General features: G+C 43.0%; 1 long non-coding RNA gene across 1 annotated transcript; it reads right to left on the bottom strand.

Annotated features, from left to right (window-relative positions):
- Positions 1-23375: 23375 nt before the first annotated feature.
- On the bottom strand, positions 23376-141122 carry LOC143765043 (uncharacterized). Its single transcript, XR_013213317.1, has 4 exons — positions 140899-141122; positions 139535-139694; positions 138552-138812; positions 23376-23550 (listed from the first exon to the last, which is right to left on the bottom strand). It is a non-coding gene; the product is annotated as an uncharacterized LOC143765043 (long non-coding RNA).
- Positions 141123-144179: the final 3057 nt, after the last annotated feature.

Here is a 144179-nt window from a genome sequence, read left to right as displayed (position 1 = left end):
TCCCCAATGTTACACTTTGCCAGTGATATCTAGGCTATCTTCTTAACAACTCTTCCCCTTATCCCTTTACCTTTAGGATGTACATCATCAATTTGAGATATTCCAAAAAAGGGTGCCAATAATCTTTCGGTGACCTTAAAGGGTATGCTCCATGTCTATTTAATTTAGATTTAATTCTAATCATTTATGTTCTATGCCAATTCTTGTACTACTGTTACCCAGTATCTTTTTGTTCTTTGATGTCGCCAGCCTAAATGCATCTGCATATTTGCGCCCACACAAACCTGGATATGCTGGCTCTCTTATATTCTGTAAATATTTTGTATATTTGTATATGAAACATTCTGATTGTATATATTGTTTTTTATTTTTTCCAGCGACTATATGATAAAGGCCGGAGTCCGGCCGAAACGTCAAAAACTGTTGCTTCACCCATCACCGTAAATAAAATTTATTCACTTGAAAGCATATTTTCCCATTGAGTGCAGTGATTCTATATCTATTTCGTATCCTACTATATAGGCAACGTATTAAGACACAGACATTATGTATGGAGAGATCATAATATACTCTATTTCTGCAAAAGAATGTACAATCATACACATATAGTGCTGCAAAAAGCTGAAAAGTTATATGAAAATGTCCATATATATGTAGAAAGCAGGCACCGGGTTCTTGTCCATAAGGAGCGTCCACATATTTTGATTGGTCCAATAATGGTATACAGATGCCAGCAGTATGTAACGGGAAAAAGGAAAGGGGAGATCAAAACAGGTCCCATGGATGAAGAGTACTGCTGATGATACAAAGAAGAAAGAAAGTTACAAATTAAAAGAAAAATAAAAACACATAAATATCCACCGGAGGGATAATAATGGGAGGTGATACAATCAGAACAGAGAGCCAAGGAGATAGCATTTCAGAGGTAGGGAGCAAAGCTAAGGGATTCATTTAAACCTTTCGGAGTCATGGTATCAAGCAGAACGATCCACTTGGTTTCGATCTGTGCAAACCTTTTTTTGTTGTCGCCACCTCTTATACCCAGATGGAGTACATCAATACCCCTAACTGTGAGCATCTTCTCGTTACAATTATGATGTAAACGAAAGTGTCGAGGGATTGTCTTTAAATCCATCACTGCGGACACCATCTTGGCCGCACCAATGTCCCGCACGTGCTCCCGTACACGGACTCTAAGTTCACGAGTGGTAAGACCAACGTATATCCTGGGACAAGGGCAAGTTGCATAATATATGACATTGGTGGTCCCACAGGATATACGCTGTCTAATTTGGAACACTTTAGAGCCGTCACTTGAAGTAAAATCGGAGCAGCGCAGGACATTGGCGCAGACAAGACAGTGCCCGCAGGGAGTACAGCCTGGGCGGGGACCACCTGTACCAAAAAAATTGGTTGGGGCAGGGATATAATGGCTCCTAACCAACAAATTGCTGAGATTTGTACCTCTCCTGGGGGTCATAAGGGGGAAGCTACCCAGGGCGGCACACAGGGAAGGTTCAGTATGGAGGACAGGCCAGTGATTTTTCAGAATAGAGCGCATACTCTCCCATTCATGATTGTAGGTGGAGATTAATCTAATATGTCCATCTCCACCTACACTGCGACGTCGGGTGTTGGGGTGCAATAGATCACTCCGTGGGGTTCTACGTGCGCGATCATAACCAGCTTTTATGGACCTACGGCTGTACCCGCGGGCCAAAAATCTATCTTTCAAGTCAACTGCCTGTGATTCAAATCTGGTTTCAGTGGAGCAGATTCGCCGCATCCTGAGGAACTGTCTGACCGGGACGGCCCTAATGGTGGCCGGGTAATGAGCAGAAGTAGCATGCAGAAGAGAATTGACGGTGGTTGGTTTCCTGAACACATCCGTCTGGATACGCCGGTCAGAGTCAACCTCCAGACGGACATCCAGGAAGTCAACCGACACCTCATTAGAGGTGTATGTAAGCCGTATGTTCTGCATGTTATTGTTGAGGCTCTTCATAAAAGTGTCTCTGCCGGTGGGAGGCGCCACCCGCCGTCAAACACACTGCTGTACTATGAGGGGCCCTGTGCCAGTGCCAGTGCCAATGCCAACGAGTGGGCCCCTGTCATGATTCCCATTGGCAGGGACATGGGCAAAAACAGGACTAGCTCTAGGAAGATGGAATCTAAGCTGACCGCGATGCTGAACCTAACGCACAACTACCAGTGGCCGGGGAACGTACCTGCGTTTTATCCCTAGACGTCTCGCACCAGCCGGAGATCTAGCTACCCCTAATAGAGGAAACACAGACCTGGCTTGCCTCCAGAGAAAACCCCAAAGTAATAGTAGCCCCCAACATATAATGACGGTTAGTTAAGAAGAAAACACATACGCAGTATGAATACAGGTTCAGCAAAGAGAGGCCCACTAACTAGATAGCAGAAAATACAAAAGTGGACTTCGCGGTCAACTCAAAACCCTACAAAATACCATCCTGAAATGACTTTAAACTCCGGTATCAACTCATGACACCGGAGTGGCCATTTCAGTACACTAGAGCTTCCAGCAGCAAGATTCATATAAATGCACGCTGGACAAAAGGTACAAATGATCAAACTTATCTGACTCAGCAGACTTGGAGCAGGTAGCAAGTAACAGAGGAGCTCTGGTAACATTGATAGCCGGCAAGTAAATGAGTGAGAAGCCAGACTATATAGGAAACTCCCATTTCCTGATGGGAACAGGTGCACTGGAGATAGAAGACAGAAGTCAACCAGTACCACCAGTAGCCACCAGAGGGAGCCCACAAACAGAATTCACAACAGTACCCCCCCCCCCCTTGAGGAGGGGGCACCGAACCCTCATGAGAACCACCAGGGCGATCTGGACGAGCCCTATGAATGGCGCGAACCAAATCAGAGGCATGAACATCAGAGGCAGTCACCCAAGAATTATCCTCCTGACCGTATCCCTTCCATTTGACCAAATATTGAAGTCTCCGTCTGGAAATGCGAGAGTCCAAAATCTTCTCCACAACATACTCCAATTCACCCTGCACCAGCACAGGAGCAGGAGGCTCAACAGAAGGAACAACCGGTATCTCGTACCTCCGCAACAAAGACCGATGGAAGACATTATGAATAGTGAAAGATGCTGGTAGGTCCAAACGAAACGATACAGGATTAAGAATCTCCAAAATCTTATAATGACCTATGAACCGAGGTTTAAACTTAGGAGAAGAGACCTTCATAGGGACAAAACGAGAAGATAACCACACCAAGTCCCCAACGCGAAGACGATTACCAGCACGACGATGACGATTAGCAAACTGCTGAGTCTTCTCCTGGGACAACTTCAAGTTGTCCACCACCTGACTCCAAATCTGGTGCAATCTATCCACCATAGTGTCCACTCCAGGACAATCCGAAGATTCCACCTGACCAGATGAAAAACGAGGGTGAAACCCCGAATTGCAGAAGAAAGGAGAAACCAGAGTGGCAGAACTAGCCCGATTATTAAGGGCAAACTCCGCCAACGGCAAAAAGGCGACCCAGTCATCCTGATCAGCAGACACAAAACACCTCAAATAAGTCTCCAAGGTCTGATTAGTTCGCTCTGTCTGGCCATTCGTCTGAGGATGGAAAGCAGACGAAAAAGACAAATCAATGCCCATCCTGGCACAGAACGCCCGCCAAAATCTAGACACAAATTGGGATCCCCTGTCAGAAACGATGTTTTCCGGGATACCATGTAGACGAACCACATTCTGAAAAAATAGAGGAACCAACTCCGATGAAGAAGGCAACTTGGGCAAGGGTACCAAATGAACCATTTTAGAAAAACGGTCACACACCACCCAGATGACGGTCATTTTCTGAGAAACCGGGAGATCCGAAATAAAGTCCATAGAGATGTGTGTCCAAGGCCTCTTCGGAATAGGCAAGGGCAACAACAATCCACTAGCCCGAGAACAACAAGGCTTGGCCCAAGCACAAACATCACAAGACTGTACAAAAGTACGCACATCCCGAGACAGGGAAGGCCACCAGAAGGACCTGGCCACCAAATCTCTGGTACCAAAGATTCCAGGGTGGCCTGCCAACACAGAAGAATGAACTTCCAAGATGACTCTACTGGTCCACTCATCTGGAACAAACAGTCTCCCAGGCGGACAACGATCAGGCCTATCCACTTGAAACTCCTGCAAAGCACGTCGCAAGTCTGGAGAGACAGCAGACAATATCACCCCATCCTTAAGGATACCCGTAGGCTCAGAATCACCAGGGGAGTCAGGCTCAAAACTCCTAGAAAGGGCATCTGCCTTCACATTTTTTGAACCTGGTAGATATGAGACCACAAAATTAAACCGGGAGAAAAACAACGACCAGCGCGCCTGTCTAGGATTCAGACGCCTGGCTGACTCAAGGTAAATCAGATTCTTGTGATCAGTCAAGACCACCACCTGATGCCTAGCACCCTCAAGCCAATTACGCCACTCCTCAAAGGCCCACTTCATAGCCAAGAGTTCCCGATTACCAACATCATAATTTCGCTCGGCGGGCGAAAATTTTCGAGAAAAGAACGCACATGGTCTCATCACCGAGCAATCGGAACTTCTCTGCGACAAAACCGCCCCCGCTCCGATCTCTGAAGCATCAACTTCGACCTGAAAAGGAAGTGAAACATCAGGTTGGCGCAACACAGGAGCAGAAGAAAAGCGGTGCTTAAGCTCCCGAAAGGCCTCCACAGCCGCCGAGGACCAATTGGAAACATCAGCACCCTTCTTAGTCAAATCCGTTAGAGGCTTAACGACACTTGAAAAACCAGTTATAAATCGACGATAGAAATTAGCAAAGCCCAAGAATTTCTGAAGGCTCTTAAGGGAAGTCGGTTGCGTCCAATCACAAATAGCCCGAACCTTGACAGGATCCATCTCAATAGAAGAAGGGGAAAAAATATACCCCAAAAAAGAGATCTTCTGAACCCCAAAAATACACTTTGAACCCTTTACAAACAAAGAATTGGCCCGCAAAACCTGAAAAACCTTCCTGACCTGTTGAACATGCGACTCCCAGTCATCGGAAAAAATCAAAATATCATCCAGATACACAATCATAAATTTATCCAGATATTCACGGAAAATATTGTGCATAAAGGACTGAAAGACTGAAGGGGCATTAGAAAGACCAAAAGGCATTACCAAATACTAAAAATGGCCCTCGGGCGTATTAAATGCAGTTTTCCACTCATCTCCCTGCTTAATCCGCACCAAATTATACGCACCCCGAAGGTCAATCTTAGAGAACCACCTTGCCCCCTTAATACGAGCAAACAAATCAGTCAACAGTGGCAAAGGATACTGATATTTGACTGTAATCTTATTCAACAGCCGATAATCAATACAAGGCCTCAGGGAACCATCTTTTTTACCCACGAAAAAAAAACCTGCTCCTAAAGGGGATGAGGATGGACGAATATGTCCCTTTTCCAAGGACTCCTTAATATACTCTCGCATAGCAGCATGCTCTGGCACAGACAGATTGAACAAACGACCTTTAGGAAATTTGCTGCCAGGAATCAAATCTATAGCACAATCGCAATCCCTGTGAGGAGGGAGCGAACTAAGTTTAGGCTCCTCAAAAACATCACAATAGTCAGACAAAAATGCCGGAACCTCAGAGGGAGTAGATGAAGCAATGGAAACCAAAGGTACTCCCCCATGAACCCCCTGACATCCCCAGCTTAATACAGACATTGTTTTCCAGTCAAGAACTGGGTTGTGAGTTTGTAACCATGGCAATCCAAGCACTAAGACATCATGCAAATTATGCAACACAAGGAATCGAATCACCTCCTGATGATCTGGAGTCATACACATAGTCACTTGTGTCCAGTATTGAGGTTTATTCCTAGCCAATGGTGTGGAGTCGATACCCTTCAAAGGAATAGGGACTTCCAGAGACTCTAGACTAAACCCACAGCGCCTGGCAAAGGACCAATCCATAAGACTCAGGGCGACGCCAGAGTCCACATAGGCATTCACATTAATAGATGATAAGGAACAAATCAAAGTTACAGACAAAAGAAACTTAGACTGCAAGTTGCTAACTGCAAAAGACTTATCAACCCTTTTAGTGCGTTTAGAGCATGCTGATATAACATGAGCAGAATCGCCACAATAGAAACACAACCCATTTTTACGCCTATAATTCTGCCGTTCACTTCTGGACAGAATTCTATCACATTGCATATTCTCCGGTGCCTGCTCAGAAGACACCGCCAAATGGTGCACAGGTTTGCGCTCCCGCAAACGCCGGTCAATCTGAATAGCCATTGTCATGGACTCATTCAGACCTGTGGGCGTAGGAAACCCCACCATGACATCTTTAACGGCGTCAGAGAGACCCTCTCTGAAATTCGCCGCCAGGGCGCACTCATTCCACTGAGTAAGCACAGACCATTTACGAAACGTTTGACAATATATTTCAGCTTCATCATGCCCTTGAGAGAGGGCTATCAAGGCCTTTTCAGCTTGAATCTCCAAATTCGGTTCCTCATAGAGCAACCCCAGCGCCAGAAAAAACGCATCCACATTGAGCAGCGCAGGATCCCCTGGCGCCAATGCAAATGCCCAATTCTGGGGGTCACCCCGCAGCAAGGAAATAACAATCTTAACCTGCTGAGCAGGGTTTCCAGCGGAGTGAGGTCTCAGAGAAAGATACAATTTACAATTGTGCTTAAAATTCAAAAAACGAGATCTATCTCCAGAAAAAAACTCTGGTATAGGAATTTTAGGTTCAGACATAGGAGCATGTATGACGAAATCTTGTATATTTTGAACCTTAGAAGCAAGATTATTCAGATTTGAAGCTAAACTCTGGATATCCATTTCTCAGCAGCTGAGATCTGAGCCATTCAGGGATTAAGAGGAGGGGAAAGAAGCAGACTGCAATTATGGCTAAACAGACTTCAGAGTTAAAAAAAAAAAAAAAAGGTGTCAGAGACTTCTTTTCTCTCCTTCTTCAGCCAATACTTAACACATCTGGCTGGATATACTGTCATGATTCCCAATGGCAGGGACATGGGCAAAAACAGGACTAGCTCTAGGAAGATGGAATCTAAGCTGACCGCGATGCTGAACCTAACGCACAACTACCAGTGGCCGGGGAACGTACCTGCGTTTTATCCCTAGACGTCTCGCACCAGCCGGAGATCTAGCTACCCCTAATAGAGGAAACACAGACCTGGCTTGCCTCCAGAGAAAACCCCAAAGTAATAGTAGCCCCCAACATATAATGACGGTTAGTTAAGAAGAAAACACATACGCAGTATGAATACAGGTTCAGCAAAGAGAGGCCCACTAACTAGATAGCAGAAAATACAAAAGTGGACTTCGCGGTCAACTCAAAACCCTACAAAATACCATCCTGAAATGACTTTAAACTCCGGTATCAACTCATGACACCGGAGTGGCCATTTCAGTACACTAGAGCTTCCAGCAGCAAGATTCATATAAATGCACGCTGGACAAAAGGTACAAATGATCAAACTTATCTGACTCAGCAGACTTGGAGCAGGTAGCAAGTAACAGAGGAGCTCTGGTAACATTGATAGCCGGCAAGTAAATGAGTGAGAAGCCAGACTATATAGGAAACTCCCATTTCCTGATGGGAACAGGTGCACTGGAGATAGAAGACAGAAGTCAACCAGTACCACCAGTAGCCACCAGAGGGAGCCCACAAACAGAATTCACAACAGGCCCCCCTGCTTGCTCAGGATCACAGCACTTGCAAAGTTGAAATACTTACCTCACCCTGCTCCAACGCCGTGACGTATTCCGCGTTTCCTGGGCCCACGAAAATCTTGAGCCAGCCCTACCCCCCACAACTTTAGCCAAATGACCCCCAGTTTTCAATGCCTAACTATTATTATAAAGTAAATTAAGATTGACAAGCTTCAGTAATAAGAATTGATGTTTTTGGCATTAAAATGGGCACTGTAGGTGTTTTCCTGTCCTCCACTCACTGCCGACTTTGATTCCCTATTGACTTGCATTGGGTTTTGTGTTTCAGTCGGCCCCCGACTTTTCGCAATAATCGGCCGATTTCACACGACCCAACTTTTCACAAAGTCGGGTTTTGCGAAACCCGACTCGATCCTAAAAAAGTAAAAGTCGCTCAACTCTAGTGATCACTATTACCCAAGTTACCCCCAACCCTTGTATTTGATATGTGGTCTGTCCTGTTGGTTAATATTAGGTCTAGCAGTGCCCCCCTTCTTGATGGGTCCTGAACCAGTTGAGAAAGGTAATTGTCTCTCATAGTTTTCAAAAATTGATTACCTTTGCTGGAACTGCAGGTTTCTGTTTTCCAATCTATTTCAGGGTAGTTGAAGTCCCCCATAATGACTTCTGGAGTCACAGCTTCATCTATTTGCTTTACGAGGATATTCTCCGTTGCTTCCATTATTTTTGGAGACTTATAACTAACCCCTATCAGTAATTTATTATTTTTCCTCCTCCCCTTATCTCCACCCACAGGGACTCTATATTTTCATTAGATTCACCTATATTATCATGCAGGATGGGTTTTAACCCCTTTCTGACATTAGATGTACTATCCCGTCGAGGTGGTATGGGCCCGTATGATGACCGACGGGATAATACGTCTAACGCGATCCTCCATGCTCACGGGGGGAGCGCGGCCAATCGTGGCCAGGTGTCAGTTGACTATCGCAGCTGACATCCGGCTCTATGTGACAGGAGCAGCCACGGACCTCTTCTGGCACATTAACCCCCGGCACACTGCGATCAAAGATTATCGCAGCATTACGGCGGCACAGGGAAGCATCACGCAGGGAGGGGGCTCCCTGCATGCTTCCCTGAGACCCTCGGAGCAACACGATTGAGACCCTTGGAGCAACGTGATGTGATCATGCTGCTCCGAGGGTCTCCTACCTCCTCCATGAGCAGAAGTAGCATGCAGAAGAGAATTGACGGCGGTTGGTTTCCTGAACACATAGGGAACGAGGGGAAGACTTGAATGCGGAGACCCCTTGGGATGAGGTTTTTTTTGGATATATTTATCCAAAAATTTGTGATTCCACCAAATGCGCGTTCTTTTGCGCAGCAAATCCTTAAAGCGTGTTATAATCTCCTGTAGCTCTCTGGTGGACCCATCATTACCCCCTTCTGTGTTATTGTGGAACACCTCATTAAGTTGTGCACGCCAGGTGCGGTCATGTGCACGAAAGTCCATAGTAACAATGGAAAAAGCTGTGAAACACACAGAAACAATTAATAATAGCAGGAATTCTGAAGTCATCTCAAAAAAACTGGGTAAAGAGGTCAGTATCTATAGTAGAAAGTACCCACCTACGGAGCAAGGAAGAACCGCTCCATGTGCAGAGCACTAATAGCACGGTAAGCTGGGTAATCACCACTGCGTGCGGAAAGATAGATAGATGCCAGCAAGTGCGCCATGCCAAATGAGTAAAAACCCCATACCGCAGCAGAAGCTGTAAACAAAAGGCTTACCAATATGAGAGGGAGGTGGAAGGAGGGAATCCTGCCGGTGGACTGACCCCGACGCGCGTTTCGCGGCGTTAGAAAGCCGCTTCCTCAAGGGGATATGGAAAAGGGTGACCAGGACCTGCTAATAACCTCCCCTGACCCCTATCACATGTCCGGCGCTAGCCAATCTCAGTGGCGCTAGCGGCGCATGCGCACTGCCGCAGGAAGGTCCGGAGTGAGAGCCAGGCGTCAGCCCGAGTGCGCAAGTACAGAGCCGAGGTCCCGGACCAGCGCACAGGGTAAATAGACACCTACCCACACGCCGAGACCGCCCGCACGCAGGGCGATGCGCACAGCCACACGAGGGCGTGCCGCAGTAAGCTGGCAGAGAAAAGGGGGAGGGGATGACTGTAAGAACCCAACACAAATAATGAACGTATAGGAACACTGATGGCACATAAATATATCAAACATTGCCATAGTAACAGTTTTAAGGATTAATAATAATAAATATCCTACTATATAAAAGCCAGTATGTGGGTGAAATTAGGAGACAATTAGCCGACACCAAAACTTATAGAAAAATCCAATCCGACCCTACATTTACCATATGTAGAAAAATTGACAATATCCTTAACAAACATCTAGAAAACAAGACGATTGATAACAAAACAAAAACTTTCCTTATCAACCAACACCCAGTTACCCCAGTGCTGTATACCCTACCCAAGATTCACAAAGACTTACATAACCCACCCGGTCGTCCTATTGTTGCCTCAACGGACTCAATTCTGAATCCTCTATCAATATTTCTCGAAAAAATACTAACACCATACACTCACAATACCAAATCCTTCATTTTGGACACAGGCGATTTTTTGAACAAAATCCGTACTCTTGACATAGTCCCATCAACTAGCATCCTCTGTACTCTCGATGTGAACAGTCTGTACACATCTATTGCTCACGAAAAGGGTATACAAGCAGTTTTTCAAACTCTGGAGGAAGCAAACACTGACACAAGGTCACGAGAATTATGTCTTGACCTTCTCAACAGTACTGAAAGAAAATTTCTTCCGTTTTGAGGACGATTTTTTTGTCCAGACGTGCGGGACCGCCATGGGCTCAAATGTTGCCCCCGCCTACGCCAATTTATACATGGACAGATTCGAACGCGACCACATTTACTCCAATCCATTATTCCAGCAACATGCCATCATATGGCTCCGCTATATTGATGACATTTTTTGTATCTGGCTTGGAGACCTCAATAGCCTATCCACCTTTTTCAATACCATCAATAGCGTCAGGGAGGAACTCAAATTCACACTCTCTCATGACTCAGAGACTATAACGTTTTTAGACACACGGGTTCAGAAGGACTCCCAGGGCAAATTGACCACCGACATCTACACCAAGCCCACTGACTGTAATAATCTTCTTCGTTATGACAGTTGCCACCCCAAATCCACAAGAGACAGTCTTCCACGGTCGCAATTTAAAAGGGTTACGAGAATTGTATCCGATAGTGCCACTAGAAAATCCAGATTGCAAGAAATGTCAGATAAATTCAAGTCTAGGAATTATCCTTCCACACTACTAGCCACGGAAATGTCCAGGGCCCTTGAAAATACTGAAATCAATACCTCCACTACGAAACCACCCAGGTTACCTTTTGTTCATGACCATCATCCATCCATGAACAGAGTCCACAATCTGATTCACAAACATTGGCCTCTCCTTACGAAAGCATATCCCAATATCACCGTATTCAGAAATCCACCTTTAATGTGTCTCAGAAGACCTCAAAACATCAAAGATAGGGTAGTCAGAGCTGACATAGGACATAACAACAAAACATCAACACGTACCCTCACAGGGCTTCGCAGAACTGGCACTTTTCCGTGCCTAAACTGTATGAGTTGCTCAAACATCATTAAAGGTAATGAAGTTGTACACCCCCGAACAGGCAAATCATACCCTATTAAAGATATCTTCACATGTGAAACAAACTTTGTTGTATACATAATAAAATGCCCATGTGGATTGCTATACGTGGGAGAGACCACCCAGGCCATACGTGACCGTATTTCTGGACATAAGTCCACTATCCGTTGTGGTAAGACATGGCTACCCCTACCAGCACATTTTAAAGAGGCAAAAGACAATGTATCTCAATTAAGGTACCAGATTATTGAAAAAGTGCCAAGACCAAAAAGAGGTGGAAACCACATCCGCTTATTAAAACAAAGGGAAACGTATTGGATCTACACCTTGGATACCCTACACCCCAGAGGGTTAAATTGAGAAATAGATTGGCTAATCTGATATATTTCTTTCCCTAGACCCATTGAAAAATCATTTGAAAAATCGTTTGTCTCAGTTTCTTCATCCTTCTTCTGGGGCGGTAAGACCAACCTGCATCCCTCTTCTTTTTTGCTCCTTCCCCCCCTTTTTTTTGGGTTATGTTCTTTGCTTTCCCCCCCCCTTTCTTTTTTTCACCCTTTTTGTTTCCTTTTTTTTCTCTTATTTTCATCTGCTTTCCTTACCTCCAATTTTTTCTTTTGTTTGGACTCCTACAAATGCCGATTATTATTATTTTTTCAATTGCTTACCTATTCATTTACTTATTTATTCAATTGTCTATTGTACCATCCTCATTGTACTGACCACCGATTGTGCTATATATAGTTACCTTATATATACTACCAACATTCTGTTTGTACGAACCGCCGATTGTGCTGTATATTGTTACCATATTTACACTGCCAACATTCCCCCTTTTTTTATATAAGGTGATTCTACTTTCATCTCTAGCTACTAGTGCCTCTCTCTTTCTTTAATAGTACTAATGCGGCCCCGTCACCCATGCAGGCGCAGACATTCCCAGCTAGTGCAGTCCTACTGGCGCGTGCGCTATATCGCCAGTTATTCCCCCTCCTTAACCGCAAACTGCCATGACATTCTGCATCATGACAGGGAGCGGTGTTACACTATACACGCAGGCGCAGGTGTCCAGCGACACCATGCTATGGTCTTGCGCAGGCGCAGTAGCTCCGCATTCACTTCCGGTCACATGACCGGACGGCACGATGTGAAAAAGGTTCCTCCTCCGGTGCAGTACACACACGCTGCACCAGCACGCCATTGTTCCCGCAGGGCTACTGCGCCACCAATCCTAGTAAGTACTATTTTACCACCCACTTGAACTCAAGCGATATCATATTCTCACCCTGACCACTCTACCCACTACAGCTCAGTTGCCACGGTCATGACAGCGCTCCACTGGCTTGCTGCTCCTGTTCCTTCTCCAGTGCAGTACACATATACTGCACTAGCACGTCGTTGCTCCCGCAGGACTACTGCGCCACCAATTCTTGTAAGTACTGTTTTTACCGCTCACTCAGAAATCGACTCTAGCGCTAGTATATGCCATATCCTCACCCTGACCACTTTACCCACTATAGCTCAGTTGTTACAGTCAGGACAGTGCTCCCTTGGCTTGCCGCAAACCCCTCCTGGACCATCCATTAAACTGGTATATATATAGTTTTTTTTCCTTTTTCCCTTCTTTTTTCCTTCCTTCATTTCTTACCCTCGGTCACGTCACATCACATCGTTGAGAGATGCACCACTACAGACTACATCAATGTTTCTGTCCCCAATGTTACACTTTGCCAGTGATATCTAGGCTATCTTCTTAACAACTCTTCCCCTTATCCCTTTACCTTTAGGATGTACATCATCAATTTGAGATATTCCAAAAAAGGGTGCCAATAATCTTTCGGTGACCTTAAAGGGTATGCTCCATGTCTATTTAATTTAGATTTAATTCTAATCATTTATGTTCTATGCCAATTCTTGTACTACTGTTACCCAGTATCTTTTTGTTCTTTGATGTCGCCAGCCTAAATGCATCTGCATATTTGCGCCCACACAAACCTGGATATGCTGGCTCTCTTATATTCTGTAAATATTTTGTATATTTGTATATGAAACATTCTGATTGTATATATTGTTTTATATTTTTTCCAGCGACTATATGATAAAGGCCGGAGTCCGGCCGAAACGTCAAAAACTGTTGCTTCACCCATCACCGTAAATAAAATTTATTCACTTGAAAGCATATTTTGCCATTGAGTGCAGTGATTCTATATCTATTTCGTATCCTACTATATAGGCAACGTATTAAGACACAGACATTATGTATGGAGAGATCATAATATACTCTATTTCTGCAAAAGAATGTACAATCATACACATATAGTGCTGCAAAAAGCTGAAAAGTTATATGAAAATATCCATATATATATAGAAAGCAGGCACCGGGGAACCGGTTTTTGTCCATAAGGAGCGTCCACATATTTTGATTGGTCCAATAATGGTATACAGATGCCAGCAGTATGTAACGGGAAAAAGGAAAGGGGAGATCAAAACAGGTCCCATGGATGAAGAGTACTGCTGATGATACAAAGAAGAAAGAAAGTTACAAATTAAAAGAAAAATAAAAACACATAAATATCCACCGGAGGGATAATAATGGGAGGTGATACAATCAGAACAGAGAGCCAAGGAGATAGCATTTCAGAGGTAGGGAGCAAAGCTAAGGGATTCATTTAAACCTTTCGGAGTCATGGTATCAAGCAGAACGATCCACTTGGTTTCGATCTGTGCAAACCTTTTTTTGTTGTCGCCACCTCTTATACCCAGATGGAGTACATCAATACCCCTAACTGTGAGCATCTTCTCGTTACAATTATGATGTAAACGAAAGTGTCGAGGGATTGTCTTTAAATCCATCACTGCGGACACCATCTTGGCCGCACCAATGTCCCGCACGTGCTCCCGTACACGGACTCTAAGTTCACGAGTGGTAAGACCAACGTATATCCTGGGACAAGGGCAAGTTGCATAATATATGACATTGGTGGTCCCACAGGATATACGCTGTCTAATTTGGAACACTTTAGAGCCGTCACTTGAAGTAAAATCGGAGCAGCGCAGGACATTGGCGCAGGCAAGACAGTGCCCGCAGGGAGTACAGCCTGGGCGGGGACCACCTGTACCAAAAAAATTGGTTGGGGCAGGGATATAATGGCTCCTAACCAACAAATTGCTGAGATTTGTACCTCTCCTGGGGGTCATAAGGGGGAAGCTACCCAGGGCGGCACACAGGGAAGGTTCAGTATGGAGGACAGGCCAGTGATTTTTCAGAATAGAGCGCATACTCTCCCATTCATGATTGTAGGTGGAGATTAATCTAATATGTCCATCTCCACCTACACTGCGACGTCGGGTGTTGGGGTGCAATAGATCACTCCGTGGGGTTCTACGTGCGCGATCATAACCAGCTTTTATGGACCTACGGCTGTACCCGTGGGCCAAAAATCTATCTTTCAAGTCAACTGCCTGTGATTCAAATCTGGTTTCAGTGGAGCAGATTCGCCGCATCCTGAGGAACTGTCTGACCGGGACGGCCCTAATGGTGGCCGGGTAATGAGCAGAAGTAGCATGCAGAAGAGAATTGACGGCGGTTGGTTTCCTGAACACATCCGTCTGGATGCGCCGGTCAGAGTCAACCTCCAGACGGACATCCAGGAAGTCAACCGACACCTCATTAGAGGTGTATGTAAGCCGTATGTTCTGCATGTTATTGTTGAGGCTCTTCATAAAAGTGTCTCTGCCGGTGGGAGGCGCCACCCGCCGTCAAACACACCGCTGTACTATGAGGGGCCCTGTGCCAGTGCCAATGCCAACGAGTGGGCCCCCCTGCTTGCTCAGGATCACAGCACTTGCAAAGTTGAAATACTTACCTCACCCTGCTCCAATGCCGTGATGTATTCCGCGTTTCCTGGGCCCACGAAAATCTTGAGCCAGCCCTACCCCCCACAACTTTAGCCAAATGACCCCCAGTTTTCAATGCCTAACTATTATTATAAAGTAAATTAAGATTGACAAGCTTCAGTAATAAGAATTGATGTTTTTGGCATTAAAATGGGCACTGTAGGTGTTTTCCTGTCCTCCACTCACTGCCGACTTTGATTCCCTATTGACTTGCATTGGGTTTTGTGTTTCAGTCGGCCCCCGACTTTTCGCAATAATCGGCCGATTTCACACGACCCAACTTTTCACAAAGTCGGGTTTTGCGAAACCCGACTCGATCCTAAAAAAGTAAAAGTCGCTCAACTCTAGTGATCACTATTACCCAAGTTACCCCCAACCCTTGTATTTGATATGTGGTCTGTCCTGTTGGTTAATATTAGGTCTAGCAGTGCCCCCCTTCTTGATGGGTCCTGAACCAGTTGAGAAAGGTAATTGTCTCTCATAGTTTTCAAAAATTGATTACCTTTGCTGGAACTGCAGGTTTCTGTTTTCCAATCTATTTCAGGGTAGTTGAAGTCCCCCATAATGACTTCTCCTGGAGTCACAGCTTCATCTATTTGCTTTACGAGGATATTCTCCGTTGCTTCCATTATTTTTGGAGACTTATAACTAACCCCTATCAGTAATTTATTATTTTTCCTCCTCCCCTTATCTCCACCCACAGGGACTCTATATTTTCATTAGATTCACCTATATTATCATGCAGGATGGGTTTTAACCCCTTTCTGACATTAGATGTACTATCCCGTCGAGGTGGTATGGGCCCGTATGATGACCGACGGGATAATACGTCTAACGCGATCCTCCATGCTCACGGGGGGAGCGCGGCCAATCGTGGCCAGGTGTCAGTTGACTATCGCAGCTGACATCCGGCTCTATGTGACAGGAGCAGCCACGGACCTCTTCTGGCACATTAACCCCCGGCACACTGCGATCAAAGATGATCGCAGTATTATGGCGGCACAGGGAAGCATCACGCAGGGAGGGGGCTCCCTGCATGCTTCCCTGAGACCCTCGGAGCAACACGATTGAGACCCTTGGAGCAACGTGATGTGATCATGCTGCTCCGAGGGTCTCCTACCTCCTCCATGAGCAGAAGTAGCATGCAGAAGAGAATTGACGGTGGTTGGTTTCCTGAACACATCCGTCTGGATGCGCCGGTCAGAGTCAACCTCCAGACGGACATCCGACACCTCATTAGAGGTGTATGTAAGCCGTATGTTCTGCATGTTATTGTTGAGGCTCTTCATAAAATCCCCGAGCTGGTGGGCAGACCCCCCCCACAAAATGAGGATGTCATCAATATAGCGGTACCAGCACAGCACATGGGCAGCAAGCGGTGGGCCCCCGTCGCCAAAAATGTCCCTCTCCCAGGCGCCAAGGAAAAGGTTGGCGCACGAGGGCACACACGCTGCAGCCATGGCTGTGCCGCGCTTCTGTAAGTAGAAATTGTCCTTGAAGACAAAGAAATTGTGGGTGAGGATGTACTTCACCAGCTCGAGGATCAGCTCACACAAAGGGCCGCCCAGGTTAGAGGCCCCCAGGAAACGGCGAACAGCCTTTAGACCATGGGAGTGATCTATGCACGTATACAGACTCTCGACGTCGGCAGTGACGAGTGTAGTACCCCGGTCCACAAGGATGCCGTCAACCCTAGACAGAACGTCCATGGTGTCTTTAACGTAGGACGGTAGAGTCTCCACTAGCGGCTTGAGATAGTAGTCAATAAATTGACATACAGGATCACATATACCATCGATTCCGGACACAATAGGACATCCTGGAGGGTCGAGAGCATCCTTGTGGACCTTGGGCAAAAGGTAAAATGTTGGAACCCTCGGTGACCTAACAACTAGCCCATCAAGTACCTGCTTGGTAATGACATTTTCTTCGAAGGCCCCCACTAGAATGTTCTGTAATTACCGAAGAAAGGGGACCGTGGGATTGGAGGACAGTTTGAGGTACGTATTGGAATCTTTGAGCTGCCGGAAAACTTCCTGCTCATATTTAACACACGGCCAGATAACCACATTCCCCCCCTTGTCCGCTGGTTTAAATACGAGGTCTTTCATAGACTTAAGTTGTTGTATGGCATACCGTTGCCTAGATGTAAAATTATCATAAGTCCGCCGTGCGGAAAGTTTTTTGAAGTCCTCACCAACTATTGCTGGAGACAGGGACAAGGGGGGAAACCTGGTAGATCTTGGGTGGGTGGAAGGAGGAAACTTACTTAGATCAGGTGTCTGTTGTTCCGCAAGCAAATCCTCCAAATCACGGAGCGTCTCCCTTTCAATTTCACTCATCTCCTCAACAGAATCTCTGCTGGTATGGAGCTTTTTGAGGATCAGTTTCCAGGAAAATAAATGGAGGTCCTTCAGTGCTGAAAATAATCGAAAGAATTGGTGGGAGAAAAAGTCAGGCCCCTACTGAGGATGTCCACCTGGTCCTCTGAAAGAGCATGTGTAGACAAAATTAAGCACTTGTAAACGTCCCTGTGTACCAACCTGGGCAGTCCTCCCACCAGACGACTTAGTTTTGTTAAATTGTCTTGTGACCATTCTATTGTCAATGGATCCCAGGGTTGTAGAACAGCTAGGTTGAGAGGCGGTGGTGGCATCCTCGTCACGCGTTGATCTACTCGAACGAGTAGAGGCGGATCTAGATCTGGACTGATAACCATTTCTAGACCTAGCACGGGATCGTCCGAGTGGGTTCTGCCACCTATAGACTCTAGAAAGTTGTTTGTCCTGGGAGTCTCGCTGGAATTTTTTTGCTTTAGTAGATTGTATATCCCTAGCCCATTTCTGAAGCTCAACGTCAACCTCATCGTTCAATTTCTTTAGGGCATCTCCAGTCAAATCTTTTTGTAAGGTGGCCTGTAGACCATCAATTTCTGTCTCAGTAAGTTCCAAGGATTTTTGATTCATTTGTTTAAGGAGAGTCATAAAACCCTTAGAACAAGTATTGGTTAAGTCCTCCCATTTACTCCTAAATTCCTCGTCATCTATAGAGAACAAGGGGAAGACTTGAATGCGGCGACCCCTTGGGATGAGGTTTTTTTTTTATATATTTATCCAAAAATTTGTGATTCCACCAAATGCGCGTTCTTTTGCGCAGCAAATCCTTAAAGCGTGTTATAATCTCCTGTAGCTCTCTGGTGGACCCATCATTACCCCCTTCTGTGTTATTGTGGAACACCTCATTAAGTTGTGCACGCCAGGTGCGGTCATGTGCACGAAAGTCCATAGTAACAACGGAGAAAGCTGTGAAACACACAGAAACAATTAATAATAGCAGGAATTCTGAAGTCATCTCAAAAAAACTGGGTAAAGAGGTCAGTATCTATAGTAGAAAGTACCCAGAGAGCTTTTTATTAGCTCCTAACAATATATGCAAAAGGAGGAGAACAAGGAGCACATAATAAAGAAAAGTATAAGCAAAAATCTTTATTAATATAAATATTAAAAACGGACAACAGTATTGAGTGCACATGTAACACGAGAAATCACACAGAAGGGGGAGAAAAACAGCCATCCCTACACCATCCTAGTACTCGAATGCAACTACCTACGGAGCAAGGAAGAACCGCTCCATGTGCAGAGCACTAATAGCACGGTAAGCTGGGTAATCACCACTGCGTGCGGAAAGATAGATAGATGCCAGCAAGTGCGCCATGCCAAATGAGTAAAAACCCCATACCGCAGCAGTAGCTGTAAACAAAAGGCTTACCGATATGAGAGGGAGGTGGAAGGAGGGAATCCCGCCGGTGGACTGACCCCGACGCGCGTTTTGCGGCGTTAGAAAGCCGCTTCCTCAAGGGGATATGGAAAAGGGTGACCAGGACCTGCTAATAACCTCCCCTGACCCCTATCACATGTCCGGCGCTAGCCAATCTCAGTGGCGCTAGCGGCGCATGCGCACTGCCGCAGGAAGGTCCGAAGTGAGAGCCAGGCGTCACCCCGAGTGCGCAAGTACAGAGCCGAGGTCCCGGACCAGCGCACAGGGTAAATAGACACCTACCCACACGCCGAGACCGCCCGCACGCAGGGCGATGCGCACAGCCACACGAGGGCGTGCCGCAGTAAGCTGGCAGAGAAAAGGGGGAGGGGATGACTGTAAGAACCCAACACAAATAATGAACGTATAGGGACACTGATGGCACATAAATATATCAAACATTGCCATAGTAACAGTTTTAAGGATTAATAATAATAAATATCCTACTATATAAAAGCCAGTATGTGGGTGAAATTAGGAGACAATTAGCCGACACCAAAACTTATAGAAAAATCCAATCCGACCCTACATTTACCATATGTAGAAAAATTGACAATATCCTTAACAAACATCTAGAAAACAAGACGATTGATAACAAAACAAAAACTTTCCTTATCAACCAACACCCAGTTACCCCAGTGCTGTATACCCTACCCAAGATTCACAAAGACTTACATAACCCACCCGGTCGTCCTATTGTTGCCTCAACGGACTCAATTCTGAATCCTCTATCAATATTTCTCGAAAAAATACTAACACCATACACTCACAATACCAAATCCTTCATTTTGGACACAGGCGATTTTTTGAACAAAATCCGTACTCTTGACATAGTCCCATCAACTAGCATCCTCTGTACTCTCAATGTGAACAGTCTGTACACATCTATTGCTCACGAAAAGGGTATACAAGCAGTTTTTCAAACTCTGGAGGAAGCAAACACTGACACAAGGTCACGAGAATTATGTCTTGACCTTCTCAACATAGTACTGAAAGAAAATTTCTTCCGTTTTGAGGACGATTTTTTTGTCCAGACGTGCGGGACCGCCATGGGCTCAAATGTTGCCCCCGCCTACGCCAATTTATACATGGACAGATTCGAACGCGACCACATTTACTCCAATCCATTATTCCAGCAACATGCCATCATATGGCTCCGCTATATTGATGACATTTTTTGTATCTGGCTTGGAGACCTCAATAGCCTATCCACATTTTTCAATACCATCAATAGCGTCAGGGAGGAACTCAAATTCACACTCTCTCATGACTCAGAGACTGTAACTTTTTTAGACACACGGGTTCAGAAGGACTCCCAGGGCAAATTGACCACCGACATCTACACCAAGCCCACTGACTGTAATAATCTTCTTCGTTATGACAGTTGCCACCCCAAATCCACAAGAGACAGTCTTCCACGGTCGCAATTTAAAAGGGTTACGAGAATTGTATCCGATAGTGCCACTAGAAAATCCAGATTGCAAGAAATGTCAGATAAATTCAAGTCTAGGAATTATCCATCCACACTACTAGCCACGGAAATGTCCAGGGCCCTTGAAAATACTGAAATCAATACCTCCACTACGAAACCATCCAGGTTACCTTTTGTTCATGACCATCATCCATCCATGAACAGAGTCCACAATCTGATTCACAAACATTGGCCTCTCCTTACGAAAGCATATCCCAATATCACCGTATTCAGAAATCCACCTTTAATGTGTCTCAGAAGACCTCAAAACATCAAAGATAGGGTAGTCAGAGCTGACATAGGACATAACAACAAAACATCAACACGTACCCTCACAGGGCTTCGCAGAACTGGCACTTTTCCGTGCCTAAACTGTATGAGTTGCTCAAACATCATTAAAGGTAATGAAGTTGTACACCCCCGAACAGGCAAATCATACCCTATTAAAGATATCTTCACATGTGAAACAAACTTTGTTGTATACATAATAAAATGCCCATGTGGATTGCTATACGTGGGAGAGACCACCCAGGCCATACGTGACCGTATTTCTGGACATAAGTCCACTATCCGTTGTGGTAAGACATGGCTACCCCTACCAGCACATTTTAAAGAGGCAAAACACAATGTATCTCAATTAAGGTACCAGATTATTGAAAAAGTGCCAAGACCAAAAAGAGGTGGAAACCACATCCGCTTATTAAAACAAAGGGAAACGTATTGGATCTACACCTTGGATACCCTACACCCCAGAGGGTTAAATTGAGAAATAGATTGGCTAATCTGATATATTTCTTTCCCTAGACCCATTGAAAAATCATTTGAAAAATCGTTTGTCTCAGTTTCTTCATCCTTCTTCTGGGGCGGTAAGACCAACCTGCATCCCTCTTCTTTTTTGCTCCTTCCCCCCCTTTTTTTTGGGTTATGTTCTTTGCTTTCCCCCCCCCCCTTTCTTTTTTTCTTTTTTTCCCCCTTTTTGTTTCCTTTTTTTTCTCTTATTTTCATTTGCTTTCCTTACCTCCAATTTTTTCTTTTGTTTGGACTCCTACAAATGCCGATTATTATTATTTTTTCAATTGCTTACCTATTCATTTACTTATTTATTCAATTGTCTATTGTACCATCCTCATTGTACTGACCACCGATTGTGCTATATATAGTTACCTTATATATACTACCAACATTCTGTTTGTACGAACCGCCGATTGTGCTGTATATTGTTACCATATTTACACTGCCAACATTCCCCCTTTTTTTATATAAGGTGATTCTACTTTCATCTCTAGCTACTAGTGCCTCTCTCTTTCTTTAATAGTACTAATGCGGCCCCGTCACCCATGCAGGCGCAGACATTCCCAGCTAGTGCAGTCCTACTGGCGCGTGCGCTATATCGCCAGTTATTCCCCCTCCTTAACCGCAAACTGCCATGACATTCTGCATCATGACAGGGAGCGGTGTTACACTATACACGCAGGCGCAGGTGTCCAGCGACACCATGCTATGGTCTTGCGCAGGCGCAGTAGCTCCGCATTCACTTCCGGTCACATGACCGGACGGCACGATGTGAAAAAGGTTCCTCCTCCGGTGCAGTACACACACGCTGCACCAGCACGCCATTGTTCCCGCAGGACTACTGCGCCACCAATCCTAGTAAGTACTATTTTACCACCCACTTGAACTCAAGCGATATCATATTCTCACCCTGACCACTCTACCCACTACAGCTCAGTTGCCACGGTCATGACAGCGCTCCACTGGCTTGCTGCTCCTGTTCCTCCTCCAGTGCAGTACACATATACTGCACTAGCACGTCATTGCTCCCGCAGGACTACTGCGCCACCAATTCTTGTAAGTACTGTTTTTACTGCTCACTCGGAAATCGACTCTAGCGCTAGTATATGCCATATCCTCACCCTGACCACTTTACCCACTATAGCTCAGTTGTTACAGTCAGGACAGTGCTCCCTTGGCTTGCCGCAAACCCCTCCTGGACCATCCATTAAACTGGTATATATATAGTTTTTTTCCTTTTTCCCTTCTTTTTTCCTTCCTTCATTTCTTACCCTCGGTCACGTCACATCACATCGTTGAGAGATGCACCACTACAGACTACATCAATGTTTCTGTCCCCAATGTTACACTTTGCCAGTGATATCTAGGCTATCTTCTTAACAACTCTTCCCCTTATCCCTTTACCTTTAGGATGTACATCATCAATTTGAGATATTCCAAAAAAGGGTGCCAATAATCTTTCGGTGACCTTAAAGGGTATGCTCCATGTCTATTTAATTTAGATTTAATTCTAATCATTTATGTTCTATGCCAATTCTTGTACTACTGTTACCCAGTATCTTTTTGTTCTTTGATGTCGCCAGCCTAAATGCATCTGCATATTTGCGCCCACACAAACCTGGATATGCTGGCTCTCTTATATTCTGTAAATATTTTGTATATTTGTATATGAAACATTCTGATTGTATATATTGTTTTTTATTTTTTCCAGCGACTATATGATAAAGGCCGGAGTCCGGCCGAAACGTCAAAAACTGTTGCTTCACCCATCACCGTAAATAAAATTTATTCACTTGAAAGCATATTTTGCCATTGAGTGCAGTGATTCTATATCTATTTCGTATCCTACTATATAGGCAACGTATTAAGACACAGACATTATGTATGGAGAGATCATAATATACTCTATTTCTGCAAAAGAATGTACAATCATACACATATAGTGCTGCAAAAAGCTGAAAAGTTATATGAAAATGTCCATATATATGTAGAAAGCAGGCACCGGGTTCTTGTCCATAAGGAGCGTCCACATATTTTGATTGGTCCAATAATGGTATACAGATGCCAGCAGTATGTAACGGGAAAAAGGAAAGGGGAGATCAAAACAGGTCCCATGGATGAAGAGTACTGCTGATGATACAAAGAAGAAAGAAAGTTACAAATTAAAAGAAAAATAAAAACACATAAATATCCACTGGAGGGATAATAATGGGAGGTGACACAATCAGAACAGAGAGCCAAGGAGATAGCATTTCAGAGGTAGGGAGCAAAGCTAAGGGATTCATTTAAACCTTTCGGAGTCATGGTATCAAGCAGAACGATCCACTTGGTTTCGATCTGTGCAAACCTTTTTTTGTTGTCGCCACCTCTTATACCCAGATGGAGTACATCAATACCCCTAACTGTGAGCATCTTCTCGTTACAATTATGATGTAAACGAAAGTGTCGAGGGATTGTCTTTAAATCCATCACTGCGGACACCATCTTGGCCGCACCAATGTCCCGCACGTGCTCCCGTACACGGACTCTAAGTTCACGAGTGGTAAGACTGTCATGATTCCCAATGGCAGGGAAACATCAAAACACAAAGATAACGGACGAGCTCTGGGTGATGGAATCTCGAGCTGACCGTGAGCTAAATCTACCACACAACTAATAGTAGCCAGGGAGCATACCTGATTAACCCTAGATGCCACGCGCCAGCCGGAGGACTAACTACCCCTGGTAGAGGAAGGAACAGACCTGGCTTACCTCTAGGGAAATACCCCAAAAGATGATAGCAGCCCCCCACATGTAATGACGGTGAGTTTAGAGGAAAAGACATACACAGTATGAAGGTAGATTTAGCAAAGAGAGGTCCACTTACTAGATAGCAGAAGGATACAAAAGAGGACTTCACGGTCAACTGAAAACCCTATCAAAAAAACCATCCTGAAATTACTTTAAGACTCCTGTGTCAACTCATGACACAGGAGTGGCAATTTCAGCCCAAAAGAGCTTCCAGCTACAGAGAATAACAAAACTGCAAACTGGACAAAAGATACAAAACAAAAGGACAAAGTCCACTAAGCTGATCAGCAGACTAGTAGCAGGAACATGCAACCGAAGGCTCTGGTTACAATGATGACCGGCAAGGAAATGACTGGAGAGCAAGGCTAAATAGGAAACTCCCAAACACTGATGGGAGCAGGTGAACTGAGACAGCAAAGACACACAAGTCACCAGTACCACCAGCAACCACCAGGGGAGCCCAAAAGCGGATTCACAACAGTACCCCCCCTTAAGGAGGGGGCACCGAACCCTCACGAGAACCACCAGGACGATCTGGATGAGCCCTATGAAAGGCACGAACCAAATCCGAGGCATGAACATCAGAGGCAGTTACCCAAGAATTATCTTCTTGACCATAGCCCTTCCATTTAACCAGATACTGAAGTCTCCGTCTGGAAATACGGGAGTCCAGGATCTTCTCCACAACGTACTCCAATTCACCCCCTACCAGCACAGGAGCAGGAGGTTCAGTAGAAGGAACCACCGGTACCTCATACCTCCGCAACAACGACCGATGGAATACATTATGGATAGCGAAAGATGCCGGGAGGTCCAAACGAAAGGACACAGGGTTAAGAATCTCCAAAATCCTATAAGGACCGATGAACCGGGGCTTAAACTTAGGAGAAGAAACCCTCATAGGGACAAAACGGGAAGACAACCACACCAAGTCCCCAACACAAAGGCGAGGACCAACACGGCGCCGGCGGTTAGCAAACTGCTGAGTCCTCTCCTGGGACAACTTCAAATTGTCCACCACTTGTCCCCAAATCCGATGCAACCGATCCACCACAGCATCAACTCCCGGACAATCCGAAGATTCTACCTGACCAGATGAAAAACGAGGGTGAAACCCTGAATTGCAAAAGAAAGGGGAAACCAAAGTGGCAGAACTAGCCCGATTATTAAGAGCAAACTCTGCCAACGGCAAAAAGGCAACCCAGTCATCCTGATCCGCAGACACAAAACACCTCAAATAAGTCTCCAAAGTTTGATTAGCTCGCTCCGTCTGGCCATTAGTCTGAGGATGGAATGCAGACGAAAAAGACAAATCAGTCAAAGGTTTAGCAACGCCAGAAAACCCAGTTATAAATCGACGATAGAAATTAGCAAAGCCCTAGAATTTCTGAAGACTCTTAAGAGAAGTAGGCTGCGTCCAGTCACAAATAGCCCGAACCTTAACAGGGTCCATCTCAACAGAAGAAGGGGAAAAAATGTACCCCAAAAAAGAAATCTTTTGAACCCCAAAAACACACTTTGAACCCTTTACACACAAAGAACTAGTCCGCAAAACCTGAAAAACCCTCCTGACCTGTTGAACATGAGACTCCCAGTCATCAGAAAAAATCAAAATATCGTCCAAATACACAATCATAAATTTATCCAAATATTCACGGAAAATATCATGCATAAAGGACTGAAAGACCGAAGGTGCATTTGAAAGGCCGAAAGGCATTACTAAATACTCAAAATGGCCCTCAGGCGTATTAAATGCGGTTTTCCACTCATCCCCCTGCTTAATTCGCACCAAATTATACGCCCCACGAAGATCAATCTTAGAGAACCACTTAGCCCCTCTTATGCGAGCAAACAAATCAGTCAACAAAGGCAACGGATACTGATATTTGACTGTAATTTTATTCAGGAGTCGATAATCAATACAAGGCCTCAGAGAGCCATCCTTCTTAGACACAAAGAAAAAACCAGCTCCTAAAGGAGATGAAGAAGGACGAATATGTCCCTTTTCCAGGGACTCCTTAATATACTCTCGCATAGCAGCATGTTCAGGCACAGATAAATTAAACAAACGACCCTTTGGAAATTTACTGCCAGGAATCAGATCTATGGCGCAATCACAATCTCTGTGGGGAGGGAGAGAACCAATCTTAGGCTCTTCAAAAACATCACGATAATCAGACAAAAATGCTGGAATCTCAGAGGGAGTAGATGACGAAATGGAAACCAAAGGTACATCCCCATGAGCCCCCCGACATCCCCAGCTTATCACAGACATTGTTTTCCAGTCAAGGACTGGGTTATGAGATTGTAACCATGGTAATCCAAGCACTAAAACATCATGTAAATTGTACAACACAAGGAAGCGAATCACCTCCTGATGGTCTGGAGTCATACGCATAGTCACTTGCGTCCAGAATTGTGGTTTATTACTAGCCAAAGGGGTAGAATCAATACCCTTCAGAGGTATAGGGACTTCCAGTGGCTCTAAATCAAACCCACAACGCCTGGCAAAGGACCAATCCATAAGACTCAGGGCGGCGCCAGAGTCCACATAGGCATCCACAGTAATAACTGATAATGAACAAATCAAGGTTACAGACAAAATAAATTTAGACTGTAAAGTGCAAATAGACTTGTCAGCCTTCTTTGTGCGTTTAGAGCATGCTGATATAACATGAGCAGAATCACCACAATAGAAACATAACCCATTTTTACGCCTGTAATTCTGCCGCTCGCTTCTGGACAGAGTTCTGTCACATTGCATATTCTCTGGCGACTTTTCAGAAGATACCGCCAAATGGTGCACAGGCTTGCGCTCCCGCAAACGCCGATCAATCTGAATAGCCATTGTCATGGACTCATTCAGACCTGTAGGCGCAGGGAACCCGACGATAACATCCTTAACGGCATCAGAGAGGCCCTCTCTGAAATTTGCCGCTAGGGCGCACTCATTCCACTGAGTAAGCACAGACCATTTACGAAATTTTTGGCAGTATATCTCAGCTTCATCTTGCCCTTGAGATAGGGCTATCAAAGCTTTTTCAGCTTGAATCTCCAAATTAGGTTCCTCATAAAGCAAGCCGAAAGCCAGAAAAAAGGCATCCACATTGAGCAACGCAGGATCCCCTGGTGTCAATGAAAATGCCCAGTTTTGAGGGTCACCTCGCAGCAAAGAAATCACAATCTTAACCTGCTGGACAGGATCTCCAGAGGAGTGAGGTCTGAGAGAAAGGAATAATTTACAATTATATTTGAAATTCAGAAACCGAGATCTATCTCCGGAAAACACCTCTGGTGTAGGAATCTTAGGTTCAGACATCGGAGTATGTATAACAAATTCTTGTAAATTTTGAACCTTAGTAGCAAGATTATTTAAACCTGCAGCCAAGCTCTGAGGATCCATCTTTAAACAGGTGAGATCAGAGCCATTCAAGGATTAGAAGGAGAGAAAGGCAAAGGCTGTAATTAGAGCTGAAATACAACTGATCCAACTATGGAGCAAACATAGGAAAAAAAAAAAAAACTCTACAGACTTCTTTTTCTCTCCTTTCTTCTGCCAGTAACTTTAACACGGGCCGGTCATACTGTCATGATTCCCAATGGCAGGGAAACATCAAAACACAAAGATAACGGACGAGCTCTGGGTGATGGAATCTCGAGCTGACCGTGAGCTAAATCTACCACACAACTAATAGTAGCCAGGGAGCATACCTGATTAACCCTAGATGCCACGCGCCAGCCGGAGGACTAACTACCCCTGGTAGAGGAAGGAACAGACCTGGCTTACCTCTAGGGAAATACCCCAAAAGATGATAGCAGCCCCCCACATGTAATGACGGTGAGTTTAGAGGAAAAGACATACACAGTATGAAGGTAGATTTAGCAAAGAGAGGTCCACTTACTAGATAGCAGAAGGATACAAAAGAGGACTTCACGGTCAACTGAAAACCCTATCAAAAAAACCATCCTGAAATTACTTTAAGACTCCTGTGTCAACTCATGACACAGGAGTGGCAATTTCAGCCCAAAAGAGCTTCCAGCTACAGAGAATAACAAAACTGCAAACTGGACAAAAGATACAAAACAAAAGGACAAAGTCCACTAAGCTGATCAGCAGACTAGTAGCAGGAACATGCAACCGAAGGCTCTGGTTACAATGATGACCGGCAAGGAAATGACTGGAGAGCAAGGCTAAATAGGAAACTCCCAAACACTGATGGGAGCAGGTGAACTGAGACAGCAAAGACACACAAGTCACCAGTACCACCAGCAACCACCAGGGGAGCCCAAAAGCGGATTCACAACATAAGACCAACGTATATCCTGGGACAAGGGCAAGTTGCATAATATATGACATTGGTGGTCCCACAGGATATACGCTGTCTAATTTGGAACACTTTAGAGCCGTCACTTGAAGTAAAATCGGAGCAGCGCAGGACATTGGCGCAGGCAAGACAGTGCCCGCAGGGAGTACAGCCTGGGCGGGGACCACCTGTACCAAAAAAATTGGTTGGGGCAGGGATATAATGGCTCCTAACCAACAAATTGCTGAGATTTGTACCTCTCCTGGGGGTCATAAGGGGGAAGCTACCCAGGGCGGCACACAGGGAAGGTTCAGTATAGAGGACTGTTATGATCCGGTGGTAGGATCTCAAAACTGACCTGACACATATGACCAGAATATAGGACAAGTTCTGGGGATGTGGAAGCTATACTGACCGCAATCCTGATCCTATCCACAAACACTAAAGGCAGCTGTGGAGCGTTCCTAAAATCCTAGACGCCTCGTTCACAGCCTGAGAAACTGACTACCCCTAGAGAGAAAGCAAAGACCTCACTTGCCTCAGAGAAATAACCCCAAAGTTATAGTCAGCCCCCCACAAATAATAACGGTGAGTTAAGGGGAAAGGATAAACGTAGAAATGAAACAGGTTCAGCAAATGAGGCCCGCTAACACTAGATAGACTGAAAATAGATAGGAGTCTGTGCGGTCAACTATCAAAAATAACCACGCAGAGAATACAAGAACCCCCACACCGACTCATGATGTGAGGGGCGCACTCTGCACCCCAGAACTAACCAGCAAGCGAAAAATCACATATAAGCAAGCTGGACTGAACTCATCATATACAGAGAAACGTTTTCAAGGAAATAATGAGCAAAATGAACAAACAAACTTAACTTCTCCAGCAGGAGACTGGTCACAAGGAATATTCAGGAGCTCTCAGAAACAGGACTGAATACACCGACAGCAGGCAACAAATGAAGGTCCAGGTGAGTTAAATAGGTCCAGCATTAAAGGAAATGAAGTAGCTGAGCCCAGCAATATCACTAAAGGCCACCAGAGGGAGCCCAAGAACAAACTCACACAGTACCACTCATGACCACAGGAGGGAGCCCGAGAACGGAATTCACAACAGTACCCCCCTCCTGAGGAGGGGTCACCGAACCCTCACCAGAGCTCCCAGGTCGATCAGGACGAGCCGAATGAAAGGCACGAACCAAATCGGCCGCATGGACATCGGTGGCGACAACCCAGGAATTATCCTCCTGACCATAGCCCTTCCATTTAACCAAGTACTGAAGCTTCCGTCTCGAAATACGAGAATCCAAGATCTTCTCCACCACATACTCCAACTCCCCCTTGACCAAGACAGGAGCAGGAGGATCAACAGAAGGGACCACAGGCACCACATATCTCCACATCAATGACCTATGGAACACATTATGAATGGCAAACGATGTTGGGAGGTCCAAACGAAATGACACAGGGTTGAGGATTTCCAAAATCTTATAAGGACCGATGAAACGAGGCTTGAACTTAGGAGAGGAAACGTTCATCGGGACATAACGAGAAGACAACCACACCAAATCCCCCACACGAAGTCGGGGACCCACACAGCGACGGCGGTTAGCAAAGCGCTGAGCCTTCTCTTGGGACAACGTCAAATTGTCCACCACATGGTTCCAAATCTGCTGCAACCTATCCACCACAGAATCCACCCCAGGACAGTCAGAGGGTTCAACCTGACCCGAGGAAAAACAAGGATGAAAACCAGAATTGCAAAAGAAAGGTGAAACCAAAGTAGCAGAACTAGCCCGATTATTGAGGGCGAACTCAGCCAATGGCAAAAAAGTCACCCAATCATCCTGATCAGCAGAAACAAAACATCTCAAATAAGTTTCCAAGGTCTGATTAGTTCGTTCGGTTTGGCCATTCGTCTGAGGATGGAAGGCCGACGAAAAAGACAATTCAATGCCAATCTTAGCACAAAAGGACCGCCAAAATCTGGACACAAACTGGGATCCTCTGTCAGACACAATGTTCTCCGGAATACCATGTAAACGAACCACATTCTGAAAAAACAGTGGCACCAAATCGGAGAAGGAAGGCAGCTTAGGCAAAGGTACCAAATGGACCATTTTAGAAAAACGATCACAAACCACCCAGATGACAGACATCCTCTGAGAGACAGGAAGATCCGAAATAAAATCCATGGAAATATGCGTCCAAGGCCTCCTCGGGACAGGCAAAGGCAAAAGCAATCCACTGGCACGAGAACAGCAAGGCTTGGTGTTATGATCCTTAGTGGTTGAGGATCACAAATTACTCCAGCTAAGTAACAAACATAGGACAAGCTCTAGGGAGGTGGCAAACTGGACTGACCGCAAATCTGAACCTATCCAAACACACTAGAAGTAGCCGGTGAACGTGCCTAAAAATCCTAGACGTCTCGAGCCAGCCTGAGGAACTAACTACCCCTAGAGAGAAAGAAAGACCTCTCTTGCCTCCAGAGAAATAATCCCCAAAGATATAGAAGCCCCCAACAGATAATAACGGTGAGGTAAGAGGAAGGCACATACACAGGGGTGAAAGCAGATTCAGCAAATGAGGCCCACTAATACTAGATAGCAGAAAATAGAAAAGGGAATCTATGCGGTCAGTAAAAAACCCTTACAAAATATCCACTCTGAGATTTCAAGAACCCCCACACCAACTAACGGTGTGGGGGGAGAAACTCAGTCCCCTAGAGCAACCAGCAAGCGAGGAAATCACATTTTAGCGAGCTGGACTAAAAACATAATGAACACTGATAATCAAAAAATGATCAAACAAAAACTTAGCTTGTCTTGGAGAGACTGGGAGCAAGGTAGACACAAGGAATCTGAAGAGCACTGAATACATTGATAGCAGGCAAGGAACTGAGTCTCCAGGTGAGCTAAATAGGAAACCAACCAAGGATAACGAACCAGCTGATGCAGCCAACCTGCAGAAAGACAACACTACACAGTACCGCTTGTGACCACTAGAGGGAGCCCAAAAATAGAATTCACAACAGTACCCCCCCCTTGAGGAGGGGTCACTGAACCCTCATCAAGACCCCCAGGGCGATCAGGATGAGCCGCGTGGAAGGCACGAACCAAATCGGCCGCATGAACATCAGAGGCGACAACCCAGGAATTATCCTCCTGACCATAGCCCTTCCACTTAACCAAATACTGAAGCCTCCGTCTAGAGATACGAAAATCCAAAATCTTCTCCACCACGTACTCCAATTCGCCCTCGACCAGCACCAGAGCAGGAGGCTCAACAGAAGGAACCACAGGTACCACATACCTCCGCAACAAAGACCTATGGAACACATTATGAATGGCAAACGATGCTGGGAGATCCAAACGAAAAGACACCGGGTTAAGGATTTCCAAGATCTTATAAGGACCGATGAAGCGAGGCTTGAATTTAGGAGAGGAGACCTTCATAGGAACATACCGAGAAGACAGCCACACCAAATCCCCAACACGAAGTCGGGGACCCACACCGCGGCGGCGGTTGGCAAAGCGCTGAGCCTTCTCCTGTGACAACCTCAAATTGTCCACCACATGGTTCCAAATCTGCTGCAACCTATCCACCACAGAATCCACCCCAGGACAGTCAGAAGACTCAACCTGACCCGAGGAAAAACGAGGATGGAAACCAGAATTGCAGAAAAAAGGCGAAACCAAAGTAGCAGAACTAGCCCGATTATTAAGGGCAAACTCGGCCAAAGGCAAAAAAGTCACCCAATCATCCTGATCAGCAGAAACAAAACATCTCAAATAAGTTTCCAACGTCTGATTAGTTTCTTCGGTTTGGCCATTAGTCTGAGGATGGAAGGCCGACGAAAAAGACAAATCAATGCCCATCTTAGCACAAAAAGTCCGCCAAAACCTGGACACAAACTGGGATCCTCTATCAGACACAATATTTTCAGGAATGCCGTGCAAGCGAACCACATTCTGAAAAAATAGAGGAACCAAATCGGAGGAAGAAGGCAACTTAGGCAAGGGCACCAAATGGATCATCTTGGAAAAACGATCACACACCACCCAGATGACAGACATTTTCTGAGATACTGGAAGATCCGAAATAAAATCCATGGAAATGTGTGTCCAAGGCCTTTTCGGAACAGGCAAAGGCAAAAGCAAACCGCTGGCACGAGAACAGCAAGGCTTAGCCCGAGCACAAATCCTACAAGACTGCACAAAGGAACGCACATCCCGCGACAAGGAAGGCCACCAGAAGGACCTAGCCACCAAATCTCTGGTACCAAAAATCCCAGGATGACCCGCCAACACCGAAGAATGAACCTCGGAAATAACTCTGCTGGTCCATCTATCCGGGACAAACAGTCTCTCTGGTGGACAACGGTCAGGTCTATCCGCCTGAAATTTCTGCAGCACTTGTCGCAAATCTGGGGAAATGGCAGACAAAATCACTCCCTCTCTGAGAATACCAGCCGGCTCAGAAACTCCTGGAGAGTCAGGCACAAAACTCCTAGAAAGTGCATCAGCTTTCACGTTCTTCGGACCAGGCAGGTATGAGACCACGAAGTTGAAACGGGAGAAAAACAATGACCAACGAGCTTGTCTAGGATTCAGGCGCTTGGCAGATTCAAGGTAAATCAGATTTTTGTGATCAGTCAAGACCACCACACGATGTTTAGCTCCTTCGAGCCAATGTCGCCACTCCTCAAATGCCCACTTCATAGCCAACAACTCCCGATTACCAATATCATAATTCCGCTCGGCAGGCGAAAACTTTCTTAAAAAGAAAGCACATGGCTTCATCACAGAGCCATCAGAGCTTCTCTGCGACAAAACAGCCCCTGCTCCAATCTCAGAAGCATCAACCTCGACCTGGAAGGGGAGAGAGACATCTGGCTGACATAAGACTGGAGCTGAAGAAAACAGGTGCTTCAGCTCCCGAAAGGCCTCCACGGCCGCAGGAGACCAATTAGTCACATCAGAACCCTTCTTGGTCAAATCCGTCAAAGGTTTAACCACGCTAGAAAAATTAGCGATGAAACGACGGTAAAAATTAGCAAACCCCAAGAACTTCTGAAGACTCTTAACAGACGTAGGCTGAGTCCAGTCATGAATAGCCTGGACTTTGACTGGGTCCATCTCCACAGTAGAAGGAGAAAAAATAAAACCCAAAAAGGAGACCTTCTGTACTCCGAAGAGGCATTTTGAGCCCTTCACAAATAAAGCATTAGCACGCAGGACCTGAAACACCATCCTGACCTGCTTCACATGGGACTCCCAATCATCAGAAAAGACCAAAATGTCATCCAAATAAACAATCATAAATTTATCCAGATATTCTCGGAAGATGTCATGCATGAAGGACTGAAACACAGAAGGAGCATTAGAGAGTCCAAAAGGCATCACTAAGTACTCAAAATGGCCTTCGGGCGTATTAAATGCTGTTTTCCATTCATCTCCCTGCTTAATGCGCACAAGGTTATACGCACCACGGAGATCTATCTTGGTGAACCAACTGGCACCCTTAATCCGAGCAAACAAATCAGACAATAGTGGCAAAGGATACTGAAATTTGACTGTAATTTTATTCAGAAGACGATAATCTATACAAGGTCTCAAAGAACCGTCCTTCTTGGCCACAAAAAAAAATCCTGCACCAAGAGGGGAAGAGGATGGGCGAATATGTCCCTTCTCCAAAGACTCCTTCATATAACTCCGCATCGCGGCATGCTCTGGTATAGACAAATTAAAAAGTCGTCCCTTAGGGAATTTACTACCAGGAATTAAATTTATAGCACAGTCACAATCCCTATGAGGGGGCAGGGCACTGGACCTGGGCTCATCAAATACATCCTGGTAGTCAGACAAAAACTCAGGGACCTCAGAAGGAGTGGAAGAAGCAATAGACACCAACGGAGTATCGCCATGAATTCCCTGACAACCCCAACTTGACACAGACATAGCTTTCCAATCTAAAACTGGATTATGATCTTGCAGCCATGGCAGACCCAAAACGACAACATCATGCAAATTTTGCAGAACGAGAAAGCGAATCACCTCCTGATGTACGGGAGTCATGCACATGGTCATTTGCGTCCAATACTGAGGCTTATTCTCAGCCAATGGTGTAGCATCAATTCCCCTCAGAGGAATAGGAAATTCCAAAGGCTCCAGGACAAAACCACAGCGCCTGGCAAACGACAAATCCATCAGATTCAGGGCAGCACCCGAATCCACAAAAGCCATAACCGGGTAGGACGACAAAGAACAAATCAAAGTAACAGACAAAATAAATTTAGGCTGTATAGTACCAATGGTGACAGGTTTAGCGATTTTTTTAAGCATTTAGAGCATGCTGAGATAACATGAGTAGAATCACCACAGTAGAAGCACAACCCATTTTGACGTCTATGACTTTGTCGCTCAATTCTGGTCAGAGTTCGGTCACATTGCATAGACTCAGGTCTCTGTCCAGAAAATACCGCCAAAGGATGAGCAGATTTGCGCTCCCGCAAACGCCGATCAACCTGAATGGCTAAAGCCATAGAATCACTCAGACTTGTAGGGGTGGGAAACCCCACCATAACATTCTTAACGGCCTCAGAAAGACCTTCTCTGAAATTTGCAGCCAGGGCACACTCATTCCACTGAGTAAGCACCGACCATTTCCGAAATTTTTGACAATACACCTCTGCTTCATCCTGACCTTGAGAGATAGCCAGCAACACTTTTTCTGCCTGATTCTCAAGATTAGGCTCCTCATAAAGCAGTCCAAGAGCCAGAAAAAATGCATCTACATTAAGCAAAGCAGGATCTCCTGGCGCCAGAGAGAAAGCCCAATCTTGAGAGTCGCCACGCAACAAGGAGATAACAATTTTAACTTGCTGAGCGGAATCACCAGAGGAACGAGGTCTCAGAGATAGAAATAACTTACAATTATTCTTAAAATTTTGAAACCTAGATCTATCTCCAGAAAACAACTCAGGAATGGGTATCTTTGGTTCTGACATAGGGCTACGAATAACAAAATCCTGAATACTTTGCACCCGTGCAGTAAGATGATCCACACTAGAAGTCAGAGTCTGAACATTCATGTCTGCAGCTGAGCTCAAAACCACCCAGATTTCAAGGGGATGAAAGAAGCTAAACAGACTGCAGCAAAGGAAAAGCGGGAGGAAAAAAAAAATGTACTCAGGTCTTCTTTTTATCCCACTTCTGCGATGCATTAAACACTTTTTGGCCTGCTATACTGTTATGATCCTTAGTGGTTGAGGATCACAAATTACTCCAGCTAAGTAACAAACATAGGACAAGCTCTAGGGAGGTGGCAAACTGGACTGACCGCAAATCTGAACCTATCCAAACACACTAGAAGTAGCCGGTGAACGTGCCTAAAAATCCTAGACGTCTCGAGCCAGCCTGAGGAACTAACTACCCCTAGAGAGAAAGAAAGACCTCTCTTGCCTCCAGAGAAATAATCCCCAAAGATATAGAAGCCCCCAACAGATAATAACGGTGAGGTAAGAGGAAGGCACATACACAGGGGTGAAAGCAGATTCAGCAAATGAGGCCCACTAATACTAGATAGCAGAAAATAGAAAAGGGAATCTATACGGTCAGTAAAAAACCCTTACAAAATATCCACTCTGAGATTTCAAGAACCCCCACACCAACTAACGGTGTGGGGGGAGAAACTCAGTCCCCTAGAGCAACCAGCAAGCGAGGAAATCACATTTTAGCGAGCTGGACTAAAAACATAATGAACACTGATAATCAAAAAATGATCAAACAAAAACTTAGCTTGTCTTGGAGAGACTGGGAGCAAGGTAGACACAAGGAATCTGAAGAGCACTGAATACATTGATAGCAGGCAAGGAACTGAGTCTCCAGGTGAGCTAAATAGGAAACCAACCAAGGATAACGAACCAGCTGATGCAGCCAACCTGCAGAAAGACAACACTACAGTAACGCTTGTGACCACTAGAGGGAGCCCAAAAATAGAATTCACAACAGCTTGGCCCGAGCACAAATCCCACAGGACTGCACAAAGGAACGCACATCCTGCGACAAGGAAGGCCACCAAAAGGACCTCGCCACCAAATCCCTGGTACCAAAAATTCCAGGATGACATGCCAACACCGAAGAATGAACCTCGGAAATAACTCTACTGGTCCATCTGTCCGGGACAAACAGTCTCTCCGGTGGACAACGGTCAGGTCTATCGGCCTGAAACTCCTGCAACACCCGTCGCAGATCAGGAGAGATGGCAGACAAAATCACCCCCTCTTTGAGGACACCAGTCGGTTCAGAAACTTCCGGGGAGTCAGGTACAAAACTCCTAGAAAGGGCATCAGCCCTCACGTTTTTCGAACCTGGAAGATATGAAACCACGAAATTGAAACGAGAGAAAAACAGCGACCATCGAGCCTGTCTCGGATTCAACCGTTTGGCAGACTCGAGATAAGTCAAGTTCTTGTGATCCGTCAAGACCACCACACGATGCTTGGCTCCCTCAAGCCAATGTCGCCACTCCTCAAATGCCAACTTCATTGCCAACAACTCACGATTACCAACATCATAATTCCGCTCGGCAGGCGAAAACTTTCTTGAAAAGAAAGCACATGGTCTCATCACAGAGCCATCAGATCTTCTCTGCGACAAGACAGCCCCTGCTCCAATCTCAGAAGCATCAACCTCGACCTGAAAGGGAAGAGAGACATCGGGCTGGCGCAAGACAGGAGCAGAAGAAAATCGACATTTCAGCTCCTGAAAGGCCTCCACGGCCGCAGGAGGCCAATTCGTCACATCAGAACCCTTTTTGGTCAAATCCGTCAAAGGCTTAACCACACTAGAAAAATTAGTGATGAAGCGACGGTAAAAATTAGCAAAACCCAAGAACTTCTGAAGACTCTTCACAGATGTAGGTTGAGTCCAGTCATAAATAGCCTGGACCTTGACTGGATCCATCTCAATAGTAGAAGGAGAAAAAATAAAGCCCAAAAAGGAAACCTTCTGGACTCCGAAGAGACATTTAGAGCCCTTCACAAACAAGGCATTGGCACGCAAGACCTGAAATACCATCCTGACCTGCCTCACATGAGACTCCCAATCATCAGAAAAGACCAAAATATCATCCAGGTACACAATCATAAATCTATCCAGATACTCTCGGAAGATGTCATGCATGAAGGACTGAAGCACAGAGGGGGCATTAGAAAGCCCAAAAGGCATCACCAAGTACTCAAAATGGCCTTCGGGCATATTAAATGCTGTTTTCCATTCATCGCCCTGCTTTATGCGCACAAGATTATACGCTCCTCGAAGATTTATCTTGGTGAACCAACTGGCCCCCCTAATCCGGGCAAACAGATCGGACAACAGTGGCAAGGGGTACTGAAATTTGACCGTGATGTTATTTAGAAGGCGATAATCTATACAAGGTCTCAGAGAACCATCCTTCTTGGCCACAAAAAAGAACCCCGCACCCAAAGGGGACGAGGACGGGCGAATATGCCCCTTCTCCAAGGACTCCTTTATATAACTCCGCATAGCGGCATGTTCTGGTACAGATAAATTAAAAAGTCGTCCCTTAGGGAACTTACTACCAGGAATCAGATTTATAGCACAATCACAATCCCTATGAGGAGGTAGAGCACTAGATTTGGGCTCATCAAATACATCCTGGTAGTCTGACAAAAATTCAGGGACTTCAGAAGGAGTAGAAGAATTGACACCAAAGGAGCATCGCCATGAATTCCCTGGCAACCCCAACTTGACACAGACATAGCTTTCCAATCCAGGACTGGATTATGAGCCTGCAGCCATGGCAGACCCAACACGACAACATCATGCAAATTATGTAGCACAAGAAAGCGAATCACCTCCTGATGTGCAGGAGCCATGCACATGGTCACTTGGGTCCAGTACTGAGGTTTATTCTTGGCCAATGGCGTAGCATCAATTCCCTTTAGTGGAATAGGGAACTGTAAAGGCTCCAAGATAAAACCACAGCGCCTTCAAATGACAAATCCATCAAATTCAGGGCGGCACCTGAATCCACAAAAGCCATAACTGAGTAGGATGACAGAGAGCAAATCAAAGTAACAGACAAAATGAATTTAGGTTGTACAGTACCAATGGTGACAGACTTGGCGAACCTTTTTGTGCGCTTAGAACACTCTGAGATAACATGAGTAGAATCACCACAGTAAAAGCACAACCCATTCTGACGTCTGTGGTTTTGCCGTTCAACTCTGGTCAGAATCCTGTCGCATTGCATAGGCTCAGGTTTCTGCTCAGAAAATACCGCCAGATGGTGCACAGGTTTGCGCTCCCGCAGACGCCGATCTATCTGAATGGCCAAAGACATAGACTCATTCAGACCCACAGGCGTGGGGAACCCCACCATAACATCTTTAAGGGCTTCCGAAAGACCCTTTCTGAAAATCGCTGCCAGGGCACACTCATTCCATTGAGTGAGCACAGACCATTTCCTAAACTTCTGACAGTAAACCTCTGCTTCATCTTGACCCTGAGAGAGAGCCAGCAAAACCTTCTCTGCTTGGTCTACCAGATTAGGTTCCTCATAAAGCACTCCAAGCGCCAGAAAAAACGCATCCACATTTAGCAATGCAGGATCTCCTGGCGCCAGAGAGAATGCCCAATCTTGGGGGTCACCACGCAACAAAGAAATAACAATTTTAACTTGCTGAACAGAATCACCAGAAGAGCGAGATCTCAGAGAAAGGAATAACTTACAATTATTCTTAAAGTTCAAAAACCTAGATCTATCTCCGGAAAACAGCTCAGGAATTGGTATTTTAGCCTCTGACATAGGACTGCGGACTACATAATCCTGAATGCCCTGTACCCTTGCAGTGAGATGATCCACACTAGAAGACAGACTCTGAATGTCCATATCTGCAGCTGAGTTCAGAACCACCCAGAGATTAAGGGGAGGAGAGAAACTAAACACAGTGCAGAGGAAAAAAAAAATGACTTCAGGATTTCTCTTCTCCCTCTTCTGCTGCATTAACACTTTTTGGCCTGCTGTACTGTTATGGTCCGGTGGTAGGATCTCAAAACTGACCTGACACATATGACCAGAATATAGGACAAGTTCTGGGGATGTGGAAGCTATACTGACCGCAATCCTGATCCTATCCACAAACACTAAAGGCAGCTGTGGAGCGTTCCTAAAATCCTAGACGCCTCGTTCACAGCCTGAGAAACTGACTACCCCTAGAGAGAAAGCAAAGACCTCACTTGCCTCAGATAAATAACCCCAAAGTTATAGTCAGCCCCCCACAAATAATAACGGTGAGTTAAGGGGAAAGGACAAACGTAGAAATGAAACAGGTTCAGCAAATGAGGCCCACTAACACTAGATAGACTGAAAATAGATAGGAGTCTGTGTGGTCAGTACAAAACTATCAAAAATAACCACGCAGAGAATACAAGAACCCCCACACCGAATCACATATAAGCAAGCTGGACTGAACTCATCATATACAGAGAAACGTTTTCAAGGAAATAATGAGCAAAATGAACAAACAAACTTAACTTCTCCAGCAGGAGACTGGTCACAAGGAATATTCAGGAGCTCTCAGAAACAGGACTGAATACACCGACAGCAGGCAACAAATGAAGGTCCAGGTGAGTTAAATAGGCCCAGCATAGAAGGAAATGAAGCAGCTGAGCCCAGCAATATCGCTAAAGGCCACCAGAGGGAGCCCAAAAACAAACTCACACAGTACCACTCATGACCACAGGAGGGAGCCCGAGAACGGAATTCACAACAGAGGACAGGCCAGTGCTTTTTCAGAATAGAGCGCATACTCTCCCATTCATGATTGTAGGTGGAGATGAATCTAATATGTCCATCTCCACCTACACTGCGACGTCGGGTGTTGGGGTGCAATAGATCACTCCGTGGGGTTCTACGTGCGCGATCATAACCAGCTTTTATGGACCTACGGCTGTACCCGCGGGCCAAAAATCTATCTTTCAAGTCAACTGCCTGTGATTTAAATCTGGTTTCAGTGGAGTAGATTCGCCGCATCCTGGGGAACTGTCCGACCGGGACGGCCCTAATAGTGGCCGGGTAATGAGCAGAAGTAGCATGCAGAAGAGAATTGACGGCGGTTGGTTTCCTGAACACATCCGTCTGGATGCGCTGGTCAGAGTCAACCTCCAGACGGACATCCAGGAAGTCAACCGACACCTCATTAGAGGTGTATGTAAGCCGTATGTTCTGCATGTTATTGTTGAGGCTCTTCATAAAAGTGTCTCTGCCGGTGGGAGGCGCCACCCGCCGTCAAACACACCGCTGTACTATGAGGGGCCCTGTGCCAGTGCCAATGCCAACGAGTGGGCCCCCCTGCTTGCTCAGGATCACAGCACTTGCAAAGTTGAAATACTTACCTCGCCCTGCTCCACCGCCGTGACGTATTCCGCGTTTCCTGGGCCCACAAAAATCTTGAGCCAGCCCTACCCCCCACAACTTTAGCCAAATGACCCCCAGTTTTCAATGCCTAACTATTATTATAAAGTAAATTAAGATTGACAAGCTTCAGTAATAAGAATTGATGTTTTTGGCATTAAAATGGGCACTGTAGGTGTTTTCCTGTCCTCCACTCACTGCCGACTTTGATTCCCTATTGACTTGCATTGGGTTTTGTGTTTCAGTCGGCCCCCGACTTTTCGCAATAATCGGCCGATTTCACCCGACCCAACGTTTCACAAAGTCGGGTTTCGCGAAACCCGACTCAATCCTAAAAAAGTAAAAGTCACTCAACTCTAGTGATCACTATTACCCAAGTTACCCCCAACCCTTGTATTTGATATGTGGTCTGTCCTGTTGGTTAATATTAGGTCTAGCAGTGCTCCCCTTCTTGATGGGTCCTGAACCAGTTGAGAAAGGTAATTGTCTCTCAGGCCGGGGTCACACATGCGTGTTTTACGTACGTAAGAGCGCAAAAACTACGTACGTAAAACTCGCATTACATACGGCACAATGCTTCTCAATGGGGCTGCTCCTATTAGCCGTATATTACGGTTCAGTATTATACGGCTTTCTACGGCCGTGCAAAATCGCAGCATGCTGCGTTTGTCAGCGTATTGCGCAAAAAAATCGCCAATGAAAGTCGATGGGGGCGAGAAAAATACGGATTCCACACGGACCAGCAGTGTGACTTGCTAGAAATACGCAGCGGTGTTAGTGACAAGTCGGTAATTCAATTGCCGGCTGTTCATTTCTCCTGCACAAACCCGACAGGATATGAGACATGGTTTACATACAGTAAACCATCTCATATCCCCTTTTTTTTTTGCATATTCCACACTACTAATGTTAGTAGTGTGTATGTGCAAAATTTCAGCGCTGTAGCTGCTGAAATAAAGGGTTAAATGGCGGAAAAAATTGGCGTGGGCTCCCGCGCAATTTTCTCCGCCAGAGTGGTAAAGCCAGTGACTGAGGGCAGATATTAATAGCCAGGAGAGGGTCCATGGTTATTGGCCCCCCCGTGGCTAAAAACATCTGCCCCCAGCCACCCCAGAAAAGGCACATCTGGAAGATGCGCCTATTCTGGCACTTGGCCACTCTCTTCCCACTCCCTGTAGCGGTGGGATATGGGGTAATGAAGGGTTAATGCCACCTTGCTATTGGAAGGTGACATTAAGCCAGATTAATAATGGAGAGGCGTCAATTATGACACCTATCCATTATTAATCCAATTGTTTGAAAGGGTTAATAAACACACACACACATGATTTAAAAGTATTTTAATGAAATAAACACAGCGGTTGTTTTAATAATTTATTGCTCTCTCAATCCATTTCCAGGCCCTCGCTTGGCAAAATAATAAACGCACAAGATACATACCTTCTGATGTCAGATCACTTCCCACGATGTAATCCATCTGAAGGGGTTAATAATTTTACAGGCACGAGCCCTGCTAATGCACTCACTCGTGCCTGTAATTCCCCGGCGAATGAATGAAATGTAGGTCATTGACCTACATTTCCTTCAGTCGCGGTGATGCGCCCCCTGGTGGATGTCCTCATATGACCTGGAGCGTGGGAAAAAGTTCCCAGGCTGCAGTTTATGAGAACATCCAGCAGGGGCGCATCACCGCGACTGAATGTAAGTATAGATCCAGCTTTCCTTTCAGCACCCGGGGATTACAGGCACGAGCGAGTGGATTATCGCAGCTCGTGCCTGTAATATTAGTTAACCCCTTCAGATGGATTACCTCGTTGGACATGATCTGACATCAGAAGGTATGTATCTTGTGCGTTTATTATTTTGCCAAGCGAGGGCCTGGAAATGGATTGAGAAAGCAATAAATTATTAAAACAGCCGCTGTGTTTATTTCATTAAAATACTTTTAAATCATGTGTGTGTGTGTTTTATTAACCATTTAGTACTATTGGATTAATAATGGATAGGTGTCATAATTGACGCCTCTCCATTATTAATCTGGCTTAATGTCACCTTCCAATAGCAAGGTGGCATTAACCCTTCATTACCCCATATCCCACCGCTACAGGGAGTGGGAAGAGAGTGGCCAAGTGCCAGAATAGGCGCATCTTCCAGATGTGCCTTTTCTGGGGTGGCTGGGGGCAGATGTTTGTAGCCACGGGGGGGCCAATAACCATGGACCCTCTCCTGGCTATTAATATCTGCCCTCAGTCACTGGCTTTACCACTCTGGCGGAGAAAATTGCGCGGGAGCCCACGCCAATTTTTTCCGCCATTTAACCCTTTATTTCAGCAGCTACAGCGCTGAAATTTTGCACATACACACTACTAACATTAGTAGTGTGGAATATGCAAAAAAAAAGGGGATATGAGATGGTTTACTGTATGTAAACCATGTCTCATATCCTGTCGGGTTTGTGCAGGAGAAATGAAAAGCCGGCAATTGAATTACCGGCTGTTCACAGATATCGCGCTGAATGAAATCTAAATACAGAATATATATATATATGTGTCTCAATGACATATATATATATATATATATATACTGTATATATGTTTTCCCGAACATTTGAGCACATAAATCCATTAGATGTCGGTTTTGCAAGCCTGCGCGAAAATCTCGCAGTACGGATGCCATACGGATTACATACGGAGGATGCCATGCGCAAAATACGCTGACACACCCTGACTACGGATCAATATTTTGGGAACATTTCTCCGTATTACGGCCGTAGTACGGACGTATAATACGTGGCGTATTGTCTTACGCCAAGTGTGACTCCAGCCTCATAGTTTTCAAAAATTGATTACCTTTGCTGGAACTGCAGGTTTCTGTTTTCCAATCTATTTCAGGGTAGTTGAAGTCCCCCATAATGACTTCTCCTTGAGTCACAGCTTCATCTATTTGCTTTACGAGGATATTCTCCGTTGCTTCCATTATTTTTGGAGACTTATAACTAACCCCTATCAGTAATTTATTATTTTTCCTCCTCCCCTTATCTCCACCCACAGGGACTCTATATTTTCATTAGATTCACCTATATTATCACGCAGGATGGGTTTTAACCCCTTTCTGACATTAGATGTACTATCCCGTCGACGAGGTATGGGCCCATATGATGACCGACGGGATAATACGTCTAACGCGATCCTCTACGCTCACGGGGGGAGCGCGGCCAATCGTGGCCAGGTGTCAGTTGACTATCGCAGCTGACATCCGGCACTATGTGACAGGAGCAGCCACGGACCTCTTCTGGCACATTAACCCCCGGCACACTGCGATCAAAGATTATCGCAGCATTACGGCGGCACAGGGAAGCATCACGCAGGGAGGGGGCTCCCTGCATACTTCCCTGAGACCCTCGGAGCAACACGATTGAGACCCTTGGAGCAACGTGATGTGATCATGCTGCTCCGAGGGTCTCCTACCTCCTCCTCCCTGCAGGCCCGGATCCAAAATGACCATGGGGGGCCTTCTGTGTCCTGCAGTGAGGTGGCTTTCAAGCGCCTGTTCAGAGCAGGAGCCGGGAACCTCCCTACAGTGCCTGTGTGATCGCTGATCTGACACAGTGCATTGCAAAGTGTCAGATCAGCGATCTGTCACTTTACTGTGATGTCCCCCCTGGGGCAATGTAACAAAGTAAAAAAAATAATATTTACATGTGTAAAAAAAATAATTCCTAAATAAAGAGAAAAAAAATTGTTCCAATAAATACATGTCTTTATCTAAATAAAAAAAAACAATAAAAGCACACATATTTAGTATTGCCGCATCCATAACGACCCGACCTTTAAAACTATCCCACTAGTTAACCCATTTAGTGAACATCGTAAAAAAACGAGGCAAAAAACGACGCTTTATTATCATACCGCCAAGCAAAAAGTGGAATAACACGCGATCAAAAAGATGGATATAAATAACCATGGTATCGCTGAACATGTCATCTTGTCCCGCAAAAAACGAGCCACCATACAGCATCATCAGCGAAAAAATAAAAAAGTTATAGTCCTCAGAATAAAACGATGCAAAAATAATAATTTTTTTTATAAAATAGTTTTTATGGTATAAAAGCACCAAAACATAAAAAAGTGATATAAATGAGGTATCGCTGTAATCATTCTGACCCGAAGAATAAAACTGCTTTATCAATTTTACCAAACGTGGAACGGTATAAGCACCCCCCCCCCAAAAGAAAGTCATGAATAGCTGGTTTTTGTTCATTCTACCTCACAAAAATTGGAATAAAAAGCGATCAAAAAATGTCACATGCCCGAAAATGGTACCAATAAAAACATCAACTCATCCCACAAAAAACAATACATCATATGACTCTGTGGACCAAAATATGGAAAAATTATAGCTCTCAAAATGTGGAGATGCCAAAACTATTTTTTGCAATAAAAAGCATCTTTTAGTGTGTGACGACTGCCAATCATAAAAATCCACTAAAAAACCCACTATAAAAGTAAATCAAACCCCCCTTCATCACCCCCCTTAGTTAGGAAAAATCAATAAATTTCAAAAAATGTATTTATTTCCATTTTCCCATTAGGGTTACAGTTGGGGCTAAAGTTAGAGTTAGGGTTGAGGCTAAAGTTAGGGTTGGGGCTAAAGTTAGGGTTAGGGCTACAGTTAGGGTTGGGGCTAAAGTTAGGGTTAGGGATGGGGCTAAAGTTAGGGTTGGGGCTAAAGTTAGAGTTGGGGCTACAGTTAGGGTTTGGATTACATTTACGGTTGGGATTAGGGTTCGAGGTGTGGTTAGGGTTTGGGTTAGATTTTCAGTTAGAATTGGGGGGTTTCCACTGTTTAGGCACATCAGGGGCTCTCCAAACATGACATGGCATCTGACCTCAATTCCAGACAATTCTGCATTGAAAAAGAAAAACAGTGCTCCTTCCCTTCTTGTGCCCAAACAGGGGTTTACCTCAACATATGGGGTATCAGCGTACTCAGGACAAATTGGAAAACAACTTTTGGGGTCCAAGTTCTCCTGTTACCCTTGGGAAAATACAAAATCGGGGGCTAAAAAGTAATTTTTGTGGAATAAAAAAGATTTATTTTCATGGCTCTGCGTTATAAACTGTAGTGAAACACTTGGGGGAGCAAAGTTCTCACAACATATCTAGATAAGGTCCTTGGGGGGTCTAGTTTCTAATATGGGGTCATTTGTTGGGGGTTTCTACTGTTTAGGTACATCAGGGGCTCTGCAAACGCAATGTGACGCCTGCAGACCATTCCATCTAAGTCTGCATTCCAAACCGAGCTCCTTCCCTTCCGAGCTCTGCTATGCACCCAAACGGTGGTTCCCCCCCACATATGGGGTATCAGCGTACTCAGGACAAGTTGGACAACAACTTTTAGGGTCCAATTTCTCCTGTTATTCTTAGTAAAATACAAAACTGGAGGCTAAAATATAATTTTTGTGGAAAAAAAAAAGAATTTTTATTTTCACGGCTCTGCGTTATAAACTGTAGTGAAACACTTGGAGGTTCCAAGTTCTCACAACACATCTAGATAAGTTCCTTAGGGGTCTTCTTTCTAAAATGGTGTCACTCATGGGGGTTTCAATGTTTAGGCACATCAGGGGCTCTCCAAACGTGACATGGTGTCCTATCTCAATTCCAGTCAATTTGCATTGAAAAGTCAAACGGAGCTCTGACGTGCACCCAAACAGTGGTTTACCCCCACATATGGGTTATCATCGTACTCAGGACAAATTTTACAACAACTTTTAGGGTCCAATTTCTTCTGTTACCCTTGGGAAAATAAGGGGGCAAAAAGATCATTTTTGTGAAAAAATATCATTTTTTATTTTTATGGCTCTACATTATAAACTTGGTGGGTCAAAGTGCTCACCACACATCTAGATAAGTTCCTTAGGAGGTCTACTTTACAAAATGGTGTCACTTGTGGGGGTTTCAATGTTTAGGCACATCAGGGGCTCTCCAAACGCGACATGGCGTCCCATCTCAATTCCAGTCAATTTTGCATTGAAAAGTCAAATAGAGCTCCTTCCCTTCCGAGCTCTGCCATGCACCCAAACAGTGGTTTACCCCAACATATGGGGTATCAGCGTACTCAGGACAAATTGGACAACAACTTTTGGTGTCCAATTTCTCCTGTTACCCTTGGTAAAATAAAACAAATTGGAGCTGAAATAAATTTTTTGTGAAAAAAAAGTTAAATGTTAATTTTTTTTAAACATTTTAAAAATTCCTGTGAAACACCTGAAGGGTTAATAAACTTCTTGAATGTGGTTTTTGAGCACCATGAGATGTGCAGTTTTTAGAATGGTGTCACACTTGGGTATTTTCTATCACATAGACCTCTCAGAGTGACTTCAAATGTGATTTTGTAAAAATGAGAAATTGCTGGTCAACTTTTAACTAGAGATGAGCAACTTTTACTTTTTTCAGATCGAGTCGGGTTTTGTCAAAAGTTGGGTCGGGTGAAATCGGCCGATTATTGCAAAAAGTCGGGGGCCAACAGAAACACGAAACCCAATGCAAGTCAATGGGGAATCAAAGTCGGCAGTGAGTGGAGGACAGGAAAACACCTACAGTGCCTATTTTAATGCCAAAAAGATCAATTCTTATTACTGAAGTTTGTCAATCTTAATTTACTTTATAATAATAGTTAGGCATTAAAAATTGGGGGTCATTTGGCTAAAGTTGTGGGGAGTAGGGCTGGCTCAAGATTTTCGTGGGCCCGGGAAACGCAGAATACGTCACGGCGGTGGAGCAGGGAGAGGTAAGTATTTCAACTTTGCAAGTGCTGTGATCCTGAGCAAGCAGGGGGGCCCACTCGTTGGCACTGGCACAGGGCCCCTCATTGTACGGCAGTGTGTTTGATGGCGGGTGGCACCTCCCACCGGCAGAGACACTATTGCGTACTATGAGGGGCCCTGTGCCAGTGATGTTGCCAATGAGTATGCCCCCCACCTGATGAAGGAACCTGCACTTTCATCTGCACCTTCCTCTTTGTCCCCGTGTAAGGAGGTATAGAATGCGGGAAGGGGAACCTGACTTTCAGCAGGGTCAGACTCTGGCTGTGTAGAGTGCAAGGGGAATGTAGTGGTCTGGGTCAATGTACCAGCAGAGTCATCTAGCAGTGGCTTGGCAATGGGCAGGATGAGGAGGAAACACAGATATAGGCCCAAGTAATAAAGTGGGCTAAATGCAGTTCAAATGTGGTAACAGGACTAAACAGGCGGCATTGCTTTGTTCAGTGGAGGACAACTGTAATGAGTGGCAGACACAGTTAGTAGGCCCAAATAATAAAGTAGCCTAAATGCAGTTCAAAATTGGTAACAGGACTAAACAGGTGGAATTGCTTTGTTCAGTGGAGGACAACTGTAATGAGTGGAAGACACAGTTAGTAGGCCCAAATAATAAAGTAGGCTAAATGCAGTTCAAAATTGGTAACAGGACTAAACGGGCAGCATTGCTTTGTTCAGTGGAGGACAACTGTAATGAGTGGCAGACACAGTTAGTAGGCCCAAATAATAAAGTAGCCTAAATGCAGTTCAAAATTGGTACAGGACTAAACAGGCGGCATTGCTTTGTTCAGTGGAGGACAACTGTAATGAGTGGCAGACACAGTTAGTAGGCCCAAATAATTAAGTAGGCTGAATGCAGTTTAAAATTGGTAACAGGACTAAACAGGCGGCATTGCTTTGTTCAGTGGAGGACAACTGTAATGAGTGGCAGACACAGTTAGTAGGCCCAAATAATAAAGTCGCCTAAATGCAGTTCAAAATTGGTAACAGGACTAAACAGACGGCATTGCTTTGTTCAGTGGAGGACAACTGTAATGAGTGGCAGACACAGTAGTAGGCCCAAATAATAAAGTAGCCTAAATGCAGTTCAAAATTTGTAACAGGACTAAACAGGCGGCATTTCTTTTGTTCAGTGGAGGACAACTGTAATGAGTGGCAGACAGTTAGTAGGCCCAAATAATAAAGTAGCCTAAATGCAGTTCAAAATTGGTAACAGGACTAAACAGGAGGCATTGCTTTGTTCAGTGGAGGACAACTGTAATGAGTGGCAGACACAGTTAGTAGGCCCAAATAATAAAGTAGACTAAATGCAGTTCAAAATTGGTAACAGGACTAAACAGGCGGCATTGCTTTGTTCAGTGGAGGACAACTGTAATGAGTGGCAGACACAGTTAGTAGGCCCAAATAATAAAGTAGGCTAAATACAGTTCAAAATTGGTAACAGGACTAAACAGGCTGCATTGCTTTGTTCAGTGGAGGACTACTGTAATGAGTGACAGACACAGTTAGTAGGCGCAAATAATAAAGTGGGCTAAATGTCTGCCAAAAAATTGTTCATAAATAAACAGGTGGCACAGCTAGGTACAGGGGTGGGCTCCTCTGCTGAGTAGCAGACAGTGGTAGTAGGCGCAAAGTATTAACTGGTCTAAATGGAGGCCAGGGCCCCTGTATATTTTAACTATCATCTATCATTTCAACAAATTTGTATTGGCAGTGCCATTGAAGGATTTAACAGCAGTGACTACACAGTGGTGGAGCAGGGAGAGGTAACTATTGCAAGAGGCAGAGCACTGTTTGAGCTGGGGGGAACACTCTCTCGTGGGCGGCGGTAGTGGCACAGGGCCCCTCATATTACGACGGTGTGTCTGACGTTGGCTGTGCAACACCACCATCAGAGACACTTCATTGTACTATGAGGGACCCTGTGCCAGTGCCATCGCCCAAGTGTGGGCCCACCAACCAGTCCAGACAAATGGCACTCGCACGGGAGCTTGCGCCAGTTGGTGACCACGGCACTGTGGGGGGAGTCAGCCCATTTAGGGAGGTATAAAAATGGCCTATGGTGGACATTCAACAGCTGCAAATGGAGGAATTGGAGAAGTCAGTAAGAGGAGGCCAAAAGCAAGACATTTTTCAGGCAAGCTACGTGTCAGCAGGGGAAGGTGGGGTAAAATAATTTGAAATCCATGATTGGTTCATTTTAATGAAGGTTAGATCATCAACATTTTGGGTAGCCAGACGTGACCTTTTTTCGGTCAGTATTGAACCAGCAGCACTGAAGACTCTTTCTGATAGCACACTAGCAGCAGGGCAAGCGAGCTCCTGTAATGCATATTCTGCCAATTCAGGCCAGGTGTCTATTGTAGATGCCCAGTAATCAAAGGGGAATGACCTGTGAGGGAGAACATCGATAAGTGAGGAAAAGGAGTTCGTAACCATACTGGACAAATGCTGTCTCCTGTCACTTTGAATCGATGCAGCAGTACCTGTCATGTCAGGGGTCATTTTGAAATCACTCCACAACCTGGTCATAAAACCCTCTGTCCAACGCCACTTCGGATTTGTGCACCTCTAACACCTCTGCCATGTTGCCCCCTATGGCTCGTGTGAGAACCATCACCGCCGCTGTGTGCTGGGAATGCCTGAACCAAACAGTCTACAAGAGTTGCTTGTTTGGTAGCCAATATTTGCTCAAGGTTCTCATGTGGCATGATATTTTGTAATTTTCCTTTATATTGTGGATCCAGGAGGCAGGCCAACCAGTAATCGTCATCGGTCATCATTTTGATAATGTGGGGGTCCCTTTTTAGGATACGCAAGGCATACTCAGCCATGTGGGCCAATGTTCCAGGTGTCAATTCACTGCTTATGCTGGGTTGAGGAGCACTTTCTTGCAAATCAACATCACTTGTGCCCCACAAAAACCCTGTACCTGACCTTGCAATGCCACCAGTTTCTATTGCCCCTGAGAAGTATCCTCCTCCCATAAATATTCATCCCCATCATCCTCCTCCTCCTCCTCTTCGTCCGCCACCTCGTCCAGGAGAGTTTCCTGAGCAGACAATGGCTGACTGTCATCAAGGCTTCCCTCCTCCTCGGCTGCAGACGCCTGCTCCTTAATGTGCGTCAAACTTTGCATCAGCAGACGCATTAGTGGGATGCTCATGCTTATGATGGCGTCGTCTGCACTTACCAGCCGTGTGCATTCCTCAAAACACTGAAGGACTTGACAGAGGTCTTGTAGCTTCGACCACTGCACACCAGACAACTCCATGTCTGCCATCCAAGTGCCTGCCCGTGTATGTGTATCCTCCCACAAATTAATTACAGCACGCCTCTGTTCGCACAGCCTCTGAACCATGTGCAGTGTGGAGTTCCACCTTGTTGCTACGTCAAATATTAGGTGGTGCTGGGGAAGATTCAGCGATCGCTGGTGGTTCAGCATACGGCTGGAGTGTACGGGCGACCGGCGGATGTGCGAGCAAAGTTTTCGCACCTTCAGGAGTAGGGCTGTTAACCCCGATTAATTTTTCAGGAAGCACTGCACCACCAGGTTCAAGGTGTGAGCCAGGCAAGGTATGTGTTTCAGTTCTGAAAGGGCTATGGCAACCATAAAATTCCTTCCGTTATCACTGACTACCTTACCTGCCTCAAGATGTACACTGCCAAGCCATGACTGAGTTTGTTGCTGCAAGTACTCGGCCAGTACTTCCGCCGTGTGTCTGTTGTCACCCAAACACTTCATTTGTAACACAGCCTGCTGACGCTTACCACTAGCTGTTCGATAATGGGACACCTCGTGTGCAACACTGGCAGCTGCGGATGGAGTGGTCGTGCGACTGCGCTCTGTGGATGAGCTTTCGCTTCTGAAGGAGGAGGAGGGGTGGCGAACGCCCTACAGCCAACTGTTTCCTAGACCGTGGGCTAGGCAGAACTGTCCCACTATGGCTGTCCCCTGTGGACCCTGCATCCACCACATTAACCCAGTGCACCGTGATGGACACGTAATGTCCCTGGCCATGCCTACTGGTCCATTCATCTGTTGTGAGGTGCACCTTTCCACTGACTGATTGCCTCAGTGCATGGACAATGCGGTCTTTGACATGCTGGTGGAGGGCTGGGATGGCTTTTCTCCCAAAGAAGTGCCGACTGGATAGGTCATAGCGTGGTACTGCGTAGGCCATCAGGTCTTTGAAAGCTTCGCTTTCAACCAACTGGTAGGGCATCATCTCTAACGAGATTAGTATAGCAATGTGGGAGTTCAAACCCTGCATACGCAGATGAGAGGATGAGTACGTTCTTTTCCTAACGAGAGTCTCTTGTAGGGTGAACTGGACTGGAGAGCTGCATATGGTGGTACTAGCGGTGGTGGTGGTGGTAGACATTTTGGATTGAGAGAGGGTTGGTGATGGTATTCTTGATGTTGGCCTACATACAGTGTTTCCTACCAATAACCTTGTGATTCCCTGACTGCTTTGGCCTTGCGAAGATACCTCCACATTTGCTGCTGGTGGTGTCCTAACCAGTGGGCTTACAGTGAGGGAAGCAATGTAGTGTTGCTGACTACCTTCATTCTGAGCAGGTGCACCAACAGTATGGGACGTTTGGTAGTTAGTCCAGGCTTGCAAGTGCATGCTGGTTAAATGTCTAAGCATGCACGTTGTATTTAAATATTGAAGGTTCTTCCCTCTGCTAAAGGTCTTTGAGCATTTCTTACAGATAACTTTTGACTGATCATTCGGATCTTGGTTAAAAAATTGCCACACGGCACTCTTCCTACTATGGAACACCTTTTCAGGCATTGCACGCTTTGCTACTTTCACCGGATGGCCACGCTGTCCTAAAACTGTTTTTGTTTTTGACACACGTTTTTGGCCTGATACGGGCCTGCCAGATGACAGCTGTTGCGATGTAGATGGCTGCTGCGGATCATCCTCCTCTGCTTCTGAGCTACTGGCAGCGGCACCCTCTTCCCCCAATGGCTGCCAATCTGGGTCAACAACTGGGTCATCTATCACCTCTTCTTCAATGTCATGTGCACCTTCCTCTGTGTCAACGTCGTGTAAGGTGCTATAGCGTTCGGGACGGGGCACCATAGTCTCATCAGGGTCAGACTCTGGCTCAGTACACTGCGAGGGCAATGTAGTGATCTGAGTCAATGGAACAACATAATAATCTAGCTGTGGCTGGGCATCAGTGCACTCCATGTCCGATTCATCTTGTAATGGGCAGTTAACAATTTCCCTTTCTAACCCAGGCACGGTATGTGTAAAGAGCTCCATGGAGTAACCTGTGGTGTCGCCTGACGCATCCTTCACTTTTGGTTTGGGTGAAGGACACAAGGAATTGTCTTGTTCCTGATCGGGAGCATCCACTGACGACTTGCTGCTTTTATATTTTGAACTTTCTGAAGAGGAGGTGAAAGAGCTAGAGGCTGAGTCAGCAAGGAAAGCCAAAACTTTTTCCTGCTGCTCCGGCTTTAAAAGCGGTTTTCCTACTCCAAGATAAGGGAGCCTTCGAGGCCTTGTGTAGCCAGACAATGACGCTAGCTCAACACCTCCAGCCTTTAGGTGCTATTTTGCTTTTTCCACTACCACCAGATGCTCCACCACCACCACCACCATCAGTACCAGCTGGCAACTGTCATGGTATGTACTTTTGCCCGGTCCTGTATTTGAGTAATATGCCATTTGATGTATGTAACTGTTCTCTGGTTTCTATAAGCTGTAATTTATGTACTTTCTTGTGCTGGGAGTTCACCTGTAACCCGTGTAAATGTGCCTCCAGTTGCTTCTACTGCATTTTCTGGAATACGACGAGGAGAGGAAGTAGCAGAGCGCAGGTGTTATGGTTGTGGGCATCCTGGGCATCTGCAGGCCTCATGCCCAGCCAGACAATGGAGGAGTCGTCCTCAAACCCCTACAGCACCTTTAGGTGGGAGCCGGCCTCCAGGTTCCCTTACCCCTCGCCCAAGAGGACGCCTTGGATGGAGTGAGACCCAGCACAGATGCTATCGATGTGGGCAGCCGGGGCATCTGCAAGCCTCCTGCCCAGCTGTTCAAATGAGGATTGATCCTGTACCCAGTCATATTATTAATTATGTACAGCCAAGTGCCATGGAGGAAGACGTGTCACCACTACGTGAGGACTGGCCTAGTGCCTCACCCACCCATGTTGCACCACTAGGAGTTTATGGTGTGTGACCTGCAGCTATGACGACTTCTGCTCATCGAGGTAAGCACTTGCAGGAGGTCGTGCTGGATGGACAGAGACTTATTGGATTTTGTGACTCAGGGGCTTTCCTCACAGTGGCTGATCCCCGAGTGGTTCGGCCTGAGGCAATCCATAGAGGACCTGGGATTGTCATTAAACTGGCTGGTGGGCAATGGAGGACTATTCCCACAGCCACTGTGGATCTGAACTTTGGTTTTGGGGTCAGGCGATGTGTGGTTGGGGTGATGGGTGGTCTGCCTGCAGATGTTCTCCTGGGCAATGATGTGGGAGAGCTACGATGCCAATTCGTGGCTGCATGAAGCCACATGTAAGTTACGCTCTGCCTGTGTGTACTTAACCAGCGACCTGTAGAGGTCCCTAGTACGTACACAAATTGGGAGGGGAAGGGATTGTCATGGTATGTACTTTTGCCCGGTCCTGTATTTGAGTAATATGCCATTTGATGTATGTAACTGTTCTCTGGTTTCTATAAGCTGTAATTTATGTATTTTCTTGTGCTGGGAGTTCACCTGTAACAATGTCTCCTTCCCCCAATACTTGCAGCCCTAAGCTATAATGTAATTAAGCTTTGTCAACACCTCTAGTGGAATAGCTATTCTTCCTCACAGCAGGTAGCTAGTCAAATGTACATACTACGTAGACTAAGCGGAGCCGACCAGAATAGAATCTTCTGATGGACCCAACCATTGATAGAAGGTCTGACCCCTACCCCCTTCATGGGCGGATCCCAGGAGCTCAGACAATCCATTTTTATTTTTGAGATCAGATGTGAGTTGATGCTGGAAGGAGAAGGAGTGGGGATTCTTAGCTGAGGCAAGACCCCATGTCCATCTGTGACTGCGGAAGCGAACGGGGCGAGACTTGAGCTGAGGACATATCTCGTCGTTCGTGAGATTGTTTTGGGATCCCTTGGACTCGTGTGGACTATTGTTTTGTTAGCTGGCACAAGGATTATCGGGAGGTGCCCCCCGAACCTGTTCCGTTGGACTAATTGTGGACTCTGCAGATCTACCTGCATGTGTTGTTCCAGCGTTCTTGATAATAAATCTGTGGAATCATCCCTTGGCCTGTTGTCCCTTCCTGCTCTGCCATACACCCCGTCACAGCAACGACCGCCCACAGCCTCTTCCACCAGACTTCCTCATTTTTAGGAAAATGTAACCAAAATAACAACAGTTATATGGTACTGTAAAACAAGGTAGAAGGTGTATATAAACTTGTTGAGAATTTAAATCTCCCTTTTTATTTTGGGGAGACTGAACCAAAACTCAGGCACAGTGTAAAACACAACACAATGTAAGTGGCAGAACGTGGCTGGCTGATATACGACAAACTAACAGAACTGACGTATATCCACTTTGTGACAATTTGAATCTCACTTTCTTTGGGGGAGACTGAACCACAACTGAGGCCCAGTTTATAAAACAACGCAATGTAAGTGGCAGAAAGTGGCTGGCTGATATACGACAAACTAACAGGACTGAAATATATCCACTTTGTGAGAATTTGAATCTCCCTTTTTTGGGGGGGAGACTGCACCAAAACTCAGGCCCAGTGTATAACACAGCACAAAGTAAGTGGCAGAACATGGCTGGCTGATATACATAGTTACATAGTTATTAAGGTTGAAGGAAGACTATAAATCCATCTAGTTCAACCCATAGCCTAACCTAACATGCCCTAACATGTTGATCCAGAGGAAGGCAAAAAAAACCCATGTGGCAAACAGTAAGCTCCACCTTGGGGAAAAAAATTCCTTCCCGACTCCACATACGGCAATCAGACTAGTTCCCTGGATCAACGCCCTATCAAGAAATCTAGTGTGTATATACCCTGTAACATTATACTTTTCCAGAAAGTTATTCAGTCCCCTCTTAAATTTAAGTAATGAATCACTCATTACAACATCATATGGCAGAGAGTTCCATAGTCTCACTGCTCTTACAGTAAAGAATCCGCGTCTGTTATTATGCTTAAACCTTTTTTCCTCCAGACGTAGAGGATGCCCCCTTGTCCCTGTCTCAGGTCTACGATTAAAGAGATCATCAGAAAGGTCTTTGTACTGTCCCCTCATATATTTATACATTAAAATAAGATCACCCCTTAGTCTTTGTTTTTCCAAACTAAACAGCCCCAAGTGTAATAATCTATCTTGGTATTGCAGACCCCCCAGTCCTCTAATAACCTTGGTCGCTCTTCTCTGCACCCGCTCCAGTTCAGCTATGTCTTTCTTATACACCGGAGACCAGAACTGTGCACAGTATTCTAAGTGTGGTCGAACTAGTGACTTTTATAGAGGTAAAATTATGTTCTCCTCATGAGCATCTATGCCTCTTTTAATGCATCCCAGTATTTTATTTGCCTTTGTAGCAGCTGCCTGACACTGGCCATTAAATATGAGTTTGTCATCCACCCATACACCCAGGTCTTTTTCATTTATGGTTTTACCCAGAGTTTTAGAATTAAGCACATAAGCACATAGTTATACATCTTATTACTTCTACCCAAGTGCATGACCTTACATTTATCCCCATTAAAGCTCATTTGCCATTTATGAGCCCAAGCTTCTAGTTTACATAAATCATCCTGTAATATAAAATTGTCCTCCCCTGTATTGATTACCCTGCAGAGTTTAGTGTCATCTGCAAATATTGAAATTCTACTCTGAATGCCCCCTACAAGGTCATTAATAAATATGTTAAAAAGAAGAGGGCCCAATACTGACCCCTGTGGTACCCCACTGCTAATCGCGACCCAGTCCGAGTGTGCTCCATTAATAACCACCCTTTGTTTCCTATCCCTGAGCCAGTTCTCAATCCACTTACACATATTTTCCCCTATCCCCATTATTCTCATTTTATGTAACAACCTTTTGTGTGGCACCGTATCAAAAGCTTTTGAAAAGTCCATATACACTACATCCACTGGGTTCCCTTGGTCCAGTCCGGAACTTACCTCTTCGTAGAAGCTGATCAAATTAGTCTGACATGAACGGTCCCTAGTAAACCCGTGCTGATACTGGGTCATGAGGTTATTCCTCTTCAGATACTCCAGTATAGCATCCCTTAGAATGCCCTCCAGGATTTTACCCACAGCAGAGGTTAAGCTTACTGGCCTATAATTATCGAGTTCAGTTTTTGTCCCCTTTTTGAATATTGGCACCACATTTGCTATACGCCAGTCCTGTGGTACAGACCCTGTTATTATGGAGTCTTCAAAGATTAAAAATAATGGTCTATCAATAACTGTACTTAATTCCTGCAGTACTCAAGGGTGTATCCCATCCGGGCCCGGAGATTTGTCAATTTTAGTGATTTTTAGATGCCGCCGTACTTCCTGCTGGGTTAAGCAGGTGACATTTAATTGGGAATTTTTATCACTAGTCATTTTGTCTGCCATGGGATTTTCTTTTGTAAATACTGATGAAAAAAAAAGTCATTTAGTATATTGGCTTTTTCCTCATCCTCATCCACCATTTCACCCAGACTATTTTTAAGGGGTCCAACACTTTCATTTTTTAGTTTCTTACTATTTATGTAGTTAAAGAATATTTTGGGATTATTTTTACTTTCTCTGGCAATGAGTCTCTCTGTCTCAATTTTTGCTGCCTTGATTTGCTTTTTACAGAATTTATTTAATTTTCTGTATTTATTTAATGCCTCCTCACTACCTACTTCCTTTAATTCTCTACATGCTTTCTTTTTGTCTCTTATTGCGCCCCTTACAGCTTTATTTAGCCATATTGGTTTCCTCCTATTTCTAGTATGTTTATTCCCATACGGTATATACTGTGCACAGGTCCTATCCAGGATGCTAATAAACGTCTCCCATTTTCTTTGTGTATTTTTATGTCTCAGGATATCGTCCCAGTTAATTGCACCAAGATCCTCTCTCATCCGTTGGAAATTTGCCCTCCTGAAGTTTAGTGTCCTTGTAACCCCTCTATTACACATCTTATTAAAGGATACACGAAAACTTATTATTTTGTGATCACTATTCCCCAAGAGACCCCCAACCCTTATATTTGATATGCGGTCTGGCCTGTTGGTTAATATTAGGTCTAGCAGTGCCGCCCTACTTGTTGGGTCCTGAACCAGTTGGGAAAGGTAATTGTCTCTCATAGTTGTCAAACACCGATTACTTTTGCTGGAACTGCAGGATTCTGTTCCCCAATCTATTTCAGGGTAGTTGAAGTTCCCCATAATAATGACTTCTCCTTGAGTCGCAGCTTCATCTATTTGCTTTACGAGGATATTCTCCATTGCTTCCATTACTTTTGGAGACTTATAACAAACCCCTATCAGTAATTTATTATTTTTTCCCCCTCCCCTTATCTCCACTCACAGGGACTCTACATTTTCATAAAATTCACCTATATTATCACGCAGGATGGGTTTTAAGGACGACTTCACATATAGACACACCCCACCCCCTCGCTTATCTGTACGGTCATTTCTGAACAGGCTATAACCCTGCAAGTTAACAGCCCAGTCATGGCTCTCATCCAGCCATGTTTCAGATATCCCCACCATGTCATAATTATGCTCCAACAACATTAGTTCTAATTCGTCCATTTTGTTGGCGAGGCTTCTGGCATTAGTATACATGCACTTGATGTTCCTCTCTGTACCTCTATTCTTTCTTAAATTATTAACTGTTCTAACCCCATTCCCCATGCCACCGCCACCCCCAACTTCCTTATTTGTGCCCAGGTCTATCTGCACTATCTACCCCTCCTATAAATTGAATACCCTCCCCCCAATCCCTAGTTTAAACACTCCTCCAACCTTCTAGCCATTTTCTCCCCAGCACAGCTGCACCTTCCCCATTGAGGTGCAGCCCGTCCCTAGCGTAGAGCCTGTAGCCAACTGAGTAGTCGGCCCAGTTCTGCAGGAACCCAAACCCCTCCTTCCTACACCAATTTTTGAGCCACTTATTAACCTCCCTAATCTCCCGTTGCCTCTCTGGCGTGGCACGTGGTACAGGCAGTATTTCGGAAAATACCACGTTGGAGGTCCTTGCTTTCAGCTTGCAGCCTAATTCCCTGAAATCATCTTTAAGGACCTTCCACCTACCTCTAACTTTGTCATTTGTGCCAATATGCACCATGACCGCTGGGTCCTCACCAGCCCCTCCCAGTAATCTGTCCACCCGATCAGCGATGTGTCGGACTCAAGCGCCAGGTAGGCAGCACACCGTTTGACGATACCTGTCTTTGTGACAGATTGCCCTATCTGTTCCCCTAATAATGGAGTCCCCCACTACCAGCACCTGTCTGATCTGCCCTGCTCTCCTATTTCCCTCCTTACTGGAGCAGTCACTCCTCCGGCTTTCAGAGGACATGCCTGGCTGCAGCAGTGCTACCCCTGTACTGGCACCCCCATCATCTGCCAACTTAGCAAACTTATCGGGGTGTGCCAGATCAGGACTAGCCTCCCTGGCACTTTTCCCTCTACCCTGCTTCCTAACTGTCACCCAGCTAACTGCCTCACTGTCCTGCAGCTCCATCCTACCATCCCCCCCTTCATCTATCCCATTGAGCGTCTGCTCAGTGAGCAGAAGACTCCTCTCCATATTGTCTATGGATCGCAGTGTTGCCAGCTGCACATTTAGATTCAAAATCTGGGTTTCCAAATGGACAACGTGCTCACATCTCGCACAGCAGTATGCACCCTTGACCGGCTGATCAAGGATTGCATACATGTGGCAAGATGTGAACTGGATGGCATTAACAATAGTGGAGCACATTTCCTAATGGGGATTGCACCACACAAACGATAAATAAAAAATAAATACAAAGTATTAATAAAAAACAGACAGCAATTCCTCCCTTGGAAACTCCCTGATTCCAAAGTCACTGAATCACAAGTCACACTTACCGCCGTTCACACTTACGCTCAGGTCACACTCAGCTCGCTCACACTCGCTATGCTGAAGATTTAAAGATTTTTTTTCCCTCTCTATTTCCCCTCAACAGCAAGCCACCTTGCTGTTCAAATGCACTTCCAAAAAGGAGACAAATTAACAGAACTGACGTACATCCACTTTGTGACAATTTGAATCTCCCCTTTTGGGGGGGAGACTGAACCAAAACTCAGGCCCAGTGTATAACACAGCACAATGTAAGTGGCAGAACCTGGCTGGCTGATATACGACAAACTAACAGAACTGACGTACATCCACTTTGTGACAATTTGAATCTCCCTTTTTTGGGGGGAACTGAACCTAAACTCAGACACAGTGTATAACACAACACAATGTAAGTGGCAGAACGTGGCTGGAAGATATATGAAAAAATACAAGGACTGTAGTACAATTTCAATTTCCCTACAATGATCTCAGGACAAGTATGGCAGCAATAAAAAGGACTGTTGCACACAAAATTGTGGACAAATAAACAAGATAACTGTGCAGAAAAGAGCAACAAGATTTTTGCTTTTAAAAAAGCAGTTGGTTTGCACAGCAGTGGTGCAAACAGCAATGCAGCTATCAGGGAGCCTAATAGGCTACAGAGCTGATGCACAAAGATATAGCCTCCACTGTCCCTGCAAAAAAAGGTGGTGTTGTACAGTGGAAATCGCTACGGCACAAGCGGGTTGGGGGTTAATCTTCCGTCCCTAACTATAGCCCTTCTTCAGACAAAGCTGCACCAACCTCTCCCTATGCTAAGATCGGCAGAAGTAAGATGGCGGTTGGGGTGCATGCCCCTTTATAGCCCCTGTGACGCCGCAGAAAGCAAGCCAATCACTGTCATGCCCTTCTCTAAGATGGTGGGGACCGAGACCTATGTCATCACGCTGCCCACACTCTGCGTCCTCGTTCATTGGCTGAGAAATGGCGCTGAACGTGTCATATGAAATGCGACTTTGGCGAGAAGATTGCCGACCTCATGGCCGATCCCACACTAGGATCGGGTCGGGTTTCATGAAACCCGACTTTGCCGAAAGTAGGCGATTTTTGAATTTGTCCGATCTGTTTCGCTCAACCCTACATTTTACTACCATTTTTATTTTAATTTTACCCATTACACTGCTGTATAAAAAGACATGCATTAAATATAGTACTCAGCTACATTTCCTAAATTGTGAGCAAATAGATTAGGTACACTAAGAAAAAACATCTAAAAAATAACAGCCTCCTCCATAACCCCTCTAGCTGTCCTTTCCATCACCAAGAGAATTGTGTTTTTTGCCATCTTAGTCAAAAATGGTTAATCCATTTGCTCATAATTTGGGAAAAATCATATTAATGTAAACTTCACTAAATGGACTCCTCCAGACTTGTACTGGATACTGGCAAGAGTATGTGTTAAACCTATTATTTTTAAAGTAGTTAAGACTTGCTAAAAACTGAACTGAACTAAAGCAGAGAATTTGTCAAACTCACAAAATATCTAGTATTTACCTGAAAACTCCCTGCCACAAGCAGACTGCTGGTATAATTGTCCTGCTCATGGTTGGAATCAGTTTTGCAGGACTAGGGTTGAGCGAAACAGATCGGTCAATTTCATAAGTCGCCGACTTTCGGCAAAGTCGGGTTTCGTGAAACCCGAGCCGATCTTCGCGCCAAAGTCGAGTTTCATGACGTGTTCAGCGCCATTTCTCAGCCAATGAAGGTGGACGCAGAGTGTGTGCAGTGTGATGACATAGGTCTCAGTCCCACCATCTTAGAGAAGGGCATTACAGTGATTGGCTTGCTTTCTGCGGCGTCACAGGGGCTATAAAGGGGCGTGCACACTGACCGCCATCTTACTTCTGCCGATCGTAGCATAGGGAGAGGTTGCTGCTGCTTCGTCAGAAGCAGGGATATTGTTAGGGAGGAAATATTAACCCCAAAACCGCTTGTGCTGTAGCAATTTCCACTGTCCAACACCACCTTTTCTTTGCAGGGACACTGGAGGCTAGATTTCTGTGCATCAGCTCTGCAGCTTATAAGGCTCCCTGATAGCTGCGTTGCTGTGTGTACGCCGCTGAGCAAACCAACTGCTTTTTTAAAAGCAAAAATCCTGCTGCTCTTTCCTTTCTGCAGTTATTTTGTTTATTTTTCCACACTTTTGTGTGCAGCAGTCCTTTTTTATTGCTGGCTGCCATAATTGTCCTGACTGAGATCATTGTAGGGAGATTGTTATAGTAGTGCAGTCCCTTTTTTAAAAAAAATATCTGCCAGCCACTGTCTGCCACTGAAACTGTGTAGTGTAATACAGTGGGCCTGATTTTTTCTGCTGTCTCCCACACATAAAAGGGGAGATTTATACTGCCACTGAGTGCATCTGTGTCAGTCCTGTTTGTGGCATATCTGTCAGCCACTTTCTGTCACTCAAACTGTGTAGTGTAATACAGTGGGCCTGATTTTTTCTGCTGTCTCCCACAAATTAAAAGGGAGATTAATACTGCCACAAAGTACATCTGCGTCAGTCCTGTTTGTGGCATATCTGCAAGCCACTTTCTGCCACTCAAACTGTGTGGTGTAATACAGTGGGCCTGATTTTTTCTGCAGTCTCCCACACATAAAAAGGGATATTTATACAGCCACTGAGTGCATCTGCGTCAGTCCTGTTTGTGGCATATCTGCCAGCCTCTTTCTGCCACTCAAACTGTGTAGTGTAATACAGTGAGCCTGATTTTACAGCAGCAATGCTGCACAAGGAAAAGGTAGCTCTTTTAGTTTAGCTCCTTGCACACGCAGAACTTAACACTTATAAAATGTGTCCCCTCATACCGTGAAACCATCCCGGAGGTGGGACTTTCCTTCGTAATGTGACGCAGCACAGCCATCATTCCTACCCATTTGGCGCCGTGCGCCGCCTCCTTAGCGTTGTTTGAATCTGTCCCTTAGCCTGCGCTGTTATGTTCAACCTTGGCCATGCACTGTTTGCGCTGCCCGTCTTCTGACATCATTTGGTGCCAGGCTGACTGGGCCTGTGCGGCCGCGCTGCCCGAGATCCCGCCTCGCAGTCTCTTCTGATTTAATCATACTGCGGGCCTGGGATCCATGGGCATGTGCAGTGCATATCTTCACCTCAGGCTCTCACTCATCTCCCGCTGCCTTCTTCAGATGGTGCGCCGTCAGCTGATCCCTAATAGCATGCCACGGCCGTGATGCCGCACACTCTCAAGAAGCCGAAAGGAGGTGAGTGAGAGGCGAAGATATCCACTGTGTATGCCCATGGATCCAAGGCCCGCAGTGTGATTACATTAGACGACACTGTGAGGCGAGATCTCGGGCAGGGCAGCTGCACAGGCGCAGCCAGCCTGACACCAAATGATGTCAGAAGACGGGCAGCGCTAACTGCGCATGGCCAAGGTTGAACATAACAGCGCAGGCTCCAGGACAGATTCAACAACGCTAAGGAGGCGTCGCACGGCACCAAGGGGGTAGGGATGACGGCAGTGCTGCATCACATTATGAAGGAAAGTCCCACCTCCGGGACGGTTTCACGGTATCAGGGGACACATTTTGTAAGTGTTTAGTTCTGCATTTGCAAGGAGCATAATTAAAAGCCACCTTTTCCTTTTTGCACCATTGGTACTGCACAAGGTGGATCTTTCAGCTACAAACGCCTGGGGGGTTAAAGGTTACCTGTCAACTTGCTCCAATTAGGCCTCAGCCTGCACACTGCTCCTCCTGCTTTCCCTGGGCTTCAACACCGCCAGTTGCTGCCCGGAAGTCTGCACAAGGAAAAGGTAGCTCTTTTAGTTTTGCTCCTTGCAGACGCCGGAATTAACACTTGTAAAATGTGTCCCTTGATACCGTAAAACCGTCCCGGAGGTGGGACTTTCCTTCGTAATGGGACACAGCACAGCCGTCATCCCTACCCCCTTGGCGCCGTGCGCTGCCTCCTCAGCATTGTTTGAATCTGTCCCACAGCCTGCGCTGTTTTGTTCAACCTTGGCCTTGCGCAGTTTGCGCTGCCCGTCTTCTGACATCATTTGTTGTCAGGCTGACTGCGCCTGTGCGGCCGCGCTGCCCGATATCCCGCCCTGCAATGTCTTCTGATTTATTCACACTGCGGGGCTGGGATTCATGAGCATGCGCAGTGCATATCTTCGCCTCTCACTCATCTCCCTCCGTCTTCTTCAGACTGTGCGGCGTCAGCTGATCCCTCAGCATCGTGGCATGCACTTAGGGAACAGCTGACGCTGCACAGTCTGAAGAAGGGAGAAGGAGATGAGTGAGAGGCGAAGATATGCACTGCGCATGCACATGAATCCCAGCGGAATGGGCCTGTGCAGTCGCGCTGCTTGAGATCCCGCCTCGCAGTCTCTTCTGATTTAATCACACTGCGGGCCTGGGATCCATGGGCATGCGCAGTGCATATCTTCACCTCAGGCTCTCACTCATCTCCCTCCGCCTTCTTCAGACTGTGCGCCGTCAGCTGATCCCTACTAGCATGCCACGGCCGTGACGCCGCACAGTCTGAAGAAGCCGAAAGGAGATGAGTGAGAGGCGAAGATATGCACTGCGCATGCCCATGGATCCCAGGCCCACAGTGTGATTACATTATACAACACTGCGAGGCGGGATCTCTGGCAGCGCAGACGCACAGGCGCAGCCAGCCTGACACCAAATGATGTCAGAAGACGGGCAGCGCTAACTGCGCATGGCCAAGGTGTAACATAACAGCGCAGGCTCCAGGACAGATTCAAACAACGCTGAGGAGGCGGTGCAAAGAGCCAAGGGGGTAGGAATAATGGCTGTGCTGCGTCCCATTACGAAGGAAAGTCCCACCTCCGGGATGGTTTCACTGTATCAGGGGACACATTTTATAAGTGTTTAGTTCTGCGTTTGCAAGGAGCACAATTAAAAGAGATACCTTTTCCTTTTGCAGCATTAGTGCTGCACAAGTTGGCTCTTTCAGCTACAAACGCCTGGGGGGGGTTAAAGGTTACCTTTCAACTTGCTCCAATTAGGCCTCAGCCTACACTCTGCTCCTCCTGTTGTCCCTGGGCTCTAACACTGCCAGTTGGTGCTCGGAAGTGCTGGCTGCACAGAGAAAAACACTCACCACTGAGTCAGTGGGGTTCAGTAATGCTAGCTGTTCCCCTGCTGTGTAGCCAGCAACGTGTCCTGCAAACGCCACGCAGACACAACAGACAATAAGCTGCCTCCCTCCAGTGCAGGCTTCGGCCTACACTCTGTTCCTCCTTGATTCCCTGGGCTCTAACACCACCAGTTGGTGCTCAGAAGTGCTGGCTGCACAGAGAAAAACACTTGCCACTGTGTCAGTGGGGTTCAGTAACGCCAGCTGTTCCCCTGCTGTGTAGCCGGCAACGTGTCCTGCAAACGCCACTCAGACACAACAGACAATAAGCTGCCTCCCTCCAGTGAAGGCTTCAGCCTACACTCTGCTCCTCCTTGATTCCCTGGGCTCTAACACCGCCAGTTGGTGCTCGGAAGTGCTGGCTGCACAGAGAAAAACACTCGCCACTGTGTCAGTGGGGTTCAGTAACGCCAGCTGTTCCCCTGCTGTGTAGCCAGCAACACATCCTGCAAACGCCACGCAGACACAACAGACAATAAGATGCCTCCAGTGCAGGCTTCGGCCTACACTCTGCTCCTCCTGTTGTCCATGGGCTCTAACACCGCCAGTTGGTGCTCGGAAGTGCTGGCTGCACAGAGAAAAACACTCGCCACTGTGTCAGTGGGGTTCAGTAACGCTAGCTGTTCCCCTGATGTGTAGCCGGCAACGTGTCCTGCAAACACCACGCAGACTCACCAGACAATAAGCTGCCTCCCTCCAGTGCAGGCTTTGGCCTACACTCTGCTCCTCCTTGATTCCCTGGGCTCTATCACCGCCAGTTGGTGCTCGGAAGTGCTGGCTGCACAGGGAAAAACACTCGCCACTGTGTCAGTGGGGTTCAGTAATGCTAGCTGTTCCCCTGCTGTGTAGCCGGCAACGTGTCCTGCAAATGCCACGCAGACACTACAACAAAAATTAAAGGGAACCTGTCCCCCCGGTGTTTGTAACTAAAAGAGCCACCTTGTGCAGCACAAATGCTGCATTTGGACAAGGTGGCTCTTTGTTATACTCATTGCACGCGCAGTATTAAACGCTTATAAAATGTGTCCCCTGATACCGATTAACCGTCCCGGAGGTGTGAATTTCCTTCGTAATGACTCGTTGCAACCCCCTTGGCGCCGTGGGCCACCTCCTTAGCGTTGTTTGAATCTGTCCCGGAGCCTGCGCTGTTATGTTATCCCTTGACCATGCGCAGTTAGCGCTGCCCGTCTTCTGACATTATTTGTTGTCAGGATGGCTGCGCCTGTGTGACCGCCCTGCCCGAGATCGCACCCCGCAGTGTCTTATTTATTTTCACTGCGGGGCTGGGATTCATGGGCATGCGCAGTGCATATGTTCGCCTCTCACTCATCTCCTTCCGCCTTCTTCAGACTGTGCGGCTTCACGGCCGTGGCATGCGATAAGGGATCAGCTGACGCCGCAGAGTCTGAAGCAGGTGTAAGGACATGAGTGAGAGGTGAAGATATTTACTGCGCAAGGCCCTGAATCCCAGCCCTGCAGTGTGAATAAATCAGAAGACACTGGGGGGCTGGGATTCATGGACATACGTAGTAACAGCGCATGGCCAAGGGATAACACAACAGCGCAGACTCTGGAACACAAAAAAGCAACGCTCAGGAGGCTGCGCCCAGCACCAAGGGGGTATTTTTGACAGCTGTGCTTCATCTCATTAAGAAGGAAAGTCCCGCCTCCGAGACGGTTTCACGGTACGAGGGGCAAAATTTTAGAAGTGTTTCATTCAGCGTGTGCAAGGAACATAATTAAAAGAGCCACCTTTTCCTTGTGCAGCATTACTGCTGCACAAGGTGGCTCTTCTAGTTACTAACGCCTGGGGGGGTTTAAAGGCTGCCTTTCAATTTTCTCCAATTAGGCTTCGGCCTACACTCTGCTCCTCCTTGATTCCCTGGGCTCTAACACCGCCAGTTGGTGCTCGGAAGTGCTGGCTGCACAGAGAAAAACACTCGCCACTGTGTCAGTGAGGTTCAGTAACGCCAGCTGTTCCCCTGCTGTGTAGCTGGCAACGTGTCCTGCAAACGCCACGCAGACACAACAGACAATAAGCTGCCTCCCTCCAGTGCAGACTTCGGCCTGCACTCTGCTCCTCCTTGATTCCCTGGGCTCTAACACCGCCAGTTGGTGCTCGGAAGTGTTGGCTGCACAGAGAAAAACACTCGCCACTGTGTCAGTGGGGTTCAGTAACGCCAGCTGTTCCCCTGCTGAGTAGCTGGCAACGTGTCCTGCAAACGCAACGCAGACACAACACACACTAAGCTGCCTCCAGTGCAGGCTTCAGCCTACACTCTGCTCCCCCTGCTGACCCTTGGCTCCAACACCGCTAGTTGGGGCTCTAGGAAGACAATCTTGAATAGGTCCCCCTGGTTCCAGTACCGTTAGCTGGTTACGGGCAGAGCCTTTGGCTTAGGTGCCTCCTTCTGGGTATCTGAGTTCCACCAACGTCAGGTGGTCCTTGGTAGTGCTTTCTGACACGGGTACCTCCTGCTTAGTAACCAGGTTCCAGTAACATCAGCTGGTCCTCAGTAGTTCCATTGGCTCTTGGACCTTCGGCTACCCATTCGGGTTCCAGTACCATCAGCTGGTTATCGGCAGTGTCTTTTGCTCTTGTACCTTCTGCTCCCCATCCTGGTTCCAGTACCGTCAGCTGGATCTGGGCAGAGCCTTTGGCTTAGGTGCCTCCTTTTGGGTATCTGAGTTCCACCAAAGTCAGGTGGTCCTTGGTAGTGCTTTCTGGCATGGGTACCTCCTGCTTAGTAACCGGGTTCCAGTAACGTCAGCTGGTCCTCGGTAGTTCCATTAGCTCTTGGACCTTCGGGTAGCCAGCTGAGTTCCAGTTCCATCAGCTTGTTCTCGGCATTTTCTCAGCCTTATTGTACCTTCTGCTACATTTCCAAGTTCAAGACCCTAAAGACGACGACCTGGAAGACCGAGAAGCAGAAGAACAAGAGGCTGCAGAACAAAGAGCAGAAGAACATTAAGCATAAGACTAAACATCAGAGCAAAATATATTATCTAAATTATAAGCAGAAGAAGACTAAGCAGTGTATGGGGGTGAGTCCGTTCCTCCTCGTGGTGCCCCTGGAAAAAGCCTTCTGCTGCAGGTCTAACTGAACGTGGACAGATCCTGCTGTAACTCTTTTGTGACAGGCAGAACGTAAGGTGTAATCTTCAAACTTCTCCGCTGAACTAAGTTATGCCGCCTGTGTACTCCACTGTTATGATCCTTAGTGGCTGAGTATCACGAATAGACCAGCAAGTGAATAGACTAAGGACAAGCTCTAGGGAGATGGTAACTGGACTGATCGCAAATCTGAACCTATCCAACACAACTAGAGGTAGCCAGTGAACGTGCCTAAAAAATTCCTAGACATCTCGAGCCATCCTGAGGAACTAGCTACCCCTAAAGAGAAAGAAAGACCTCGCTTGCCTCCAGAGAAATAATCCCCAAAGATATAGAAGCCCCCAACAAATATTAACGGTGAAGTAAGAAGAAGGCACATACGTAGGGATGAAATCAGATTCAGCAAAAGAGGCCCACTAGTACTAGAAAGCAGAAAATAGAGCAGGGGTCTATGCGATCAATAAAAAACCCTTACAAAATATCCATCCTGAGATTTCAAGAACCCACGCACCAACTAATGGTGTGTGGGGAGAAACTCAGTCCACTAGAGCATCCAGCAAGCGAGGGAATCACATTTTAGCAAGCTGGACAAGAAAACATGATAAACACTGCTGATCAAAAAAAGAGCAAACAAAACTTAGCTTGTCCTGGATGGACTGGGAGCAAGGTAGTCAGAAGGAATCTGAGTAGCACTGATTACATCGACAGCCGGCAACAAGTGGAAGTAAAACAGAGCTATATAGGAACCTCCCAGAGGATAACGAACCAGCTGATAGCCAGAGACCAGCAGGATAACAAACAAAGCCACCAGGGGGAGCCCAAAGCAAAAGTCACACCATACCACCAGTGACCACAAGAGGGAGGGGTCACCGAACCCTCATGAAAACCCCCAGAGCGATCAGGATGATCCACATGGAAGGCACAAACCAAATCGGCCGCATGAACATCAGAGGCGACAACCCAAGAATTATCCTCCTGACCATAGCCCTTCCACTTGACCAAATACTGGAGCCTCCGTCTAGAAACACGAGAATCCAAGATCTTCTCCACCACGTATTGCAATTCTCCCTCAACCAGCACCGGGGCAGGAGGCTCAACCGGAGGAACCACAGGTACCACATACCTCCGCAACAACGAGCGATGGAACACATTATGAATAGCAAATGATGCCGGGAGGTCCAGACGGAATGACACAGGGCCAAGGACTTCCAGAATCTTATAAGGACCGATAAACCGAGGCTTGAACTTAGGAGAGGAGACCTTCATAGGAACGAAGCGAGAAGACAACCACACCAAGTCCCCAACGCGAAGTCGGGGACCCACACAGCGACGGCGGTTGACAAAGAGCTGAGCCTTCTCTTGTGACAACTTCAAATTGTCCACCACATGATTCCAAATCTGATGCAACCTATCCACCACAACATCCACTCCAGGACAGTCAGAAGGCTCCACCTGACCCGAGGAAAAATGAGGATGAAACCCCAAATTACAAAAAAAAGGAGAAACCAAAGTAGCAGAACTAGCCCGATTATTAAGGGCAAACTCAGCCAATGGCAAAAAAGTAACCCAGTCGTCCTGGTCAGCAGAAACAAAACATCTTAAATAAGTCTCCAAGGTCTGATTAGTTCGCTCGGTTTGGCCATTCGTCTGAGGATGGAAGGCCGACGAAAAAGACAATTCAATGCCCAACTTAGCACAAAAGGTCCGCCAAAATCTAGACACAAACTGGGATCCTCTGTCAGAAACAATGTTCTCAGGAATCCCGTGCAAACGAACCACATTTTGAAAAAACAGTGGAACCAACTCGGAGGAGGAAGGCAACTTAGGCAAGGGCACCAAATGGACCATCTTAGAAAAACGATCACACACCACCCAGATGACAGACATTCTCTGAGAGACAGGGAGATCTGAAATAAAATCCATGGAAATGTGCGTCCAAGGCCTCTTTGGGACAGGCAAAGGTAACAGCAAACCACTGGCACGAGAACAGCAAGGCTTCGCCCGAGCACAAATTCCACAAGACTGCACAAAGGAACGCACATCCCGCGACAAGGAAGGCCACCAAAAAGACCTGGCCACCAAGTCTCTGGTACCAAATATTCCAGGATGGCCCGCCAACACCGAAAAATGAACCTCGGAGATGACTCTGTTGGTCCATCTATCCGGGACAAACAGTCTCTCCGGTGGACAGCGGTCAGGTCTATCCGCCTGAAACTCTTGCAGCACATGTCGCAAATCTGGGGAGATGGCAGACAAAATCACCCCTTCTCTAAGGATACCAGCCGGCTCTGAATCTCCAGGAGAGTCAGGCACAAAACTCCTAGAAAGAGCATCAGCCTTCACATTCTTCGAACCCGGCAGGTACGAGACCATGAAATCAAAACGAGAGAAAAACAACGACCAACGAGCCTGTCTGGGATTCAGCCGCTTGGCCGACTCGAGATAAATCAAATTCTTGTGATCAGTCAAGACCACCACACGATGTTTAGCTCCCTTGAGCCAATGTCGCCACTCCTCAAATGCCCACTTCATAGCCAACAGCTCCCGATTACCGACATCATAATTCCGCTCGGCAGGCGAAAACTTTCTTGAAAAGAAAGCACATGGCTTCATCACAGAGCCATCGGGGCTTCTCTGCGACAAAACAGCCCCCGCTCCAATCTCGGAAGCATCAACCTCCACCTGGAAGGGAAGTGAGACATCTGGCTGACATAAGACCGGAGCCAAAGAAAACCGACGCTTCAGCTCCCGAAAGGCCTCCACAGCCGCAGAAGACCAATTAGTCACATCAGAACCCTTCTTGGTCAAATCCGTCAAAGGCTTAACAACGCCAGAAAAATTAGCTATGAAGCGACGGTAAAAATTAGCAAAACCCAAGAACTTCTGAAGACTCTTAACAGATGTAGGCTGCGTCCAGTCATGAATAGCCTGAACCTTGACTGGGTCCATCTCAATAGTAGAAGGAGAAAAAATGAAACCCAAAAAAGAAATCTTCTGGACTCCAAAAAGACATTTTGAGCCCTTCACAAATAAAGCATTGTCACGCAGGACCTGAAAGACCATCCTGACCTGCTTAACATGAGACTCCCAATGATCCAAAAAAAACAGAATATCATCCAGATACACAATCATAAACTTATCCAGATATTCACGGAAGATGTCATGCATAAAGGACTGAAAGACTGAAGGAGCATTAGAAAGTCCAAAAGGCATCACCAAGTACTCAAAATGGCCTTCAGGCGTATTAAATGCAGTTTTCCATTCATCACCCTGTTTTATACGCACAAGGTTATACGCACCACGAAGATCTATCTTGGTGAACCAACTAGACCCCCTAATGCGAGCAAACAAATCAGTTAACAATGGCAAAGGATACTGAAATTTGACCGTGATTTTATTCAAAAGGCGATAATCAATACAGGGTCTCAGGGAACCATCCTTTTTAGCCACAAAAAAGAATCCTGCACCAAGAGGGGATGAGGACGGGCGAATATGTCCCTTCTCTAAAGACTCCTTTATATAACTCCGCATGGCAGCATGCTCCGGCACAGATAAATTGAAAAGTCGTCCCTTAGGAAACTTACTACCAGGAATCAAATTTATAGCACAATCACAGTCCCTATGAGGAGGTAGAGAATTGAGTTTGGGCTCCTCAAATACATCCTGGTAGTCTGACAAAAACGTAGGGACTTCAGAAGGAGTGGACGAAGCAATTGACACCACAGGAGCGTCACCATGAATTCCCTGACAACCCCAACTTGACACCGACATAGCTTTCCAATCCAGGACTGGATTATGAGTCTGCAACCATGGTAGACCCAACACGACGACATCATGCAAATTATGCAGTACAAGAAAGCGAATCACCTCCTGATGAACAGGAGTCATGCACATGGTCACTTGTGTCCAGTACTGAGGTCTATTCGTAGCCAATGGTGTAGAATCAATTCCCCTTAGTGGAATAGGGAATTTTAAAGGCTCCAAATCAAAACCACAGCGCCTGGCAAATGACCAATCCATCAGACTCAGGGCGGCACCTGAATCTACAAAAGCATTAACCGGGTAAGATGACAGGGAACAAATCAGGGTAACAGACAAAATGAACTTAAGCTGTAAAGTACCAATGGTGACAGATTTATCAACCTTTTTTTTGCGCTTAGAGCATGCTGAGATAACATGAGCTGAGTCACCACAGTAAAAGCACAACCCATTTTGCCGTCTATAATTTTGCCGTTCACTTCTGGTCAGAATTCTGTCACATTGCATAGATTCAGGTGTCTGTTCAGAAGACACCGCCAAATGGTGCACAGGTTTGCGCTCCCGCAAACGCCGATCAATCTGAATGGCCAGAGTCATTGACTCATTCAGACCTGCAGGCATAGGGAACCCCACCATGACATTCTTAATGGCTTCAGAAAGACCTTCTCTGAAATTTGCAGCCAGGGCACACTCATTCCACTGAGTAAGCACCGACCATTTCCGAAATTTCTGGCAGTACACCTCTGCTTCATCTTGCCCCTGCGAGAGGGCCAATAATGTTTTTTCAGCCTGGTTCTCAAGATTAGGTTCCTCATAGAGCAATCCAAGGGCTAGAAAAAACGCATCTACACTAAGCAATGCAGGATCCCCTGGCGACAATGTGAAGGCCCAATCTTGAGGGTCACCACGCAAAAAGGAAATGATAATCTTAACTTGCTGAACGGCATCACCAGAGGAACGAGGTTTCAAAGAAAGAAACAACTTACAATTGTTCCTAAAATTCAGGAACCTAGATCTATCTCCAGAAAACAACTCCAGAATAGGTATTCTAGGCTCTGACATAGGACTGTGAACAACAAAATCCTGAATACTTTGAACCCTTGCAGCAAGATGATCCAGACTGGAAGCCAAGCTCTGGACATCCATGTCAGCAGCTGAACTCAGTGACACACCATGATTAAGAGGAGGAGAGAAGCTAGCCTCAGCAGCTAGACACACGGCAACAAAAAAAAAAATTTCTCAAGGCTTCTTTTCTCCTGCTTCTGCCATGCAATTAACACTTTATGGGCCGGCTGTACTGTTATGATCCTTAGTGGCTGAGGATCACGAATAGACCAGCAAGTGAATAGACTAAGGACAAGCTCTAGGGACATGGTAACTGGACTGATCGCAAATCTGAACCTATCCAACACAACTAGAGGTAGCCAGTGAACGTGCCTAAAAAATTCCTAGACGTCTCGAGCCAGCCTGAGGAACTAGCTACCCCTAAAGAGAAAGAAAGACCTCGCTTGCCTCCAGAGAAATAATTCCCAAAGATATAGAAGCCCCCAACAAATATTAACGGTGAAGTAAGAAGAAGGCACATACGTAGGGATGAAATCAGATTCAGCAAAAGAGGCCCACTAGTACTAGAAAGCAGAAAATAGAGCAGGGGTCTATGCGATCAATAAAAAACCCTTACAAAATATCCATCCCGAGATTTCAAGAACCCACGCACCAACTAATGGTGTGTGGGGAGAAACTCAGTCCACTAGAGCATCCAGCAAGCGAGGGAATCACATTTTAGCAAGCTGGACAAGAAAACATGATAAACACTGCTGATCAAAAAAAGAGCAAACAAAACTTAGCTTGTCCTGGATGGACTGGGAGCAAGGTAGTCAGAAGGAATCTGAGTAGCACTGATTACATCGACAGCCGGCAACAAGTGGAAGTAAAACAGAGCTATATAGGAACCTCCCAGAGGATAACGAACCAGCTGATAGCCAGAGACCAGCAGGATAACAAACAAAGCCATCAGGGGGAGCCCAAAGCAAAAGTCACACCATACCACCAGTGACCACAAGAGGGAGCCTGAAAACAGAGTTCACAACACTCCACTAACCAATTTTGAACTGCATTTTGCCTACTTTCTTATTTATGCCTCCTAACTGTGTCTGCCTCCCATTACTGTTGTCCTCCACTAAACACAGCTGAGCCTCAGTTTTCATCCGATGTCAGATATTAAACTGCATTTGGCCTACTTGTTTGGTTGGGCCCTACTAACGGTGTCTGCTGCTCCTTGGTGTTCTCCTCCACTGAATATAGCTGAGCTTCAATTTTCAGGCTTTCGGCCTGCAGAAAATATGAAACTGCATTTGGCCTACTTGTTTGGTTGGGCCCTACTAACGGTGTCTGCTGCTCCATGGTGTTCTCCTCCACTGAATATAGCTGAGCTTCAATCTTCAGGCTTTCGGCCTATAGGAATTTTTAAACAGCATTTATCCTACTTTATTCTTTGGGCCTATATCTGTGTTTCCTCCTCATCCTGCCCATTGCCCAGCCACTGCTAGATGAGTCTGCTGGTACAATGACCCAGAGTCCACTACATTCCCTTTGCACTCTACACAGCCAGTATCTGACCCTGCTGACAGTCTGGTTCCCCTTCCTGCATACTATACCACCTTACACGGGGACAAAGAAGAAGGTGCAGATGACAGTGCAGGTTCCTTCATCAGGTGGGGGGCATACTCGTTGGGGACGTCACTGGCACAGGGCCCCTCATAGTACGCAAAAGTGTCTCTGCCGGTAAGAGGCGCCCCTGCTGTCAAACACACCGCCGTACTTTGAGGGGCCCTGTGCCAGTGCCAATGCGAGCAAGTGGGCCCCCCCTGCTTGCTCGGCATCACAGCACTTGCAAAGTTTTAATACTTACCTCTCCCGGCTCCACCGCGGTGACGTAGTCAGCGTTTCCTGGGCCCACAAAAAACTTGAGCCAGCCTTACCCCCCTCCCCACAACTTTAGCCAAATGACCCCCAATTTTCAATGACAAAATGTTATTATAAGGTAAATTAAGATTCACAAGCTTAAGTGACAAGAATTGATGTTTTTGACATTTACATGGGCACTGTAGGGGTTTTCCTGTCCTCCACTCACTGCCGACTTTGATTCCCCATTGACTTGCATTGGGTTTCGTGTTTCGGTCGATCCCCGACTTTTCGTGATAATCGGCCGATTTCACTCGACTCGACTTTTGACAAAATCGGGTTTCGCGACTCGATCCTAAAAAAGTAAAAGTCGCTCAACCCTATGCGGGACTTTTGAGCTGACCATACACATGTCACAGCTACCATCAATCCCTGGCTGTACCGCTGATTATACTAAAGTACATGGCTGCATTGGCTATTGACTAGTTATATTTGTCCCGAAAATATTGTTGGGACCTAATATCTGCAGGCCACTCTAACAAGGACTAGCAGGGCAACTGAGCTAGCAGCACTGGAATTTTCATTGGGATGTATAGGATAAGTAATCATTTTGAGTATTCCCTTCTCCATGTCAATTTTTTAAAAATCTTAAACAACTTAAAATGTATCTATAATTTCTTCACAGAACATTATTGCTGCAGGCCACTGATCAAAGGCTGATGGTATTACTGTTGTGGCAGCATTAGAATCATGGGTTATTTACAAGATAAATAATAATTTTTCATTATTCACTACTCTTTGTACATTTTTTCACAAATCCCAGAAATGTACTTAAAAAATATACCTATAAATTATGTGCAGAACATTGGTCAGGCATAGCACATTCAACAACACAATACTAATATATGAGTAAAAAACATGGTTAACATATCAGCTTTAGTAATTCATGATTAGAACATGTAGACCTATCTCAGACTTAAAAGTTTAAAAAAGTTTACTGAAAATACGTTGAATAATACATTTTACTACCATCCTTATTTTATTTTCACCCATTACACTGCTGTATAAAAAGACATGCATTAAATATAGTTTTCAGCTACATTTCCTAAATTGTGAGAAAATAGATTAGGTACACTAAGAAAAAACATCTAAAAAATAACAGCCTCTTCCATAACCCCTCTAGCTGTCCTTTCCATCACAAAGAGAATTGTGTTTTCTGCCATCTTAGTCAAAAATGGTTAATCCATTTGCTCATGATTTGGGAAAAATCATATTAATGTAAACTTCATTAAATTGACTCCTCCAGACTTGTACTGGATACTGGCAAGAGTATATGTTAAACCTATTGTTTTTAAAGAAGTAGTTAAGACTTTCTAAAAACTGAACTTAAAGCAGGGAATTTGTCAAACTCACAAAATATCTACTATCTACAGTACCTATTCACATACTGACAGTAAAGTTATTAGACTATACAAAGTCATGAAGCGTATATAAATTTACAAAAAAATACTTTATTAACAAATACAAGAATACATACACATTTAAAAGAGTGCCTCAAAATCAAAACGCAGTATCTTAATAGAAGTCCGCACAGAGAACAGCTCCTTTCCAGGTAAGATCAGTCAAATGTGATCGTTAATATATTCGTCTAAGAGCAACTACATATGCTCAGTAATGAATCAATGCTGTAAAACTCTACCAGAAAAAACATCGGGCATATCGTGTCTATAAACCCAGTGAACTCCTCTACAATGACTGAGTTACCGGTAATCGCCTACCTGGCAGATACCACACATATTACACATTAATCACTAGCTCCTAATCCTTATTATTGCACCTCCCGTATGGCCACAGAAAACAAAACATGTAACAGAACATGTGAAAAAGCAGAATTTTCATGTAATCTGCTGGGTACATATTACCTGGATACGTCAGCTGTTCTCCTGCCTCGTGGCACGCTGGACTTCAACTACCCCGACGCGCGTTTCGCATCTGCTTCCTCCTGGGGGCGTGTCTGAGGTGAGGCGTCACGGAGTTCTTATGGTCAAAATATCCAATCCAATTACACATACCGGGCTTCCACCAAACTAAACATAAACAATCAGTAGGAATACACTGCGATCCCGACGTCGGCTTTGGGTGTGTTTATACACACGCCGAGCACTATAGCAGCAATCTTTTTGGGTCCCACTATTTTCCTTATGGTTTGTGGGTATTTGCTCCCCTGTGCGAGCTGCTGGGATCGCGTAAGGGGCGATGGCGTGGTTTGGTGCCTCATCCTGCAGGGGAGATTCCAGTTGCGCCTCGCCATCCACTGCGCGATTCTTAGCTCGTATGGTCCTTGCCTTGTTGCGGCTTTGTGCTCCGGTCCGGCTTGCTGCGATTCCCCCGCTGTTCATTGAATGGGAACTGTTGTGAATTAGACTTTTTTGGCTCCCTCTTGTGGTCACTAGTGATATGACTCTGGGATTGTCTTTCCTCAGTTTGGCACCCACCTGGGTCGTTAGTCCAGGGGTGTTGCTATATTAACTTCCTGGATTCTCAGTCCAGTGCCTGGCATCGTTGTAATCAGTTCCTTTCTGTTTGCTCCTGTCTGCTGGTCCTGGATCTTGCAAAATTAAGCTAAGTCCTGCTTCTTTGTTTTTTGGCTATTTGCATTGCTCTTATTTTCTGTCCAGCTTGTACTAAATGTGATTCCTGATTTTGCTGGAAGCTCTAGGGGGCTGGTATTCTCCCCCCGGGCCGTTAGACGGTTCGGGGGTTCTTGAATATCCAGCGTGGAAATTTTGATAGGGTTTTTGCTGACCGTATAAGTCATCTTACTATATTCTGCTATTAGTCAGTGGGCCTCTCTTTGCTAAATATCTAGTTCATTCTTACGTTTGTCTTTTCTTCTTACCTCACCGTTATTATTTGTTGGGGGCTTCTATCCACTTTTGGGGTCTTTTCTCTGGAGGCAAGAAAGGTCTATCTTTTCCCTTCTAGGGTTAGTTAGTTCTCCGGCTGGCGCGAGACGTCTAGAACCAACGTAGGCACGTTCCCCGGCTGCTGCTATTTGTGGTGCTAGGATTAGATATACGGTCAGCCCAGTTACCACTGCCCTATGAGCTGGTTTTTTGTGTTTGCAGACTTGGTATTTATTTCTGAGACCCTCTGCCATTGGGGTCATAACAGTATGCCAGGCCAAAGTTGAATGTTTAATGCATTGCAGAAGTGGGATTATAAGAAAGGAAATTCTGAGTTTTTTTTTTTTTTTCTTTCTTCCTCCCCTTTACCTCTGAGTGGCTTGAGCTTGCTGCAGACATGAATGTCCAGACTTTGATTACAAGTGTGGATCAGCTTGCTGCTCGTGTGCAGGGCATACAAGATTTTGTTACCAGTAGTCCAATGTCTGAACCTAAAATACCTATTCCTGAACTGTTCTCTGGAGACCGATTTAAGTTTAGGAATTTCAGGAATAATTGTAAATTGTTTCTATCTCTGAGACCCCGTTCATCTGGAGACTCAGCTCAGCAAGTTAAAATTGTTATCTCTTTCTTACAGGGCGACCCTCAGGATTGGGCCTTCTCGCTAGCGCCAGGAGATCCGGCATTGGCAAATATTGATGCGTTTTTTCTGGCGCTAGGATTGCTTTACGAGGAACCCAATCTTGAAATTCAGGCAGAAAAAGCCTTGCTGGCTATTTCTCAGGGCCAGGATGAAGCTGAAGTGTATTGCCAAAAATTTCAGAAATGGTCCGTGCTTACTCAGTGGAATGAGTGTGCACTGGCCGCAAATTTCAGAAATGGCCTTTCTGAAGCCATTAAGAATGTGATGGTGGGTTTCTCCATTCCTACAAGTCTGAATGATTCCATGGCGCTGGCTATTCAAATTGACCGGCGTTTGCGGGAGCACAAAACTGCTAATCCTCTGGTAGTGTTGTCTGAACAAACACCTGATTTAATGCAATGTGATAGAATTCAGACTAGAAATGAACGGAAAAATCATAGACGTCAGAATGGGTTGTGTTTTTACTGTGGTGATTCTACACATGTTATATCAGCATGCTCTAAACGCCTAACAAGAGTTGTTAGCCCTGTCGCCATTGGTAATTTGCAACCTAAATTTATTTTGTCTGTGACTTTAATTTGCTCATTGTCTTCCTACCCTGTTATGGCATTTGTGGATTCAGGTGCTGCCCTGAGTCTTATGGATCTGTCATTTGCCAAGCGCTGTGGTTTTGTTCTTGAGCCTTTGGTTAATCCTATCCCTCTTAGAGGTATTGATGCTACGCCATTGGCGGAAAATAAACCGCAGTTTTGGACACAGGTAACCATGTGCATGACTCCTGAACATCGGGAGGTGATTCGTTTTCTTGTTCTGCATAAAATGCATGATTTGGTCGTTTTGGGTCTGCCATGGTTACAGACCCATAATCCAGTCTTGGATTGGAAGGCAATGTCTGTGTCAAGTTGGGGCTGTCAGGGAATTCATGGTGATTCCCCACCGGTGTCTATTGCTTCCTCTACTCCTTCGGAAGTTCCTGAGTATTTGTCTGATTATCAGGATGTATTCAGCGAGTCCAGGTCCAGTGCTCTTCCTCCTCATAGGGACTGTGACTGCGCTATAGATTTGATTCCAGGTAGTAAATTTCCTAAGGGAAGATTATTTAATCTGTCTGTACCTGAGCATACCGCAATGCGTTCGTATATCAAGGAATCTCTGGAGAAGGGGCATATCCGTCCATCCTCTTCCCCTCTTGGTGCGGGATTCTTTTTTGTGGCCAAGAAGGACGGATCTTTGAGACCTTGTATTGACTATCGGCTTCTGAATAAGATCACTGTTAAATTTCAGTATCCTTTGCCTCTGTTGTCGGACTTGTTTGCCCGGATTAAAGGTGCCAAGTGGTTCACCAAGATAGATCTTCGTGGTGCGTACAACCTTGTGCGCATTAAGCAAGGAGATGAATGGAAAACTGCATTTAATACGCCCGAAGGTCATTTTGAGTACTTGGTGATACCTTTTGGGCTCTCTAATGCTCCTTCAGTGTTTCAGTCCTTTATGCATGATATTTTCCGGAAGTATCTGGAAAGATTTATAATTGTTTATCTGGATGATATTCTGTTTTTTTCTGATGATTGGGACTCGCATGTAGAGCAGGTCAGGATGGTGTTTCAGGTTTTGCGTGAGAATGCTTTGTTTGTTAAGGGCTCAAAGTGTCTCTTTGGAGTACAGAAGGTTCCCTTTTTGGGTTTTATTTTTTCCCCTTCTGCGGTGGAGATGGACCCAGTCAAGGTCCGAGCTATTCATGATTGGACTCAACCTACGTCAGTTAAGAGTCTTCAGAAGTTCTTGGGTTTTGCTAACTTCTACCGTCGTTTTATCGCTAATTTTTCTAGCGTTGTTAAACCTTTGACGGATATGACCAAGAAAGGTTCTGATGTTGCTAACTGGGCTCCTGCAGCCGTGGAGGCTTTCCAGGAGTTGAAGCGCCGGTTTACTTCGGCGCCTGTTTTGTGCCAGCCTGATGTCTCACTTCCCTTTCAGGTTGAAGTGGATGCTTCTGAGATTGGGGCAGGGGCCGTTTTGTCGCAGAGAGGCCCTGGTTGCTCTGTAATGAGATCATGTGCCTTTTTCTCTAGGAAGTTTTCGCCTGCTGAGCGGAACTATGATGTTGGCAATCGGGAGTTGTTGGCCATGAAGTGGGCATTTGAGGAGTGGCGTCATTGGCTCGAGGGTGCTAAGCATCGTGTGGTGGTCTTGACTGATCACAAAAATCTGATGTTTCTCGAGTCTGCTAAACGCCTGAATCCTAGACAGGCCCGTTGGTCATTGTTTTTCTCCCGTTTTGACTTTGTGGTCTCATATTTACCAGGTTCAAAGAATGTGAAGGCTGATGCTCTTTCAAGGAGCTTTGTGCCTGACTCTCCTGGAGTCGCAGAACCAGTTGGTATTCTCAAAGAGGGAGTAATCTTGTCAGCCATTTCTCCAGATTTGCGACGTGTGTTGCAGAGATTTCAGGCTCGTAGACCTGACTCTTGTCCACCTGACAGACTGTTTGTTCCTGATAAGTGGACCAGCAGAGTCATTTCCGAGGTTCATTCCTCGGTGTTGGCAGGGCATCCGGGAATTTTTGGCACCCGAGATTTGGTGGCTAGGTCGTTTTGGTGGCCTTCCTTGTCACGGGATGTGCGGTCATTTGTGCAGTCCTGTGGGACTTGTGCTCGAGCTAAGCCTTGCTGTTCTCGTGCCAGCGGGTTGCTCTTGCCCTTGCCTGTCCCGAAGAGGCCTTGGACACACATTTCCATGGATTTCATTTCGGATCTTCCGGTGTCTCAAGGAATGTCTGTCATCTGGGTGGTATGTGATCGCTTTTCTAAGATGGTCCATTTGGTATCTTTGCCTAAGCTGCCTTCCTCTTCCGATCTGGTTCCTTTGTTCTTTCAGAATGTGGTTCGTTTGCATGGCATTCCTGAGAATATCGTGTCTGACAGAGGATCCCAGTTTGTTTCCAGGTTCTGGCGATCCTTTTGTGCTAAGATGGGCATTGATTTGTCGTTTTCGTCTGCCTTTCATCCTCAGACTAATGGACAAACGGAGCGAACTAATCAGACTCTGGAGGCTTATTTGAGGTGTTTTGTTTCTGCAGATCAGGATGATTGGGTGACCTTCTTGCCGTTGGCTGAGTTTGCACTTAATAATCGGGCTAGTTCCGCTACTTTGGTTTCGCCATTTTTCTGCAACTCTGGTTTCCATCCTCGTTTTTCCTCGGGACATGTGGAGTCTTCTGACTGTCCTGGGGTAGATTCTGTGGTGGATAGGTTGCAGCAGATTTGGAATCATGTGGTGGACAACTTTAAGTTGTCACAGGAGAAGGCTCAGCGTTTTGCCAACCGCCGCCGCGGTGTGGGTCCCCGACTTCGTGTTGGGGATTTGGTATGGCTGTCTTCTCGATTTGTTCCTATGAAGGTCTCCTCTCCTAAATTTAAGCCTCGCTTCATCGGTCCTTACAAAATATTGGAAATCCTTAATCCTGTGTCCTTTCGCTTGGACCTTCCGGTGTTGTTTGCCATTCACAACGTGTTCCATAGGTCTTTGTTGCGGCGGTACGTTGTACCTGTGGTTCCTTCTGTTGAGCCTCCTGCTCCGGTGTTGGTTGAGGGCGAGTTGGAGTACGTGGTGGAGAAGATCTTGGATTCTCGTCTCTCCAGGCGGAGGCTTCAGTATCTGGTCAAGTGGAAGGGCTATGGTCAGGAGGATAATTCCTGGGTGGTTGCCTCTGATGTGCATGCGGCCGATTTAGTTCGTGCCTTTCACGCTGCTCATCCTGATCGCCCTGGTGGTCTTGGTGAGGGTTCGGTGACCCCTCCTTAAAGGGGGGGTACTGTTGTGAATTAGACTTTTTTGGCTCCCTCTTGTGGTCACTAGTGATATGACTCTGGGATTGTCTTTCCTCAGTTTGGCACCCACCTGGGTCGTTAGTCCAGGGGTGTTGCTATATTAACTTCCTGGATTCTCAGTCCAGTGCCTGGCATCGTTGTAATCAGTTCCTTTCTGTTTGCTCCTGTCTGCTGGTCCTGGATCTTACAAAATTAAGCTAAGTCCTGCTTCTTTGTTTTTTGGCTATTTGCATTGCTCTTATTTTCTGTCCAGCTTGTACTAAATGTGATTCCTGATTTTGCTGGAAGCTCTAGGGGGCTGGTATTCTCCCCCCGGGCCGTTAGACGGTTCGGGGGTTCTTGAATATCCAGCGTGGAAATTTTGATAGGGTTTTTGCTGACCGTATAAGTCATCTTACTATATTCTGCTATTAGTCAGTGGGCCTCTCTTTGCTAAATATCTAGTTCATTCTTACATTTGTCTTTTCTTCTTACCTCACCGTTATTATTTGTTGGGGGCTTCTATCCACTTTTGGGGTCTTTTCTCTGGAGGCAAGAAAGGTCTATCTTTTCCCTTCTAGGGTTAGTTAGTTCTCCGGCTGGCGCGAGACGTCTAGAACCAACGTAGGCACGTTCCCCGGCTGCTGCTATTTGTGGTGCTAGGATTAGATATACGGTCAGCCCAGTTACCACTGCCCTATGAGCTGGTTTTTTGTGTTTGCAGACTTGGTATTTATTTCTGAGACCCTCTGCCATTGGGGTCATAACAGGGAACATAGGGGGCGTGGCTTGGGTGTGACGTGCATGGCAGGGTGGATTTTTTGGGAGGGTTTGGTGCTTGAATACGTTCGGGGCCGGCCGCGGATACTACATTTGATTGGTGGATGGGGAGGGCGCTGCCCATGTGTGATGTATTGGTGGAAGCCCGGTATGTGTAATTGGATTGGATATTTTGACCATAAGAACTCCGTGACGCCTCACCTCAGACACGCCCCCAGGAGGAAGCAGATGCGAAACGCGCGTCGGGGTAGTTGAAGTCCAGCGTGCCACGAGGCAGGAGAACAGCTGACGTATCCAGGTAATATGTACCCAGCAGATTACATGCAGAATTCTGCTTTTTCACATGTTCTGTTACATGTTTTGTTTTCTGTGGCCATACGGGAGGTGCAATAATAAGGATTAGGAGCTAGTGATTAATGTGTAATATGTGTGGTATCTGCCAGGTAGGCGATTACCGGTAACTCAGTCATTGTAGAGGAGTTCACTGGGTTTATAGACACGATATGCCCGATGTTTTTTCTGGTAGAGTTTTACAGCATTGATTCATTACTGAGCATATGTAGTTGCTCTTAGACGAATATATTAACAATCACATTTGACTGATCTTATCTGGAAAGGAGCTGTTCTCTGTGCGGACTTCTATTAAGATACTGCGTTTTGATTTTGATGCACTCTTTTAAATGTAAAAGAAAACTAAAACTATCTGCGCGGGGATCAAAAAGTGAGGGAACTATATATGGAACAAGTATTAAATATAATTGGACTGCTGCGAACAAATATATTAAAAAACAAGTATATAATAACCTGATGATGAAGGCAGAAGCCTGAGACTGGGACCGTTAGTATGGTTGTCTCTCTCCGCTGTGTCTTTCTGCTGGTTAATCCATTCCCATAGTCCGGAAAAAGGGTAATACGATGTAAGCTTGCTTGAATCTTCAGGGGTATGAGCTGCAGGTGCTGTCCCGGCCGGTGACAAAAACTCCTGCGCTCTATACCTCCGTACAGTCTCTGCACGCTGCTCGGCTTAGGTAGGTGCTCTGCTTACCGCAGGACCTTCCGTGACGTCACGTACACGTGATTCCTCACGTGACAGCCTATGGATTGGTCCTTCTCACTATCCATAGGCTGTCATGTGAGGAATCACGTGTACGTGACGTCACGGAAGGTCCTGCGGTAAGCAGAGCACCTACCTAAGCCGAGCAGCGTGCAGAGACTGTACGGAGGTATAGAGCGCAGGAGTTTTTGTCACCGGCCGGGACAGCACCTGCAGCTCATACCCCTGAAGATTCTAGCAAGCTTACATCGTATTACCCTTTTTCCGGACTATGGGAATGGATTAACCAGCAGAAAGACACAGCGGAGAGAGACAACCATACTAACGGTCCCAGTCTCAGGCTTCTGCCTTCATCATCAGGTTATTATATACTTGTTTTTTAATATATTTGTTCGCAGCAGTCCAATTATATTTAATACTTGTTCCATATATAGTTCCCTCACTTTTTGATCCCAGCGCAGATAGTTTTAGTTTTCTTTTATAAGTTATTTATATTTATTACAGATCGGTGGTACTGTAGAACTATCAGCTGCAGGCTTCATAGGTGTGGAAGGGCTTTTGGTACATATACTTTAATACTCTTTTAAATGTGTATGTATTCTTGTATTTGTTAATAAAGTATTTTTTTGTAAATTTATATACGCTTCATGACTTTGTATAGTCTAATAACTTTACTGTCAGTATGTGAATAGTGAATTGGGAGCGTTGCCCACCTTGTTTAAAGAGAAATGGGCTGGTGCGTTGTGATTACCATTACTATCTACAGTACCTGAAAACTTCCTGCCGCTAGCAGACTGCTGATATAATAGTCCTGCTCATAGTTGGAAACAGTTTTGAAGGACTTTTGAGCTGACCATACACATGTCACAGCTACCGTCAATCCCTGGCTGCACCGCTGATGATACTAAGGTACATGGCTGCATTGGCCATTGACTAGTTATATTTGTCCCGAGGATATTGTTTGGACCTAATATCTGCAGGCCACTCTAACAAGGACTAGCAGGGAAACTGAGCTGGCAGTACTGGGATTTTCATTGGGATGTACAGGATAAGTAATCATTTTCAGTATTTCCTTCTCCATGTCAATTTCTTAAAAATCTTAAACAACTTGAAAAGTATCTATAATTTCTTCACAGAACATTATTGCTGCAGGCCCTGATAAAAGGCTGATGTTATTATTTCTCTGGCAGCATTAGAATCATGGGTTATTTATAAGATAATAATTTTTCATTATTCCCTAGTCTTTGTACATTTTTTTCACATATCCCAGAAAATTGCTTAAAAAATATACCTATAACTTATGTACAGAACATTGGTCAGGCATATCACATTCAATAACACAATCCTAATATATGAGTAAAAAGCATGGTTAGCATATCAGTTTTAGTAATTCATGATTAGAACATGTAGACCTATCTCAGACTTAAAAGCTTAAAAAAAGTTTACTAAAAATACCTTGAATAATAAATTTTACTACCATTCTTATTTTAATTTCACCCATTACACTGCTGTATAAAAAGACATGCATTAAGTATAGTTTTCAGCTACATTTCCTAAATTGTGAGCAAATAGATTAGATACACTAAGAAAAAACATCTAAAAGTAACAGCCTCACCCATAACCCCTCTAGCTGTCCTTTCCATCACCAAGAGAATTGTTTTTAGCCCTCTTAGTCAAAAATGGTTAACCCATTTGCTCATAATTTGGAAAAAATCATATTAATGTAAAGTTCACTAAACGGACTCCTCCAGACTTGTACTGGATACTGTCAAGAGTATGTGTTAAACTTATTATTTTTAAAGTAGTTAAGACTATTATTATTTCTCTGGCAGCATTAGAATCATGGGTTATTTATAAGATAATAATTTTTCATTATTCACTAGTCTTTGTACATTTTTTCACAAATCCCAGAAAATTACTTAAAAAATATACCTATAACTTATGTACAGAACATTGGTCAGGCATATCACATTCAACAACACAATACTAATATATGAGTAAAACACATGGTTAACATATCAGCTTTAGTCATTCATTATTAGAACATGCAGACCTTTTTCAGACTTAAAAGCTTAGAGGTTTCATAAAATCCCTTTAATAATACTTTTTACTACCATTCTTATTTTACTTTCACCCATTACACTTCTGTACAAAAAGACATCATTAAATATAGTTCTCAGCTACATTTCCTAAATTGTGAGCAAATAGATTAGGTACACTAAGAAAAAACATCTAAAAATAACAGCCTCCTCCATAACCCCTCAAGCTGTCCTTTCCATCACCAAGAGAATTGTGTTTTTGCCATCTTAGTCAAAAATGGTTAATCCATTTGCTCATAATTTGGGAAAAATCATATTAATGTGAACTTCATTAAATGGACTCCTCCAGACTTGTACTGGATACTGGCAAGAGTATGTGTAAAACCTGTTTTAAATAAGAAGTTAAGACTTTCTAAAAACTGAACTTAAAGCAGAGAATTTGTCAAACTCACAAAATATCTACTACCTACCTGAAAACTCCCTGCCTCTAGCAGACTGCTGATATCATAGTCCTGCTCATAGTTGGAAACAGTTTTGCAGGACTTTTCAGCTGACCATACACATGTTACAGCTACCGTCAATCCCTGGCTGCACCTCTGATGATACTAAGGTACATGACCGCATTGGCGATTGACTAGTTATATTTGTCCCGAGGATATTGTTGGGACCTAATATCTGCAGGCCACTCTAACAAGGACTAGCAGGGCAGCTGAGCTGGAAACATTGGAATTTTCATTGGGATGTACAGGTAAAGTAATCATTTTGAGTATTCCCTTCTCCATGTCAATTTTTAAAAAATCTTAAACAACTTGAAATGTATCTATAATTTCTTCACGGAATATTATTGCAGCAGGCCACTGATCAAAGGCTGATGGTATTACTGTTGTGGCAGCATTAGAATCATGGGTTATATACAAGATACATAATAATTTTTCATTGTTCTCTACTCTTTGTACCTTTTTTCACAAATACCAGAAAATTACTTAAAAAATATACATATAACTTATGTACAGAACATTGGTCAGTCATATCACATTCAACAACACAATACTAATATATGAGTAAAAAACATGGTTAACATATCAGCTTTAGTAATTCATGATTAGAACATGTAGACCTATCTCGGACTTAAAAGCTTAAAAAAAGTTTACTAAAAATACATTGAATAATACATTTTACTACCATTATTATTGTAATTTCACCCATTACACTGCTGTATAAAAAAACATGCATTAAATATAGTTCTCAGCTACATTTCCTAAATTGTGAGCAAATATATTAGGTACACTAAGAAAAAACATCTAAAAAAATAACGGCCTCCTCCATTACCCCTCTAGCTGTCCTTTCCATCACCAAGAGAATTGTGTTTTTGCCATCTTAGTCAAAAATGGTTAATCCATTTGCTCATAATTTGGTAAAAATCATATTAATGTAAACTTCACTAAATGGACTCCTCCAGACTTGTACTGGATACTGGCAAGAGTATGTGTTAAACCTATTGTTTTTAAAGAAGTAGTTAAGACTTTCTAAAAACTGAACTTAAAGCAGAGAATTTGTCAAACTCACAAAATATCTACTATCTACCTGAAAACTCCCTGCCGCTAGCAGACTGCTGATATAATAGTCCTGCTCATAGTTGGAAACAGTTTTGCAGGACTTTTGAGCTGACCATACACATGTTACAGCTACAACCAATTACTGGCTGCACCTCTGATGATACTACGGTGCATTACTGCATTGGCCATTGACTAGTTATATTTGTCCCAAGGATATTGTTGGGACCTAATATCTGCAGGCCACTCTAACAAGGACTAGCCGGGCAACTGAGCTGGCAGCACTGGAATTTTCATTGGGATGTACAGGATAAGTAATCATTTTGAGTATTCCCTTTTCCATGTCAATTTTTTTTAAATCTTAAACAGCTTGAAATGTATCTATAATTTCTTCACAGAACATTATTGCTGCAGGCCACTGATCAAAGGCTGATGGTATTACTGTTGTCGCAGCATTAGAATCATGAGTTATTTACAAGAAAAATAATAATTTTTCATTATTCACTACTCTTTGTACATTTTTTCACAAATCCCAGAAAATTACTTAAAAAATATACCTATAACTTATGTACAGAACATTGGTCAGGCATATCACATTCAATAACACAATCTATAATATAACGCTGGGAGCGTCACTCTGTCCGAAGCCTCTATAGACTGCGCAAGCGCAAGCGCCGGCGCAGTCTGGACCGCACAGAGCGACGCTCCCAGGAGATCGCGGTATGCGTAAGAGCTGAACGCACACCGCGATCTCCACTGGACAAGCAGGGACGAGCCAGGAGGCGGAGGGTGAGTATACTTACCTGACCCGTTCCACCGACGCGCTTCCGGGCCGTGACTGTCCCCCTGCTCCCGGAATCGGCGCCTGCGCAGTCCGCGCTTTCCGGCGCCATTTTCTTGAAGACACATTGCAGTGTCTTCAAGAAAATGGCGCCGGAAAGCGCGGACTGCGCAGGCGCCGACTCCGGGAGCAGGACCAAGAAAATGGCTGCACCCAGCACAGCCGCCGCGCCCAGCAGAGCCACGCACAGCCGCCCACAGCAACGCACAGCCGCCGCACCCAGCACAGCCGACCATAGCCGCCCACAGCCACGCACAGGCGCCCACAGCCACGCACAGCCGCCGCACCCAGCACAGCTGCCCACAGCCACGCACAGCCACCCATAGCCACGCACACCCGCCGCACCCAGCACAGCCGACCACAGCCACGCACAGCCGCCGCACCCAGCACAGCCGACCACAGCCGCCGCACCCAGCACAGCCGCCCACAGCCACGCACAGCCGCCCACAGCCACGCACAGCCGCACCCAACACAGCCGACCACAGCCACGCACAGCCGCCGCACCCAGCACAGCCGCCCACAGCCACGTACAGCCACCCATAGCCACGCACAGCCGCCGCACCCAGCACAGCCGACCACAGCCGCCGCACCCAGCACAGCCGCCCACAGCCACGCACAGCCCACAGCCACGCACAGCCGCCGCACCCAGCACAGCCACCCACAGCCGCCGCACCCAGCACATCCGCCGCACCCAGCACAGCCATGCACAGCCGCCACAGCCACGCACAGCCGCCTACAGCCACGCACAGCCTCCCACAGCCACGCACAGCCGCCCACAGCCACGGACAGCCGCCGCACCCAGCACAGCCGCCGCACCCAGCACAGCCGCCCACAGCCACGCACAGCCGCCGCACCCAGCACAGCCGACCACAGCCGCCGCACCCAGCACAGCCGCCCACAGCCACGCACAGCCGCCCACAGCCACGCACAGCCGCACCCAGCACAGCCGACCACAGCCACGCACAGCCGCCGCACCCAGCACAGCCGCCCACAGCCACGTACAGCCACCCATAGCCAAGCACAGCCGCCGCACCCAGCACAGCCGACCACAGCCGCCGCACCCAGCACAGCCACCCACAGCCACGCACAGCCCACAGCCACGCACAGCCGCCGCACCCAGCACAGCCACCCACAGCCGCCGCACCCAGCACAGCCGCCGCACCCAGCACATCCGCCGCACCCAGCACAGCCATGCACAGCCGCCACAGCCACGCACAGCCGCCTACAGCCACGCACAGCCTCCCACAGCCACGCACAGCCGCCCACAGCCACGGACAGCCGCCGCACCCAGCACAGCTGCCGCACCCAGCACAGCCGCCCACAGCCACGCACAGCCGCCCACAGCCACGCACAGCCGCCGCACCCAGCACAGCCACGCACAGCCGCCCACAGCCGCCGCACCCAGCACAGCCGCCCACAGCCACGCACAACCGCTGCACCCAGCACAGCCACCCACAGCCGCCGCACCCAGCACAGCCGCCGCACCCAGCACATCCGCCGCACCCAGCACAGCCGCCGCACCCAGCACAGCCACACACAGCTGCCACAGCCACGCACAGCCTCCGCACCCAGCACAGCCACGCACAGCCGCCTACAGCCACGGACAGCCGCCGCACCCAGCACAGCCACCGCACCCAGCACAGCCGCCGCACCCAGCACAGCCGCCCACAGCCACGCACAGCCGCCGCACCCAGCACAGCCTCCCACAGCCACGCACAGCCGCCTACAGCCACGCACAGCCGCTGCACCCAGCACAGCCGCTGCACCCAGCACAGCCACCGCACCCAGCACAGCCGTCCACAGCTGCCGCACCCAGCACAGCCGCCCGCACCCAGCACAGCCACGTCACATACAGGCGCCCGCACTCAGCACAGCCACATACAGCCGCCCGCACTCAGCACAGCCGCCCGCACTGATGGGGGCGCAGGATGGAGCAGCACGTGATAGGATGGGGGCGCAGGATGGGAGCACATGACAGGATGGGGATGAGGATGGAGCAGCACATGACACGGTGGAGCAGCACATGACAGGATGGGGGCGCAGGATGGAGCAGCACATGACACGGTGGAGCAGCACATGACAGGATGGGGATGCAGGATGGAGCAGCACATGACACGGTGGAGCAGCACATGACAGGATGGGGGCGCAGGATGGAGCAGCACATGACACGGTGGAGCAGCACATGACAGGATGGGGGCGCAGGATGGAGCAGCATATGACAGGATAGGAGCAGCACATACCAGGATGGAGACCATATTCCAATATAAATGCTCGCCACCCGGGCGTAGAACGGGTTCAATAGCTAGTACTAATATATGAGTAAAAAACATGGTTAACATATCAGCTTTAGTAATTCATTATTAGAACATGCAGACCTTTTTCAGACTTAAAAGCTTAAAGTTTTCAGAAAATCCCTTTAATAATACTTTTTACTACCATTCTTATTTTACTTTCACTCATTACACTTCTGTACAAAAAGACATGCATTAACTATAGTTCTCAGCTATATTTCCTAAATTGTGAGCAAATAGATTAGGTACACTAAGAAAAAACATCTACAAATAACAGCCTCCTCCATAACCCCTCTAGCTGTCTTTTCCACCACCAAGAGAATTGTTTTTTTTGCCATCTTAGTCAAAAATGGTTAATCCATTTGCTCATAATTTGGGAAAAATCATATTAATGTAAACTTCACTAAATGGACACCTCCAGACTTGTACTGGATACTGGCAAGAGTATGTGTTAAACCTATTATTTTTAAAGTAGCTAAGACTTTCTAAAAACTGAACTCAAACCAGAGAATTTGTCAAAGTCACAAAATGTCTAGTATTTACCTGAAAACTCCATGCCGCTAGCAGACTGCTGATATAATAGTCCTGCTCATAGTTGGAAACAGTTTTGCAGGACTTTTGAGCTGACCATACACATGTTACAGCTACCGTCAATCCCTGGCTGCACCTCTGATGATACTAAGGTAAATGACTGCATTGGCGATTGACTAGTTATATTTGTCCCGAGGATGTTGTTGGGACCTAATATCTGCAGGCCAGTCTAACAAGGACTAGCAGGGCAACTGAGCTGGCAGCACTGGAATTTTTATTGGGATGTACAGGATAAGTAATCATTTTGAGTATTCCCTTCTCCATGTCCATTTCTTAAAAATCTTAAACTTGAAAAGTATCAATAATTTCTTCACAGAACATTATTGCTGCAGAGTACTGATCAAAGGCTGATGGTATTACTCCTCTGGCAGCATTAGAATCATGGATTATTTATAGGATAAACAATAATTTTTCATTATTCACTAGTCTTTGTACATTTTTTTCACAAATCCCAGAAAATTACTTAAAAAATATACCTATAACTTATGTACAGAACATTGGTCAGGCATATCACATTCAATAACACAATACTATTATATGAGTAAAAAACATGGTTAACATGTAAGCTTTAGTAATTCATGATTAGAACATGTAGACCTATCTCGGACTTAAAAGCTTAAAAACATTTACTAAAAATACATTGAATAATACATTTTACTACCATTATTATTTTCATTTCACCCATTACACTGCTGTATAAAAAGACATGCATTAAATATAGTTCTCAGCTACATTTCCTAAATTGTGAGCAAATAGATTAGGTACACTAAGAAAAAACATCTAAAAAAATAACAGCCTCCTCCATATCCCCTCTAGCTGTCCTTTCCATCACCAAGAGAATTGTGTTTTTTGCCATCTTAGTCAAAAATGGTTAATCCATTTGCTCATAATTTGGGAAAAATCATATTAATGAAAACTTCACTAAATGGACTCCTCCAGACATGTACTGGATACTGGCAAGAGTATGTGTTAAACCTATTATTTTTAAAGTAGCTAAGACTTTCTAAAAACTGAACTTAAAGCAGAGAATTTGTCAAACTCACAAAATATCTAGTATTTACCTGAAAACTCCCTGCCGCTAGCAGACTGCTGATATAATAGTCCTGCTCATAGTTGGAAACAGTTTTGCAGGACTTTTGAGCTGACCATACACATGTTACAGCTACCGTCAATCCCTGGCTGCACCTCTGATGATACTAAGGTACATGACTGCATTGGCGATTGACTAGTTATATTTGTCCCGAGGATGTTGTTGGGACCTAATATCTGCAGGCCACTCTAACAAGGACTAGCAGGGCAACTGAGCTGGCAGCACTGGAATTTTTATTGGGATGTACAGGATAAGTAATCATTTTGAGTATTCCCTTCTCCATGTCCATTTCTTAAAAATCTTAAACTTGAAAAGTATCTATAATTTCTTCACAGAACATTATTGCTGCAGGGTACTGATCAAAGGCTGATGGTATTACTCCTCTGGCAGCATTAGAATCATGGGTTATTTATAGGATAAACAATAATTTTTCATTATTCACTAGTCTTTGTACATTTTTTCACAAATCCCAGAAAATTACTTAAAAAATATACCTATAACTTATGTACAGAACATTGGTCAGGCATATTACATTCAATAACACAATACTAATATATGAGTAAAAAACATGGTTAACATATAAGCTTTAGTAATTCATGATTAGAACATGTAGACCTATCTAGGACTTAAAAGCTTAAAAACGTTTACTAAAAATACATTGAATAATACATTTTACTACCATTATTATTGTAATTTCACCCATTACACTGCTGTATAAAAAGACATGCATTAAATATAGTTCTCAGCTACATTTCCTAAATTGTGAGCAAATAGATTAGGTACACTAAGAAAAAACATCTAAAAAAATAACAGCCTCCTCCAATACCCCTCTAGCTGTCCTTTCCATCACCAAGAGAATTGTGTTTTTGCCATCTTAGTCAAAAATGGTTAATCCATTTGCTCATAATTTGGGAAAAATCATATTAATGTAAACTTTACTAAATGGACTCCTCCAGACTTGTACTGGATACTGGCAAGAGTATGTGTTAAACCTATTGTTTTTAAAGAAGTAGTTAAGACTTTCTAAAAACTGAACTTAAAGCAGAGAATTTGTCAAACTCACAAAATATCTACTATCTACCTGAAAACTCCCTGCCACTAGCAGACTGCTGATATAATAGTCCTGCTCATAGTTGGAAACAGTTTTGCAAGACTTTTGAGCTGACCATACACATGTTACAGCTACCACCAATTACTGGCTGCACCTCTGATGATACTAAGGTGCATTACTGCATTGGCCATTGACTAGTTATATTTGTCCCGAGGATATTGTTGGGACCTAATATCTGCAGGCTACTCTAACAAGGACTAGCAGGGCAACTGAGCTGGCAAAACTGGAATTTTTATTGGGATGTACAGGATAAGTAATCATTTTGAGTATTCCCTTCTCCATGTCCATTTCTTAAAAATCTTAAACTTGAAAAGTATCTATAATTTCTTCACAGAACATTATTGCTGCAGGATACTGATCAAAGGCTGATGGTATTACTCCTCTGGCAGCATTAGAATCATGGGTTATTTATAGGATAAACAATAATTTTTCATTATTCACTAGTCTTTGTACATTTTTTTCACAAATCCCAGAAAATTACTTAAAAAATATACCTATAACTTATGTACAGAACATTGGTCAGGCATATCACATTCAATAACACAATACCAATATATGAGTAAAAAACATGGTTAACATGTAAGCTTTAGTAATTCATGATTAGAACATGTAGACCTATCTCGGACTTAAAAGCTTAAAAACGTTTACTAAAAATACATTGAATAATACATTTTACTACCATTATTATTTTAATTTCACCCATTACACTGCTGTATAAAAAGACATGCATTAAATATAGTTCTCAGCTACATTTCCTAAATTGTGAGCAAATAGATTAGGTACACAAAAGAGGTCTGGATACACATGATGAGAGCATTATACTGCCTCTGTACAAATCCCTAGTTAGACCGCACATGGAGTACTGTGTCCAGTTTTGGGCACCGGTGCTCAGGAAGGATATAATGGAACTAGAGAGAGTACAAAGGAGGGCAACAAAGTTAATAAAGAGGATGGGAGAACTACAATACCCAGATAGATTAGCGAAATTAGGATTATTTAGTCTAGAAAAAAGACGACTGAGGGGCGATCTAATAACCATGTATAAGTATATAAGGGGACAATACAAATATCTCACTGAGGATCTGTTTATACCAAGGAAGGTGACGGGCACAAGGGGGCATTCTTTGCGTCTGGAGGAGAGAAGGTTTTTCCACCAACATAGAAGAGGATTCTTTACTGTTAGGGCAGTGAGAATCTGGAATTGCTTGCCTGAGGAGGTGGTGATGGCGAACTCAGTCGAGGGGTTCAAGAGAGGCCTGGATGTCTTCCTGGAGCAGAACAATATTGTATCATACAATTATTAGGTTCTGTAGAAGGATGTAGATCTGGGGATTTATTATGATGGAATATAGGAATATAGGCTGAACTGGATGGACAAATGTCTTTTTTCAGCCTTACTAACTATGTTACTATGTTACACTAAGAAAAAACATCTAAAAAAATAACAGCCTCCTCCATAACCCCTCTAGCTGTCCTTTCCATCACCAACAGAATTGTGTTTTTTGCCATCTTAGTCAAAAATCGTTAATCCGTTTGCTCATAATTTGGGAAAAATCATATTAATGTAAACTTCACTAAATGGACTCCTCCAGACTTGTTCTGGATACTGGCAAGAGTATGTGTTAAACCTATTATTTTTAAAGTAGCTAAGACTTTCTAAAAACTGAACTTAAAGCAGAGAATTTGTCAAACTCACAAAATATCTAGTATTTACCTGAAAACTCCCTGCCGCTAGCAGACTGCTGATATAATAGTCCTGCTCATAGTTGGATACAGTTTTGCAGGACTTTTGAGCTGACCATACACATGTTACAGCTACCGTCAATCCCTGGCTGCACCTCTGATGATACTAAGGTACATGACTGCATTGGCGATTGACTAGTTATATTTGTCCCGAGGATGTTGTTGGGACCTAATATCTGCAGGCCACTCTAACAAGGACTAGCAGGGCAACTGAGCTGGCAGCACTGGAATTTTTATTGGGATGTACAGGATAAGTAATCATTTTGAGTATTCCCTTCTCCATGTCCATTTCTTAAAAATCTTAAACTTGAAAAGTATCTATAATTTCTTCACAGAACATTATTGCTGCAGGGTACTGATCAAAGGCTGATGGTATTACTCCTCTGGCAGCATTAGAATCATGGGTTATTTATAGGATAAACAATAATTTTTCATTATTCACTAGTCTTTGTACATTTTTTTCACAAATCCCAGAAAATTACTTAAAAAATATACCTATAACTTATGTACAGAACATTGGTCAGGCATATCACATTCAATAACACAATACTAATATATGAGTAAAAAACATGGTTAACATATAAGCTTTAGTAATTCATGATTAGAACATGTAGACCTATCTCTCGGACTTAAAAGCTTAAAAACGTTTACTAAAAATACATTGAATAATACATTATACTACCATTATTATTTTCATTTCACCCATTACACTGCTGTATAAAAAGACATGCATTAAATATAGTTCTCAGCTACATTTCCTAAATTGTGAGCAAATAGATTAGGTACACTAAGAAAAAACATCTAAAAAATAACAGCCTCCTCCCTTACCCCTCTAGCTGTCCTTTCCATCACCAAGAGAATTGTGTTTTTGCCATCTTAGTCAAAAATGGTTAATCCATTTGCTCATAATTTGGGAAAAATCATATTAATGTAAACTTTACTAAATGGACTCCTCCAGACTTGTACTGGATACTGGCAAGAGTATATGTTAAACCTATTGTTTTTAAAGAAGTAGTTAAGACTTTCTAAAAACTGAACTTAAAGCAGAGAATTTGTCAAACACAAAATATCTACTATCTACCTGAAAACTCCCTGCCGCTAGCAGACTGCTGATATAATAGTCCTGCTCATAGTTGGAAACAGTTTTGCAAGACTTTTGAGCTGACCATACACATGTTACAGCTACCACCAATTACTGGCTGCACCTCTGATGATACTAAGGTGCATTACTGCATTGGCCATTGACTAGTTATATTTGTCCCGAGGATATTGTTGGGACCTAATATCTGCAGGCCACTCTAACAAGGACTAGCAGGGCAACTGAGCTGGCAGCACTGGAATTTTTATTGGGATATACAGGATAAGTAATCATTTTGAGTATTCCCTTCTCCATGTTATTTTTTTTTAAATCTTAAACAGCTTGAAATGTATCTATAATTTCTTCACAGAACATTATTGCTGCAGGCCACTGATCAAAGGCTGATGGTATACTGTTGTCGCAGCATTAGAATCATGAGTTATTTACAAGAAAAATAATATTTTTTCATTATTCACTACTCTTTGTACATTTTTTAACAAATCCCAGAAAATTACTTAAAAAGTATACATATAACTTATCTACAGAACATTGGTTAGGTATATCACATTCAACAACACAATACCAATATATGAGTAAAAAACATGGTTAACATATCAGCTTTAGTAATTCATTATTAGAACATGCAGACCTTTCTCAGACTTAAAAGCTTAAAATTTTAAGAAAATCCCATTAATAAAACATTTTACTACATTCTTATTTTACTTTCACCCATTACACTTCTGTACAAAAAGACATGCATTAAATATAGTTCTCAGCTACATTTCCTAAATTGTGAGCAAATAGATTAGGTACACTAAGAAAAAACATCTAAAAATTACAGCCTCCTCCATAACCCCTCTAGCTGTCCTTTCCATCACCAAGAGATTTGTGTTTTTTGCCATCTTAGTCAAAAATGGTTAATCCATTTGCTCACAATTTGGGAAAAATCATATTAATGTAAACTTCACTAAATGGACTCCTCCAGACTTGAACTGGATACTGGCAAGAGTATGTGTTAAACCTATTATTTTTAAAGTAGCTAAGACTTTCTAAAAACTGAACTTAAAGCAGAGAATTTGTCAAACTCACAAAATATCTAGTATTTACCTGAAAACTCCCTGCCGCTAGCAGACTGCTGATATAATAGTCCTGCTCATAGTTGGATACAGTTTTGCAGGACTTTTGAGCTGACCATACACATTTTACAGCTACCGTCAATCCCTGGCTGCACCTCTGATGATACTAAGGTACATGACTGCATTGGCGATTGACTAGTTATATTTGTCCCGAGAATGTTGTTGGGACCTAATATCTGCAGGCCACTCTAACAAGGACTAGCAGGGCAACTGAGCTGGCAGCACTGGAATTTTTATTGGGATGTACAGGATAAGTAATCATTTTGAGTATTCCCTTCTCCATGTCCATTTCTTAAAAATCTTAAACTTGAAAAGTATCTATAATTTCTTCACAGAACATTATTGCTGCAGGGTACTGATCAAAGGCTGATGGTATTACTCCTCTGGCAGCATTAGAATCATGGGTTATTTATAGGATAAACAATAATTTTTCATTATTCACTAGTCTTTGTACATTGTTTTTCACAAATCCCAGAAAATTACTTAAAAAATATAACTATAACTTATGTACAGAACATTGGTCAGGTATATCACATTCAATAACACAATACTAATATATGAGTAAAAAACATGGTTAACATATAAGCTTTAGTAATTCATGATTAGAACATGTAGACCTATCTCGGACTTAAAAGCGTTTACTAAAAATACATTGAATAATACATTTTACTACCATTATTATTTTCATTTCACCCATTACACTGCTGTATAAAAAGACATGCATTAAATATAGTTCTCAGCTACATTTCCTAAATTGTGAGCAAATAGATTAGGTACACTAAGAAAAAACATCTAAAAAAATAACAGCCTCATCCATAACCCCTCTAGCTGTCCTTTCCATCACCAAGAGAATTGTGTTTTTGCCATCTTAGTCAAAAATGGTTAATCCATTTGCTCATAATTTGGGAAAAATCATATTAATGTAAACTTCACTAAATGGACTCCTCCAGACTTGTTCTGGATACTGGCAAGAGTATGTGTTAAACCTATTATTTTTAAACTAGCTAAGACTTTCTAAAAACTGAACTTAAAGCAGAGAATTTTTCAAACTCACAAAATATCTAGTATTTACCTGAAAACTCCCTGCCGCTAGCAGACTGCTGATACAATAGTCCTGCTCATAGTTGGATACAGTTTTGCAGGACTTTTGAGCTGACCATACACATGTTACAGCTACCGTCAATCCCTGGCTGCACCTCTGATGATACTAAGGTACATGACTGCATTGGCGATTGACTAGTTATATTTGTCCCGAGGATGTTGTTGGGACCTAATATCTGCAGGCCACTCTAACAAGGACTAGCAGTGCAACTGAGCTGGCAGCACTGGAATTTTTATTGGGATGTACAGGATAAGTAATCATTTTGAGTATTCCCTTCTCCATGTCCATTTCTTAAAAATCTTAAACTTGAAAAGTATCTATAATTTCTTCACAGAACATTATTGCTGCAGGGTACTGATCAAAGGCTGATGGTATTACTCCTCTGGCAGCATTAGAATCATGGGTTATTTATAGGATAAACAATAATTTTTCATTATTCACTAGTCTTTGTACATTTTTTTCACAAATCCCAGAAAATTACTTAAAAAATATACCTATAACTTATGTACAGAACATTGGTCAGGCATATCACATTCAATAACACAATACTAATATATGAGTAAAAAACATGGTTAACATATAAGCTTTAGTAATTCATGATTAGAACATGTAGACCTATCTCGGACTTAAAAGCTTAAAAACGTTTACTAAAAATACATTGAATAATACATTTTACTACCATTATTATTTTAATTTCACCCATTACACTGCTGTATAAAAAGACATGCATTAAATATAGTTTTCAGCTACATTTCCTAAATTGTGAGCAAATAGATTAGGTACACTAAGAAAAAACATCTAAAAAAATAACAGCCTCCTCCATTACCCCTCTAGCTGTCCTTTCCATCACCAAGAGAATTGTGTTTTTGCCATCTTAGTCAAAAATGGTTAATCCATTTGCTCATAATTTGGGAAAAATCATATTAATGTAAACTTCACTAAATGGACTCCTCCAGACTTGTACTGGATACTGGCAAGAGTATGTGTTAAACCTATTGTTTTTAACCCCTTCACCCCCAAGGGTGGTTTGCACGTTAATGACCGGGCCAATTTTTACAATTCTGACCACTGTCCCTTTATGAGGCTATAACTCTGGAACGCTTTGACGGATCTTGGCGATTCTGACATTGTTTTCTCGTGACATATTGTACTTCATGTTAGTGGTAAAATTTATTCGATATAACTTGCGTTTATTTGTGAAAAAAATGGAAATTTGGCGAAAATTTTGAAAATTTTGCAATTTTCCAACTTTGAATTTTTATGCCCTTAAATCACAGACATATGTCACGCAAAATACTTAATAAGTAACATTTCCCACATGTCTACTTTACATCAGTACAATTTTGGAACCAAAATTTTTTTTTGTGACGGAGTTATAAGGGTTAAAAGTTGACCAGCAATTTCTCATTTTTACAACACCATTTTTTTTTAGGGACCACATCTCATTTGAAGTCATTTTGAGGGGTCTATATGATAGAAAATACTCAAGTGTGACACCATTCTAAAAACTGCACCCCTCAAGGTGCTCAAAACCACATTCAAGAAGTTTATTAACCCTTCAGGTGTTTCACAGGAATTTTTGGAATGTTTAAATAAAAATGAACATTTAACTTTTTTTCACACAAAATTTAATTCAGCTCCAATTTGTTTTATTTTACCAAGGGTAACAGGAGAAAATGGACCCCCAAAGTTGTTGTACAATTTGTCCTGAGTACGCTGATACCCCATATGTGGGGGTAAACCACTGTTTGGGCGTATGGCAGAGCTCGGAAGGAAAGGAGCGCCATTTGACTTTTCAATGCAAAATTGACTGGAATTGAGATGGGACGCCATGTTGCGTTTGGAGAGCCCCTGATGTGCCTAAACACTGAAACCCCCTACAAGTGACACCATTTTGGAAAGTAGACCCCCTAAGGAACTTATCTTGATGTGTGGTGAGCACTTTGACCCACCAAGTGCTTCACAGAAGTTTATAATGCAGAGCCGTAAAAATAAAAAATCATATTTTTTCACAAAAATGATCTTTTCGCCCCCAATTTTTTATTTTCCCAAGGGTAAGAGAAGAAATTGGACCCCAAAAAATGTTGTGCAATTTGTCCTGAGTACGATGATACCCCATATGTGGGTGTAAACCATTGTTTGGGCGCATGGCAGAGCTTGGAAGGGAAGGAGCGCCATTTGACTTTTCAATGCAAAATTGACTGGAATTGAGATGGGACGCCATGTTGCGTTTGGAGAGCCCCTGATGTGCCTAAACACTGAAACCCCCTACAAGTGACACCATTTTGGAAAGTAGACCCCCTAAGGAACTTATCTTGATGTGTGGTGAGCACTTTGACCCACCAAGTGCTTCACAGAAGTTTATAATGCAGAGCCGTAAAAATAAAAAATCATATTTTTTCACAAAAATGATCTTTTCGCCCCCAATTTTTTATTTTCCCAAGGGTAAGAGAAGAAATTGGACCCCAAAAAATGTTGGCCAATTTGTCCTGAGTACGCTGATACCCCATATGTGGGTGTAAACCATTGTTTGGGCGCATGGCAGAGCTTGAAAGGGAAGGAGCGCCATTTGACTTTTCAATGCAAAATTGACTGGAATTGAGATGGGACGCCATGTTGCGTTTGGAGAGCCCCTGATGTGCCTAAACACTGAAACCCCCTACAAGTGACACCATTTTAGAAAGTAGACCCCCTAAGGAACTTATCTTGATGTGTGGTGAGCACTTTGACCCACCAAGTGCTTCACAGAAGTTTATAATGCAGAGCCGTAAAAATAAAAAATCATATTTTTTCACAAAAATGATCTTTTCGCCCCCAATTTTTTATTTTCCCAAGGGTAAGAGAAGAAATTGGACCCCAAAAAATGTTGGCCAATTTGTCCTGAGTACGCTGATACCCCATATGTGGGTGTAAACCATTGTTTGGGCGCATGGCAGAGCTTGGAAGGGAAGGAGCGCCATTTGACTTTTCAATGCAAAATTGACTGGAATTGAGATGGGACGCCATGTTGCGTTTGGAGAGCCCCTGATGTGCCTAAACATTGAAACTCCCTACAAGTGACACCATTTTGGAAAGTAGACCCCCTAAGGAACTTATCTAGATGTGTGGTGAGCACTTTGACCCACCAAGTGCTTCACAGAAGTTTATAATGCAGAGCCGTAAAAATAAAAAATCATATTTTTTCACAAAAATGATCTTTTCGCCCCCAATTTTTTATTTTCCCAAGGGTAAGAGAAGAAATTGGACCCCAAAAAATGTTGGCCAATTTGTCCTGAGTACGCTGATACCCCATATGTGGGTGTAAACCATTGTTTGGGCGCATGGCAGAGCTTGGAAGGGAAGGAGCGCCATTTGACTTTTCAATGCAAAATTGACTGGAATTGAGATGGGACGCCATGTTGCGTTTGGAGAGCCCCTGATGTGCCTAAACATTGAAACTCCCTACAAGTGACACCATTTTGGAAAGTAGACCCCCAAAGGAACTTATCTAGATGTGTGGTGAGCACTTTGACCCACCAAGTGCTTCACAGAAGTTTATAATGCAGAGCCGTAAAAATAAAAAATCATATTTTTTCACAAAAATGATCTTTTCGCCCCCAATTTTTTATTTTCCCAAGGGTAAGAGAAGAAATTAGACCCCAAAAAATGTTGGCCAATTTGTCCTGAGTACGCTGATACCCCATATGTGGGTGTAAACCATTGTTTGGGCGCATGGCAGAGCTTGGAAGGGAAGGAGCGCCATTTGACTTTTCAATGCAAAATTGACTGGAATTGAGATGGGACGCCATGTTGCGTTTGGAGAGCCCCTGATGTGCCTAAACATTGAAACTCCCTAAAAGTGACACCATTTTGGAAAGTAGACCCCCTAAGGAACTTATCTAGATGTGTTTTGAGAGCTTTGAACCCCCAAGTGTTTCACTACAGATTATAACGCAGAGCCGTGAAAATAATTTTTATTTTTTTTCTCAAAAATGATTTTTTAGCACCCAGCTTTGTATTTTTACAAGGGTAACAGAATAAATTGGACCCCAAAATTTGTTTTCCAATTTGTCCTGAGTACGCTGATACCCCATATGTGGGGGGGAACCACTGTTTGGGCGCATGACAGAGCTCGGAAGGGAAGGAGCGCCATTTGGAATGCAGACTTAAATGGATTGGTCAGCAGCCGTCACGTTGCATTTGCAGAGCCCCTGATGTACCCAAACAGTACAAACCCCCCACAAGTGACCCCATATTGGAAACTAGACCTCCAAAGGAACTTATCTAGATGTGTTTTGAGAACTTTGAACCCCCAAGTGTTTCACTAAAGTTTATAGCGCAAAGCCGTGAAAATAAAAATTCTTTTTTTTTTCACAAAAATGATTTTTTAGCCCCCAGTTTTGTATTTTCACAAGGGTAACAGGATAAATTAGACCCCAAAAGTTGTTGTCCAATTTGTCCTGAGTACGCTGATACCCCATATGTGGGGGGGAACCACTGTTTGGGTGCATGACAGAGCTCGGAAGGGAAGGAGCGCCATTTGGAATGCAGCCTTAAATGGATTGGTCTGCAGGCGTCACGTTGCATTTGCAGAGCCCCTGATGTACCCAAACAGTACAAACCCCCCACAAGTGACCCCATATTGGAAACTAGACCTCCCAAGGAACTTATCTAGATGTGTTGTGAGAACTTTGAACCCCCAAGTGTTTCACTACAGTTTATAACGCAGAGCCGTGAAAATAAAACATCTTTTTTTTCCCACAAAAATGATTTTTAGCCCCCCAAATTTTTATTTTCCTAAGGATAACAAGAGAACTTGGACCCCAGAAGTTGTTGTTCAATTTGTCCCGAGTACGCTGATAACACATATGTTGGGGTAAACCCCTTTTTGGGCGCACGGGAGAGCTCGGAAGGGAAGGAGCACTGTTTTACTTTTTCAACGCAGAATTGGCTGGAATTGAGATTGGACGCCATGTCGCGCTTGGAGAGCCCCTGATGTGCCTGGACAGTGGAAACTTCCCAATTCTACCTGAAACCCTAACCCAAACACACCCCTAACCCTAATCCCAACGGTAACCCTAACCACACCCCTAGCCCTGACACACCCATAATTCTAATCCCAACCCTAATCCAAACGTAAATGTAATCCAAACCCTAACCCTAACTTTACCTCCAACCCTAACCCTACCCCTACCCCTAACCCTAACCCTAAACGTGACTGAAATACGTGGCACTGAAATACGTGGCACTGAAATACGTGGCACTGAAATACGTGGCACTGAAATACGTGGCACTGAAATACGTGGCACTGAAATACGTGATACGTGGCACTTAAATACGTGGCACTGAAACACGTGGCACTGAAATACGTGATACGTGGCACTGAAATACGTGGCACTGAAATATGTGATACGTGGCACTGAAATACGTGGCACTGAAATACGTGGCACTGAAATACGTGGCACTGAAATACATGGCACTGAAATACGTGGCACTGAAATACGTGGCACTGAAATACGTGATACGTGGCACTTAAATACGTGGCACTGAAACACGTGGCACTGAAATACGTGATACGTGGCACTGAAATACGTGGCACTGAAATACGTGGCACTGAAATACGTGGCACTGAAATACGTGGCACTGAAATACGTGGCACTGAAATATGTGATACGTGGCACTTAAATACGTGGCACTGAAACACGTGGCACTGAAATACGTGGCACTGAAACACGTGGCACTGAAATACTTGGCACTGAAATACGTGGCACTGAAATACATGATACGTGGCACTGAAATACGTGGCACTGAAACACGTGGCACTGAAATACCTGATACGTGGCACTGAAATACGTGGCACTGAAATACGTGGCACTGAAATACGTGGCACTGAAATACGTGGCACTGAAATACGTGGCACTGAAATACGTGGCACTATGACTGTCAGAAAATGTTCATTAAACGGTTAGGGGTGAGGTTAGGGGTAGAGTTAGGGTTAGGGTTTGGATCCCTTTATCACCTTGATGGTGGTGGGTGGCTTTTCAGTGTGTTTTCTGTTTTTTTTCGATAAAAATGCATGCGTTTTTAACGCAAACAAACGCATGTGCTTAAAAACGCAAGAAAATACTGCAGGTTGTATTTCTGAAAATGAACGCATGCAGAAAAAAACCGCATGCATTTGAAAACGCAACCAAACGCGTACAAAAAAACCGCATGCGTTTTCAATGTTAAATATAGGGAAAAAACGCATGCGTTTTTTTGTGCAAAAAACGCTGCAGACAAAAACGCAAGTGTGAAACCAGCGACGCTTTTTATAGCAAAAAAGTTTTTGCGTCTCCACATTTTGAGACCTATAATTTTTCCACATTTTGCTCCACAGAGTCATGTGAGGTCTTGTTTTTTGCGGGACGAGTTGACGTTTTTATTGGTAACATTTTCGGACACGTGACCATTTTTGATCGCTTTTTATTCCGATTTTTGTGAGGCAGAATGACCAAAAACCTGCTATTCATGAATTTCTTTTGGGAGAGGCGTTTATACCGTTCCGCGTTTGGTAAAATTGATAAAGCAGTTTTATTCGTCGGGTCAGTACGATTACAGCGATATCTCATTTATATCATTTTTTTATGTTTTGGCGCTTTTATACGATAAAAACTAAAATATAGAAAAAATAATTATTTTGGTATCGCTTTATTCTCAGGACTATAACTTTTTTATTTTTTTGCTGATGATGCTGTATGGCGGCTTGTTTTTTGCGGGACAAGATGACGTTTTCAGCGGTGCCATGGTTATTTATATCAGTCTTTTTGATCGCGTGTTATTCCACTTTTTGTTCGGCGGTATGGTAATAAAGCGTTGTTTTTTGCCTCGTTTTTTTTTTTTTTTTCTTACGGTGTTTACTGAAGGGGTTAACTAGTGGGGCAGTTTTATAGGTTGGGTCGTTACGGACGCGGCGATACTAAATATGTGTACTTTTATTGTTTTGTTTTTTTTATTTAGATAAAGAAATGTATTTATGGGAATAATATATATTTTTTTATCATTATTTATTTAGGAATTTTTTTTTTTTTTTTTTACACATGTGGAAAATTTTTTTTTTTACTTTTTTACTTTGTCCCAGGGGGGGACATCACAGATCATTGATCTGGCAGTGTGCACAGCACTCTGCCAGATCGACGATCTGCTGTGCAGGGCTGCAGGCTTACGAAGTGTCTGCTCTGAGCAGACACTCGGTAAGCCACCTCCCTCCCTGCAGGACCCGGATGCCGCGGCCATCTTGGATCCGGGACCTGCGGCGAGGAGGGAGGTAGGAGACCCTCAGAGCAACGCGATCACATCGCGTTGCTCCGGGGGTCTCAGGGAAGCCCGCAGGGAGCCCCCTCCCTGCGCGATGCTTCCCTATACCGCCGGTACACTGCGATCATGTTTGATCGCGGTGTGCCGGGGGTTAATGTGCCGGGGGCGGTCCGGGGGATCGATGATGACGTACTATCCCGTCGGCGGTCATACGGGCCCACCCCACCTCGACGGGATAGTACGTCTGATGTCAGGAAGGGGTTAAAGAAGTAGTTAAGACTTTCTAAAAACTGAACTTAAAGCAGAGAATTTGTCAAACTCACAAAATATCTACTATCTACCTGAAAACTCCCTGCCACTAGCAGACTGCTGATATAATAGTCCTGCTCATAGTTGGAAACAGTTTTGCAAGACTTTTGAGCTGACCATACACATGTTACAGCTACCACCAATTACTGGCTGCACCTCTGATGATACTAAGGTGCATTACTGCATTGGCCATTGACTAGTTATATTTGTCCCGAGGATATTGTTGGGACCTAATATCTGCAGGCCACTCTAACAAGGACTAGCAGGGCAACTGAGCTGGCAGCACGGGAATTTTCATTGGGATATACAGGATAAGTAATCATTTTGAGTATTCCCTTCTCCATGTTATTTTTTTTAAATCTTAAACAGCTTGAAATGTATCTATAATTTCTTCACAGAACATTATTGCTGCAGGCCACTGATCAAAGGCTGATGGTATTACTGTTGTCACAGCATTAGAATCATGAGTTACTTACAAGAAAAATAATATTTTTTCATTATTCACTACTCTATGTACATTTTTTAACAAATCCCAGAAAATTACTTAAAAAGTATACATATAACTTATGTACAGAATATTGGTTAGGTATATCACATTCAACAACACAATACTAATATATTAGTAAAAAACATGGTTAACATATCAGCTTTAGTAATTCATTATTAGAACATGCAGACCTTTTTCAGACTTAAAAGCTTAAAGTTTTAAGAAAATCCCATTAATAACACATTTTACTGCATTCTTATTTTACTTTCACCCATTACACTTCTGTACAAAAAGACATGCATTAAATATAGTTCTCAGCTACATTTCCTAAATTGTGAGCAAATAGATTAGGTACACTAAGAAAAAACATCTAAAAATTACAGCCTCCTCCATAACCCCTCTAGCTGTCCTTTCCATCACCAAGAGAATTGTGTTTTTTGCCATCTTAGTCAAAAATGGTTAATCCATTTGCTCATAATTTGGGAAAAATCATATTAATGTAAACTTCACTAAATGGACTCCTCCAGACTTGTACTGGATACTGGCAAGAGTATGTGTTAAACCTATTATTTTTAAAGTAGCTAAGACTTTCTAAAAACTGAACTTAAAGCAGAGAATTTGTCAAACTCACAAAATATCTAGTATTTACCTGAAAACTCCCTGCCGCTAGCAGACTGCTGATATAATAGTCCTGCTCATAGTTGGAAAGAGTTTTGCAGGACTTTTGAGCTGACCATACACATGTTACAGCTACCGTCAATCCCTGGCTGCACCTCTGATGATACTAAGGTGCATGACTGCATTGGCGATTGACTAGTTATATTTGTCCCGAGGATGTTGTTGGGACCTAATATCTGCAGGCCACTCTAACAAGGACTAGCAGGGCAACTGAGCTGGCAGCACTGGAATTTTTATTGGGATGTACAGGATAAGTAATCATTTTGAGTATTCCCTTCTCCATGTCCATTTCTTAAAAATCAAACTTGAAAAGTATCTATAATTTCTTCACAGAACATTATTGCTGCAGGATACTGATCAAAGGCTGATGGTATTACTCCTCTGGCAGCATAAGAATCAGGGGTTATTTATAGGATAAACAATAATTTTTCATTATCCACTAGTCTTTGTACATTTTTTTCACAAATCCCAGAAAATTACTTAAAAAATATACCTATAACTTATGTACAGAACATTGGTAAGGCATATCACATTCAATAACACAATACTAATATATGAGTAAAAAACATGGTTAACATATAAGCTTTAGTAATTCATGATTAGAACATGTAGACCTATCTCGGACTTAAAAGCTTAAAAACGTTTACTAAAAATACATTGAATAATACATTTTACTACCATTATTATTTTCATTTCACCCATTACACTGCTGTATAAAAAGACATGCATTAAATATAGTTCTCAGCTACATTTCCTAAATTGTGAGCAAATAGATTGGGTACACTAAGAAAAAACATCTAAAAAAATAACAGCCTCCTCTATTACCCCTCTAGCTGTCCTTTTCATCACTAAGAGAATTGTGTTTTTGCCATCTTAGTCAAAAATGGTTAATCCATTTGCTCATAATTTGGGAAAAATCATATTAATGTAAACTTCACTAAAAAGACTCCTCCAGACTTGTACTGGATACTGGCAAGAGTATGTGTTAAACCTATTGTTTTTAAAGAAGTAGTTAAGACTTTCTAAAAACTGAACTTAAAGCAGAGAATTTGTCAAACTCACAAAATATCTACTATCTACCTGAAAACTCCCTGCCGCTAGCAGACTGCTGATATAATAGTCCTGCTCATAGTTGGAAACAGTTTTGCAAGACTTTTGAGCTGACCATACACATGTTACAGCTACCACCAATTACTGGCTGCACCTCTGATGATAGTAAGGTGCATTACTGCATTGGCCATTGACTAGTTATATTTGTCCCGAGGATATTGTTGGGACCTAATATTTGCAGGCCACTCTAACAAGGACTAGCAGGGCAACTGAGCTGGCAGCACTGGAATTTTCATTGGGATGTACAGGATAAGTAATCATTTTGAGTATTCCCTTCTCCATGTCATTTTTAAAAAAATCTTAAACAGCTTGAAATGTATCTATAATTTCTTCACAGAACATTATTGCTGCAGGCCACTGATCAAAGGCTGATGGTATTACTGTTGTCGCAGCATTAGAATCATGAGTTATTTACAAGAAAAATAATATTTTTTCATTATTCACTACTCTTTGTACATTTTTTAACAAATCCCAGAAAATTACTTAAAAAGTATACATATAACTTATGTACAGAACATTGGTTAGGTATATCACATTCAACAACACAATACTAATATATGAGTAAAAAACATGGTTAACATATCAACTTTAGTAATTCATTATTAGAACATGCAGACCTTTTTCAGACTTAAAAGCTTAAAATTTTAAGAAAATCCCATTAATAAAACATTTTACTACATTCTTATTTTACTTTCACCCACTACACTTCTGTACAAAAAGACATGCATTAAATATAGTTCTCAGCTACATTTCCTAAATTGTGAGCAAATAGATTAGGTACACTAAGAAAAAACATCTTGCTCATAATTTGGGAAAAATCATATTAATGTAAACTTTACTAAATGGACTCCTCCAGACTTGTACTGGATACTGGCAAGAGTATGTGTTAAACCTATTGTTTTTAAAGAAGTAGTTAAGACTTTCTAAAAACTGAACTTAAAGCAGAGAATTTGTCAAACTCACAAAATATCTACTATCTACCTGAAAACTCCCTGCCGCTAGCAGACTGCTGATATAATAGTCCTGCTCATAGTTGGAAACAGTTTTGCAAGACTTTTGAGCTGACCATACACATGTTTGTTATGACCCCAATGGCGAGGGTCTCAGAGGAACAAGTAAGTCTGCGAAGTACAAAAATCCAGCTCATAGGGCAGTGGTAACTGGGTTGACCATATATCTACTCCTAACGCCAACACTAGAAGTAGCCGGGGAACATGCCTACGTTGGTCGCTAGATGTCTCGCGCCAGCCGGAGGACTAACTACCCCTAGAAGAGGAAAACAAAGACCTCTCTTGCCTCCAGATAATAGACCCCAAAAGTTGGATACAAGCCCCCCACAAATAATAACGGTGAGGTAAGAGGAAATGACAAACACAGAGATGAACTAGGTTTAGCAAAGAGAGGCCCACTTACTAATAGCAGAATGTAGTAAGATAACTTATATGGTCAACAAAAACCCTATCAAAATTCCACACTGGAAATTCAAGAACCCCCGAACCGTCTAACGGCCCGGGAGGAGAACTCCAGCCTCCCTAGAGCTTCCAGCAAGGTTAGGATACAGATTATGTACAAGCTGGACAAAAATGCAAACAAAAACAAATAGCAAAAAGCAAGAAAGCAGACTTAGCTTAATCTAGCAGGAACCAGGATCAGTAGACAAGAGCACAGCAGATTAGCTCTGATTACAACGTTGCCAGGCATTGAACTGAAGGTCCAGGGAGCTTATATAGCAACACCCCTGAACTAACGGCCCAGGTGAGCATACAAGGGATGACTGACATACCCAGAGTCAAATCACTAGTAACCACTAGAGGGAGCCAAAAAGCAAATTCACAACAGTACCCCCCCCCTTAGTGAGGGGTCACCGAACCCTCACCAAGACCACCAGGGCGATCAGGATGAGCGGCGTGAAAGGCACGAACCAAATCGGCCGCATGCACATCAGAGGCGACCACCCAGGAATTATCCTCCTGACCATAGCCCTTCCACTTGACCAGGTACTGAAGCCTATGCCTGGAGAGACGAGAATCTAAGATCTTCTCCACGACGTACTCCAACTCGCCCTCAACCAACACCGGAGCAGGAGGCTCCGCAGAAGGGACCACAGGCACAACGTACCGCCGCAACAAGGACCTATGAAATACGTTGTGAATGGCAAACGACACCGGAAGATCCAGGCGAAAGGATACAGGATTAAGGATTTCCAATATCTTGTAAGGACCAATGAAGCGAGGCTTAAATTTGGGAGAGGAGACCTTCATAGGAACAAATCGAGAAGACAGCCATACCAAATCCCCAACGCGAAGTCGGGGACCCACACCGCGGCGGCGGTTGGCAAAACGCTGAGCCTTCTCCTGTGACAACTTCAAGTTGTCCACCACATGACTCCAGATCCGCTGTAACCTATCCACCACAGAATCCACCCCAGGACAGTCAGAAGGCTCCACATGTCACGAGGAAAAACGAGGATGGAAACCAGAGTTGCAGAAAAATGGCGAAACCAAGGTGGCGGAACTAGCCCGATTATTAAGGGCAAATTCAGCCAACGGCAAGAAGGTCACCCAATCATCCTGATCAGAAGAGACAAAACACCTCAAATAAGCCTCCAGAGTCTGATTAGTTCGCTCCGTTTGTCCGTTAGTCTGGGGATGAAAAGCGGACGAAAACGACAAATCAATGCCCATCCTACCACAAAAGGATCGCCAGAACCTGGAAACAAACTGGGATCCTCTGTCCGACACAATATTCTCAGGAATGCCGTGCAAACGAACCACGTTCTGGAAGAACACAGGAACCAGATCAGAAGAGGAGGGCAGCTTAGGTAAAGGAACCAAATGGACCATCTTGGAGAAACGATCACATATCACCCAGATGACAGACATGCCCTGAGACACCGGAAGATCAGAAATGAAATCCATAGAGATGTGTGTCCAAGGTCTCTTCGGGACAGGCAAGGGCAAGAGCAACCCGCTGGCACGAGAACAGCAAGGCTTAGCTCGAGCACAAGTTCCACAGGACTGCACAAATGACTGCACATCCCTTGACAAGGAAGGCCACCAAAAGGACCTGGCCACCAGATCTCTGGTGCCAAAAATTCCCGGGTGCCCTGCCAACACTGAGGAATGAACCTCGGAAATGACTCTGCTGGTCCATTTAGCAGGCACAAACAATCTGTCAGATGGACAAGAGTCAGGCCTACCAGCCTGAAATCTCTGCAACACACGCCGCAGATCAGGAGAAATAGCTGACAAGATAACTCCTTCCTTAAGAATACCCTCAGGTTCAGCGACTCCAGGAGCATCAGGCACAAAGCTCCTAGACAGAGCATCGGCCTTCACATTCTTAGAACCTGGTAAATACGAGACCACAAAGTCAAAACGGGAGAAAAACAATGACCAGCGGGCCTGTCTAGGATTCAGGTGTTTAGCAGACTCGAGATACATCAGATTTTTGTGATCAGTCAAGACCACCACACGATGCTTAGCACCCTCGAGCCAATGACGCCACTCCTCAAATGCCCACTTCATGGCCAACAACTCCCGATTGCCCACATCATAATTTCGCTCTGCCGGCGAAAACTTCCTGGAGAAAAAGGCACAAGGTCTCATAGTAGAGCAACCAGGGCCTCTCTGCGACAAAACGGCCCCTGCCCCAATCTCCGAAGCATCCACCTCCACCTGAAAGGGAAGTGAGGTGTCAGGTTGGCACAAAACAGGCGCCGAAGTAAACCGGCGTTTCAACTCCTGGAAAGCCTCCACGGCAGCAGGAGCCCAGTTAGCTACATCAGAGCCTTTCTTGGTCATATCCGTCAATGGTTTAACAACGCTAGAAAAATTTGCGATAAAACGACGGTAGAAGTTAGCAAAACCCAAGAACTTCTGAAGACTCTTAACTGACGAGGGTTGAGTCCAATCATGAATAGCTCGGACCTTGACTGGGTCCATCTCCACAGCAGAAGGGGAAAAAATGAACCCCAAAAAGGGAACCCTCTGTACACCAAAGAGACACTTTGAGCCTTTAACAAACAAAGAATTTTCACGCAAAATCTTAAAAACCATCCTGAACTGCTCCACATGCGAGTCCCAATCATCAGAAAAAACCAGAATATCATCCAGATAAACAATCAAAAATTTATCCAGATACTTCCGGAAAATGTCATGCATGAAGGACTGAAATACTGAAGGTGCATTAGAGAGCCCAAATGGCATCACCAAGTACTCAAAATGACCTTCGGGCGTAGTGAATGCGGTTTTCCATTCATCGCCCTGCCTAATGCGCACAAGGTTGTACGCACCACGAAGGTCTATCTTGGTGAACCACTCGGCACCTTTAATCCGGGCAAACAAATCTGACAACAACGGCAAAGGATACTGAAATTTGACAGTGATCTTATTTAAAAGCCGATAGTCAATACAAGGCCTCAAAGATCCGTCCTTTTTGGCCACAAAAAAGAATCCCGCACCAAGAGGGGAAGAAGAAGGACGGATATGCCCCTTCTCAAGAGACTCCTTGATATATGAACGCATCGCGGTATGTTCAGGTACCAACAAATTAAACAGTCTCCCCTTAGGAAACTTACTGCCAGGAATCAAATCTATTGCACAGTCACATTCCCTATGAGGAGGCAGTGCACTGGACTTAGACTCGCTGAAGACATCCTGATAATCAGACAAATACGCCGGAACTTCCGAAGGCGTAGAAGAAGCAATAAACAAGGGCAGGGAATCTCCATGAATTCCATGGCAGCCCCAACTTGACACCGACATTGCCTTCCAGTCCAAGACTGGATTATGGGTCTGTAACCATGGCAAACCCAAAACAACCAAATCATGCATCTTATGCAGAACAAGAAAACGTATCACCTCCCGATGTTCGGGAGTCATGCACATGGTAACCTGTGTCCAAAACTGCGGTGCATTTTTTGCCAAAGGCGTAGCATCAGTACCCCTAAGAGGGATAGGATTTTCCAATGGCTCCAGAACAAAACCGCAGCGCTTGGCAAACGACAGATCCATCAGACTCAGGGCAGCACCCGAGTCCACAAACGCCATGACAGGATATGATGACAGTGAGCAAATCAAAGTTACAGATAGAATAAATTTAGGTTGCAAATTACCAATGGCGACAGGACTAACAACCCTAGTAAGACGTTTAGAGCATGCTGAGATAACATGTGTAGAATCACCACAGTAGTAACACAAGCCATTCTGGCGTCTATGAATTTTCCGCTCATTTCTAGTCAGGATTCTATCACATTGCATTAAATCAGGTGCCTGTTCAGACAACACCATGAGGGAATTTGCGGTTTTGCGCTCCCGCAACCGCCGGTCGATTTGAATAGCCAGGGCCATGGAATCATTCAGACCTGTGGGAATGGGAAAACCCACCATCACATTCTTAATGGCTTCAGAAAGGCCATTTCTGAAATTTGCAGCCAATGCACACTCGTTCCACTGGGTCAGCACGGACCATTTCCGAAATTTTTGGCAATACACTTCAGCCTCGTCCTGGCCCTGAGACATAGCCAGAAAGGCTTTTTCTGCCTGAATCTCAAGATTGGGTTCCTCATAAAGCAAACCGAGCGCCAGAAAAAACGCATCAATATCAGCCAATGCCGGATCTCCTGGCGCCAGCGAGAAGGCCCAATCCTGAGGGTCGCCCCGTAAAAAAGAAATAACAATTTTCACTTGCTGAGCGGAGTCTCCAGATGAACAGGGTCTCAGGGACAAAAACAATTTACAATTATTCCTGAAATTTCTAAATTTAAATCGGTCTCCGGAAAACAGTTCAGGAATCGGTATCTTAGGTTCTGACATAGGATTTCTGATAACATAATCTTGTATGCCCTGCACACGAGCAGTAAGCTGGTCCACACCTGTAATCAAGGTCTGGACATTCATATCTGCAGCAAACACAAGCCACTCAGAGGTAAAGGGGAAAAGAAAAAAAAAAATGAGAAAAGGAAAAAAAACCTCAAAATTTTCTTTCTTATAATCCCGCTTCTGCAATGCATTTAACATTTAATACTGGCCTGGCAAACTGTTATGACCCCAATGGCGAGGGTCTCAGAGGAACAAGTAAGTCTGCGAAGTACAAAAATCCAGCTCATAGGGCAGTGGTAACTGGGTTGACCATATATCTACTCCTAACGCCAACACTAGAAGTAGCCGGGGAACATGCCTACGTTGGTCGCTAGATGTCTCGCGCCAGCCGGAGGACTAACTACCCCTAGAAGAGGAAAACAAAGACCTCTCTTGCCTCCAGATAATAGACCCCAAAAGTTGGATACAAGCCCCCCACAAATAATAACGGTGAGGTAAGAGGAAATGACAAACACAGAGATGAACTAGGTTTAGCAAAGAGAGGCCCACTTACTAATAGCAGAATGTAGTAAGATAACTTATATGGTCAACAAAAACCCTATCAAAATTCCACACTGGAAATTCAAGAACCCCCGAACCGTCTAACGGCCCGGGAGGAGAACTCCAGCCTCCCTAGAGCTTCCAGCAAGGTTAGGATACAGATTATGTACAAGCTGGACAAAAATGCAAACAAAAACAAATAGCAAAAAGCAAGAAAGCAGACTTAGCTTAATCTAGCAGGAACCAGGATCAGTAGACAAGAGCACAGCAGATTAGCTCTGATTACAACGTTGCCAGGCATTGAACTGAAGGTCCAGGGAGCTTATATAGCAACACCCCTGAACTAACGGCCCAGGTGAGCATACAAGGGATGACTGACATACCCAGAGTCAAATCACTAGTAACCACTAGAGGGAGCCAAAAAGCAAATTCACAACACATGTTACAGCTACCACCAATTACTGGCTGCACCTCTGATGATACTAAGGTGCATTACTGCATTGGCCATTGACTAGTTATATTTGTCCCGAGGATATTGTTGGGACCTAATATCTGCAGGCCACTCTAACAAGGACTAGCAGGGCAACTGAGCTGGCAGCACTGGAATTTTTATTGGGATATACAGGATAAGTAATCATTTTGAGTATTCCCTTCTCCATGTTATTTTTTTTAAATCTTAAACAGCTTGAAATGTATCTATAATTTCTTCACAGAACATTATTGCTGCAGGCCACTGATCAAAGGCTGATGGTATTACTGTTGTCGCAGCATTAGAATCATGAGTTATTTACAAGAAAAATAATAGTTTTTCATTATTCACTACTCTTTGTACATTTTTTCACAAATCCCAGATAATTACTTAAAAAATATACATATAACTTATATACAGAACATTGGTTAGGCATATCACATTCAACAACACAATACTATTATATGAGTAAAAAACATGGTTAACATATCAGGTTTAGTAATTCATTATTAGAACATGCAGACCTTTTTCAGACTTAAAAGCTTAAAGTTTTCAGAAAATCCCATTAATAATACTTTTTACTACATTCTTATTTTACTTTCACCCATTACACTTCTGTACAAAAAGACATGCATTAAATATAGTTCTCAGCTACATTTCCTAAATTGTGAGCAAATAGATTAGGTACACTAAGAAAAAACATCTAAAAATAACAGCCTCCTCCATAACCCCTCTAGCTGTCCTTTCCATCACCAAGAGAATTGTGTTTTTTGCCATCTTAGTCAAAAATGGTTAATCCATTTGCTCATAATTTGGGAAAAATCATATTAATGTAAACTTCACTAAATGGACTCCTCCAGACTTGTACTGGATACTGGCAAGAGTATGTGTTAAACCTATTATTTTTAAAGTAGCTAAGACTTTCTAAAAACTGAACTTAAAGCAGAGAATTTGTCAAACTCACAAAATATCTAGTATTTACCTGAAAACTCCCTGCCGCTAGCAGACTGCTGATATAATAGTCCTGCTCATAGTTGGAAACAGTTTTGCAGGACTTTTGAGCTGACCATACACATGTTACAGCTACCGTCAATCCCTGGCTGCACCTCTGATGATACTAAGGTACATGACTGCATTGGCGATTGACTAGTTATATTTGTCCCGAGGATGTTGTTGGGACCTAATATCTGCAGGCCACTCTAACAAGGAATAACAGGGCAACTGAGCTGGCAGCACTGGAATTTTTATTGGGATGTACAGGATAAGTAATCATTTTGAGTATTCCCTTCTCCATGTCATTTTTAAAAAAATCTTAAACAGCTTGAAATGTATCTATAATTTCTTCACAGAACATTATTGCTGCAGGCCACTGATCAAAGGCTGATGGTATTACTGTTTTCGCAGCATTAGAATCATGAGTTATTTACAAGAAAAATAATATTTTTTCATTATTCACTACTCTTTGTACATTTTTTCACAAATCCCAGAAAATTACTTAAAAAATATACCTATAACTTATGTACAGAACATTGGTCAGGCATATCACATTCAATAACACAATACTAATATATGAGTAAAAAACATGGTTAACATATAAGCTTTAGTAATTCATGATTAGAACATGTAGACCTATCTCGGACTTAAAAGCTTAAAAACGTTTACTAAAAATACATTGAATAATACATTTTACTACCATTATTATTTTCATTTCACCCATTACACTGCTGTATAAAAAGACATGCATTAAATATAGTTCTCAGCTACATTTCCTAAATTGTGAGCAAATAGATTAGGTACACTAAGAAAAAACATCTAAAAAAATAACAGCCTCCTCTATTACCCCTCTAGCTGTCCTTTCCATCACTAAGAGAATTGTGTTTTTGCCATCTTAGTCAAAAATGGTTAATCCATTTGCTCATAATTTGAGAAAAATCATATTAATGTAAACTTCACTAAAAAGACTCCTCCAGACTTGTACTGGATACTGGCAAGAGTATGTGTTAAACCTATTGTTTTTAAAGAAGTAGTTAAGACTTTCTAAAAACTGAACTTAAAGCAGAGAATTTGTCAAACTCACAAAATATCTACTATCTACCTGAAAACTCCCTGCCGCTAGCAGACTGCTGATATAATAGTCCTGCTCATAGTTGGAAACAGTTTTGCAAGACTTTTGAGCTGACCATACACATGTTACAGCTACCACCAATTACTGGCTGCACCTCTGATGATAGAAAGGTGCATTACTGCATTGGCCATTGACTAGTTATATTTGTCCCGAGGATATTGTTGGGACCTAATATCTGCAGGCCACTCTAACAAGGACTAGCAGGGCAACTGAGCTGGCAGCACTGGAATTTTCATTGGGATGTACAGGATAAGTAATCATTTTGAGTATTCCCTTCTCCATGTCATTTTTAAAAAAATCTTAAACAGCTTGAAATGTATCTATAATTTCTTCACAGAACATTATTGCTGCAGGCCACTGATCAAAGGCTGATGGTATTACAGTTGTCGCAGCATTAGAATCATGAGTTATTTACAAGAAAAATAATATTTTTTCATTATTCACTACTCTTTGTACATTTTTTAACAAATCCCAGAAAATTACTTAAAAAGTATACATATAACTTATGTACAGAACATTGGTTAGGTATATCACATTCAACAACACAATACTAATATATGAGTAAAAAACATGGTTAACATATCAGCTTTAGTAATTCATTATTAGAACATGCAGACCTTTTTCAGACTTAAAAGCTTAAAGTTTTAAGAAAATCCCATTAATAATACATTTTACTACATTCTTATTTTACTTTCACCCATTACACTTCTGTACAAAAAGACATGCATTAAATATAGTTCTCAGCTACATTTCCTAAATTGTGAGCAAATAGATTAGGTACACTAAGAAAAAACATCTAAAAATTACAGCCTCCTCCATAACCCCTCTAGCTGTCCTTTCCATCACCAAGAGAATTGTGTTTTTTGCCATCTTAGTCAAAAATGGTTAATCCATTTGCTCATAATTTGGGAAAATATCATATTAATGTAAACTTCACTAAATGGACTCCTCCAGACTTGTACTGGATACTGGCAAGAGTATGTGTTAAACCTATTATTTTTAAAGTAGTAGTTAAGACTTTCTAAAAACTGAACTTAAAGCAGAGAATTTGTCAAACTCACAAAATATCTACTATCTACCTGAAAACTCCCTGCCGCTAGCAGACTGCTGATATAATAGTCCTGCTCATAGTTGGAAACAGTTTTGCAGGACTTTTGAGCTGACCATACACATGTTACAGCTACCGTCAATCCCTGGCTGCACCTCTGATGATACTAAGGTACATGACTGCATTGGCGATTGACTAGTTATATTTGTCCCGAGGATGTTGTTGGGACCTAATATCTGCAGGCCACTCTAACAAGGACTAGCAGGGCAACTGAGCTGGCAGCACTGGAATTTTTATTGGGATGTACAGGATAAGTAATCATTTTGAGTATTCCCTTCTCCATGTCATTTTTTTTTAAATCTTAAACAGCTTGAATTGTATCTATAATTTCTTCACAGAACATTATTGCTGCAGGCCACTGATCAAAGGCTGATGGTATTACTGTTGTCGCAGCATTAGAATCATGAGTTATTTACAAGAAAAATAATATTTTTTCATTATTCACTACTCTTTGTACATTTTTTCACAAATCCCAGAAAATTACTTAAAAAATATACATATAACTTATGTACAGAACATTGGTTAGGCATATCACATTCAACAACACAATACTAATATATGAGTAAAAAACATGGTTAACATATCAGCTTTAGTAATTCATTAGAACATGCAGACCTTTTTCAGACTTAAAAGCTTAAAGTTTTCAGAAAATCCCATTAATAATACTTTTTACTACATTCTTATTTTACTTTCACCCATTACACTTCTGTACAAAAAGACATGCATTAAATATAGTTCCCAGCTACATTTCCTAAATTGTGAGCAAATAGATTAGGTACACTAAGAAAAAACATCTAAAAATTACAGCCTCCTCCATAACCCCTCTAGCTGTCCTTTCCATCACCAAGAGATTTGTGTTTTTTGCCATCTTAGTCAAAAATGGTTAATCCATTTGCTCACAATTTGGGAAAAATCATATTAATGTAAACTTCACTAAATGGACTCCTCCAGACTTGTTCTGGATACTGGCAAGAGTATGTGTTAAACCTATTATTTTTAAAGTAGCTAAGACTTTCTAAAAACTGAACTTAAAGCAGAGAATTTGTCAAACTCACAAAATATCTAGTATTTACCTGAAAACTCCCTGCCGCTAGCAGACTGCTGATATAATAGTCCTGCTCATAGTTGGAAACAGTTTTGCAGGACTTTTGAGCTGACCATACACATATTACAGCTACCGTCAATCCCTGGCTGCACCTCTGATGATACTAAGGTACATGACTGCATTGGCGATTGACTAGTTATATTTGTCCCGAGGATGTTGTTGGAACCTAATATCTGCAGGCCACTCTAACAAGGACTAGCAGGGCAACTGAGCTGGCAGCACTGGAATTTTTATTGGGATGTACAGGATAAGTAATCATTTTGAGTATTCCCTTCTCCATGTCCATTTCTTAAAAATCTTAAACTTGAAAAGTATCTATAATTTCTTCACAGAACATTATTGCTGCAGGGTACTGATCAAAGGCTGATGGTATTACTCCTCTGGCAGCATTAGAATCATGAGTTATTTATAGGATAAACAATAATTTTTCATTATTCACTAGTCTTTGTACATTTTTTTCACAAATCCCAGAAAATTACTTAAAAAATATACCTATAACTTATGTACAGAACATTGGTCAGGCATATCACATTCAATAACACAATACTAATATATGAGTAAAAAACATGGTTAACATATAAGCTTTAGTAATTCATGATTAGAACATGTAGACCTATCTCGGACTTAAAAGCTTAAAAACGTTTACTAAAAATACATTGAATAATACATTTTACTACCATTATTATTTTCATTTCACCCATTACACTGCTGTATAAAAAGACATGCATTAAATATAGTTCTCAGCTACATTTCCTAAATTGTGAGCAAATAGATTAGGTACACTAAGAAAAAACATCTAAAAAAATAACAGCCTCCTCTATTACCCCTCTAGCTGTCCTTTCCATCACCAAGAGAATTGTGTTTTTGCCATCTTAGTCAAAAATGGTTAATCCATTTGCTCATAATTTGGGAAAAATCATATTAATGTAAACTTTACTAAATGGACTCCTCCAGACTTGTACTGGATACTGGCAAGAGTATGTGTTAAACCTATTGTTTTTAAAGAAGTAGTTAAGACTTTCTAAAAACTGAACTTAAAGCAGAGAATGTGTCAAACTCACAAAATATCTACTATCTACCTGAAAACTCCCTGCCGCTAGCAGACTGCTGATATAATAGTCCTGCTCATAGTTGGAAACAGTTTTGCAAGACTTTTGAGCTGACCATACACATGTTACAGCTACCACCAATTACTGGCTGCACCTCTGATGATAGTAAGGTGCATTACTGCATTGGCCGTTGACTAGTTATATTTGTCCCGAGGATATTGTTGGGACCTAATATCTGCAGGCCACTCTAACAAGGACTAGCAGGGCAACTGAGCTGGCAGCACTGGAATTTTCATTGGGATGTACAGGATAAGTAATCATTTTGAGTATTCCCTTCTCCATGTCATTTTTTTTTTTTAAATCTTAAACAGCTTGAAATGTATCTATAATTTCTTCACAGAACATTATTGCTGCAGGCCACTGATCAAAGGCTGATGGTATTACTGTTGTCGCAGCATTAGAATCATGAGTTATTTACAAGAAAAATAATATTTTTTCATTATTCACTACTCTTTGTACATTTTTTCACAAATCCCAGAAAATTACTTAAAAAATATACATATAACTTATATACAGAACATTGGTTAGGTATATCACATTCAACAACACAATACTATTATATGAGTAAAAAACATGGTTAACATATCAGGTTTAGTAATTCATTATTAGAACATGCAGACCTTTTTCAGACTTAAAAGCTTAAAGTTTTCAGAAAATCCCATTAATAATACTTTTTACTACATTCTTATTTTACTTTCACCCATTACACTTCTGTACAAAAAGACATGCATTAAATATAGTTCTCAGCTACATTTCCTAAATTGTGAGCAAATAGATTAGGTACACTAAGAAAAAACATCTAAAAATAACAGCCTCCTCCATAACCCCTCTAGCTGTCCTTTCCATCACCAAGAGAATTGTGTTTTTTGCCATCTTAGTCAAAAATGGTTAATCCATTTGCTCATAATTTGGGAAAAATCATATTAATGTAAACTTCACTAAATGGACTCCTCCAGACTTGTACTGGATACTGGCAAGAGTATGTGTTAAACCTATTATTTTTAAAGTAGTAGTTAAGACTTTCTAAAAACTGAACTTAAAGCAGAGAATTTGTCAAACTCACAAAATATCTACTATCTACCTGAAAACTCCCTGCCGCTAGCAGACTGCTGATATAATAGTCCTGCTCATAGTTGGAAACAGTTTTGCAGGACTTTTGAGCTGACCATACACATGTTACAGCTACCGTCAATCCCTGGCTGCACCTCTGATGATACTAAGGTACATGACTGCATTGGCGATTGACTAGTTATATTTGTCCCGAGGATGTTGTTGGGACCTAATATCTGCAGGCCACTCTAACAAGGACTAGCAGGGCAACTGAGCTGGCAGCACTGGAATTTTTATTGGGATGTACAGGATAAGTAATCATTTTGAGTATTCCCTTCTCCATGTCATTTTTTTTTTAAATCTTAAACAGCTTGAATTGTATCTATAATTTCTTCACAGAACATTATTGCTGCAGGCCACTGATCAAAGGCTGATGGTATTACTGTTGTCGCAGCATTAGAATCATGAGTTATTTACAAGAAAAATAATATTTTTTCATTATTCACTACTCTTTGTACATTTTTTCACAAATCCCAGAAAATTACTTAAAAAATATACATATAACTTATGTACAGAACATTGGTTAGGCATATCACATTCAACAACACAATACTAATATATGAGTAAAAAACATGGTTAACATATCAGCTTTAGTAATTCATTAGAACATGCAGACCTTTTTCAGACTTAAAAGCTTAAAGTTTTCAGAAAATCCCATTAATAATACTTTTTACTACATTCTTATTTTACTTTCACCCATTACACTTCTGTACAAAAAGACATGCATTAAATATAGTTCCCAGCTACATTTCCTAAATTGTGAGCAAATAGATTAGGTACACTAAGAAAAAACATCTAAAAATTACAGCCTCCTCCATAACCCCTCTAGCTGTCCTTTCCATCACCAAGAGATTTGTGTTTTTTGCCATCTTAGTCAAAAATGGTTAATCCATTTGCTCACAATTTGGGAAAAATCATATTAATGTAAACTTCACTAAATGGACTCCTCCAGACTTGTTCTGGATACTGGCAAGAGTATGTGTTAAACCTATTATTTTTAAAGTAGCTAAGACTTTCTAAAAACTGAACTTAAAGCAGAGAATTTGTCAAACTCACAAAATATCTAGTATTTACCTGAAAACTCCCTGCCGCTAGCAGACTGCTGATATAATAGTCCTGCTCATAGTTGGAAACAGTTTTGCAGGACTTTTGAGCTGACCATACACATATTACAGCTACCGTCAATCCCTGGCTGCACCTCTGATGATACTAAGGTACATGACTGCATTGGCGATTGACTAGTTATATTTGTCCCGAGGATGTTGTTGGAACCTAATATCTGCAGGCCACTCTAACAAGGACTAGCAGGGCAACTGAGCTGGCAGCACTGGAATTTTTATTGGGATGTACAGGATAAGTAATCATTTTGAGTATTCCCTTCTCCATGTCCATTTCTTAAAAATCTTAAACTTGAAAAGTATCTATAATTTCTTCACAGAACATTATTGCTGCAGGGTACTGATCAAAGGCTGATGGTATTACTCCTCTGGCAGCATTAGAATCATGAGTTATTTATAGGATAAACAATAATTTTTCATTATTCACTAGTCTTTGTACATTTTTTTCACAAATCCCAGAAAATTACTTAAAAAATATACCTATAACTTATGTACAGAACATTGGTCAGGCATATCACATTCAATAACACAATACTAATATATGATTAAAAAACATGGTTAACATATAAGCTTTAGTAATTCATGATTAGAACATGTAGACCTATCTCGGACTTAAAAGCTTAAAAACGTTTACTAAAAATACATTGAATAATACATTTTACTACCATTATTATTTTCATTTCACCCATTACACTGCTGTATAAAAAGACATGCATTAAATATAGTTCTCAGCTACATTTCCTAAATTGTGAGCAAATAGATTAGGTACACTAAGAAAAAACATCTAAAAAAATAACAGCCTCCTCTATTACCCCTCTAGCTGTCCTTTCCATCACCAAGAGAATTGTGTTTTTGCCATCTTAGTCAAAAATGGTTAATCCATTTGCTCATAATTTGGGAAAAATCATATTAATGTAAACTTTACTAAATGGACTCCTCCAGACTTGTACTGGATACTGGCAAGAGTATGTGTTAAACCTATTGTTTTTAAAGAAGTAGTTAAGACTTTCTAAAAACTGAACTTAAAGCAGAGAATGTGTCAAACTCACAAAATATCTACTATCTACCTGAAAACTCCCTGCCGCTAGCAGACTGCTGATATAATAGTCCTGCTCATAGTTGGAAACAGTTTTGCAAGACTTTTGAGCTGACCATACACATGTTACAGCTACCACCAATTACTGGCTGCACCTCTGATGATAGTAAGGTGCATTACTGCATTGGCCGTTGACTAGTTATATTTGTCCCGAGGATATTGTTGGGACCTAATATCTGCAGGCCACTCTAACAAGGACTAGCAGGGCAACTGAGCTGGCAGCACTGGAATTTTCATTGGGATGTACAGGATAAGTAATCATTTTGAGTATTCCCTTCTCCATGTCATTTTTTTTTTTTAAATCTTAAACAGCTTGAAATGTATCTATAATTTCTTCACAGAACATTATTGCTGCAGGCCACTGATCAAAGGCTGATGGTATTACTGTTGTCGCAGCATTAGAATCATGAGTTATTTACAAGAAAAATAATATTTTTTCATTATTCACTACTCTTTGTACATTTTTTCACAAATCCCAGAAAATTACTTAAAAAATATACATATAACTTATATACAGAACATTGGTTAGGTATATCACATTCAACAACACAATACTATTATATGAGTAAAAAACATGGTTAACATATCAGGTTTAGTAATTCATTATTAGAACATGCAGACCTTTTTCAGACTTAAAAGCTTAAAGTTTTCAGAAAATCCCATTAATAATACTTTTTACTACATTCTTATTTTACTTTCACCCATTACACTTCTGTACAAAAAGACATGCATTAAATATAGTTCTCAGCTACATTTCCTAAATTGTGAGCAAATAGATTAGGTACACTAAGAAAAAACATCTAAAAATAACAGCCTCCTCCATAACCCCTCTAGCTGTCCTTTCCATCACCAAGAGAATTGTGTTTTTTGCCATCTTAGTCAAAAATGGTTAATCCATTTGCTCATAATTTGGGAAAAATCATATTAATGTAAACTTCACTAAATGGACTCCTCCAGACTTGTACTGGATACTGGCAAGAGTATGTGTTAAACCTATTATTTTTAAAGTAGTAGTTAAGACTTTCTAAAAACTGAACTTAAAGCAGAGAATTTGTCAAACTCACAAAATATCTACTATCTACCTGAAAACTCCCTGCCGCTAGCAGACTGCTGATATAATAGTCCTGCTCATAGTTGGAAACAGTTTTGCAGGACTTTTGAGCTGACCATACACATGTTACAGCTACCGTCAATCCCTGGCTGCACCTCTGATGATACTAAGGTACATGACTGCATTGGCGATTGACTAGTTATATTTGTCCCGAGGATGTTGTTGGGACCTAATATCTGCAGGCCACTCTAACAAGGACTAGCAGGGCAACTGAGCTGGCAGCACTGGAATTTTTATTGGGATGTACAGGATAAGTAATCATTTTGAGTATTCCCTTCTCCATGTCATTTTTTTTTTAAATCGTAAACAGCTTGAATTGTATCTATAATTTCTTCACAGAACATTATTGCTGCAGGCCACTGATCAAAGGCTGATGGTATTACTGTTGTCGCAGCATTAGAATCATGAGTTATTTACAAGAAAAATAATATTTTTTCATTATTCACTACTCTTTGTACATTTTTTCACAAATCCCAGAAAATTACTTAAAAAATATACATATAACTTATGTACAGAACATTGGTTAGGCATATCACATTCAACAACACAATACTAATATATGAGTAAAAAACATGGTTAACATATCAGCTTTAGTAATTCATTAGAACATGCAGACCTTTTTCAGACTTAAAAGCTTAAAGTTTTCAGAAAATCCCATTAATAATACTTTTTACTACATTCTTATTTTACTTTCACCCATTACACTTCTGTACAAAAAGACATGCATTAAATATAGTTCTCAGCTACATTTCCTAAATTGTGAGCAAATAGATTAGGTACACTAAGAAAAAACATCTAAAAATTACAGCCTCCTCCATAACCCCTCTAGCTGTCCTTTCCATCACCAAGAGATTTGTGTTTTTTGCCATCTTAGTCAAAAATGGTTAATCCATTTGCTCACAATTTGGGAAAAATCATATTAATGTAAACTTCACTAAATGGACTCCTCCAGACTTGTTCTGGATACTGGCAAGAGTATGTGTTAAACCTATTATTTTTAAAGTAGCTAGGACTTTCTAAAAACTGAACTTAAAGCAGAGAATTTGTCAAACTCACAAAATATCTAGTATTTACCTGAAAACTCCCTGCCGCTAGCAGACTGCTGATATAATAGTCCTGCTCATAGTTGGAAACAGTTTTGCAGGACTTTTGAGCTGACCATACACATATTACAGCTACCATCAATCCCTGGCTGCACCTCTGATGATACTAAGGTACATGACTGCATTGGCGATTGACTAGTTATATTTGTCCCGAGGATGTTGTTGGAACCTAATATCTGCAGGCCACTCTAACAAGGACTAGCAGGGCAACTGAGCTGGCAGCACTGGAATTTTTATTGGGATGTACAGGATAAGTAATCATTTTGAGTATTCCCTTCTCCATGTCCATTTCTTAAAAATCTTAAACTTGAAAAGTATCTATAATTTCTTCACAGAACATTATTGCTGCAGGGTACTGATCAAAGGCTGATGGTATTACTCCTCTGGCAGCATTAGAATCATGAGTTATTTATAGGATAAACAATAATTTTTCATTATTCACTAGTCTTTGTACATTTTTTTCACAAATCCCAAAAAATTACTTAAAAAATATACCTATAACTTATGTACAGAACATTGGTCAGGCATATCACATTCAATAACACAATACTAATATATGAGTAAAAAACATGGTTAACATATAAGCTTTAGTAATTCATGATTAGAACATGTAGACCTATCTCGGACTTAAAAGCTTAAAAACGTTTACTAAAAATACATTGAATAATACATTTTACTACCATTATTATTTTCATTTCACCCATTACACTGCTGTATAAAAAGACATGCATTAAATATAGTTCTCAGCTACATTTCCTAAATTGTGAGCAAATAGATTAGGTACACTAAGAAAAAACATCTAAAAAAATAACAGCCTCCTCTATTACCCCTCTAGCTGTCCTTTCCATCACCAAGAGAATTGTGTTTTTGCCATCTTAGTCAAAAATGGTTAATCCATTTGCTCATAATTTGGGAAAAATCATATTAATGTAAACTTTACTAAATGGACTCCTCCAGACTTGTACTGGATACTGGCAAGAGTATGTGTTAAACCTATTGTTTTTAAAGAAGTAGTTAAGACTTTCTAAAAACTGAACTTAAAGCAGAGAATGTGTCAAACTCACAAAATATCTACTATCTACCTGAAAACTCCCTGCCGCTAGCAGACTGCTGATATAATAGTCCTGCTCATAGTTGGAAACAGTTTTGCAAGACTTTTGAGCTGACCATACACATGTTACAGCTACCACCAATTACTGGCTGCACCTCTGATGATAGTAAGGTGCATTACTGCATTGGCCGATGACTAGTTATATTTGTCCCGAGGATATTGTTGGGACCTAATATCTGCAGGCCACTCTAACAAGGACTAGCAGGGCAACTGAGCTGGCAGCACTGGAATTTTCATTGGGATGTACAGGATAAGTAATCATTTTGAGTATTCCCTTCTCCATGTCATTTTTTTTTTTTTAAATCTTAAACAGCTTGAAATGTATCTATAATTTCTTCACAGAACATTATTGCTGCAGGCCACTGATCAAAGGCTGATGGTATTACTGTTGTCGCAGCATTAGAATCATGAGTTATTTACAAGAAAAATAATATTTTTTCATTATTCACTACTCTATGTACATTTTTTAACAAATCCCAGAAAATTACTTAAAAAGTATACATATAACTTATGTACAGAATATTGGTTAGGTATATCACATTCAACAACACAATACTAATATATGAGTAAAAAACATGGTTAACATATCAGCTTTAGTAATTCATTATTAGAACATGCAGACCTTTTTCAGACTTAAAAGCTTAAAGTTTTAAGAAAATCCCATTAATAATACATTTTACTACATTCTTATTTTACTTTCACCCATTACACTTCTGTACAAAAAGACATGCATTAAATATAGTTCTCAGCTACATTTCCTAAATTGTGAGCAAATAGATTAGGTACACTAAGAAAAAACATCTAAAAATAACAGCCTCCTCCATAACCCCTCTAGCTGTCCTTTCCATCACCAAGAGAATTGTGTTTTTTGCCATCTTAGTCAAAAATGGTTAATCCATTTGCTCATAATTTGAGAAAAATCATATTAATGTAAACTTCACTAAATGGACTCCTCCAGACTTGTACTGGATACTGGCAAGAGTATGTGTTAAACCTATTATTTTTAAAGTAGTAGTTAAGACTTTCTAAAAACTGAACTTAAAGCAGAGAATTTGTCAAACTCACAAAATATCTACTATCTACCTGAAAACTCCCTGCCGCTAGCAGACTGCTGATATAATAGTCCTGCTCATAGTTGGAAACAGTTTTGCAGGACTTTTGAGCTGACCATACACATGTTACAGCTACCGTCAATCCCTGGCTGCACCTCTGATGATACTAAGGTACATGACTGCATTGGCGATTGACTAGTTATATTTGTCCCGAGGATGTTGTTGGGACCTAATATCTGCAGGCCACTCTAACAAGGACTAGCAGGGCAACTGAGCTGGCAGCACTGGAATTTTTATTGGGATGTATAGGATAAGTAATCATTTTGAGTATTCCCTTCTCCATGTCATTTTTTTTAAAATCTTAAACAGCTTGAATTGTATCTATAATTTCTTCACAGAACATTATTGCTGCAGGCCACTGATCAAAGGCTGATGGTATTACTGTTGTCGCAGCATTAGAATCATGAGTTATTTACAAGAAAAATAATATTTTTTCATTATTCACTACTCTTTGTACATTTTTTCACAAATCCCAGAAAATTACTTAAAAAATATACATATAACTTATGTACAGAACATTGGTTAGGCATATCACATTCAACAACACAATACTAATATATGAGTAAAAAACATGGTTAACATATCAGCTTTAGTAATTCATTATTAGAACATGCAGACCTTTTTCAGACTTAAAAGCTTAAAGTTTTCAGAAAATCCCATTAATAATACTTTTTACTACATTCTTATTTTACTTTCACCCATTACACTTCTGTACAAAAAGACATGCATTAAATATAGTTCTCAGCTACATTTCCTAAACTGTGATCAAATAGCTTAGGTACACTAAGAAAAAACATCTACAGCCTCCTCCATAACCCCTCTAGCTGTCTTTTCCATCACCAAGAGAATTGTTTTTTTTGCCATCTTAGTAAAAAATGGTTAATCCATTTGCTCATAATTTGGGAAAAATCATATTAATGTAAACTTCACTAAATGGACACCTCCAGACTTGTACTGGGTACTGGCAAGAGTATGTGTTAAACCTATTATTTTTAAAGTATCTAAGACTTTCTAAAAACTGAACATAAAGCAGAGAATTTGTCAAACTCACAAAATATCTAGTATTTACCTGAAAACTCCCTGCCGCTAGCAGACTGCTGATATAATAGTCCTGCTCATAGTTGGAAACAGTTTTGCAGGACTTTTGAGCTGACCATACACATGTTACAGCTACCTTCAATCCCTGGCTGCACCTCTGATGATACTAAGGTGCATGACTGCATAGGCGATTGACTAGTTATATTTGTCCCGAGGATGTTGTTGGGACCTAATATCTGCAGGCCACTCTAACAAGGACTAGCAGGGCAACTGAGCTGGCAGCACTGGAATTTTTATTGGGATGTACAGGATAAGTAATCATTTTGAGTATTCCCTTCTCCATGTCTACTTCTTAAAAATCTTAAACTTGAAAAGTATCTATAATTTCTTCACAGAACATTATTGCTGCAGGCCACTGATCAAAGGCTGATGGTATTACTCCTCTGGCAGCATTAGAATCATGGGTTATTTATAAGATAAATAATAATTGTTCAATATTCACTAGTTTTTGTACATTTTTTTCACAAACCCCAGAAAATTACCTAAAAAATATACCTATAACTTATGTACAGAACATTGGTCAGGCATATCACATTTAGTAACACAATACTAATATATGAGTAAAAAACATGGTTAACATATGTTAAGTAATTCATGATTAGAACATGTAGACCTATCTCAGACTTAAAAGCTAAAAAAAAGTTTACTAAAAATACATTGAATAATACATTTTACAACCATTATTATTTTAATTTCACCCATTACACTGCTGTATAAAAAGACATGCATTAAATATAGTTCTCAGCTACATTTCCTAAATTGTGAGCAAATAGATTAGGTACACTAAGAAAAAACATCTAAAAAATAACAGCCTCCTCCATTACCCCTCTAGCTGTCCTTTCCATCACCAAGAGAATTGTGTTTTTGCCATCTTAGTCAAAAATGGTTAATCCATTTGCTCATAATTTGGGAAAAATCATATTAATGTAAACTTCACTAAATGGACTCCTCCAGACTTGTACTGGATACTGGCAAGAGTATGTGTTAAACCTATTGTTTTTAAAGAAGTAGTTAAGACTTTCTAAAAACTGAACTTAAAGCAGAGAATTTGTCAAACTCACAAAATATCTACTATCTACCTGAAAACTCCCTGCCGCTAGCAGACTGCTGATATAATAGTCCTGCTCATAGTTGGAAACAGTTTTGCAAGACTTTTGAGCTGACCATACACATGTTACAGCTACCACCAATTACTGGCTGCACCTCTGATGATACTAAGGAACATGACTGCATTGGCCATTGACTAGTTATATTTGTCCCGAGGACATTGTTGGGACCTAATATCTGCAGGACACTCTAACAAGGACTAGCAGGGCAACTGAGCTGGCAGCACAGGAATTTTCATTGGGATGTACAGGATAAGTAATAATTTTGAGTATTCCCTTCAACATGTCAATTTTTTTAAAATCTTAAACAGCTTGAAATGTATCTATAATTTCTTCACAGAACATTTTTGCTGCAGGCCACTGATCAAAGGCTGATGGTATTACTGTTGTGGCAGCATTAGAATTATGGGTTATATACAAGATAAATAATAATTTTTCATTGTTCACTACTCTTTGTACATTTTTTCACAAATCACAGAAAATTACAAAAAAAAATATACATATAACTTATGTACAGAACATTGGTCAGGCATATCACATTCAACAACACAATACTAATATATGAGTAAAAAACATGGTTAACATATCAGCTTTAGTAATTCATGATTAGAACATGTAGACCTATCTCGGACTTAAAAGCTTAAAAAAAGTTTACTGAAAATACCTTGAATAATACATTTTACTACCATTCTTATTTTAATTTCACCCATTACACTGCTGTATAAAAATACATGTATTAAATATAGTTCTCAGCTACATTTCCTAAATTGTGGGCAAATATATTAGGTACACTAAGAAAAAACATCTAAAAAATAACAGCCTCCTCCATAACCCCTCTAGCTGTCTTTTCCATCACCAAGAGAATAATTTTTTGCCATTTTAGTAAAAAATGGTTAATCCATTTGCTCATAATTTGGAAAAAATCATATTAATGTAAACCTCACTAAACGGACTCCTCCAGACTTGTACTGGATACTGGCAAGAGTATGTGTTAAACCTATTGTTTTTTAAAAATGAAGTAGTTAAGACTTTCTAAAAACTGAACTTAGAGCAGAGAATTTGTCAAACTCACAAAATATCTACTATCCACCTGAAAACTCCCTGCCGCTAGCAGACTGCTGATATAATAGTCCTGCTCATAGTTGGAAACAGTTTTGCAAGACTTTTGAGCTGACCATACACCTGTTACAGCTACCATCAATTACTGGCTGCACCAGATACTAAGGTGCATGACTGCATTGGCCATTGAATAGTTATATTTGTCCCGAGGATATTGTTGGGACCTAATATCTGCAGGCCACTCTAACAAGGACTAGCAGGGCAACTGAGCTGACAGCACTGGAATTTCCATTGGGATGTATAGGATAAGTAATCATTTTGAGTATTCCCTTCTCCGTGTCCATTTCTTAAAAATCTTAAACAACTTAAAATGTTTCTATAATTTCTGCACAGAACATTATTGCTGCAGTCCACTGAGCAAAGGCTGGTGGTATTACTGTTGTGGCAGCATTAGAATCATGGGTTATATATAAGATAAGTAACAATTTTTCATTATTTACTAGTGCTTGTACATTTTTTTCAGAAATCCTGGACAATTACTTAAAAAATGTACCTATAACTTATGTACAGAACATTGGTCAGGCATATCACATTCAATAACACAATACTCATATATGTGTAAGAAACATGTTTAATATATCAGCTTTAGATATTCATGATTAGAACATACTATAGACCTACAGCAGACTTAGAAGCTTAAAAAAGTTAACTGAAAATACACATTGAAGCTTACTTTTTACTACCTTTGTTATTCTACCTTATTACCAAAAATGATAATATTATTTCCTTTAATAACTCAGTTTTAAAATCTAAAGAATTACAATTACAGTATAAACCTTAATTTTTACCCACTAAACTGCTTTATAAAGACATGTATTAATTTAATCTCTTAACTACTTTTCCTTAATTATAAGCAAATAGATCAGGTACACTTAGCAAAAACATCTAAAAAATATCAGCCTCCTCCATAACCTCTTTGTCCTTTCCATCACCAAGAGAAGCGTGTTTTCTGCCATCTTAAAAAAAAAACCAGTCAATCTGTTTGTTCATAATTTAAAAAATCTCCTATTTGTTATTTTATCATTGCCCTTAGGACTCCTTTTGCCTTTTGAACTTAGTAGTATAATATTGTATATATTATATAGTATGCAGTATATAGTAGGTATATATCAGACATCTAATTTTTAAAGGATTTGTCCAACATTTTTCAAAACTGAGTCATGCAATAGGTTAGAGCAGGAGATCAGATCTGTATTATTACATCTCACACACTGAGAAAAAGTATATTGTGGAGACATGGTCTTCTTACCGGTGAGTGTTGCTGCCTGCCTATGATTGTTGAGCATCATACATAACACTCACTTGGAGTAAAAAAAAAGTTAACTCATTAGGTGTGAAATACATTCCTTGATAATGTCTTTGCAACAAAGGGTCAAAATTAAAGAAAAAGTTTTTATCCACTTTTTCAACCATTATTACTCTGTGTCCAGTTGAACAAGAAAAGGTTAGTGCAAAGTTCTTTTTTTATCTGTGCTGGTTGATTACCGTATATACTCGAGTATAAGCCGAGATTTTCAGCCCAAATTTTTGGGCTGAAAGTGCCCCTCTCGGCTTATACTCGAGTCACGGTCGGCGGTGAGGTCGGCGGGTGAGGGGGAGAGGGCGCTGAGGCACACTCACCTAGTCCCGGCAATCCTGACGCTCCCCCTGCCTGTCACACTGTCTTCGGGTGCCGCAGCTCTTCCCCTGTTCAGCGGTCACGTGGGACCGCTCATTAGAGAAATGATTATGGACTCCACTCCCATAGGGGTGGAGCCGCAAATTCATTTCTCTAATCAGCTGTGCCAGTGACCGCTGACAGAGGAAGAGCTGCGGCACCCGGAGACAGTGTGACAGGCAGGGGGAGCGCCAGGAGCGCCGGGACTAGGTGAGTATTTTATATTCACCTGTCCACGTTCCACACGCCAGGCGCCGCTCTGTCTTCCCGTCCTCTGGCTCTGACTGTGCAGGTCAGAGGGCGCGATGACGCATATAGTGTGCGCGCCGCCCTCTGCCTGATCAGTCAGTGCAGAGAGACGCCGGGACGGGACGCTGAGGAGCTGCAAGCAAGAGAGGTGAGTATGTGTTTTGTTTTTTTTATTGCAGCAGCAGCAGCAATGGCACAGATTTATGTGGAGTATCTATGGGGCAACGGTGCAGAGCACTATATATGGCACAGATTTATATGGCACATCTATGGGGCAACGGTGCAGATCACTATATATGGCACAGATTTATATGGCACATCTATGGGGCAACGGTGCAGAGCATTATATATGGCACAGATTTATGTGGCGTATCTATGGGGCAACGGTGCAGAGCATTATATATGGCACAGATTTATATGGCACATCTATGGGGCAACGGTGCAGAGCATTATATATGGCACAGATTTATGTGGCGTATCTATGGGGCAACGGTGCAGAGCATTATATATGGCACAGATTTATGTGGAGTATCTATGGGGCAACGGTGCAGAGCATTATATATGGCACAGATTTATGTGGCGTATCTATGGGGCAACGGTGCAGAGCACTATATATGGCACAGATTTATGTGGCGTATCTATGGGGCAACGGTGCAGAGCATTATATATGGCACAGATTTATGTGGAGTATCTATGGGGCAACGGTGCAGATCATTATATATGGCACAGATTTATATGGCACATCTATGGGGCAACGGTGCAGAGCATTATATATGGCACAGATTTATATGGCACATCTATGGGGCAACGGTGCAGAGCATTATATATGGCACAGATTTATATGGCACATCTATGGGGCAATAATGAACAGTGCAGAGCATATATGGCACTGCTTATATGGAGCATCTATGGGGCCATAATGAACGGTGCAGAGCATTGTATATGGGGCATCTATGGGGCCATAATGAATGGTGCAGAGCAATGGCACAGCTTTATAAGGAGCATCTATGGGGCCATAATGAATGGTGCAGAGCATTCTATATGGCACAGCTATATATGGAGCATCTATGGGGCAATAATCAACGGTATGGAGCATTATATATGGCACAGCTTTATATGGAACCTCCTTTGGGGCAATAATGAACGGTATGGAGCATCTATTTTTATTTTTGAAATTCACTGGTAGCTGCTGTATTTTCCACCCTAGGCTTATACTCGAGTCAATAAGTTTTCCCAGTTTTTTGTGGCAAAATTAGGGGGGTCGGCTTACACTCGGGTCGGCTTATACTCGAGTATATACGGTATTTAATCCCACTCCTCACTTATCCTCCGCTTACACCCTCTACAAATTCCTACCCTGGCTTTCAATTCCCAACAAATCCAGTTTAAACTAGTAATAATGACTGACATAGCCTACCATATTCTGATTCCTCCATACATTTAACAACTATTGTCCAAATACCTTCCCACACATCATCTCCGGCCCCTTCAACACCTCCTATGCTTCTCCGCTCTCAGACGTTCTTCTTTCAGTCACCTCAAAGATTTATTTTGAGCATTTCCCATCCTATGGGATTCAATGCCTCAGCATATCTGATTGTCTCCCACAATGGAAAACTTCAGATGTAACCTAAAATCTAAACTCTTCAGAAAAGACTACAGCCTGCAATGTTCTGCTTCTAGATCACACCAACCTAGCAGTTGCAACCTCCCAACATACTGTCTCATTCCTCATTACCCTGTAGATTGTAAGCCAACAAGGCCAGTGTTCTCTTCCTCTCTGTACCAGTCTGTAATAGTTTGCCTATTGTAATTTATATCTTTATTTTGGATGTAAACCCTTTTCACATGTACAGCTTAATGGAACCAATGGTCCTTTAACAATAAATAATAAAAGGAGATAACAGTTACTGTTCATTAAAGTCAAAGGAGCGGAGAAGGTAGGAGCTAGAAGCAGGAACAGAAATCCTGCTGCAAGTTCTCCTGAAATGACAGTTACTGTATAAAGGAACCTCTCATATTGCACATGAAGTGAGATCTGAGGGCATGATGGTATAGAATAGAAGCTGAGCAGAATTGTATATGTTTTTTGGAAAAACTTCAGTATGCCTTGTATTTTACTTATTGAAATCCTTCCTGTTTGTATGAAATAATCCAGTGTTCGATCCTCCTCAGTAATTGACAGCTGTCTCTGCATACACAGTCATACAGGGAAGACTGTCAATCACTGAATAGTACTGCCCACTGGACTCATATGCATACAGTCACCAAAGATTTTAATGAATAAAATACTGACAATTTTCACAACAAAATGTATACCAGCCTGAACAGCTCCTCCTGCTGTATAACATCCATCCTTCAGATCAAATGCCATTTTCAAGATTTCAAGATGACAGGTTCCCTTTAATCCCTTAAGCCCCGAGGGTGGTTTACACGTTAATGACCGGGCCGATTTTTACAATTCTGACCACTGTCCCTTTATGAGGTTATAACTCTGGAACGCTTCAACAGGTCTTGGCGATTCTGACAATGTTTTCTCATGAGATATTGTACTTCATGATAATGGTAAAATTTATTCGATATAACTTGCGTTTATTTGTGAAAAAAACGGAAACTTTTGCAAAAATTTCGAAAATTTTGCAATTTTCCAACTTTGAATTTTTATGCCCTTAAATCACAGAGATCTGTCACACAAAATACTTAATAAATAACATTTCCCACATGTCTACTTTACATCAGCACAATTTTGGAACCAACATTTTTTTTTGTTAGGGAGTTATAAGGGTTAAAAGTTGACCAGAAATTTCTCATTTTTACAACACCATTTTTTTTTTAGGGACCACATCTCATTTGAAGTCATTTTGAGGGGTCTATATGATAGAAAATACCCAAGTGTGATACCATTCTAAAAACGGCACCCATCAAGGTGCTCAAAACCACATTCAAGAACTTTATTAACCCTTCAGGTGTTTCACAGGAATTTTTGGAATGTTTAAATAAAAATGAACATTTAACTTTTTTTCACACAAAATTTATTTCAGCTCCAATTTGTTTTATTTTACCAAGGGTAACAGGAGAAAATGGACCCCAAAAGTTGTTGTACAATTTGTCCTGAGTACGCTGATACCCCATATGTGGGGGTAAACCACTGTTTGGGCGCATGGCAGAGCTCGGAAGGAAAGGAGCGCCATTTGACTTTTCAATGCAAAATTGACTGGAATTGAGATGGGACGCCATGTTGCGTTTGGAGAGCCCCTGATGTGCCTAAACATTGCATGTGTCTGACAGCAGCACAGGGGGGGCATGTGTCTGCCAGCAGCACAGGGGGAATATAGTGACCGGGGGGGCCTGTACCTGCCAGCAGCACTGGGGGGGCATATAGTGACCGGGGGGCTGTACCTGTCAGCAGTAGGGTTGAGCGACTTTTACTTTTTTCGGATCGAAAATGGTAAGATGGCGGTTATACCCCCACCCCCTGTGACACCACAGAAAGCAAGACGAGACCTATGTCATCACGTTGCCCACACTCCTTCATTGGCTGAAAAATGGCAGTTAAAGCGTCATATGAAACGCGACTTTGGCGCGAAGATCGCCGACCGCATGGCCGATCCCACACTGGGATCGGCTCTGGTTTCACGAAACCGGACTTTGCCGAAAGTCGGCGACTTATGAAATTGACCGATCCGTTTCGCTCAACCCTAGTCAGCAGCGCAGGGGGGCATATTGTGACTGGGGGGCATGTGCCTGCCAGCAGCACAGGGGGGCATGTCCCTGCCAGCACAAGGGGGCATATTGTGACCAGGGGGGCACTGTGCTGTGCCGATCACATGATCGGATGTCAGCACAGACACAGGAAGCAACCGAGAAGCTGTGAGCACAGAGCCATCAGGGGAAGGTGAGTTAAGTGTTTGTTATTTTATAATGTGCCTGCCAGCAGCACAGGGGGGGAGCATGTGCCTGCCAGCAGCACAGGGGGGGCATATAAGAGTGACCGGGGGCCATATCCATGATGGGAGTGGGGGGGAGATGCAGGCACATGTAATATTCGCTGCTCCCCTGTGAATCAACTCGGCACAGGTTCAGCACCGAAGTGATGGACAGCAGGTGCAGTGAATATTACATGAGGCTAATGAGCGGGAGCACAGAACCTCCTGCTGTCTCAGCAGCCCGCAGGCAGCCCACCCCAGCCCCCTGACACCACTCCAGAACCGCCCCCCTCCTCTACTGCACAGAACCCAGATTTGGATTATAAGACGCACCCCCCAGTTTCCCCCAAAATTTTGGGGAACAAAAGTGCGTCTTTTAGTCCGAAAAATACAGTAATCTGCAAATCAATGTATCATAAAGTTTGTCAAAGCCAAATATCAGGAAGTATCAAAAACAGAGCAGCTTCATTTAAAGCATAACAAACGAACAAGACACAAAAAAATGCACCGTCAAAAATGCAAAAAAAAACTACAAAGAAAAAAAAGCTCTAAAAATGCAATGAAAAAAGCATAGTAAGTATCCCAATTTACTTAAATGGTGCCAAAAAGCTGCAACATCAAAAACTCACCAAAAGCTCATCGTGGGAACGTAGCACTGTAAATATTTTGCAGACATCAACTTTTTAATTAGGTTTTCCACATAACTGGTGTCTATTGTAGCTGAAATCTAGACCAGCTCATGACTGGGGGAATTTGTACATTTTGGTGCATAGACGGCGTACAGATAGGCCAAATTTATTTTGCCCACCTCACGGCAGGTGAATTTTATACTTTAGTTTAAGACAACAGTAAAACATGTCGGTCTTCATAAATCTCCCTCTATGTTTTTCTCTGTGCCACTGACCTGTGCTACTATAGTTGATGTCCTCTCCTGGAAGGTAGAATTCCTAATCATTGTTCTCCACTTTTCAACAAATGGCCTCAGTCCAGCTAGAAGAAACTTGCCAAATAACATGGAGGCTGATAAGGTCATGACCAGCGGCTACTTGTGAATATCGGGACGCCTGTGACATCTCATGATGGCTTCTCCTCCTGGTCTGAGTCGTGTTCCTCTCTGTGTAGAGCTGCGGCAGGAATGAGAGGTCTGACCTCAGCGCAGAGGCTCCTAAAGAACAAGATCCCATTGTGATGTCATGCATAGAATTCCATCCCATTGTGATGTCATTGATCAACATCTAATCCAGGCCCAGTTTTCTATATGTAACTGCAACACTTATATTATATACTATAAGATAAAATCTATATTTTATATAATAAAAGTGATTATTATCTATACAGTAATAATCTGCAGCAGATGAGGGGTGTAACATAATATTGTGCATCTTCCTGTATCCAAGTAGAAAAATCTATTTCTTTTACATTCTGGATTGCTCTTTCGCTCTGAGTTTGCAGGTAAAATCTATATTCAGTGACTAGAGATTTCCATGTTAATAAGCAATGAGATGAAAGTTGCTGCTCTTGACAGTCTATGGAGCGGGGAGGAGGGAGGAGCTAGAGGCAGCACAGACATCCTGCTGCCTGCTCAACTCAAATGACAGTTACACAATAAAGGGAACCTGTCATGTTCTACGTGCAGTGTGATCTATGGAAATGACAATATAGAGAAGCTGAGCAGACTCATATGTCCAGGGGTGGACCTACAAGTGATTGACAGCTGTTTCTGCATGCACCATCATACAGGGAAATCAGTCAGTCACTACTAGGACCACACACTGGGATATTTGCATGTAAACATCAGGGATTTCTATGAATAAAATGCTAATTTTACTGAAATCATTGTTCTCCACTTTTCAACAAATGTCCTTAGTCCGGCTAGAAGAAACTTGCCAAATAACATGGAGGCTGATAAGGCCATGACCAGCGGCTGCTTGTGAAAATCGGGACGCCTGTGACATCTCATGATGGCTTCTCCTCCTGGTCTGAGTCGTGTTCCTCTCTGTGTAGAGCTGCGGCAGGAATGAGAGGTCTGACCTCAGCGCAGAGGCTCCTAAAGAAGAGGATCCCATTGTGATGTCACTGATTGACATCCAATCAAGGCTCAGTTTTCTATATGTAGCTGCAACACTTATATTATATACTACAAGAGAAAATATATATTTTATATAATAAAAGTGATTATTATCTATACAGTAATAATCTGCAGCAGATGAGGGGTGCATTCACAAGTTATATACTGACTGGAAATAGTGTTGTATCTCACACACACACAGCAGGTAATTCTAACAAGTTACTTAAAAGAACAGTTCCTCTTTAAAGGGAACCTGTCACCCCCAAAATCGATGGTGAGGTAAGCTCACCGGCATCAGGGGCTTATCTACAGCATTCTGTAATGCTTTAGATAAGCCGCCGATGTTACCTGAAAGAGGAGAAAAAGACGTTAGATTATACTCACCCAGGGGTGGTCCCGCTCTGATGGGCGTCTCAGGTCCGGTACAGCGCCTCCCATCTTCATTCCATGATGTCCTCTTCTGGTCTTCATGCCACGGCTCCGGGGCAGGTGTACTTTGTCTGCCCTGTTGAGGACAGAGCAAAGTACTGCAGTGCGCAGGCGCCGGAAAGGTCAGAGAGGCCCGGCGCCTGCGCACTGCAGTACTTTGCTCTGCCCTCAATAGGGCAGACAAAGTACCCCTGCGCCAGAGCCGCGGCAGGAAGACCAGAAGAGGACGTCATGGAATGAAGATAGGAGGCGCCGGAGCAGACCTGAGACACCCATCCAACTGGACCGCAGCGGGAACGCCCCTGGGTGAGTATAATCTAACCTCTTTTTCTCCTCTTTCAAGTAACATCGGGGGCTTATCTACAGCATTACAGAATGCTGTAGATAAGCCCCTGATGACGGTGAGCTTACCTCACCATCGATTTTGGGGGTGACAGGTTCCCTTTAAGAAAGTGCAAACTGATGTGGCCTTTGCCTTCTGGACCCCTGTGTTCTTTGAACTGGGAAGTAATATAAGTATTTTCCAGAATACCTGCTTATAAATAGTTTCTCCACATAACTGGTGTCCATTGTAGCTGAAATCTAAGCCAGCTCATAACTGGGGGAATTTGTACATTTTGGTGCATAGACAGTCTACAGATGGGCCAAATTAATTTTGTAAACCTCATGGGAGGAGAGTTTTGGATTAAGACGAGCATATGACATGTTGACCCTATAAATCTCCCTCTATGTTTTTCTATTCTGAGCCACTGACCTTTTACTATGGTTGATGTCCTGTCCTGCAAAGTACAATTCCTAATCATTGTTCTCCACTTTTCAACAAATGTCCTCAGTCCGGTTAGAAGTGCCAAACAACATGGAGGCTGATAAGGTCATGACCAGCGCCTACTTGTGACATCTCATGATGGCTTCTCCTCCTGGTCTGAGCCGTGTTCCTCTCTGTGTAGAGCTGCGGCAGGAATGAGAGGTCTGACTTCAGCGCTGAGGCTCCTAAACAAGAGGATCACATTGTGATGTCATGCATAGAATTCCATCCCATTGTGATGTCATTGATCAACATCTAATCAAGGCTCAGTTTTCTATATGTAACTGCAACACTTATATTATATACTATAAGATAAAATCTATATTTTATATAATAAAAGTGATTATTATCTATACAGTAATAATCTGCAGCAGATGAGGGGTGCAGACACAAGTTATATAACGACCGGAAATAGTGTTGTATCTCATACACACACAGCAGGTAATTCTAACAAGTTACTTAAAAGAACAGTTCCTCTATAAGAAAGCGCAAACTGATGTGGCCTTTGCCTTCTGGACCCCTGTGCTCTTTGAACTGGGAATTGATCAACATCTAATCCATGCCCAGTTTGCTTTATGTGGCAGCCTAACTTAGAGGTTAGATTTATATATCAGGTGAAACGCATTCATCATTTAAAAAATAAATCATGTTTCAAGTATCTGAGGTTCGTAATGTGAGATTTTGCCAAACTTGGGCACCAGGCAGTACACAAAGGGCAGCTGCTGCAAAACCTCTTTTTAAAGAGTAAACAGAAAGTATATTGGCTGATGTAAATAGCCCCAATTTTACATCAGTTTTCTATAATGAAGTTCTTCTGAGTGAAAAGAGTGTACTATGATGAAGTGTATACTATAATATTCTCTAGCAGGTGAGCTGTATATTATAAAATTCTCTAGCAGGTGAGCTGTATTTTATAATATTCTACAGCCAGAGAGCTGTATATTATAATATTCTGCAGTGGATGAAAAGTATATTATAATACTCTGCAGCGTGTGAGCTGTATATTATAATATTCTGCAGCAGTTGAGCTGTATGTTATAATATTCTGCAGCGTGTAAGCTGTATATTATAATATTCTGCAGCAGGTGAGCTGTATACTATAATAATCTGCAGCAGGTGAGTTGTATATTATAATATTCTGCAGCATGTGAGCTGTATATTATAACATTCTGCAGCAGTTGAGCTGTATACTATAATATTCTGCAGCGTGTAAGCTGTATATTATAATATTCTGCAGCAGGTGAGCTGTATACTATAATAATCTGCAGCAGGTGAGTTGTATATTATAATATTCTGCAGGACGTGAGCTGTATATTATAACATTCTGCAGCAGTTGAGCTGTATACTATAATATTCTGCAGCAGGTGAGCTGTATATTATCATATTCTGCAGCATGTCAGCTGTATATTATAATATCCTGCAGCAGTTGAGCTGTCTACTATAATATTCTGCAGCAGGTGAGCTGTATATTATAATATTCTGCAGCAGTTGAGCTGTATACTATAATATTCTACAGCAGATGAGCTGTATACTATAATATTCTGAAGCAGATGAGCTGTATATTATAATATTCTGAAGCTTGTGAGCTGTATATCATAACATTCTGCAGCAGGTGAGCTGTATACTGTAATATTCTGCAGCAGGAAAGCTGTATATTATATTCTGCAACAGGTGAGCTGTATATTCTAATATTATGCAGCAGGTGAGCTGTATATTGTGATGTTATTCAGCAGGTGCGCTGTAAATTATAATATTCTACAGCAGATGAGCAGTATATTATAATATTCTGCAGCAGGTGAGCTGTATGTTGAAGTATTGTGCAGCAGGTGAGCTGTATATTATAACATTATAGAGCAGGTGAGCTGTATATTATAATATTCTGCAGCAGGTGAGCTGTATATTATAATATTCGGCAGTAGGTGAGCTGTATATTATAATATTCTGATGCAGGTGAGCTGTATATTATAATATTATTCAGCAGGTGAGCTGTATATTATTCTACAGCAGGTGAGCTTTATATTATAATATTCTGCAGCAGATAAGCTGTATATTATAATATTCTGCAGCAGGTGATCTGTATATTATATTCTGCAGCAGGTGAGCTGTATATTATAGTATTCTGCAGCAGGTGAGCTGAATATTATATTATTCAGCAGGTGAGCTGTATATTATAGTATTCTGCAGAAGTTGAGCTGTATATTATAATATTGAGTAGCAGGTGAGCTGTATATTATAATATTCTGCAGCAGATGAGTTACATATTATAATATTATTCAGAAGGTGAGCTGTATATTATAACATTTTATAGAAGAAAAGATGTATATTATAATTTTTCTGCAGCAGGTCAGAATTATAATATTCCACAGCATATGAGCTGTATATTATAATATTCTGCAGCAGCTGAGCTGTATATCATGATATTATTCAGCAGGTAAGCTGTATATTATAATATTCTGCAGTAGATGAGCTATATATTATAATATTCCACAGCATATGAGCTGTATATTATAATATTCTGCAGCAGCTGAGCTGTATATTATAATATTCTGCAGTAGATTAGCTGTATATTATAATATTCTGCAGGAGGTGAGCTGTATATTATAACATTCTGCAGCAGTTGAGCTGTATATTATAAAATTCTACATCAGGTGAGCTGTATATTATAATATTCTGCAGCAGGAGAGCTGTATATTGTAGTATTCTGCAGCGGGTGAGCTGTATATTATATTATTCAGCAGGTGAGCTGTATATTATAATACTCTGCAGCAGATGAGCAGTATATTATAATATTCTGCAGCAGGTGAACTGTATATTATAATATTCTCCAGCAGGTGAGCTGTATATCATGATATTATTCAGCAGGTGAGCTGTATATTATAATATTCTGCAGTAGATGAGCTATATATTATAATATTCTGCAGCAGTTGAGCTGTACATTATAATATTCTGCAGCAGTTGAGCTGTATATTATACTGTAATATTCTGCAGTAGATGTGCTGTATATTATAATATTCTGCAGCAGATGAGCTGTATGTTATAATATTCTGCAGCACGTGAGCTGTATATTATAATATTCTGCAGTGGATGAGCTGTATATCATAATATTCTGCAGCAGATGAGCTGTATCTATATATATAATCGTATAAAGGTCCACTTCAGTCTGTTTGTCTGTCTGTCACGGAAATCCCACGTCGCTGATTGGTCGCGGCCAGCTGGGCGCGACCAATCAG

This window comes from Ranitomeya variabilis, chromosome 4 (assembly GCF_051348905.1).
Source record: "Ranitomeya variabilis isolate aRanVar5 chromosome 4, aRanVar5.hap1, whole genome shotgun sequence".
NCBI classification, from domain to species: Eukaryota; Metazoa; Chordata; class Amphibia; order Anura; family Dendrobatidae; genus Ranitomeya; species Ranitomeya variabilis.
The sequence above is the reverse complement of the archived record's forward strand: the minus strand, read 5'-3'. Positions and strand labels throughout refer to the sequence as shown.